Source organism: Lethenteron reissneri, chromosome 33 (assembly GCF_015708825.2).
Source record: "Lethenteron reissneri isolate LAM-NWPU_2019-01 chromosome 33, ASM1570882v1, whole genome shotgun sequence".
NCBI lineage: Eukaryota > Metazoa > Chordata > Hyperoartia > Petromyzontiformes > Petromyzontidae > Lethenteron > Lethenteron reissneri.
This window is the reverse complement of record NC_083811.1, coordinates 11,555,669-11,699,847: the sequence shown is the minus strand read 5'-3', so window position 1 is coordinate 11,699,847 and position 144,179 is coordinate 11,555,669. Positions and strand designations below refer to the sequence as shown.

The window sequence follows — 144,179 nt, the reverse complement described above, 5'->3', positions numbered from 1 at the left end:
GTGTTGTGCCCGAAACGTCGTGATTCATTTTATTTCATTTTCTACCTACGTGACTTTACCGAAAGAACCAAAGAGTATGGATTCCTGCAGTCACGAAAGCTTCAAATCAAGATTACCCCCTGCAGGGTTTCTCTAGAACTCCCTCGAGTGGGAAGCCCTTAGGCTAGTAGTGGCGCGAGCGAGTAATACAACGGCAGCTGCTGAACAAGGGGATGGCCTGAATCAACAATATCTCAGCAGAATAATTCGTGTCATTTTGGAAAGTATATATTTTAAATCAGATTTGTGTTTTATATGATTGTACCAAACCAACACCCCATCGTGTAAAGAAAGGGTCCTTGCCTGTGTAATGCGAGCGTAAGCGAGGTTTCGCCGCTCAGCTCTGGGCCAATCAGACGGCCCGGAGTATTGGGGGCGGGGTCCAGTAATGTGGGCGTATGGGAAGGTCCGCCGCCCACCTCTGGTCCAATCGGATGCCCGGAAGATCAGGGGCGGAGCCTAAGGGCGGAGCCGGAGGGGCGCGAAGCGAAGGGCGTGATCTGGAAGGTTCGGAAAGGGCGTGGTAGAAGGTGAAGACAGGATGACGTGTGAGGGGGATATAAGGGGGATCCGGAAGAGACTCGTGATCAGTTGGCGTAGTGTCGGAGTGGGACCACGTTGGGTCGTGGGACACCTCCTGCGCCATCAGCCACGTGGCTGGAGACGACTCCAAGCACACCGTCAGCCAGCGGTGTGCGCGAGCAGAGGGGAGTGCGACTGACGGGAAGAGCGCACGGGGCGCGCAAGCGGAAAGCCGGTCCACTGTCGGGATTGGCGGGGTGTGAGCGGCATAACAGAAATAAAGACAGATGGAGACCAAGCTGTGTGTCGTCAACATCCATTATTACACCTGTACAATTGGCAATTCTCCAGTATTCATCCGAGCAAGCCTGGCTCTGTTAAGGAGACACTGCGTGCAGAGTTTTCTTGTCTTGAAACAATGACTGCTGAAATTATGCTCTGCCTGGTGGCTTTGCGGCTGATGGGTTGTGGTAAAAAATGTATTTATGTTGTGTGGTGACAGATATATTAAGTAGATTGTTGTCTGCGTTTTGTTTTCATTAAGCAACACTGGGGGATAGAGTGTACCAGGTTTGATAGCGACCTTTGAATAGCAATGGAATCAAGCAAAATAAAGGAAGTAATGGCAAGATGTGGTGGCACCAATGGCACTGGTGCTGACGACCTCTTCACTTTGAGAATACCTTTGTAGTGGGTTCGATTTAGGCGCACACTAGAACTGGAGGCAACACGTTTATTAACTAACACAACAGGTAACTCTTAACGTTAACAGGATAACGACATAGGGTGGTAACCACCGCTCCTAACTTAGCTAACACACGGGGGATACTATATTACCGGACCAGGGCAGCTCAACTCGCTGCCTGGTCCACTAGCGGAGACCAGAGACCGAGAATCGTAGATGGCGGTTTCATTCCCAAAGTTGACCCACCAGTTCTAGATTTGAGGCTTTCGTGACTGCAAGGATTCATATTCTTAGGTTTTTTCGGTAAAGTCACGTAGGTAAAAAATTTAAATTAATAAAAGTAAAATAAAAAATAAAATAAAAATCACGACGTTTCGGAGGCAACACAAGCTTCCGTCTTCAGGTGGAACCGTCACAGCACGATAGCTGTATCAAGTGTTATTATATTTCAAACCAGGTCTCCATTGAAATACAAAACCTTAACTTTTTTTGACGTGAGAACGTCACCGATATGGTCTCAAACGCCTGTGATTAAATTACCTTCATTGTGCCCAATATTGTCAGACTTAGACTAATGTCCAAAACATTGCCTGTTATATCACTTGATACAGCTATCGTGCTGTGACAGTTCCACCTGAAGACGGAAGCTTGTGTTGCCTCCGAAACGTCGTGATTTTTATTTTATTTTTATTTTACTTTTATTAATTAAATTGTTTTACCTACGTGACTTTACCGAAAAAACCTAAGAATATTGACCCACCAGAACAGCCACGCTCCCTCCAGGGGTGGCCGGCTCCGCCCTTTGCCACGTCCCCTTCCAGATCCTTCGGGAGGGACCCTGAGTCCACATCACGTGACCCTCACACCTCCATCTGGGGCTCCCGTTGCCCCCTCGTCCAATCACGTGCCCTCTCAGGTTCACCCAGGGTATCATGTCCTGATCCGACCTCAGTGACACCCGGACCCTGCCCTCTCGTGAGCCATTCCGTGCCATGCTCACTCTGGTGCCATAGAGCGGCACCGCGCATACAGTACAACTCTTCACTCGGTACTGTCGCTACACAGGAGTGACACCATTATGTCACTACAGGGTTATTAAATTATTGCGGCAGAGTAGCAAAGATCGGTGTTTTGGTCTTTTGTTTTAAACCTTAAAATTGACAGTATCGTCAATACTGGATACTGCACCTAAGCACATTCTATTCACCAATGCTTCTACATATAATTACTTTTAATAATCCACGTAAAATAATGACACAATTCTGCGTCAAACCTTTCCCCATCATCTTATGAGCATTAGGGCACCATTCATATGACATCCTTTAACCATTAGCGGAAATTACACATTCCTGTGGAGGGGACCAATCCCACTGCTGACTTTTCAACAAAGTGGCTTGAAGTTGCTCAACCTCCAGTGGATGATGGGCTGAACTTTCCTCCGACTGGGATTTGATCTGACATCTAGTTCAGCGGTCGGAAAACCTTTCAAAGAAGAAGAGACTTTTTTTGTGTCTTTGACCCAAATAGTTCGAGACCGCATCACACGCAGAGCTACTTGTAGACAAACACGGCAGCAGATATACAGCAGGTGACAAACACCTTCTGACTTAAATAAACAAAATAGGCGATGGAATAAACTGCGTCTATTTAGTTGTTTCCCCCCTTAGTTATTATTTAATACTACAGTTTGTACATGTTTCTGTCACCAATACATGCTATCGTGACCCATTCCCTGCCATATTTAATTAAATATTTTTTGCGTTACATTACGTTTAAGAGTTACTTTTTTTTACAGCAGCATGCAGCTCGGAATCCATAGGTTGCTGACCTCTGTTCTAGTCGAATGCTCTGCCACAGCGCCACCCAGCCACAATGTCATTATTATTCCCATAACACAATTTATTTCATTAAGTCTTTCAAGGTCTCCATTTCATCCTCATACTCGCAAACAACTCCTTCTAATAAGCCAGTGCGTAAAGTCAATGTTCCTTCACCGATCATTTTGCCGTGAAAAATGTTGGCATGAACAACAGCACTCCAGATGTGATATAGCTCAACATGTCAGATCAAAGTGTCTCTCTACTCAAACGAGCACGGGGTGTTGCCAATCACCATTGGTGGGCCTGAGTCAGTTGATGGAAAATCTACAATCTCACGGTGGTATCCGGTCTCTGTAGGACAACCACTGTTTACCTCTCACCAGGGGCGGTTTCTTCATTAGGGCGATTGGGACGACGCACCACCAATATCATTCAACCACAGAGTCACGCTAGCCGTCACTGTGCCTCTGGATATAGTCCAATCAGCGTCATGTCACGTTCTGTGGAGTACCGCCTCTTTTTGGGCGATTTCACTCCGGCTGAGAATCGCCCCGAGTGGCCCCATAGACTTACATTCAAAGATGTTTTTTTTAGACCGGGGGGCGCTGCAATGCTTTCTCTATGGCTTCCGGGAGGGCTCGCCCTAACGTGCTTACGTCATCATACGTAAGCACGTTTCATCCAACAATATAATTTGTCGCCACCTAGTGGAATCTTTAATAAAAGAAACTTGAGTGGATTGTATTAATAGTGAGTATAGAAACAAACAAGATGTATTGTAAGAGTCACTTTATTTTTCATTAATATTAAAGAAGTGAAGTTGCCTTTACATGCTTAAGCTGTTAATTTATCCATTGCATGGGTGGACCTTATCCTTATCGATCATCCAGACATTTGCCCCCCCTGAGAGATTTTGCAGGAGCCGCCACTGCCTCTCACTAAGTGAGATTCATTTTTGCTTAGCCCTGGGTGTACCATGGACAGAGTTAGCCCCCGGCTGAGATTTGAGCTCGGAACCTGCTAACCGTGGACTCAGCACTCCAAGCACCACACCACCAGGCCACATTCAATAAGCTGCCGATAGCTCTCCGTGTTGCCTGGCATGATGTTCGACATTTCGATCCACATCTTGGGAGCTTCTTCGGGAACTATAGTTCCAGGCATGTAGAGTGAAACGTCGGACATCATGCCAAACAACATGCAGCACGTAAAAAAACCAATCGCATCGAAGAGTTATGCTGCACGACCGTGAAAACCTACGTATGATTAGGGCATCATTCCAATGGACGTGTGATAGTACGGTGTAAATGGTTCAGCTGTCCTTAGCTCAGCTACAATTAACCGTGGCTGGGAATAGAGAGATGAAACGTTTATTCAAAATGTCATCGGTACTAACGTAAGGGCCCTAGTTACAGGAACCCACTGGCTTCTCATTAAAATGTTGGCAGGAATAAAAGATGAATTGCCTGCTAGAAAAAAACCTGAGCTGCCGTACATTCCGCTCCTATGTTCAGTCCAAGTTGAATATTTTTGGAATAACACTGTAATATGGTTCTCTTTATCATTTCTAACCTCGAATTTATAGACAGGCGTGGTTATTTTACTTGTGCAGTTGTACACACAATGCCTCGTGTAGTGGTCCGTGTATTTAATAGAGACTTGGAAGTGGCGATGGAGCCATTATTTTAGTGATATGTCCACCTGCAGAGTAACGATGTCTATATGTCTATAAGTACATTTTGAACTTATCTCTGTGGAATTTTGATTGGTTTCTCAATGTGTTCATGGATTTGCTCTGGGTACTCTGATTCATTCCAAAATGCAAAACTACTCATAAAGGAAACGGAGAAATATCCCAGATTAAAAAAGTTCTGAACGTGCTACTGAGGCCTTCGTGGGCTAACGTAGCCTCAGCACCCGAGTCAACCACAGTATGTTGTTTGATCACCACGTGCAAAATATAGACAGGTCATGCAATCTTCATATCAGGGCTCTATGATACATTCAACCACCGTTGAGTCGTGGCATAACCAACACGGTGGCTTGTGGCATAGTGTCAACAAGCCTTGATTATTACCGTGCCATGATTATAATCAAGTGTGTTGTAAGAAGTATCACAACACGCCACTCTATGGGACGTCTGGTAAAAAAAAAAACATGACCATGCGGCAGAGTGCACACAATAATTTGGCACGTGTCGTGACGGGTTCTGCAACGTCCGGGCCATGTCCATCGAGTGCTCGCTGAGCTGCATCAGCTTCCGGTTGCTGAACAAATACATTATACGGTCACTTTCATTAGGGGCCGTCCATAAATAACGTCACGCACCTAGGATGGGTGGGTCAAACATTTGTGACGATGTGTGACGAGGGGGGGGGGGGTGAGAAATGTGACGTCACATCAAAATGCGCAACTTTAAATACATATAGACAACACGTTCTATTTAATTAAATAGACGTTTTAAATAAATGTTTCTCCAACAACATCGGAGTGCAGCGCCACATTAAATACGCACTACAATGACAATAGTTTAAAGCGATTTGAAGCAATTTTTTTAGGGGGGGGGGGGGGACAGAGCTTTGTGACGTCATATATGAGGGGGGTCTGACTTTTTGTGACGCCGTGTGACGAAGGGGGGGGATGATCAAAAATCGTCCAAAATCGCGTGTGACGTCATTTATGGATGGACGGCCTCCTACACACAAAGTGCTTGCCACAAATGCACAACAAGCAAACTCCGGTCATCCTCGCAGCGGCTTTCGTCTAACTATCGAACGAAGTTGCTCACTGCATCACCCGCTTTAAGATGCACTTCTACCACCGTCTGAAATGTTCTTCCTTCCGCTATTAGGAAGCCACTAGAGCTATCCACTTTTGAATCTAGATTGGCAACTCATTTCTTTAGAACTGCTTTTCTGTTTTGTTTGTTGTCCATCCCGTGCACCTCCGATTAGCACGGTCATCTACGTACGGTGCACAAGAAGTTCAACATACATAAAACAATATAGAGATGTAAATCAATTATCATTTTGTAGGAAATGTTTTTGTTTCTAAATCATTGTTCAATCGCGTTCAAGCTGTCAGTGAAACCATAATTATTAGGACTGAAAATCAAATCAACATTTCAGAAATGGTCAGATAACCAAATATCAAGCTAAAGATGCCTTCTTGATGAAGCAAGCGTTGGTCAGAGCTCATTCCAGCTGGTGCTTCTTAGCCAGTGATGAAAATACGACCTTCCTATCGGCAGGGTAAGTATATCAACAGCTCAATCACTAAACCAACTGTATTAAGACTCGAAATGAGCTCATGCAACAATGCAGCAGCTCGCTTTGCATCACGAACAATAGAAAGGGTTGTGCAGAGGAGGGCACATTCATATAAGTTAACGCAAATGTTTGGTGTGATGCCCAGGATGTTGGGACGTTTCGTAATGAGCATGTGTAATGGTAGTATTTTTATAGGGGCTTGGACACGTGGCATTGATCAATGTTGTCGTTTGCCAAAATGTGCAGCCACCACCCGAGACTAATCTACACAAAAGACGCGCACGCACAGACACAGCCAATATCTCCACACGAGAGTCTCATAATTCATAAGCCATTAATGTATTGTTTAAAAAATCTACATTTGAATATGTTATTGCAATTTTCCGCTTTTATTATGGCAAAGGATATTTTGTCGTCCATTTTAAAAAGGAAAAAGAAATATCGACTAAATGATATTGTCAATTTGTCAATACGCCAGGTACTGTGCATTAAAAAATGCGTCTTACGTTTATTAGAAAAAAGATTCGATTTATTTTGCTGTGTCGTGAGATTCTGTGTACAGAACTACAGTAGTTTAATCGTGAGATGTGGTGTAAGTTATGAAAACTTTCCTTGATGCAAGGTCTCGAGACGTGACTGGTAAAAAATTAACCCGTAAAAACAAAGTTTTTCACTATAAATCCTTTATATGCGTGGCATCGGTTTTATTTTATTATTCATTTCTGTTTTTCTTGAGTAAGAGTTTCATTTTTATCACATTGGTATTTCAAATTAAATATAAGGAAAGTCGTATATAAGGATTATAAGGTTTTCAGTTTTTGTATGATTGTTCATATTGTACATTTTTGTTGTTTTCTGTGTTTAGGAAAGATATATGATTGTGTTAGTGAAATTTTTTTTTTCCTTAAAAGTGGAAAATTTATAAAAAAAATTCACGAAAATAAATTGTCACGCACAACGAGTCTGTGTGCAAAATGTCAGCTCGATTGGATCACGGGAAGTGGGTTAAAAAACGACCGAAAGATGTGCACGGTCGTAAGCGCGCAAGCAAGCAAGCAAGTGAACTTAATATAAAGGATTTAAAAATGAGTAGATGTAATGGGAAGAACATATGTGGTCAGAGACCAATGTGTTGGATGTTGCATAGTAAGTGAGAGCCCATTGAGACTACAATTCACTTGAGCAATGGCAATCTGTGAGAACATACTCGTAATTCGTTTATTTTGGATGAGATCGTGTAGGCACAATGCTAAGGTATAACTCTAACCCACCACCACCCAAAAGAACCAATCAACTCAAGTTGTCATATCATGGGAAAACAAGGAGGGATGTTGAAAAGCAAGAAAACAGTTTGATGATAATACATACCTATCAACCCCTTATCGGTGGCTCCCTTATTACAGACCAATTCAGGCCTTAGTGGTCACCGTGTGCCTTTATGAATCCAAACGTTCATCCTACAGTCCCATCACAAGGGGGAAACACAAATAAATAGTAAAAAAAATGTTTTTGCCCGTATTGAAAAGGCTGTACGCATTGAATCAGAACATTCAATTTCCCTGTATAAAACGACCGGGTAAACCGTAAGGGTTGACAAGTATAATACAATTGGTTGTGAAAGTCTACTCATACAATTATGATTGTAACTACCGCTACTCTGTGCCACGGAGATAAGACCAGACCTACCTCAACCCTCCCTCCCTTGACCACTCCCACATGTTCTACTTACCAGAGGTGGGACAAAGTCATTGTTATGCAAGTCCAAGTCGAGTCTGAAGTCATCAAATTCATGACTCGAGTCTGACTCGAGTCCAAGTCACATGACTCGAATCCACACCTCAGAGGTGGGACAAAGTCATTGTTATGCAAGTCCAAGTCGAGTCTGAAGTCATCAAATTCATGACTCGAGTCTGACTCGAGTCCAAGTCACATGACTCGAGTCCACACCTCAGAGGTGGGACAAAGTCATTGTTATGCAAGTCCAAGTCGAGTCTGAAGTCATCAAATTCATGACTCGAGTCTGACTCGAGTCCAAGTCACATGACTCGAGTCCACACCTCAGAGGTGGGACAAAGTCATTGTTATGCAAGTCCAAGTCGAGTCTGAAGTCATCAAATTCATGACTCGAGTCTGACTCGAGTCCAAGTCACATGACTCGAGTCCACACCTCAGAGGTGGGACAAAGTCATTGTTATGCAAGTCCAAGTCGAGTCTGAAGTCATCAAATTCATGACTCGAGTCTGACTCGAGTCCAAGTCACATGACTCGAGTCCACACCTCTGCTACTTACTGCCACCATAACTACACCACCCCTTTTAACAACCCCACTTTTTATCTCAACCACTGTGATCGCATTTACAATGTTATAATTGATGTAAAGCACATTTGGATAACTAATATACATCATTATGAATCTATACAAAATAAAAAAAAAGACTGCTCCGATTTTAACTTGATAATTTAGACAAAACTCTCTTACAATCACACTTAGCATTAACAGATAAAATGTCCACATCGGATTGGAACCTTGTAGATAACATGACTGCTTCTTCATCCGCTACAATGTCAACTAAATGTAAAGTGAACCTGATTGCTAAATTCAACATCTTGTTAAAAATAATCCAGATCCACACGTTAAAAAGTTAGATGTTAACAAGATTGTTATCAATTAGAGTAATAGCCCAATTTCCGACAGCTTAAAATCGGTACTAGCTAAAGGGTTGAATTTCGCTGTCACCCATAAACACATCCCAGTGGATGATATCATTGGCCATGTCGACGTAGCCCTCAAAGGTTTGGGACACATCCCGGCAGACGTGGCAAGATCTGAAATCGCTGCTATCCTCAAAAACACAACAACAAAAACATCAGTAATATCAGCAAGGACGAGCGTTTTGAACTCGTCCAATTAAAAAAAGAGAGATGATGTTGTCATCCTCTCAGCCGACAAGGGAAATGCCACTGTCATCATGGATAAAACCACATACAACAACAAAATTCAGGACCTTCTTAATGATGGCAGTTAAACCAAAATCAACAGAGAAACTTTACCAACCGCCTGGCCACAAGAACCAACAATATCATCACTAATTCGACTTCCCTAATCGAACCGACCAAGCAGCTCTCTCTAAAACCTTCGGCTGCTACATTACCCAGATTGTATGGCCTTCCAAAAATCAATAAAGAAGGTACTCCACTCCGCCCCATCGTATCCACCATTAACTCACCCACCTACAAACTGGCCCGATTTCTGTCTGAAACTTTGAAACCATTCACTGGTAAGACCACCTCAGCTGTACTTTACTCAGCTCACTTGGTATCGTTAATTAATGCCATCTCACTATCTTCAGGTGATTTGCTCGTTAGTTTTGATGTATGATAATTGTTTTTTTACCCTTCTATCTGGCAACAAAACTGACACCTTTTTTACAAGGAGTCATGTTTGCATAGACCACAATACCTGCAGTCATAATGCAAACAAAAAACACAACTCTGATAATGTGCACTGTCCTTGAAGTTGATTGGTCCACACCCGAGACAGCTTTCCTTAGAGCCTAGTCTCACATGGGTTGGACCAGATGACGCCAAAAGGCGCACAACTCAAAGACAATGCACCATCAGAGTATGAGAGCTCGGGGTAAGCATTACACTATTGGAACCTCATTTGCCAGTAAAAATATGATAATTGTGTTTTTATCCTTCTCTCTGGCAACAAAACTGACACATTTTTTACAAGGCGTCATGTTTACATAGACCACAATACCTGCAGCGATAATGCAAACAAAAAACATCCGATTTCACATTAACATAACCACCTCCGCTTCTACCTCACCATGATACTTATGCCCCGCCCACTTCGTTGGGTGGTCCACATACAAGTGTTTATTAATCCCTCACATGAACATAACCATCTCCGCTTATGCTGCCCCAGGGCTCTTGTGCCCCGCCCACATCGTTCTGACACATGGACTACGCCCATTTAAACCTTTCAAAACAGCTTGCTTTCAGTGGCTTCCCCCCTTCTACCCGATGATGGTCGCTTGTGTTGCGATTGAAACGTCGTAGTTTTGGTTAATTTATTATTTTTCTAACCTATCTACGTGACTTTACCGAAAGACCCTAATAAGTGTAATTCCCGCAGTCACGAAAGCTTTAAGTCATGATCATAGATCGTGCTGATGAATCTATTTTAATGCAGAATTGCCCAGTTAAATCCCGCAACTGTTACCCTAATCTATTAGAAAACTCCAAAGTCAAGAAGACAGCGTGTCTCCCTGCTCAAATGGACGTAGGGCTGTACTCATTTATGATCGTGGAAACTGAACATTTCCATGTTAGGAGCCAGCCTCTCTGTATATAAACTTTTTTAAACGTCAATGGACTTAAAAATGACAGTGACATGGTTGGTTAATAACTGGCTCCTATCTTCCTCTGTCAACTGTCTCTCCTCTCGAATACCTCTCTAGTCCATTGCTCACTCTGCTCCCTTTCAATGGTCTCTGCTCCAGCACACAGGGCCTGATGTTAAAGCCCCCACAGCCAAGGCCCATTCAGTGCGAGGTGGGTCGTTCTCACTCTGCTCGAGCTCCTGTCCCCCCCAGCGGTCCGTGCTGTGGACTCCCTGCCCCTGTTATCGTCCGTGCTCAAGACCTTTTCCTTCGTCTCCGTCTCAAGACTGACTTTTTTAACTGTCTAAAAAATAAATATTACCATTGCTTCCGTACACTAAATCAAAATTATATTGTATTATTACTCGCTTGGATAATGAAGGTGGTAAAATAACGCAGGAGGAAACATTACAGACTGTAGTAATAATACTGTAGTAATAATACTGTGGTAATAATAAAAACAATAAGGGAGCTCTGCCTTAGGTAGGCATGTCATGAAGCTACATTTAGAGCCTGAAAGTTAATTTCAAGAGAATGCATTTTAAACTCCTGGCTCAATCGCAGATAATAATAATAATGAGCTGAGTATTTCATGGCTGTGAAAAGGGATAGCAAGAGCTCCTGGTAAAAGCAGTGTCCATCTACAAAATCCAATAAAATAATTTGCCATGCCAAACAAAATAATTTGCCAATGAAAATGTTTTTCTTGAGATCCACTGCAGCTTTTTTACAATCATAAATAATAGACTACAATATATTATATGAGCATTGAGAAGTATTCATATTCAATATTGGCCCTCAGAGGCAGTGGCGGATATTCGTAATTCCTACAATGGGGGTGAGTGGAATTTTCAGGACAATCGCCATTGATTTATTACATAGTTGTGCTTATTTTATTGGCCCTGTTGTACGGTTCATCGTGGGATTGGAACCCAACTGAAATTGAACCTGACAACGTTCTGAACGTCAGACAGGCACTGTGGTCGCTTTGTGGGGAATGCTTAATTGAACTATGCAATGGCTCATATGCTGCTGGTTAGAATGAACCATATGGATACTCCACTTCTATTTAAATGAGACAACTATGGTGTTTCTCAGCGGATAATGAGTAGACGTACCAAGGATTTTTACTGCTGCGTAGGTGTTGCACTTTATAGCTCTCCCATGTGTTTTCGGACTGTACCACGTGTTGTTCGGAAAGGTGCCAAATGTGTTGCTATGGTGGCCACCTTCGGACCACCGATTAACACGGTTGGCCACATACGGTGTGAAAGAAATTCAACATGCACACATACACCTGTACGGATTTGACCCAGTTAGGGGAGTTGGCGTCTGCGTCCAGGTGGCAGGCATTGATTTGTACGTAGGTAACTGCACACTGTTGATAATAGACTGAGACTGACTGAAAAATATGCCCTGGTTTGGTCGACAAATTAAAAGATGGCAACCCTTCGTTCCTCCCCACACGTACTGGGAGCTTCAGTACCTGGCGTGAAACTTCGGACACCATGCCGAGTGACACGCGGCACGACCCAGAGACACGTCAGCTAAACAGAAGAACATTACATTGCAGCCAAAAGAGGTTTATGTAATCGTGAGTCAACATATGGTGTTAATCTCCTCTCGACAAACTGTTCTCTTGGTTGTTTTTTTTTAAGGAATACAATACAGTCTACATGTGCCGCAGGCAATTCTATGGGCATGCAAAAATCGCACAAAAAGCCTATCGACGGCTTTTAATGTTCCTTTATTTCGAGGACGGGGAGCAGCTGCTGCGATGACAGATTGACCACAGCACAACGGGGAAACTGTGTTGCGCTGTTGGTGACCCTTTAACACCAACCAAAGAGATTGTTAAATATATCAATTGCGTATTTTGGTGAAAAAAATATTTAATTTCTTTCACTCTATTTTAAATAAATGCCAATACCCCGGGTATGCTCGTGTTGCTAATTGATAAGGGGACTATTTATTTCTGAATTTATCAAATTATTTGCTTGTTTATTTATCGCGCTATTTATTTATTTGCTTACTTCTTTATTTAAAACGTGTTGTCAACTTTTAACGTCCCGCAGCTAGCCAAAGGCCTCCCCCATTCATCCTCTTTCCATTCCTTCCCTGAGCCGTGCCTGTCCGGTCGTGACCTCCGAACTCTGTGATGCCGCTGCTGCTGCTGCTGCTCCGTCTCTTTCCGCTCTCTTCCTCGGCTTCTCTTGCCCTCTCACGGGTCTCCGCTCTGTGGTGAATTTTGATCTCGCAAACTCTCGGCAGTTGTTCACGTGATGTGTCCTGGTCATTCAAGATTCAATTACATGTTTGTTGAACTTCTTTCGCACCCGTGTTGAGGCGACGGTTGAATGTCCACGTGTTTTTTTATGGCTGACACGACTTTGCAAAGCACAGCTACTATTTATTTCCCACTAGGTGGCTCCTCGTTTTACCACCCTTGGACAGGCGATAGGCTGAATTAACCCCCTGTCCAGGATTTTACCACACACACTTCCAATAGCTGATTGGGAATTATACGTCCAACATTGTCTGGCGATAAGAATGTGGAATATCCACAACTTGCGACAGCCACTATAACCTTGAATGCAATTGAGCCGGCTGATACACTGATGTATCACAACACTCTATGGATGATATTACTCATACCACAATCACGTAAGGCATACTGTTTTGTAAATAGTAGTATGGTTTTTTTAGTAAATAGTTTAAGCATTTAAAAACAGATATAAATCTTAACCATTTGATAAAAAAACACACCCTTCCTGCAATGCTTAGGGGGAAACACATGAGGAGAAGATAAAATCACGTGTAGTGCACTGAGCTCAATATTATTATATCCAAACTAGATTTGAAGCTTTCGTGACTGCATTAATTACTCTTTGGTACTTTCGGTAAAGTCGCGTAGAAAAAAATAAATTAAATTATAATATAACATAATCCGACGTTTCGATTGCAACACAAGAAATCGTTATCAGGTACGAATAAATGAGAAAACAAATCTAGTAATCTTAGAAATATGATGCAATACAACACAGAGAGTCGGCTAACGCAACAGTCAACACCCTAACTGGTTGATTACGTTCTTCCAAAAATTGCTAAATTTGAGAGAGAGATTAAACACAGACACGGAACACATAGACATACACACAAGCAGAGAGACACACACAGAGACACACAGAGAGAGACACACACAGAGACACACAGAGAAACAACGCCTCTCTCGACACAGAGGCGTTGTTTGTCTGTGTGTATCTGTGTGTATCTCTCTGCTTGTGTGCCTGTCTGTGTGTCTCCGTGTCTGTGTTTTGTCTTTCTCTCTCAAATTTATCAATCTTTGGAAGAACGTTAATTAACCAGGAAGGGTGTTGACTGTTGCGTTAGCCGACTTTCTGTGTTGTTTTGCATTATATTTCTAAGATTACTAGCTTTGTTTTCTCATTCCTTTTTACCTGATGACGATTGCTCGTGTTGCAATCGAAACGTCGTATTCTCGTATTATTAGTATATCTCTTTGTCAATACCCTGCTAGAATGAAGGCCTCCACGTGTTTCGCACGGTTCAGTTAAGACTCGCCGCTAATGTGACCGGGAATTGAACCTATGTTGCCGTCTTCTAGGTTCTTTCGGTAAAGTCACGTAGAATGGAAATAATAAAAATTAAACTAATATTATTTTATTTTATTATGTTAATTTTTTTATTTTATTATTTCCATTCTACGTGACTTTACCGAAAGAACCAAGAAGATGAATCCCTGCAGTCACTGAAAGCTTTAAATCGAAACTATGTTGCCGTGTTCTAATTGCAGTGCGCTAACCACTACGCCACTGCTCCCCGCTCTCAACCATTGTTCCACCACTCCTCACTCTTAACCCGTGTACCGACTGTATAAGTAGAAACAAATTGATGCTGGCAGCGCACATTGCTACGGACGCGCGAGTTTTGGTAACGGAAAGGAGGCCAAGAGATGCAACGCGGTCTGTGGGAATCTCTGGAGGTGACGGCGGAGAAATGGAACAGGGCACACGTGTGTGAGCATGATGGATGGTGGCTATGCAGGCACAGATGTTAGAAAGCTGCGTCTGCGTGATGAGAACATGAGCGATGAGGCGAGACGCGCTCGCATTGCCTGTCCCGAGCCAACGGTGGGATTAGCCAACTGAAAATGTATGCTGCTGCTGCTGTTGATGATGTTGATGATTATGATATTTATAAATATACTGTATCAACAAATACGTATTAATTAATGAATAAAATAATTAAAATATTAGACATGACAGTAGTAGATAGGATTGAACAATATGGGCAGATGACATATATTGTTTTAATGTATTATCCAATTTTAGCCCGACATTTATGTTATGTTTCACTATTATGGGTTCTCAGTTCCACTGTGCATAGTCTCAATCCACTCCTGGATGAAGGCCTCCTCAGTTCGTCGCAATATCTCTCGGTTCTGTGATGTAATAATCCACCTAGCCTATGTTTACGTGAGTTATTGTTCTTTTAATTCTTAAATTTAATTTAAATATTGCATTTTTGTAATATAACTGATTGGTCCACACCAGAGACAGCTTTCTTTTTGAGCCTCGTCTCAAAAGGCGTCCTCTGGTCTAACACCAAAAAGACAATGCATATATTATCAGAGTATGTTTTTTTTATTTGCATTCTGACCACAAACATTGTGGTTAATGCAGACATGATTCCTTGTAAAAGGTTTCAGTTTGGTGTTTTAAAATCGTAACATCTCTTCTGTTACTCTTGGGTCTTTCGGTAAAGTCACGTAGATAGAACATTAATAGATCACGACGTTTCGATCGCAACACAAGCAACCGTCAATGACTTGTGTATGTGAATGAAGCAGTTAAAACGTTTAACTTGGCTGGGATAATGATGATGGTGATGATGTCTCTAAAGGAAGTTGTTTCCCTTGCTCAAATGAGCATGGGACGGTGCTCGTCGTCATTGGCCATCCTGGGCCTGTGGTGGAAGTTCTACGTCTCTACGACAGGAGCCAGTCTGTCTGTTGGACGACAACTGATACATTTCAGCGATCTTGTAAGGCCTCTTCAGCTGTCCACCCCGCAACATCGGTCAGCACCCTCGGAAGGTCGGAGGCTCCTTGGATAAATGAGGCTTCATTTAATCGACCCCGGATGTATCTATGTATGTTGAACTTCTTTTGCACCGTACGTAGCCAACCGCACTAATAGGAGGTGCAGGGAAAGGGTATCAAACTAAACACAAAAAAGCAGTTCTGAAGAAATTTGTTTTAAATCTAACTGGATTACCGTGGTAAACTGAATTACCATGGTGAACTGGACTACCATGGTGAACTGGACTCCCATCGTGAACTGGACTCCCATCGTGAACTGGACTCTAATGGTGAACTGAACTACCATGGTGAACTGGACTACCATGGTAAACTACATTTATAAGTGTATAGCTCCAATGGCGTCCTAATATCGAAAGAGCATTCCAGACGGCCCCAGAAGGGCACAGAACCAGGAATTGAACTTGCAATGCTTCTTCGCCACAGTGCCACCCAGCTGGATTCGGTGAATGACAATGACTTGTGTATATTCTACTGGGCTTAAAGTCAGCACTTGGCCGGATTCATTGTTGATGATTGATATGGATTCTGTGCTAAAAGTCCTGGATCGCACTCATGAACGCGTGTTGCGCTCCATTTCACTGGCTTCTGCTTTTTCTCCTCCACAGTTCGGAGCTTTCATGCACTCACTGTGGCTTGGCCGCTGAGTTGACGCTTCAACGCGTCCGCCTTTTTTTAAAATTCCAAAGTGGGTAAGCGATCCCGTTGAAATGGATGAAGAGTGCTTGTGTGAAAACGTGTTTCAAGAAAGACGTTTTTCTATAAGGCAGACTTTCTAAATGAAATGGAAAAACCGCGTGGCATATTTTATGAAGTGTTAAGTAATGTGTATTGCTTTTTCTCGTGATGGAATATTTTGGCTTAATTTTTTCAACATGTACAGTATAATACTAATATATAATAGATATTTATAGTGTGGATTATATAGGTGAATCCTCATATGTGTGGTGCATGTACATTATTACCGTGTATGTTATACACACACACCGATGTGAAATCATGTGTTTTAAATGGAAAAGTACAGTACTGTAGAATCATTCACTTTTATGTACACTTTAGCACATTTCTAAAGTGTACAATGGAATTTCAATGTATATTTCCCACTGCAAAACAGTGAGCATATACGTATTGTATCGCCTAAAAGACAGTGTCTTCCTGTTCAAATGAGTGGTGGACAGTGCTCATCTCTAATAGCAATATAAAGTCAGTGGTGGAAATTCCACGATGCTTTGGCAGGTGTCAGTCTATCCACAGGACGACTGTTGACTTCGTGCAGAGCTTTAATTACTGACCGTAGATAAATGATGGGCTGTTATTTAGTAATATATATATACTACATTATACAATCACAAACGTAGTGTTTCAACCGCATGTGTGAAATAGCAAATTGTTGGCAGAGGTGCACAAGCTCAACTAAATTTTGTCAATAACACTGTGGCCTTAAAATATATATTAGGTGACGTTTCAGGCAATGGCACTTGTGCATAGTAAATAAATGTTGACGTTGTAGTTCAGGTGAGTTTAAATCTTGGACATTGTTGGCTCCATCCAACACCATGGTCGTCACCGTAACTCTACCAGTTAAAGAGAAGTCAACGGTGATGTTGTTATATAAATACCAGCCCCTTCCATATAGAATGTCCAGCACTGACAGACGTGACGACCCCTCCTGCCCCATCAATATTTGAGCATCAAGGCAAAGAACAATATGAGGACACATGCACGTGTGTTCGTGCAGCCTACATGTGGGGAGCGGTAGTGTACCGGTTAGCGCGCTGCGCTACGAACCCGGTCACCCGAGTTCGTTTCCAGTTCACGGCCAACACTAGTTACGATCATCTGAACCGGTCCTGGGCCTCCCCTAGGTCGACTCAGCCTCAAGTCAGTACCTTGTGCGGTGTGTAAAAACATCGCCACTGGGGAGACAAAGGCGGCCGGGCGTGGTGCTGTCAAACCACCCCCTCGCGTGACGTGCCGGCCTTCATAGGTGCTCTCTTACAGCACTTGCCCCAACAGTCGGTTAAGGCTATATGGGTATCTTTGTCTTTGCTTTTTTCTTTGCAGCCCACATGCACGCACACTTTAATAACGTGAGCACGTGTGTCCGTGCCTCGTGAATTACAACAGAAGCAAGGCTCGAGTTCTCTCCCCTTCACACGGAGGGTCCAGCCCATCGCGCGCAGACAGGAAACAGTCGAAACGAGCTGATCTCTGCCTCGATGGGCGAACACACAAATACAGCCTTTTTACTCCGGCGAGCTTGCGCCGCGATGTTCGCATTGATGCGAAAGACAGCATTCATTCCGGACTGCGGGCTCTTCCAAAGCAAATAAAAACAGGGTGTCAAATGTGGAAGAAAAAAAATACGTTTTTGTAAAGAAGTTATAAATCTCCACTGCGGAGCCTCTGACTGGGCTAACATAGCAGCAGGTGGTCATGGTGGAGGTGATGGTGCTTGGAGATGATGATGATGGTGGTGGTGGTGGTCCTCACTTGGGAGAGTTTCTATGGCCCTGCGCCAGTGAGCAGCTGCAAAAGCAAAACGGAGGGTAACTCCTCGAGAGGATGGGAGCGAGCGGGTTGCTGGGGCGAGGCAAACACAGAACGCTGTCAGGACGGGAAGCCGAGCAGCCCCTGAGACGAGGGAGACGAGGTTCCCTGCTTTTTCACGGCCACCGTGCGCACTCCAAACAGAGAAGCAGCTGAATTTCGATTTAAAGCTTTCGTGACTGCAGGGATTCGTCTTCTTGGTTCTTTCGGTAAAGTCACGTAGAAGGGAAGTAATAAAATAAAACATAATAAAATAATTCTCACGACGTTTCGGCCACAACGCAAGCAGCCGTCCTCAGGTGAAGAAACAGGTCTGTCGAGAAGACAGCGTCTGAATGACACGCCCCAGGCTTGGAGTGTCTATTTAAGCTATTTTATTATGTTTTATTTTTATTATTTTATTACTTCCCTTCTACGTGACTTTACCGAAATAACCAAGAAGAAGAGAACAGCTGCTTGAACAATGCAGCGCGGCCGTGATCTCAAACCGCGTCCGCCCTTGCCCGTCCGACAACACAACCCGAAGCTAGAACATCGTTCCATCGAAATAGTCGTGAATTACGGACAATGCCTCGCGTGTCGCCACGTGTGGCCATTGATGCCACGCCGCTTGCTGATCGGCGATTGGCAACTCGAAATAACAAGAAGAGACATTTTTGTTTTCAAGTTTGGTAAAACTCTCGATATTTCACGAGGCGCAATGCACGTGCATGTTGAGACGGTCCTCAACAAATGATGTCGTCACGAAGCGGTCCTGAACGAGCCGAATGCTGCTCCACATCCGCAGGTAGACGACTCCTCCCGATCGTAAACTGGATTCCGATGGTGAACTGGATTCCCATGGTGAACTGGATTCCCATGGTAAACTGGACTCCCATGGTGAACTGAACTCCCATGGTGAACTGGACTTCTATGGTGAACTGGACTCCCATGGTGAACTGAATTCCCATGGTGAACTGGACTCCCATGGTGAACTGGACTCCCATTGTGAACTGGACTCCCATGGTGAACCGGACTACCATGGTGAATTGGATTCCCATTGTGAACTGGACTCCCATGGTGAACTGGACTCCCATTGTGAACTCGACTCCCATGGTAAACTGGACTCCCATGGTGAACTGAACTCCCATGGTGAACTGGACTTCTATGGTGAACTGGACTCCCATGGTGAACTGAACTCCCATGGTGAACTGGACTCCCATGGTGAACTGAACTCCCATGGTGAACTGAACTCCCATGGTGAACTGGACTTCTATGGTGAACTGGACTCCCATGGTGAACTGAACTCCCATGGTGAACTGAACTCCCATGGTGAACTGAACTCCCATGGTAAACTGGACTCCCATGGTGAACTGGCCTCCCATGGTGAACTGGACTCCCATGGTGAACTAGACTCCCATGATGAACTAGACTCCCATGGTGAACTGGACTCCCATGGTGAACCGGACTACCATGGTGAACTGGACTCCCATTGTGAACTGGACTACCATGTTGTAGTAATAGGTTTTTACCCTTTATCTGGCACCAAAACTGACACCTTTATACAAGGGATCATGTTTGCAATAACCACAACACAAGCAGTCAAAATGCAAGCAAAAAGCGACAACTCTGATAATGATATACGCTGTCCTTGAAATTGATTGGTCCACACCCGAGACGGCTTTTCTTAGAGCCTAGTCTGCACTGATGTTGAACCAGATGACGCCAAAAGGCGTACCTACCATGGTGAACTGGACTCCCATGGTCAGGAGTCCACAACCAATATAACAAGAGGAGCCAATTTGATTTTAAAAAGAAACGTAATATTTGAAGAGCCGCAATGTCGTCTTTTAAGGAGCCGCAGGTTTGCCGATCCCTGTTCTCGCTACTGCAGCTGTTTTGTAGCATTCAAAGATGAAAATACGTTTTGCCATTATCCACTGCTGGATGAAGAAGTTCCTCCCAACGCCGTCGCCATCTCTCGCTGTGCAGCGGAGACGTCGATGCGTTGTTCGGTGTTTTTGCGAATCGCCGCGGCTCATCGCCTCAGCTGTTGCTCAGTGTCTTTTTTTCGCGCACGGACGCCTCGTGACCGAGTCCTCGACTACGAACACGTGCACGCGCTCTATATTAAGACGTCACGGAGGGAACAGCGCGTAGCGTTGTTGTCACGTCGTTTTGCTGCGCTGTCATAAACCACGAGGTGACACGAACAGGCGTGCATTGAGACTCCACCAGCCAGAGCATTTATGAGATTCCCAGAAATTTGACACGCTCCACTCAGGTGGAAATACTCAAATGTGAAATGAAACAGAATGCTGGCCAAATGTGTTCACTGCATTAATACACACACACACACGTGTTAAGATAATAAAGCTCCACGCGAACTAAAGTCAACGCATCTCCATGCTGCGAATGAGCAAAGGTCCATTGGTCATCTCCATTGCTGGCCATAAGCTTGGGGTGGACATTCCAAAATGTTCTGACAGGGACCATTCGACTGATTTGGCGCCACGATGGCGAGATGTTAATACCTCACTTGGTATACAGGAGGTGGTGGGTTCGATCCCGACCATGACGCCTGTATATTTGGAGTTTCAATGTATCTCTCCCCGTGGTCACGTGGATTTTACTCCGGGTCCTCTGGTTTTTTTCCCTCCCTCCACATGTAGAACCAACTTGCGTTCAGAGTATTTTAGCTGCTGCTATAAATTCCACGTGGTTAGCCACTTTGATGCTTCCACAAAATAGCTAAATAGTTCCGTTTGTTTTTACCTGGTAAATAAAAATAGTTTTAAAAAAATACAATAGTCTTCTCGATAGACCTGTTTCTTCACCTGAGGACGGCTGCTTGCGTTGTGGCCGAAACGTCGTGAGAATTATTTTATTATGTTTTATTTTTATTATTTTATTGCTTCCCTTCTACGTGACTTTACCGAAAGAACCAAGAAGATGAATCCCTGCAGTCACGAAAGCTTTCAATCGAAATTGTATGTCAACTTTTGACTTCCCACAATGCTGTCCTTAACGATTGATCCTGGAGGACGACGGGCTGAGGTGACACCCAACCAGGATTTGAACGTATTTACAATTGCGAATTTATAGTCCACTATAGCCGGCCAGTCTGGACATTAGCCAGATAAAATAGGTTAAATGCATGACTCTTTTTCAGAAGGGTGCTGATGCATTGGCGGAGGTGTTATTTTGAGGTTCTTTCAGCCAATGTATGATGAGTGTTTACACAAGTGAGAGGAAACCGGAGCACCTGGAGAAACCCCACGCCTGCAAGGGGACAACGCGCTATCGCTGTACAGATGGAAACAGATGGGCAATGTGCCTTCTGCTGCCCAGAATAGCACGTACAAAAAGGACGTGAAAAAGTCCCATCTTAGAGTCAATAGTTAGGATACATATGTGAGTAAAGACCAGAACTGGGCATATGATGTTTAATTTAGTATAAAGCAGACATTTCAATGGGCCCAATGGGAAAAACATTTCTTTGCTATATTTTTTTACTCTGTGCTATATTTTCCATTTTGTCCTGAATGACTGGTAAAATTTAACTTTCAGCAGGGTCCACAAATATATGTTGTGTAATAACGGTTATTTGTAAAGCTTATGTTTGGACCTGATGTTAGAGAGCCCATCCAAACAACTCTTGTGATTTGTGGTGTCAGACATTTCGAACATTAACGGACACGTGTGCGGCTGGATAAATATTGTTTCAGATACATCACGTCCATAGAAACAAAAATATTATGCCTAAGAGATTGGAGTCTTGACATGAATTGTGGCTATGCTTGCACCTCCGATTAGCATGGTTGGCTACGTACGGTGCGAAAGAAGTTCTACATACATCAAGTCGACTTGTGTCCACTGGCATTTTATCCACATCGTTGGTCATGACACGGTTTTGTTGCAACGTGCTACAACGCGCGCGAAAGCAGTGGCTACATGACTCAAGGCCCGAATGTTGAGACCGGGCCAAGGCACCGAGACCCTGCATTTGAGCCCCAAAAGGCACCCATGGCTAACCCGATGCATTGCGCGTCGTTAGTTCATTGTCTCATCGACAGTAGGTCATCGCTGCAACATCGGCAAAGGAGAGCACTGCGTACATTTGTATTTGACGTGAAGCGGTGGTTTGGCACGGCGGTGGTTCGCGGACTACGCTGGGTCCCGAGTGTGAGTTACAGCTCATGCCGAGCGACATTTGAACAAGTCCTGGCAGCATCTGCACCAATACGTTCACCAACCCACACTGACCAGCTTGGTGAAGTATGGGCAGACAACCACCACGATTGACCCGGTATGGTACGGTATTCATCTCAAGCCAATTTTTTTATTTTTCCATCTTACGTTCTGAATTTAATTTTCAAACTGCCAGCTGGCACAGCGGATAAAACACTGGACCTCATAGTCAAAATGTTGTAAGTTCAAATCCCATTTGGCGTTTGGCTCAGTCCATTAGTCCAATTATCCTCTAAGGTTAGATACAGATATACAATTACAGACCTTTTCCAATCTACTGCTGAACGAAGCCCTCACTTGTGATGATCAAGTCTGTAAGACACCCACATGACATGCAGAGATAACGTTGTTGTCTGTAGCAGGTAGTAGAACAAGTGTTTGATCAATCTGTGCAGATGTGTTTGTCACCACTTAGTATACATAGGTTTTCTTGGGACACTGGGTTCCTCTGTTGAAAAATATCCCCAAAAAAGCTACTGGCCAAACATCACAAGCAAAGAACTCCTGAAAAGAAGTATCATGCTTCAGCATGGTTTTCCTGGGGTATATAAATGATGTATATGCAACCAGGGAAATGTTTCTCATTTAAAGGACATCCTTGAACCATATAAATCGCTACACAACTGCGGACATTAAAAATTGAACTCCGCACAATCGTTTTCAGTTACAAATGCCCCAACCGTCAAAATGTATAGCTGCCCTGTGCAATAATTGGCTCGATATTTTCCAAAATGATCATTCCATGATTTGGATATAGTGAGAGCATATATTATCCGTAAGTTTTACCCCAGGTGTCTTGGCAAACGGTCCTCTATAATTTAAAAAATGAAAAGAAAGCTCTTCACTGGCCAACTTTTTCACTTCCTGGCTAAATATCAAAAGCAAAAAAAATCAAACGTTCTTTCGTAGAAAGAAGCAAGCTTCGAAGAGAGAAATGTGTGTCTCAGTGGACCTCTCCAGTATAAATATGAATAAAAATTAATTCATTGTCGCGACGATAAAACGTTACAAAACAGCCGGGCTTCAGCTACCTGAGCTGGCCTCAGCGATTAACGTTCATGATGGAAAGCTCTGCTAATGGCTCGGGTCCCAGGGCAAGTGAAATGAGGACAAAGTTCAACTGAAGTGGAGACAAAAATCCGAGGATCAAACGCCACGTGAGATCTGCGAGCTATCAGTCCCCTGCCAGCCAGGGGATTGGTCATCAGCAATTCAGATGGGGGCGAGCGAGGTGACACAGAACCACGGAAATAACGGCAATGCCCCACACCGCGCACTTGTTAAATTAACGGTGTCGAGTGAAATCGACTCCCATAGTTCTCGCTTTGTCCAGCCTCCATGCATATGCCCGAGTGCGTCTCTCATCATTTGCACAGAGTGTCAAGATTTTGATTAATGTTGTTAAATGGGGGGGGGGGGGGGTCCTATAATGTAGAAGAGGCAAGCCCTCTCCATAAACGGGTTAATGAGGAACGTGGCAGCAGTGAAGATTGACGACTGCAATGAGGAGTCCAAATGAGAATGCAACTGTCCTACAATGGTTTCACTGCTGCCTGTTAGGATGGCCAATTTAATTCACAATCTTTGAATGGTGATTTAAACGGTTATGTAGCCACGTTCCGCTTTGGAGCTGGTGGCATCTGCAAGGCAAAGAGCAGTACCCGTGTGATGAGGCGGTGAGACTCAAGAGTTAATTTGAGCGGCCACAGCAGGTTCGGTATCCACCGGGTGTTCTTTATTTCAAATAATGCAAACGTCCTCTTAAACACATCTTAAAATATAGCAGCGAGCTTCCCAAAGTACCAGCTCGCCCATCCCCCAAGAAATGTCTTCATCCCCCCTCCCCCCGCCTTATATAGGCGGATATCTCTCCCGAAATTAGTTGTTCCTTTGTAGTGACACCGCGGATGTCACTGTGTAATGCCGGCCCGAGAGAGACACGGTGTGCGATGTATTGACATCACGGACACCACTCACATGTGGATGCAGTAACGGCCCTAGAGGGGCTCGGTGAGCACTGGACTGGCAGTGCTGGATGGCACCACGCTCTGTGTGCAGTGCCGACCCCTACAGGATAGGGTGTGAGAGTGCCGGCCAAGGGAATGGGGTTACGAGAGGCCGTGGCACTCTGGTTGACCCCAGAGGACACGTGACCAGTTAAGTCTACACAGGGCCCCCAAGTGAGGGCTAGGGGTGGTCACGTGTCAGGGTCGAGATCCTGCTCGAGGATTCTAGAAGGTGGGCGTGGCTAAGGGCGGGCGGAGCCAGCCACGCCACAGAGGATAGAAGCCGGGGCCCCTAGAAGGACCGGCGGCTGTTGTTCATCCTGAAGAATCTACGTTCTACGTCCTAGAGTCACCAACACGTGGACCTGGACCCAAGCTCTTGCCCGGTCCGTTGTAGCTACTCCCAGTGTGATTAGTGTAGTTAGCCTGGTGGTCCACCACCATAGGTTGTTGTCTTGTTAAGGGGCAGTTACCCCGTGTGTTGGTGTTAATAAATGTGTGGCCTCCAAGAAGTGCATCTGCGACTCGGTTGAACTCACTACACATTTATTAAACCTCACCGTTCCACAATTGCCCCACTCCCTGGGCAGTCGCCACATCGCCCCCAAGTGATCATCACGAACGTGCGTGCAACGTTGCTAAGTAAACTGACTCTCCCCTCTGAAGCACCCAACCCCCAGTCGTTGAGGTCACAGGCGTGGCCACAGCTCGCAACGCGTGCAATGGGGCCACGTGACGCGCACGCAAGGCATGATGGAAGGGCACGGCCTTCCTGCCGTTTTGTGAGCGCACCTTTGACGATTTCTTCAATCGGTGTGATTCCAGGCTGTGCGCATTTTATTCTGTTCTTGTAACTTACAGAAAGTGTTGGCTTTCAAATGGTGAGGGATTGCAATTGAAAGGTTGAGAGTTAATGAGTAAATCATATTAAGAATGCTTTGACCACTGCCAATGAAATTGCTGCATATTTTGCATAGCGAGGCAAATGCATTGCTGCCAGGGTATGGTATTGGACAGCAAAGTGTGTATATATGCCAACCCTTAGATTTAAATGAACACTCAAAGCATAGCCTAGGAAAATATGAGATTCAAACATTTAATATATTTCGAAATACCATCTCAATGTTAAATATGAAATAAGTCATGCAAAATGATGTACTCAAAGTACTTTCCAGAAATATGTTCAGAAATCATTAAATTTTAGTCTATGATAATAGTTTTTCCCCTGTTTTCTGACAACAAACAGGTGTTCAGATGTTAAAACACCAAACTGAAATCTTGTACAAGAAATCATGGCTGCATTAACCACAATGCTTGAATGCAAACAAAAACATGCTCTGATAATATATGCATATGTCATGCATAATATGTGCATATATAAAAAAAAGTATGTGTTCTGGTAATATATATTATGCATATCTTGTCAGATAATGTGTTTGTTTGCATTTTGACCATAAGCATTGTGGTTAATGTAGACACGATTCCTTGTAAAAGGTGTCAGTTTTGTGTGTTAACATCTGAACACCTGTTTTGTTGCCAGAAACAACGGTGAAAAAACCTATTATCATATTTTGGTACTGGCAAAGGAGATCCCATGATGTCTAATTTTAATCTACTTTGCAATCATTACCCCCAACTGCAAAACCTTGGCAGGACCCTCCTGAAAAGTCGACAAGTGACTCAGTGAGGCTGTCCTGGACAAACGAGCGTCGTAAAAATAAGAACACTGCCCGAAAATAAATGTACATTATCGGCCGGCTTAGGCACAGGGGGTGCAACGCCTCTACAAAACTGGACACCTTTATTAATTTATTTTCAATAGATTACAATTAAGATGAAAAATGTATTATATGTACCCGCGATTCCTAATGTGAGGGACAAAGCGAACCCCAAATATAGAAGTCATATATTTGGGGTTCGCAGAAGAATGGTAAAGTGCTGAATGTGTTGAGTTGTTAGTGCACTATTGACAATGCGGGATCACGCGAAATGTTGTGCCAGCAATGTGACTTATCATCACAATTATAATTAATGTCTGTCAAGCTCTAAGCTCTGTAGCAGATGTGAGTGTAAGGCTACGACGATTTAAGCAATACGAGTTTCCAACATTGCTCATTACGTAACACAAAATAATCACTGCTGTTGGTGTGGAGAATATTTTTTTGTTCAAGCAGACAGCGCCTCCACCTAATATCCGTCTCTCCACACAAAACAAATAAAAGCAATTCTTACGCAACTCCATGCGACCCAACCACCCTTCTGGGAGTGCATCATTTCATCAGCATTGACTGAACGCAAGCAGAGTGTGGACCGTTTTCGACACACGCGCGCACAGTGTCTCCATTGGCAGGGTCAACGAGATGCGTGTTAGATCACGCGGCAATTGGCGGCATTCTTGCGATCGTTGAGGTGTGTTTTGGGGGGGGGGGGTCACGGCAAAGTGGGGGCTCGGCAGGATATGCAGGTTTGGATGGAGAAGAGCGAATTCACGACTGAGTTGGCAGCCAGGGGCTGCTGGATGGTCACGTGGTGCAGTCCCCCCAGTGGACGAAGCTGCAAAGCCTCGCGCTGCTCGCGATTTCTTGACAAGGACAACAACAACAACTAAATCTGAACACGGTGGCGTTGGTACATTTGTCATGCCAACGTGACTTTTCAGTCCCTTCGGCTGCAAGGTGATTTTAAATGCTGACGTACAATCCCCAGATTGGGTCCTGCTCCACGTTCACGTGAAGCATTGGCAACTTTTAAAGACTTTCAATGTGAACTTACCGCACCCCACACAAAGTGTCATTTTTTAGGATCCAGCTTCGGTGTGCCGTGTGTTTTTTCTCTTCATATGTTATGTTCATTTTTTTTACTTTAAGCAAGTCCAATTAAGCACAATGTCCTCACGAATTGGACAACTTTCCCGCCATGTGTCAGCTGCACGCATAATATAATTCTTGTAGCATGTGGCCATGCAATGAAGTCTTCATCTCAGTGCTAAGATAATCATCGACTTTACGGCACAGCCAGAACCACCAGTAGCGGTCGGCAATGCTGTATAAGAGGAATAAAGGAATGTTGCTCAATTCAGTTCCTGAATAAGCTCCCAGCACGTGAAGCGAACCGTCGGACATCGTGCCAAACAATACGCGGTACGGCCTGAAAGCGCATCAAAGAGCTACACAACCAACGCGGTCGTATTCCAATTTGATTCGATTAAATGTACTTTGGCCAATTTATTTGCAGAGCCAGATTTCATATTTTTTTCGTGCAGCCATTAGTGACAGCGCAGAGGGCCATCAACTCCCTTTCGACTCGAGAACCCAATGTCATCACCGGCGGCTGGCTGACTTTGAATTCAGGACGTCAGCGGTGCTGGCTCAGCACTTTGACCTCTAAGCTACGTGGTCACCTCATTGAATGCTCTCAGTAATGCTCTGTTCTGTTTCATGCCTGGGTATTGACTACATCGCCTGGTATTCAGGTGGTCGTTGGTTCGATTCCAACACTGACGCCTATTGTATATTTGGAGTTTGCACGTTCTCCCCTGTGGTCACGTGGAGTTTTCTCCGGGTCTCTCTGGTTTTACCCTCCACATTGAGAATCAACGTCACGCGTTTAGAGTTTTCAGATGCTATGCACGTCCACGTGATACGCCACTTCCTCGAGCTATCATTTGTGGCCAGGTCCTACTTCTGAAAAAAACAGCTACTGTATATAGCTCAATGGGCCATGATTGGTAAAAAAATTTAATTAGGTTAGTAATTTGGGACATTTGAATGAGAGTTAATTATCCTACTAAGTAATGGCACCATAACATGACTGCAGGCTTTGCAGCATGATCTAAATACATTGGCTTCTCCCCTCCTCGCATTAATCAAAGCTGGTAATTGTTCCCGTTTAGTTGCTTTTGGAATGCTTTTCTTTTTTTTCTAATTAAAATTAATGAAAGCAACTGTCAAAATTATTCAACTGCCACATGCCAAGGAATGCAAATGTAGAAATATAAAACGGAGTGATACTGATAATACAGATGACTGGTAATACGATTGCAGCTATGGATCAATTCGTGTTGCTCACTGCAAGAATCTGCTTATCTGTATAGAATGGTAGCAGAAATGTTACCAGGTTCTTTTCAGTATTACACTACTCAAGTACAGACCTCAAAGGTATCAGGGCTTCACTACAAAATGGCGGTTCTAAGCCTGCTGTCAAAAAGCTATTCCTCAGTGATTCTGAAACGTTTATTTTTTCACATCTGTTTTGTCTATATACTTTGATCGCAATGTTGGACTTGTTGCTAAGATACGGTGACATTTTTGTTCAAAATTCATTTTCCATACTCGTTTTTATTCTTCTTTTTAACACTTTAATTCACAATATTTATGTGTCCATGTCTTTTACATGAACTTCAAAGTGAACTACATATCGTTTGTTATTTACAGATGCATCTGCTGAATAAGTTGTTTTTATTGGAGTGTATTTGTTTTTCTTTGATATATTTCCAAGGCAAAGAAGCCCATGAATGTGCGTGGTAGTTCATGCAATGATTTAGAGAACATTATTACTTTGTGTGTGCATAAAATAACGACTTATACGTGGGTTTTGAATATGAACTGCATTCAGTAGATTAAAAAAGAGATCTACCTTCTGCTTCCCCCCAACATTACAGATGTACAATGCAGCGATTCCATCCCTGCTGAGGGCCAGTGGCTTGGTTGGATGAAAAGATTTTGAAGGCAGCTTGTTGAAGTGAGGAAACTGTGAACTAAAATAAACCCCACGATTTGATATGTCATTCGGATGGCGACAGACGTATTGGTGCTTGGAAGTGAATAATCAAATAATAAATTATTTAAATGCATGCCTATACAGGTCACCATACTTCAATAGGGATTACCGTTGGTACTGCTATTATAGTACACACAATCGACAGGATGTACAAATACAATGTGATTGCAAAATGTACGTGCATAATGTACATTGATTAGCATATAAATAACCCAACCGCCAATGGATGCCCATTGTCATTTACATTCATTCATTAATTCCCCCCCCCCCCCATCACACCTACCCCTCTATTTAATTAACAAAACAAGAGTATTTCTCCACAAATCTGGCTGTCGCCTGATGAAGCTGGTTGTAATTACTGGCGAAACGTCGTACTCAGTTTCTAAATGTTGTGGCTTGGCTCTCCAACACACCAGTGTGCTGTACTCGTGTAGTGACTAACTCGCAGACAGTAAGACTTGAAGGTACTTTTTTACTTAGCAAGCACCATTATTAAGACCGCCTATTGTCGGCGACACTACTTAGAACAGTTGGTAGGATGTTTTTTAGTTGGATGTCTGACTAGCGGTGCCCCGGGATGATGAAGACGGCGACGACGACGAGAAGCATGGTGATGATGGGCTTGAGCAGCACGACAGGGACCCCACTTCCAGCAACAGCCCCGAGGTCCCCCACAGGGGGGGCCCCTCTGATACTCTCAGCGTGGCCTCGCTCCACCCCGGCCCTTTTTCTGGAACCTACTAGCGGGTTCCCGAGGCTTCACGATGGGCCCCTTCTGTGACCTTTCACCTCGATCCCACTCTCGTGTCTATCATGGCCTGCTGACGTTAGTACCGCCGTACACTGCAGATCCCCTTTTTCGCCAGCAGCCAGCGCTATGCCACTACACTAGTAACGAATTGGCATGTTCTGTTTACACGACAAACCTTACTAATTGGCTGTCGGGTGGTGGCGGGTTTAACGACACATTTATATATGTACGCGATCTATTCCGTAAAAACCTGTATTATGGATATATATGTAAATACATACAGCATCATATGGCTGTGAATCTCAGGACACGAACAAGTCCCACCAATAAGAGAATCCAGGCTTTTTGAGATTTCAAAAGACTGCTTTGAATTTTCACACACTGCCCCTCCTAGAAATAGGTCACGTGTTGCCATAGTGATGGAACAAGCGCAGGAAGCTGCGATGGTTTGGCCTTGTTAATCAGACCCAAGGGCAGTGCCGGATTATCCTAGTAGCGAAAGTAGCTACATATGCACTTCCAAGGGCCCTGCGCTAAATGTTTTGAAGCTATCAATTCCGGTTCAGTGCTTCTCCACTTGCTCTATTACTATAGTACTATACTGCCTTCAACTTTTATGAACGACTGGGTGTTTAAGGTTAGCGATTTGTCGTATTATCTGGCTGTATAGCAAATGAAAAAATACAATTACTTTTCTATGCAAGTTAAAAATGTGTGTTTTAATATTTATGTTTTTTTATTTAGGGCCCCTTTATAACATATGTTACAGGCCCCGTACTATCTTAATCCGGCACTGCCCGAGGGTATATACCAACACCATCTTGCCGGGCCCCGTGGAAGTGAAGAGGAAGAGAGGTAGGCCAAGAAACAGCTGGACGATGATTACCATAGCGTCTGCGACGGGGAGATCATCGACCGACGTTTTCCAGATCGCAAAACGAGCGCGAATGGCGGAGAGAGTCGATTGCCAAACCATGGCCACAGGCTGATGATCATGATGACTGAATTATGGAGTAATTGATGCTGGTCCTTTACCAGATGCGGTGACAAGTGTCTTCAAAGCCAGTGCTTTGGAGGTGGGGTTGATGGATAAAACAAGGATATTGTTTTCGTGAGACTCTGTAAGACCATGAACTGGCCATAAGATGGCAGTGCATAAAGTTAACTGTTCAAAATATACGCATTAACAAAATATGTTATTTATTAGTAAAACACAAAATTCCCAAACCCGGGTTGTTGCAGGGTGGCCGAGGAAAGGCAGTACAGCAAGTTGGTTAATCATTCCATCGGTGTCGAGCATTGAGCGTTATCCACTCACACGTGGGGTTTTCTCTGGCTTCTCAATTGGGCAAACTTCCCAATGAAGGACTCTCCGAAAAAAAAGTGTTGTGATACGCAGCAAGGATTTACTGAATATAAAAATGAAAGGCACTATTCTATACAGTGCCGCGCTGTGTTGACGTTCACCGCACGGATTTGAAATAACACTCCGCTTATAATGTTAGTACAGTACAGATGTATTTACATTGAAGTCAAAGCAGCATTTAATTCTGGTCCAAACACACTCATTTAAACTTTCCAGCCATATGTAACGCATTAGAAATTATGGGCAGTCCTTGAACAAATTGCCTGTTAAAGTCATTTTGCAAACTCCCCTTTGGCTGCTATGGAAATAATCGTGGGCCCTTAACATTGACGCTGTACCCTGCTATTCTAAATTATCAACGTTTCTTCAAAGCCTGTCACAATGTGCAAGCTCATTGCTCTGTCCTATTCCTTTCCTCGTTTTCTTTTTAAGTGTCAAAGCGGGTAACAACACAAGCCTGCGTGAGCATTATTTTACTTACAAATGCCTGGGAATCTCATTAAAAAATCTGACATGAAACCCATACAGCACTTCAAAACGGCTCCATAAGATCGGGTAGGAAATTGAAATTCCCCCAGGTGCACATACTTATATATATAAATCTTATTTTTAGAGGCAACACAAACTGGCCCTGCAGTTTGAATTACTTTGCATCCAAAAGCCATTTTAAACTAAACCATAAACAATTTGTATTTTATTTTACCAGGTATGGCCCACTGAACTATGTAGCTCTTTTTTCAGAAGCGACCTGGCCACAAATGGTAGCTCAACGAAGTGGCTTATCACGTGGAAATGTATAGCACCCAGATACTATAAACACATGTTTCTAAATGTGGAGGTAAAAACCGGAGGAGCCGGATAAAAAATCCACACCACCACGGGGAAAGAGGAATACAAACTCCAAATATACAGGCGTCAAGGTCGGAACCTAACCCACGACCTCTTGTATACCAGGAGAGGTAGTTAACATCTCACCAGCGAGGCGCCTTTTCAACTCTCTGACGTTTTTATCGGGTTGTAGACTACCACACGTTGTTTAGAAATATGTCCGTTGCTGATAGTTGTTTGAAGTAAGCCATTTATTGCCTGGATTCGCTGCCCAATTATGCTCAATTCAGTTCCTGAAGAAGCTCCCAGCACATGGAGTGGAACGTCGGACATCGTGCCGAACAACACACGGTTGCAAGCCGAATACACATTAGAGTTATAGAGCACAACCGCGAAGAGCTATGCGGTAGTATAATCCATTTAAAATGAAATATCATCACTGCGCATTACTAATTGATTCTATTCTACAGAGTATCGTGTGTGTCTACTTTATAGGGGTGGGGCGACTTATCTTTTCGTAGATTCATATCGATTCTTAAGTTCACAATATATGCATCGAATCGTGTAAGAACTAATGTTGTTTGATTTGTATGTCTTATGTAATAGGTTCACGTTCACCCTGTCAGCCACTCGAGGCACGACCGTTCACCGCAACAATGATTTGCAGATTAACACGGAGAGGTGGGCCATCTCAGTATTTCGTAAACGCCGCGCTCCAAATGCATGCGTACAAAGTCGCACGCACGAACCAGCTGGGGCAAGTGTGCTCAAACAACTGGCTTGTGAAGGCCCTCTTCAACATACATACAAAAAGACAACGATCCCCCGTGTAGCCGTATCGGATTGTTGGGGCAAGTGCTGTTAGCGAGCAACTATGAAGGCCGGCACGGTTTTACGAGAGGGTGGGTGGCCAGCACCACGCCCGTCCGCTTTTGTCTCCCCAGTTGCGATGAATACACGTCGTCCCAGATGCTCATTTGAGGCTGAGTCGAATTAGGGGAGACCCAGGACCGATTCAGACAATCGTCACTGGTGTTAATCATGAGCGGAAATCAAACTCGTGTCGCCGGGTTCGTAGCGCAGCGTGCTAACCGCTGCACAACTGCTCCCCACACACGCATACATGCAGCAGTGGACGGCCGGAGTCAATTCTAAGTGGCTCCAATGTTGTGCTTATCTCCATCGGTGGCCTTAAGCCAGAGGTGTCAATTCCACATGAATTTGGCAGGAAGCTGTCTCTCAACAGGACGGCCACCCATTTATCAGGGCTGGAGTGAGTCAAGGCGCAACTCAAATTCCCAGTCTTGTGGTTTCTGCTAAGCGTGGCACAGTGTATCAGGTGCACTAGGGTTGCTGGGAAATATTGTTTTTCAGCATACGGAACGATACGATATCAAATTCCAGAATATAACACTTATCGCGAAATCAGTTTCTCTTACGGTTGTAATTGCAAATAAAAATGCACTTTAAAGTTATTTAACTGCAATTTGCTCAACATGGGCCTGCCACAAGTAAAAACAAATCGTTGGAGAGTCGGGTGGATGTGGCAGCAGATGACAACCCACAGGTCATCGGTGGCGTCGAGTGCGACGGCGATTAGCGAGCCGTGAGCCGGCACAACGATCGTCTTCGATGTAGTTCACGCAACAAACAAAGCGGTAACGAGTTAGAAGCGTGGCGTTATCAAGCGTGCATGCTAACATTGCGAACTGTTTTTGCGCATGATATCCTGGATATCACGTGTAAATCGTACGAGGTCATACCTGAGCTGAGAAATATTCAAACAGCCCTCGTACTATATTCTTAGGTTTTTCGGTAAAGTCACGTAGGTAAAAAAATCTACGTTAATAAAAGTAAAATAATATAAAAAAAATCACGACGTTTCGAAGGCAACACAAGCTTCCGTCTTCAGGTGGAACCGTCACAGCCCGACAGCTGTATCAAGTAAATGAGAGATTACAGGAGATACCACTCCGTATATATAATGGTTGAGGGGGGGGGGGAAGGGGCAGGAATGGCCCACTTTTTATTATTATGGTAAGGTGCGGTTTGAGACTATGAATAGACTGCATAACAAAAGACTGAGCTTTTATTATGGAGAGGTTCGGTTTGTGACTATGCCTAGCCTACATAATAAAAGTGTGAAAAAAGAAAGCTAAACCTGGTAGAAAGCTAAACCTCGTAGAAAGCTAAACCTGGTGAAACAACTGGCTGTCCATCAGTAACCTGCAATAGTTTTCTGTCAAATAAGATGGTCCAAATAAGTGTAGTTAAATCTTTTTTGCATGGTTAATCACATCTTTCCAATGATTAAAGGTGCGGCTTGAGACTATGAATAGACTGCATAACAAAAGACTGAGCCTTTATTATGGAGAGGTTCGGTTTGTGACTACGCCTGGCCTGCATAACAAAAGCCCTCGTACTCGTAGTAACAATGGCATAGACATTGCCTTGTGCATTTGCTTCCAGTCGCCGAACAAATACGTTGTCAGCTCGCACTCATTACACACAAAGCGCTTGCCACAAATGCACCACAATACCTTGAAGATCTCGTCAAGGAGCATAAACCATCACGCGAACTCCGGATTTTGGCTAAACACCGAACAAAGGCGCTCACTGCATCGCGCGCTTCCGGATGCGCTTCTGCGGCCGTCTGGAACGCTCTACTTTCCGACATTAGAAAACCACTGGAGCTATGCACTTTTAAATCTAGATTGAAAACTCATTTTCGTAGAACTGCTTATTGTGTTTCGTATGTTGTCCTTCCTCCGATTAGCAGGGTTGGCTACGTATTGTTCTAATGAAGTTCAACATACATACATACATAAGGTATTTGATTTTAACTTTACCGATCACAGGCCACTTCTTGTATTCCCAAAGTAAGTAAGGGGTAGCTGCAGAAACAAAATGTATCGTTTATGGGCACGACTACAGACCTATCTGGGCTGTCTGACTAAAGGTATATTCGAAGAAAAAACACAAGAGTTGAACTTTGAACTTTTGTTCCTTTTCTCTCCACATACATCTCCGCCTTGGCAATGTGGGCAGGCTTGATGGAGGAGAGTGGATCTTGTTTTGGCAGAGTGCAAGCATTTATCAAAATGATCTTCCGTAATTTCTCATTTCCACGACATCCCTAGAACTATCCATTCATCAACGCTCCGTGAAATAACGATTATGACTCAATTCTTGGCTTTATTTTGTTTGTCATGCTTGGGCGATCGGAGTTGTTTCACGTGGCTCGTAAAGGGGGTGTTCTATTCTGAGCCACACCAGCACACAGTGCACGGCCCAGTTCCCGAAGCTTCTTGGCAGCGCTGGGCAGAGTTGGAATCAAGGTGAAATTGATTGATCTGAAGTCGATGTTCAAGGCCCTGTTTGACGTCATTTCACAAGAAAAGGCCATTGTGCAACAGTGGCAAAGCACCAAATAAGTTGAAAAATCTTCTTGCTGTGGCGTAACGGTTACCCCACGTGACTTCCCCCAACACACTGGACCTGCAATGCGCCAGTATGTATGCGTATACGTTGAACTTCTATTGCACCGTATGTCGCCAACGATGCTAATCTCCCGGCAGGGTAGTCGAAGCAACGGTGCAAGTTTATTAAATGTGTCCGTCTCTTGTCCACCCAGAAAGTTTACATGGAACGACAGCACAGGTCGTCTATATGGAGGCCTTGTGTGTCGTGGGGTAAAGTGTGGATAGTCCCAGCTCATCCAAGACGTCTGGCTAGCGTGGAAAAGGAGGTCAAAACTACCTTCAAGAGTAGCTTTCTAGAGCTCCCTTTAGTTGACATGCTTCCAGCAGGAGTAGTTTGAGCGATAAATTACCTCATTCTGAGTTTCTTTAACAATTGTCTGCCATGTGTTGTATGTATGTTGAACTTCTTTCGCACTGTACGTAGCCAACCGCGCTAATCGGAGATGCGGGGGAAGGACAACACACTAAAGACAAAAATCAGTTTGAAAGAAATTAGTTTTTAATCTAGGCTTCATAGTGCACAGCTCCTGTGGCTTGCTAATATCGGAAGCAAGAGCGTTCCAGACGGCCGCAGAATCGCACAGAGGCATTGGGTCTCTGTGTGTCTATGTTGTGTGTCTCTCTCTGTGTGTCTCTTTGTTGTCTCTATCTCTGCTTGTGTGTCTGTCTGTGTGTCTCTGTGTGTCTATGTTGTGTGTCTCTCTCTGTGTGTCTCTTTGTTGTCTCTATCTCTGCTTGTGTGTCTGTCTGTGTGTCTCCGTGTCTGTGTTTTGTCTTTCAAATTTAGTTCTACCTGATGACGACTGCTTGTGTTGCAATCGAAACGTCGTATTATATTACTTAATTCAATATCTTTCTACGTGACTTTACCGAAAGAACCAAAGAGTTAATGTATTTTATAATTCGAAGTCATGAAATATTTTGTTACTTAATCAAAGGCATGTTTGAGATTCACACAATATCTTACTACAAGATCCGACCAAATCCGTCTGGTGCTCGCTGAGATGCATTCGCTTCCGGTTGCCGAAATAAATCCACCTTGAGGTCGCACTCATGACAAACAAAGTGCTCGCCACACATGCACCTCAATACCTCGCTGATCTCGCCAAGGAGCATGAACCATCACGGACACTCCGGTCATCCTCGCAGCAACGGCGTTTGACTAGTCATCGAACAAAGACGACGGTCAGTGCACCACGTGGCGCTTTCAGATGCGCTTCTGCGGCCGTCTGGAACGCTCTTCTTTCCGATATTAAGAAGCCACTGGAGCTATGCTCTTTTAAATCTAAGTTGAAAACTCGTTTCTTTAGAACTGCTGTTTGTGTTTAGTTTGTTGTCCTTCCACCGCACCTCCGATGAAGACGGTTGGCTACGTACGGTGCAAGCACCGATGAAGGCTGCGAGGCACGCGAGGGGATCGATGGCCAACACCACAACTCGCCACGCTTGTTTCCCCAGTGTTGATGCTTTTGCACATTACAGCAGATTCTTTGGTTATTTCGGTAAAGTCAAGTAGATAGTGAATAAAAATATCACGACGTTTCGATCGCAACGCATATATTTTTGTTGACTTTATTTTCATTATAATGTGTTCTATCTACGTGACTTTACCGATAGAACCAAATAATATGAATTCCTACAGTCACGAAAGTTTTAAGTCAAAATGTATCACACCAGGTACTAATTTGAGGCTTAGACTCAGGACCCGATCAGATTTACGTCACTGGTGTTGGCCGTGAGCAGGGATTGACCTCGGGTTGCCGGGCTTGTAGCGCAGTGCGCTAACCAAGGCAACTTTCACTCCCCATCACGCCCCATACGCACACAAACACTTTACATGCAAATATATACATGTACACGTCCATGCGTATGAGGAATTACAACCTTCTGTATGTACACATGATGCAAAATGCGTATATAAAAGCAGAATTGAATGCAGACACTTATACTGCGTACAAAATTTTAATACATAACAATTCTATCCATTCTCAATCAACCATTGGACAGATGCCTCCCCGCACAATATCTATAAAATGGGATTTTTGACCAAACTTCACCGCACTCGTGAGTGTGGGTTGATGAAGCAGGGGGAGGGGAGATCTGGGACTGATATAACCACTCATGTTAAGCCGACACCGGCGGATGAACACGCGTTGAGAGCACAGGATGATCAACTACGATACCATTGCCCCACCTGATTCTGCATCAATTAAAACATTTAAACCGCATCAATCTATACACAACTCTGAATATGAGCTTCCTTTTGTGTTGTGGCAACAATGTGGGCCTGTTGTTGACATTCATCTGAAAAAGCTCTCTGTGTGTTGTTCCCATAACAACAACATACACGTGTGTGCTTATCTACGAGGTACAATCTACGGATATTGTGTTTCAATAACAGAAATAGGCACGGCAATTGCAGTGTGACCCTGAAACAGCGCTTACCTGGCCAGCGGCTCCAAGATCACTGTCATCGGCCTTTTTACGATCACATCTCAGTGTTGCGACTGCCACGGTGACCAAATGTTACATTCCTGGTGTTGAGGGAGGACGTGGGATCGATCCCGGCCCTGACGCCTGCATGGTTGGACTTTGCATGTTCTCCACGTGGTCGAGTGGATCTTTTTTTTCTCCGGGTCCTCCGGTTTTTCCCTCCACATTTAGAAACATGCATTAAGATTATTTTGATGATTTGGCTGCTATAAATTTGCACACGATAAGCCACTTCGTTGAGCTATCATTTGTGTGGCCAGGTCGCTTCAATAAAAAAAAGCTAATAGCTCAGTGGACTTCAAGTGGTCAAATAAAAAGAGTTTCGTTTTATATGAATACTAGCTGTACTACCCGGCTTCGCCCGGGACTTGTATCTACCACGGCCGGCCGCCTTTCTCTCCCCAGTGGCGATGTTAATACGCTACAGCAGTTACTCGTTTGAGGCAGAGTCGACCTAGGGGAGGTTCAAATAATCGTCACCGGTGGTGGCCGTGAGCGGGAATCGAACTGGGTTCGCCGGGTTGGTAGCGCAGCGTAGCGTTAAGCACTACACCCACTGCTCCTCACACACCACACACGCACAGACACACACACAGACACACACACAGACACACGCAGACACACACAGACAGAGACACACACACACACAGACAGCACGCTAACCACTACACTACCGCTCCCCACACACCACACACGCACACACACAGACACACACACAGACACACACACAGACACACACACAGACACACACACACAGACACACACACACAGACACAGGCAGCACGCTAAGCACTACACTACCGTTCCCCCTACACAACACATGCGCGCGCGTCCATAGGTACACATACACGCGCTTGCTGCAGACACACACGACTTTCAGGGTGCGTACGGCAGTAAACGACTGAAATAATAAAGCGGCAATGCTGTGTAAGGAACGCCTTAGACCCGCATTACACATTTGTGTAATGCGAGCGTAAACACACAAACACACACAAACACATACACAATACACACACACATACATGCAGACACACAGACAGACACATAACACACATACATACACACACATACAAACACAGAAACACATACACACACATACATAGACACACACATACATACACACAAACACATCCACAGACGTACATACACACATACATACAGGCACTCAGACATACACATAAACACATAGAAAAAAACCCACATACATACACACACATACATACACACAAACACATGCACACACATACATACACACATGCATACAGACACACAGACATACACATAAACACATACACACATACACATGACCCGGCTTCGCCCGGGACTTGGATCCACCACGCCCGGCCGCCTTTGTCTCCCCAGTGCCGATGTTAATACGCAACACCAGTTACTCGTTTGAGGCTGAGTCGACCTAGGGGAGGTTCAAATAATCGTCACCGGTGGTGGCCATGAGCGGGAATCGAACTCGGTTCGCCGGGTTGGTAGCGCAGCGTAGCGTTAAGCACTACACCCACCGCTCCTCACACACCACACACGCACAGACACACACACAGACACACACACAGACACACGCAGACACACACAGACAGACACAGACAGACACACACACACACAGACACACAGACAGCACGCTAAGCACTACACTATCGCTCCCCACACACCACACACGCACACACACACACAGACACACACACAGACACACACACACAGACACACACATACACACACATACATACACACAGACATACACACAAACACACACATACATGCACACAAACACATACACAATACACACACACATACATGCAGACACAGACAGACACATAACACACATACATACATACACATACATACACAAAAACACATACACACACATACATAGACACACACATACATACACACAAACACATGCACACACGTACATAGACACACACATACATACACACAAACACATGCACACACGTACATACACACATACATAGAGACACGCAGACATACACATAAAGACATAAAAAAAACCCACATACATACACACACACATACACACAAACACATACATACACATACATACACACATACATAGAGACACACAGACATACACATAAACACAAACACACATACACATGACCCGGCTTCGCCCGGGACTTGGATCCACGATGCCCCGCCGCCTTTGTCTCCCCAGTGACGATGTTCACACACGACAGCAGTTACGCGTTTGAGGCTGAGTGGACCTAGGGGAGGGCCAGGTCCGTTTCAAATAATCGTCAGCGGTGGTGGGCGTGAGTTGGAATCGAACTGGGGTCGCTCAAGCAGCTTAATGACTGTTTGTACAAAGAACATATAAAGAATCGATTATAATAACCAGGCAAGAGTCCACATTATAGACTGCCAGTACACGCACTCAGCTTCATAAGCAGGCTATAGTGTACATGATAGAGTGGCAGTACGCTCACCGAGCTTAATAAGCAGGCTACAGTGTACATGATAGACTGGCAGTACGCTCACCCAGCTTAATGAGTATTTGTACAGTGAACATTAAAGTAATCGATTGTTGGCGCGTTGGGTTTAAAAGTAATATTAATAGCACACATTGTGGTGGGGGTGTAGTGAAGAGTAGGAAAAACTTTGATGAATTTACCTCAGAGTGGCGTGGTGGGTGTCGAGGCCTAGTAGCGTGCAAAGCCTGCGGCCTCGCCTAAAATTGTCGGCTTGGAAGAGGCAGGGTACGGGTGGCGTTCCTTCCCCCCCCCCTCAGCGCTCCAACAATACTGTGTAATGGCTATTATTTAATTAAATACGGAGCTTATGAAAGTGGCGAAGGCGTGGCTAGCCGTTGGCAGGGGCAACCGCCGTCCAATGAAACTGCAGCCCTTGGCGAAGGCGTCGCTAGCCGTTGCCAGGTCCAATGAAAGCGGCGAAGGCGTGGCTAGCCGTTGCCAGGGGCAACCGCCGTCCAATGAAAGTGCGTATGGGCCGAAATACACACACACACACACAGACAGACAGACATGAACGATTTTATATATATAGATATTTTTTAAGTGATGCCTTTACCTTTCCTATAAATCGCACTCGGATCGTGTTTATGCATTGTTTGTTGTTATAACATTATGATCCGCCCCTACTGGACATTTATGTTGTGTCAATGCATGCTGCACGTTAAGACTTGGTCTCAAGACCCGTAGCCAATGACTGCACACACACACACAAAAAAAAACTAAACTATTTTGTTTTAGCGGGAAAGGCCCACTGAGCTATTAGCTCTTTTTCAGAGGCAACCTGGCCACACGTGATAAATCATCCAAGTGGCTTACATCATTTGTAGGAATTTATAGTCGCAGCCAAATTATCTAATCGCATGATTCTAAATGTGGAGGGTAGAACGGGAGGAACCCGGAATTAAAGTAAACGCGACCACTGGGAGAGAGACATGCGAACTCCAAATGTACATCAGGGTCCGGATCGAACCGATGACCTTCCTGCTTATGATGTAATGGAGATAAAATCTCCTTGCCACCGTGGAATTAAATGTGCTCCTGCATTCCAACTCCGAGAATGTAAATATTGGTTTGAATGTCATACCACAAACATTACTTTAAGCGGCAGAGTGGGTGGGGACATGCTGCACCCTATTGTGTAGAACGGCAGTCACTTCGAGGGATCCCAAAGGTAGTTCTATAGTATCCGCTTCGCTGGTAATTCTCTGACAGGAATAGGTTGGCACTGCTCTACGAGGGATCCAAATGCATTCGTCGTTTCGTGAGGGATGCCAAAAGCACAATTGGGATAACATTGGAAAGCATTGACCCAAACGAATTTATTGAGAAAAAAAGGTTGTTTAATTTTTTGATTTAAAGCTTTCGTGACTGCAGGGATTCATATTCTTGGTTCTTTCGGTAAAGTCACGTAGAAGGGAAATAATAAAATAATAAAATTATATAAAATAATAAAAATTATCATGTAATGGAGATAAAATCTCAATGCCACCGTGTAATTAAATGTGCTCCTGCATTCCAACTCCGAGAATTAAAATATTAGTTTGAATGTCATATCACTAGCATTACCCTTGTGTTGCAGTCGAAACGTCGTGAGAATTTTTATTGTTTAATATTTATATTATTTTATTATTTCCCTTCTACGTGACTTTACCGAAAGAACCAAGACAAAGGTTGTTTCAATTGACGATGTCAACTGAGTTGCACACCAGCTGCTTGCACACCGTGTAGGTAGCTTGGGATTTCCATTCCCAGGCACGCTATCTCAGCAGGTACACCCTTGTGGTTGATACCAGTCGAGCTGATGCCAAATGTAAGGCTCTGGAATGTTCAAGGTTGGCTGTGGAGGAGGGGGTCCAGTTTTAGGTTAAATAGCTTGGACCAGGGGTCAAGTGAGCCCATCATCACTCCAGATTCCTTAAATTGGCACCACTTTGAGGTAAGCGACCCATGGTCATCCTACGAATAAACTGACCCCTGCCATAGTAATGTGGCATTTCCACTACTGGCGCTGGGTTGTTCGTAGAGTTGATAACTGCCCTAGTTCGTGTCTGTTTAAGCAGGGGAGAGCTTTGAATTTGTTTTGAATTATCACGTATAATCTTGCAGCATTTAACCCGAAGCTATTCATGAACTCTGGGATTTGAAGCCTTGAACGAAACGAATTTTAGTTCTAAGAAACGTACGGAAAATCCCAGGACATGTTGAGAAATGTGTAAATTACCATTATAAACTTGGTAATTAACTGATTTTTTTAATATTAAATATGATTCAATGTTCATGGCCACGTGTCCGACAAATCCCAGCGCAGTTTAAAAATGTAAATAACCAGGATATTATAAGAATTAGTTTTTACCCTTTCTGGCAATAAAACAGGTGTTAAGATGTTAAAACACCAAACATAAACCTTTTGTAAGTGTAACCTGCGCGGTTATCTACTTGTTAAATGCTGCATATTTTCGCGCTTCAGTATTATAAGGAGAACCTCTTTAATTTTATTATGTAAATATATTTGTGTGCTGAGGTGATGAGCAGTGTGATGGAGTGAACACGATCACTGATCGATTCGGTGTGATCGATTAGGTGTGATCGATTCGGCTCGACGTGGCACAGGTGAGACGCGGAATGAGCGAGCTCCACAAACATCTCACTTGTAAAAGTAAAATCGCCACTCGAATCAAAATTTATTAATGAGGATAAAGTCATAATTAGTACTAAAGTGCGTACTACCCAGAAACCTTTACAATGAAGGTTTTGAAGATAAAATTTGGTTGTGAGAGTTTAACAAGGTGAATGTTTTTGGTGCCCGTACAAATAATTCAAAAGCTGCAATTAATCCCATATGCGCAGGGATTTGATCAGTGAGGCGTGGGGCATAAAGTTGACAGCACATTTGGTCGTTTCAGGTATGGGATTAATTTATTTTGAATATTGCGTAAACGGGCAGGGTTTGCGCTGTAAACTTAATGTGATGACGTTATTCGTGTGGGGCATATTGTATTATTATTTCTACTCGTAGTTGTAGCGTGTTTGAGTGCACAGGGAAGTCATCCGTTATAACAATCAATGGATGACTGGAATACTGGTGATCAAAGTAAAATAGCTATTTTGTGATGAGTTGATTTACGTACGTATCGTTTCATTATATTGGTAAGTGGTAAAGGGGCCGTCCATAAATGACGTCACGCGATTTTGGACGATTTTTGACCCCCCCCCTCCTCGTCACACGGCGTCACAAAAAGTCAGACCCCCCCCCCATCAAATATGACGTCACAAAACTCTGCCCCCCCCCCCAAAATAAAACATGCTTCAAATCGCTTTAAACTATTGTCATTGTAGTGCGTAATTAATGTGGCGCTGCACTCTGATGTTGTAGGAGAAAACATTTATTTAAAAAGTCTGTTTAATTAAGTAGAACGTGTTGTCTATACTCTTTGTTTTTTTCGGTGAAGTGACGTAGGTTAAAAAATAAAACAGTAATTTTGCTGTGACTGTTCCACCTGAAGACGGAAGCTTGTGTTGCCTCCGAAACGTCGTGATTTTTTTCTTATTTTTTTACCTACGTGACTTTACCGAAAAAAACAAAAGAGTATAGATCCTTGCAGTCACGAAAACTTCAAATATAGAACGTGTTGTCTATATTTATTTAAAGTTGCGCATTTTGATGATACGTCACATTTCTCAATCTCGTCACACATCGTCACAAATATTTGACCCCCCCCCCCCCAGGTGCGTGACGTCATTTATGGACGGCCCCAAAGCGGAGGACTCAAAATGGCCACTCGGCGGATTCTGAGTCAAAACGCAGAGATTCGCATGTAGTTGTGGATTTGAGAATGGGCTCCGCGTGGCGCCGGGATTTGGTGGGTGAGGCGTAGGCCGCGAAGTTGACAGCACATTGTGGTCGTTTCAGATGGTCCCACTTAGTCGTGTTGCTGGAGAGGCTGGTTCAATAAGCCCACCGCGTGTGAACGCAGTTTGTGTCCGAGCGTGGAGAGCGAGAAGATCGCGTCTGGTGTGGACCAATCAGTTTCAAGGACAATGCATATATTGATTATCAGAGCATGTTTCTAGATTTGAAGCTTTCGTGACTGCAATGATTCATATTCTTAGGTTTTTCGGTAAAGTCACGTAGGTAAAAAACATTTAAAAGTAAAATAAAATAAAAATCTTATTTGACAGACAACCATCACAGTTTTATTATGTCTAGTGGTGGTCTCCCTGTTACAGGTTGAGTCGCAAACCGCACCTCTCCATAACAAAGGCTCAGCCTTTAACAAAGGCTCAGCCTTTGTTATGCAGTCTATTCTTAGTCTCAAGCCTCACCTTACCATATTATTAAAAGTATGCGGTCCTTGCCCCACCACCTTCTCCAACCATTATATAAACGGAGTGGTAGCTTCTGCAATCTCTCATTTACTTGATACAGCTGTCGGGCTGTGACGGTACCACCTGAAGACGGAAGCTTGTGTTGCCTCCGAAACGTCGTGATTTTTATTTTATTTTATTTACTTTTTAATGTTTTTTACCTACGTGACTTTACCGAAAAACCTAAGAATATGAGAGCATGTGTTTACTTTGCATGTTCACCACAAGTGCGTGTGGTTAATGCAGACATGATTCCTTGCAAAAGGTTTTTGTTTGGTGTTTTAACATCTTAACACAACTGTGTTTTCTTCTTCTTGGTTCTTTCGGTAAAGTCACATAGAAGGGAAATAATAAAATAATAAAAAATAAAACATAATAAAATAATTCTCACGACGTTTCGGCCACAAGGCAAGCATCCGTCCTCAGATGAAGAAACAAAAGGGTTAACATCTATTATATCGTGATACTGGCAAGAAAGTTCCAGCATATTACTTGGTGTAACTTTGGAATGGATGTAAAACGGAATGAGGAATATTTATTTCCTCCAGTCATCGCTGTAATAATAACCTGCAGCGGTTTTTGTTTACAATGGACTAATTACAATGTGCCGTCTGAACTTAAAAGTATGCAGAGCGTGACGTTATTCCTGTAGCTTGAAGAATTGCGATATCTAGTCCGTACCAGACACCAGCATTAATAATCCATATTGCTTGAATGACCGTGGTGTGTTTGAACAATGGGTTCCCTTGTGTTGTTTGCCACAAATTCTCTCAGAGTCCGTGATCTCCAACTGGCAATGAGTCCACTGTCGACCCGCTGCCTCGGCTCACACCTACCGTAGCGAGGCAACGGTGGAAGATGAGAGCCAAAAGTGACAAGTGTGATTCAGTAATAACCCAGATGGTGCTATGGTTGCAAGTGCTGTACTTCCCCAGTGGAGAGTCGGCATGACCCACCATGCCTCGGGAGGTTTGATAAAATGAACACTAAATTTTGATTTAAAGCTTTCGTGACTGCAGGGATTCATATTCTTGGTTCTTTCTGTAAAGTCACGTAGAAGGGAAATAATACAATAATATAAATATTAAACAATAAAAATTCTCACGACGTTTCGACTGCAACACTTTTTTTCAAATTTTCTTGCTGTGGATTTCGCACCTGATGACGATTGCTTGTGTTGCGGTCGAAACGTCGTGAGAATTTTTATTGTTTCATATTTATTTATTTTTATTATTTCCCTTCTACGTGACTTTACCGAAAGAACCAAGAATAAAAATGAACACTGCTTTGTGAGAAGTCAAGTCTGTTTGCCCTCAAGAGAGATTGGCCCTGGATGTTGTTATCGACTTTTAGTTTTAAAGCATTTTTCCATTATTTAATTTGCCAGATTCTGCACATTCCTCATTCAATGTTTCCATCGTTTTTTCAGTGATCTCCTTTATTCCATCATCCATCCACCTAGTTTCAAGGCGACCTTCAGCTTGTTTCACTCCAGTTAATCCTTGCATGACGATTTTCTCCAAGTCATCTCCAGAACTTTCTACGATTGTATTTCATGATAGGCTACCCCGGATTCACACTTGTGACAGCACACAAAGGTTTGCTCTTTCAAACCAGGACATCTGCAGAATTTCGCATTCCTATGGCCCCTGGCATGGGGATGTGTAATTTCCACCAATGGCTCGAAGCTCGGCTTTTGATTCGATGTACGAAATACGTTGAACAGAAATACCAAGTTATGTTAGTGAGCGTCTATTAAGGTTCACACGGCAGACAATGGGGCTGTGTCCACCACCATGTCCAGCCACGTTTGTCTCCCTTGTGCTGATTTTAACCACACTCCCTGAGGTCATTAAGTGCTCATTTTAGGCTGAGCTGACCTTGGGAAGGCCCACACCCCCACTCCAAGTTCAGACACAAATTGCCACGGTGTTCTGCACAAGTCAGAATAAGTACCCAGATCGTTGGGCTTTTAGCAGAGTGCACGAAGAAGTGCAAAATAATGCCATATGTTTCGAAAATAAAATTTGAAAATATGTTTACCGTATTCTGCAAGGAATTCATGAAAGCATTATAAAGTGCCTGCCTTTAAACCGGCAAAAGCACACATTTCTTGAATTAAATCTGCTGTGATATATTAACAACAGTGAATGTTTTATGAAAGTAACTCAGTGTTTCACTCAATACTCACTGAAATGGTTTAAATGAGATGTGCATTTCTCACATTTCGGCCAAATGTGCATTGTTTGTTCATGGTTATGAAACACAACTGTCCCTGCGCATGCGTTAGACTGTACCCGATGCAGCAGAATCCGTGACGAGTTGGATTCGGTTACCGAGCGACACAAAAAGGAAATTCATAAATCAAAAAATACACGACACGACACACTGGGGGGGGGGGGGGGCAGAGGAAATGGAAACTGAAGAGGAAATGGACGGGGAAGGTCGAGTGGTTGAGAGTCGCAGAAAAAAAATAAAGTTTGAACCTCTGAAGATCGAAAAGAGCAAATGAAACCGTGCGGCGTCACGGAAATCAATAACTTTGTTCTTTTTTCGTGTGCCATTCAACAGGTTTCACCAATAATAATAAAAAACACAACAACAAAACCAAAAACATCGATCTTCGCGCATGAGTCAGTATCCCGTGACATGTCGCCACGCACAGAAGCTGCTGCTGCTGCTGCTGCTGCTGCTGCTGCTGCTGCTGCTGCTGCTGCTGCTGCTGCTGCTGCTGCTGCTGCTGCTGCTGCTGCTGCTGCTGCTGCTGCTGCTGCTGCTGCTGCTGCTGCTGCTGCTGCTGCTGCTGCTGCTGCTGCTGCTGCTGCTGCTGCAGGCGCGAGCCCCGAAGTGTCCACTCTGCCGCAGCTCAAAGTACCATCCCTCGCGTGGCTCGGTGGGGGGGCGAGGGTGGGGGGTGGTGGTTTGGGGGGCGGGGGGGTGGGGGGGGCGGGGGTGCAGGTGTGGGGGGTGGTGATGTGGGGGGTAGTGGGGGGCGGAGGGTGGTGGTGTGGGGGGCGGGGGTGGTGGTGTGGGGGGTGGCGGTGTGGGGGGCGGGGGTGGTGGTATGGGGGGCGGGGGTGGTGGTGTGGTGGTGGGGGGGGTGGTGGTGTGGTGGTGGGGGGGTGGTGGTGTGGGGGGCGGGGGTGGTGGTGTGGTGGTGGGGGGGTGGTGGTGCGAGGGGCGGGGGTGGTGGTGTGGGGGGCGGGGGGCGGTGTTGTGGGGGGCGGGGGGTGGTAGTGCGAGGGGCGGGGGTGGTGGTGTGGTGGTGGGGGGGTGATGGTGTGGGGGGCGGTGGGGGTGGGGTGGTGGGGTGGGGGGATGTGGGGGGCGGGGGAATTCGCCCTTTGGTTCATCGTGGCCAAGAAGCTGATTCCTTGTTAAAAGCACTGTGGGATTTTTTTTCTTTTGGAGGTAAAAAATATTTTCCATGTGCGTTTAGGGTTTCTTAGCAGATCCCTCTGTACCTTTGGGCTATTTATCCTCGCTCTGGTTGAGCCGACCCCGAGTCGCCACGGTTCATCTGTCAGTTACAAACGCAGTTTGTAGCGACGGTCTCTCTCCGCGCAACAAAATACACCCGTTTCCGTCTTTGATTAAAACAATTTTCCAAAATTACAGAGAGCTCTTCGGCGCAAAAGGGGGCCACACTCGACAAGAAGGGCTTGACTCACTTGGATCAATATTTTGCTACTGATTAAATATCGGCTCAACGAAAACACCTTCACATCGCTAATTGGCGAATGCCTCCGGGATGCGTTTGCAGACTTTCTCTAGCGTCCCATTATAGTTTTGAACTGAAAACAATAATGGAATAACTAAACGTTTTCTAGATGTCAATGCATACATTCCATAAGTATGTATCAACAAACTTGATTTGAAGCTTTCTGTGCGTATCTGTGTGTGTCTCTCTCTGTGTGTCTCTCTCTGTGTGTCTCTCTCTCTGTGTCTCTCTCTCTGTGTCTCTCTCTCTCTCTGTGTGTGTCTCTCTCTCTGTGTGTGTGTCTCTCTCTCTCTGTCTCTCTCTGTGTGTGTCTCTCTGTGTGTCTCTCTCTGTGTGTGTCTCTCTCTCTCTGTATGTCTCTCTCTGTGTGTGTCTCTCTCCGTGTCTGTGTGTATCTCTCTCTGTATATGTGTCTCTCTCCGAGCTTGCATTCACATCTGATGACGGTTGCTTGTGTTGCAATCGAAACGTCGTATTCTATTATTTATTTTCTCTCTACGTGACTTCACCCAATGAACCAAAGAGTATGTATAAACACTCGTTAACTGGCTGAAAACGTCTTAACATATATGTCCAGTATGTCTGAAAGATGCCACGTATTAACGACCGCTGTTTTGTCACTTGTGATGGATGGTTGCGCTATGCTTACACGCTCCGATGTTCATGGTGGATTTTCCTTCATCACATTTTTTGCGTGTCCAGGGGCTTTAAGCACAGAGCACATTATCCGTGATAATCGGAATGTGCATGGATCATGTAGGATGCACCAAACATCGGAAATTTTATTAACGTGGAATCTGGTAGAAAGGCGTCGCGCTGTATTCTGTCGTCGGTGACGTCTTACGGTTCTGTTTTGACTTTGATATCGTTTGCTGCAAGTTAAAAGGTCAGTGCCGATCTCAATTTCACTAATTGCTATTGCAGCTCCTGCTCCCCATAGCAATAGCAACGTCGTATGGATATTGCGCCGTTTGCAATGGGTAGATATCGAGTGTAGATATCCAGTGAAAAACATCGTTGGATGCGGAGTGTACTTTGTCATACAACGATGAATTGATGACAATGGGGCGACTGTTCATCGATGTGCTCCGTTGTTTTGAAGTTCGCCAGAGTTGCAGCGTGGACAACACTTCACTGCATAACACTTAACACAAAGACGGACCACCCTTCTTACACATGCGGCTCACTCGCTGACAAGGGCCTCTAACAAGTGAAATGAGACCCTAATCTGCCGATGAATACAAACGTTGAAACGATATTGTGCTGGCTCGGGTTCAGAGGATATGTTGGGCAAACGTTCCTTTTCATCGGAATCTTTAGTAAAAGTGTTGCCAGTTCCTGAGTCATCAACAAAGGGTAGATCAACAGGGTGACGTGCTTTTAGAATTTCTTGTCAAAATATTTATTTCTGTGCTCGCACTGCACTTAATACCATTGTCACATCATGACACCAATGTTCATGTGTTTGTACTCAAGTTAAATATTATTTGTGCGTATACTACAATCTTCTTGCAATCAGAATGTTGTGAGATATTGTACCAGTTGGAGTTGACTCATTCATTCATCCTTCTTGGGTCGATAAAGTAGATACCAATTTGTGGGCAAGTCAACAGATGGTGGTCCGAGGAACAAACTCACTCCACCCATAGGAATGTGGAATTCCCAGCACTGGCTCATGGCTAAAGAGAGCAGATGACCACTGAACCATAAATATATATTTTTCTGATTTTGTGCAAGCTAGCCAGATTATATTTCGATTTAAAGCTTTCGTGACTGCAGGGATTCATCTTCTTGGTTCTTTCGGTAAAGTCACGTAGAAGGGAAGTAATAAAATAATACAAATAAAACATATGTTTTTATTTTTATTTATAGATTATATTTTATTGAAGTGCATTATCTCTTTCATGTTAAATATGATGACTTTACTAAATGTTGGGGTCAACTCCGATTAGCACCGTTGGCTACGTACTGTGAAAAAGAAGTTCTTACGTAAACTCATCACATCATCTTCCTGCAGTGGATAAAATGAGTACCGCTCTGTACCACGTCACGAGACGTTGTCCTTTGCAGAAGTTGGTGCTCACCTTAAGAATGTGGAAATGCCCCTATTGGCTTAAGAGGGTCCCCACTATGAATTTCGATTTAAAGCTTTTCGTGACTGCAGGGATTCATCTTCTTGGTTCTTTCGGTAGAGTCACGTAGAAGGGAAGTAATAAAATAATAAAAATAAAACATAATAAAATTATTCTCACGACGTTTCGGCCACAACGCAAGCAGCCGTCCTCAGGTGAAAACCAGACTCTGTCGCCTCGACGGACCTGGTCTTCACCTGAGGACGGCTGCTTGCATTGTGACCGAAACGTCGTGAGAATAATTTTATTATGTTTTATTTTTATTATTTTATTATTTCCCTTCTACGTGACTTTACCGAAAGAACCAAGAAGAAGAGTCCCCATTATAAATAAGCAATGTGCCAAGCTCTGCGTGAGCTTGGAGACAAGTGACGCATCGCCTTTGTACAAGCTGTAAGAAGCAGTGTTCAAGTTAACCTCCAATGTGTCGCCCATGATTTGCCCATGTTGCACATATCAAAAACGCGCGAGCAATCAGTTCATCTTCTTGGTTCTTTCGGTAAAGTCACGTAGAATGGAAATAATAAAATAATACAAATAAAACATAATAAAATAATTCTCACGACGTTTCGGCCACAACGCAAGCAGCCGTCCTCATGTGAAGAATAGGTCTGTCAGAAAGACAGACCTGTTGCTTGCGTTGTGGCCGAAACGTCGTGAGAATTATTGTATTATGTTTTATTTTTATTATTTTATTATTTCCATTCTACGTGACTTTACCGAAAGAACCAAGAAGATGAATCCCTGCAGTCACGAAAGCTTTAAATCGAAATTCAATCAGTTCATGCACAGGAGTGAGATGGGCGAAATCAGTGTTGAACTCTGAAGAATTGAGACGGTGCGTGGAGGCCTTCATCCATCGGTGGATGGACAGTGGCTGCGAATGATGACCAAATAAGCCAGAATGTGCCAGATCTTGTCAGATCTCTGAAGCTAAGCAGGATTGTTTAAGCCTAATCAGTACTTGAGTAGGAGACTTTCAAAGCTTGTCATGGAATACCGGCAGCTGTGGGCTTGGCCATATGACAGGACAACACTGGATTGAATCCACCTGTGGGTAGCTATTAATGTTATTTCCCAGTATGGATGGTATTTCTGCAGGATCTTTGGTCCAATTGGCCGAACGTTTCAATGTAGGACACTACTGAAACAATCGTAAGTCTCCGTAAAACTTTGTTAGGATAAAGGTAATTATGAATACTCTCGTACCAATCAATTCACTGCTGGATGAAGGCATTCCCCACACGATGTCAATTATGGGGTTGTTTGACCATACTTCACCAAGCTGGTCAGTGCAGATTTGTGAAGTGGGGGTCCAGAACTAGTTCAGTTATCACTGCTGAAGGGATTTTAGCTGTTCCTGTTAATCCAACTTGTTTTCTGGGTTCAGAGGGCAAAGTGCAAATCACCGCTGCTTGGCATCCCCTGTAATTTTTATTTTTATTTATCCTGCTATATTTTTACGTGTCTGAATCTGTAGGTTTCCAACTTGTTGGGCATTTTTTTTTCTTTTTACACGTGCGCTACGTTGGTCCAATATAAACAGAGAACATTGTATATGTATAATGTAGTTTGTTTATTCTCATACCAAAGAACAGTTCAACTTTGGCAACGTCGTCTCCTTGAAAACAGAAACTCCTCATCCACGACACCGGCGTGTATTACACCGAACAGAAACATTCCACATGTTGGCTGTTTTTCTTTCTTTCTGGAATGACATTTTGTAGATCCATATCTGCGCCTGGGTACGCGGTCACGTGTTCGTAACGAAGGTGCCCGCGTCGTAACCATCACTCCACGGCAAAGGCACGGAGGTCAGGGGCATGCTAGGGCAGCACGCACAGGATAATGGGGGCACGGGATCTCAGACTCGACGTTTGACAAGTTCAAGATGTCACTGTGAACCGGTGCACGTAAGTTACCAACTTCAAATAGTTCTCCGTGTGCACGCACGCACACATGCACGTAGCACGTTGTGAAGAGGTTGTGAATTAATATTATCGTTCAGAAAGTTTCGCGTAATTACAAAGCGAAAATTTACTTGTATTTGAAGTCAAAATTACATTAAATTAGTATTGAGGTGGGTGGTGTTCATTAGTAGCTCTGAACTAGAGGTGTAAATTCCACATCCTGGTCGAGGGCCAGTTTGTTACTACCACTGGTGACTTTCCACAATGCAGTGCTTATTTCACCAACCATGACTGGGATTTGAACTTGTATAATGTACCTTCCATGTTTGGGTTTTTTGTAAATTACTATTGCCGAGCACGGGCCCAAAGCAGAGGCCCAACAACACCAAACGGCCAGTAACAAACAGCAACATTGGAGGTGTAATACATGAGAGTGAATATGAAGTGCTTAATCTTTAGTCAAAACGGGGATGTTTTATCTCAGTAAATGATCACATTAGACCTAGGCCAAAGAAGTCGATGCCGATGTCATACCTCACTTAAAAAGTAATTGGGCTCATGAAGGTTGGCCTCGTGACAAAGTACAAGCCATTGCTTGGTTTTTCAAGCAGCCAGCAAAAAAAACACAACACTGTTGAACGTTTAATAGGTAAGAGACGTCTTGATGTGAGCAAGGTTATATAAAAACTCAGGAAAAGAGACGACGGGAGGGAATTGAGATCCAAGCCCTGTAACTGCATTGCCGTCTGCTCGGACCTGACGACAGTCCTCTCAACTCACTTATTATTCCAACAAATGTTGCAGCGTCATTGAATTGGAACGCGAGGCGGCTTCGAGTGCAATTGTGCAGCTGTCGAAATTGCGTTGGCAGGGGGATTGCGTTTTTTTTTTAATTCTCCTATCGGATATTAAAAATGAACTCATTATCACCACTGGGAAAGGTTAGTTCAGCTTTGAGGTGTCGTATGGAAAGAGAAATAAAAAACATTAAGTCATTAACTTCTCAACATCAATCCATAGTACGACCTCTCCCAACTTATTTGCCTTGCATTAGGAGCCAATGTTGCAACATGCACTTGAAACCTGACGCTCAAGGGTAAAGCGAATGATTTTCCACATGGATGTAATGAGAATGGTTAATGACTTGGATAGCAGTGCAATCATTCCATTGTCTTTTATCTCACCGTGTAAAAAAATCCATGAAGATTCGTGCACAACTCTTTTTTAAGTGAGGCATTAATAACAGAACAGAGGGTGACTTCTTTTATTTTTTAAATATAATGATCGTATTATCATCCCTTTGGACATCCGCTGATGGGTTAAGGCTTGCCCACGCCATTCCAGTCAGGGGGATAGATTGACTAGTGTAGGTTTTGTAAATAAATGTGGCTATATGCTCTTCGTATATTAATCAACAATAATTTTACATGAAGTGTTTTATGGATATAAAAATGTGGCAGAAATTGCGCAGTTACCTCTTTGGGCAGTAGTAATTTCCATTGGTGGCCCTGATTCAATGATGGACATTGTACGTTTTCATGGTGGGGGCCAATCTGTCCATCTAATAAGGAGGTGGCGAAAAAGGTAAGCGCAGGACCCTCCTGAAAGTAAATCTTGAAACTCAATTGACCTTTTCCGGCTTAAATAAAGTATCATTAATATTCTTAAATCTACTTAAATATTTTCTGGATAACATGTGTGAAGTTATATGTAATGGGCAGAGTTGAACAATCACATATACTGCATTATCAATTCCAATTCCTTGCCCAAGGTTTTGCATTTGCCTACAGGAGACACGGTCATAATATCCTGCGTGTCTGTTCATGAGTGCGTTTTTTCAAGTTAATGTACTATATTTATGAAAAGCTCAACATAACCCTTCTCAACAGTGTGTATAACATATTGTAGAATTACTGTTTGCTGCCGTGCGTTCATTGACTTTATATGTATTAATGTCCCTTCATACATTTTTTTTTCATTCGCATTAATTACAGCATTTCCTCATCGTACCTTTTTCAGCTGATAGACGTAAGAAAAATACTTCGTTAGACCTTCGCAACATTAAAAGTGCTCGTGTTGAAAAGTTCATTTCAAGGGCTCAGAAACATATCTAATGGCTAGACCCAGGGGACAAAGGAGATCGCTTTTAGAATCTGGCAGCGAGCCTGACTTGCTCCTTACAAGTGCAGGAGGAGCCAACGGCAAGGATACGGTCATACGGAGCTAACACATTCACTCTGAACAAGCTGGGAAAAACTATATTATAATAAGGGAGATACAATATTACAGCTAGAGCCTACAGGCTCTGGTAGAATTCAGTTTAATGCCAGGCAATTCTAGAACTCACCAGTGCCAACGTGAGCTTACGCCACGGTGGCGAGATGTTAACTACCTCGCCTGGTATACAGGAGGTGGTGGGTTCGAGCCCGACCCTGATGCTTGTATTTTTTGAGTTTGCATGTCTCTCTCCGCTTGGTCGTGTGGATTTTTCTCCGAGTCCTCTGGTTTTTCCCTCCACATTTAGAATCAATATGCCTTCAGTGTATTTGGCTGCTATACATTTCCACTTGAAAATCCACTTCATTTGGGTCATCATTTGTGACCAGGTCGCTTCTGAAAAAGAGCTATGACTCTCAGTGGGCCTTACCTAGTAAAAAAATGGTTTAGTGTTGAACATCAAGCCGAATAGTGGCGTGGTGAGAGCGTGAAGGATGTGAGTTGGAACCTCGGTTGGGTTTCGATAAAGCATTGTTAAATTTATCTTCTTGGTTCTTTCGGTAAAGTCACGTAGAAGGGAAATAATAAAATAATAAAAATAAAACATAATAAAATAATTCTCACGACGTTTCGGCCACAACGCAAGCAGCCGTCCTCAGGTGAAAACCAGATCTGTCGGGGAGACATCGTCAGACGCTGTCTCCCCGACAGACCGAAACGTCGTGAGAATTATTTCATTATGTTTTATTTTTATTATTTTATTATTTCCCTTCTACGTGACTTTACCGAAAGAACCAAGAAGATGAATCCCTGCAGTCACGAAAGCTTTAAATCGAAATTCATTGTTAAAATTGCCAAACGCTTTCACGTTGTCAATAAAGTGTGCTGATTATGTGTCCGTGTACAGCCCTTTTTAAATCCTTTATGTTAAGTTCGCTTGCTTGCTTGCGTGCTTGCTTGCTTACGACCGTGCAAATCTTTCGGTCGTTTTTTTAATCCACTTCCCGTGATTCAATCGAGCTGACATTTTGCACACAGACTCGTTGTGCGTGACAATTAATGTTCGTGAAAAAAAATGTCCAAAATTTTACACTGTTTAGGGAAAACAAATTAAATATTTAATTACCAATTGCTTAATGGTGGCAGGCAATCATCTGACCCATAGGTGGCAGCCATCTCAAGCCAGAGGACGAGAGGACTCTAGCCGCCACGCATATAAAGGATTTAGAGTGAAAAACTTTGTTTTTACGGGTTATACTTATTGTCCATCCACTGTGGGATAAGGTTCAGCGTGGTAAAGTATGGTCAAATAACCCCCATGACTCAGCGTTCCACAGATTAACGTGATATTTGTTGACATTGTACCACGTCGGTTGGTATGGGTTGGTAGAGGCAGGGACCGTATGAGTTTATATGTAGTACAGTACAACACTGGATACTGCTGCACCATTCTCTGCTGACATTGTAGTCCTCCAACAGCCTATAACACCTGTTGCATGCGTGATGCTTGCCCATCCAAGCACTACCCAGGCTCAGCTCTCCTTAGCTACTGACATCTGGCAATATCCAAGGTTCATGTTGAATTATTTGGTCTCGGCCCAGTAGACATGGAACGTTGGGCTAGCGTTGGTCTAACGGTTCTAATCACATGCCAATGATGGCCCAACGTTGAATGTTTACTGGAAGATCACACAGGTTGTTAAATGATGAATTAGTGATTCATTTAATAGTCTTGTAATGTCATACAGGAACAACCAGAGTGTTAAATATTGCTAACATACAATATAGAAAACAATAACTGGAAGGAATGGTAAAAATAACATTAATTAAACCCATTTTACTCTTGACTGTGAAATTGTGAAATTGTGATCCTTTAAAGTTAATTAAAATCTTGGAATGATGATAAACTACAGTCCCTATCATAGCTTTGTTTTACCGTCGGCCAGCATGTGTTTCCACCATAATTGCTTGACCAATATAGTGTAAGTAAACCACTCCAAATGATTGTCATGCCAGTTATGCAACAAAACATGGTAATGCAAATTGACTTCGGGCCAAAGTGTTAATAGTGGCAGCTCATAAAACATTTACACGATAGCCTTCCATTGTGAAAATCAATAAACCTGTCATACTGTTAGAATACATGGCATGAATTAGATACCAGAAACGTTACCAGCCAGGAGAATATTATTTAGCAACACACAAAGGTGTGCATTCCATGTACAAAAGTGATCAACCTTATCTAAACCACCAGCTCAAAATAACTGAATGTGCCCTATTCTTGGTTCTTTCGGTAAAGTCACGTAGAAAGGAAATAATAAAAAATAAAACATTAAAAAAAATAAAAATCCCTTTTACGTGACTTTACCGAAAGAACCAAGAATATGAATCCCTGCAGTCACGAAAGCTTTAAATCGAAATTTGAATGTGCCCTATTCGCAAAATGTGTCCGCAATGAGTCCACTTTCGACGTACTGTAAGTATTGGCCTTGATGGGGCAATGCGTTGAGTCAATTCCCGAAATTGGACGTGAACTCACAACCTTCCCAGTGGGAGCCCCCCACTGTTCCGTTGAACCACCCAATGGTCACGGGAAATGTGCACCCCAGGAGGGATTGTGGCCAGTAAAAAATTAAGGTTCGGTCAATTTTATTTTCAAAAACCCCAATTACAATGCCCTGTTTAAAATTGAACAACAACAACAAAACATTCACCAATTGCATCACCTTAAAATGATACAATATAGAATAGGCAATGGTTTGGGACATCGTCCTTATTCATGTGATAGGAAGAAGGTCCATTGCCCGTAACGTTGTCTTTTAATTTTGATAGGTATTTTTGTTCATTGTGATTCTGCATCTCTGCCATTGCAGCAAATGCCACGTAATTGGTTGTTTTATATATTTTTAATTAAAATACATTTATTTAACTAGTTAACTAACACTGGCAACTGAATCTTTTTTTTAAATATTCGTTCAAAAGTAAATTTTTAATCAAGGGTCAATTTATTTTCATTAAAATAATATTTCACTCCGGTCCCTGGTTCCTGTTTTCAATTCAGTTCGACGCTCTGCCACCAACGCGAGAAACTACATAATTATTCAAAAGTAGACCAATGCTGACATCATAAAGCATTGCACCCATCATTCTAATTCCACCTCACGAGTGATTAAAAAACCCCTCTATAGGTCATTAGACATGCCGTCATCATCCATTACTAAAGTAAGCCTACCCAAATAAACATTCAACATTGGGCCAACTTCGGCAAAGTTGTTGGAGCCGTTCGCCCAACCTTGGACCGACGTTCCACGTGTACAAGGTCATTGTTTTGTGCATGTCGCCCTCTGCAGGTGAAACAGTTAAAAGCGATACAATTCACATTTACAACCACAAACAAGCGGGCCACCCCCTTGTGCCACATCCCACAGCAGCCAATTCTCTCTCTCTCTTTGAATATCCCCGCTGACACCGAGTGGCACGAATGACTTGCATCCCATTGGGATTTTTGCACACAGCGTTGGTGTACGGTGTTTTTTCTGCAATATTTTGCTGTCTTTTCTTGGATTTCCTGTTTGCACTTAAGTCACATATTCACTTTAAGATGTTTTTTGTTCATGTTTTTTGTTTGTTGCGGTTGCACCCGATTCAAGAGCCGAATGGCTCACAGGGCTATACCTAATACATGAACAAGATACTTGTGTAGTGCTCCAGGTTGAACGCGAGATGGGGCAATCGGTCGCGCGAGACCGCACGCGCAGTCGTGGTACAGCAGCCCGCACTCGCACGGTGCGACGTCTCTGTGTGGCCTCTTAGTAACGCGTAGTGGGGACGAGGTGCATGTCAACGTTGAGTCCAAATTTAAGTGGTTCGACGCTGACACACGCATCGGGGCAGAACTCATGTCAACTCATGTTATCTCAATATGAGCCAGCTCTTGGAATTCCACATTCCCCGTGGCAGGGCCAGACTTTCCCCAAAAAATTGATCACGAATAAGTCACTTTGTTTTCCGGTCGCGATTGATCTCTATAAGAGGCACGCATATAGTGGAGAGTGATTACAGTGTGCATGGACTGTGCCTTGTGGGAACTTGTCCTGTGGAGAGACTGGTCTCTGCCATGGTGATGTGGAATTTACACCATTGACACAGAACCGCCAATGTAATATGAGCACTGTCCCCACACTCGATTGAACATGAAGTCACTTTGACTTTTTGACCATTTAAATTAAAGTATTGTGTGTGTGTGTATTGCAGAATACGCACATATTTTATTTATCGTACATGAGTAGACTGGGATTATGTACCGGATTAAGCTAGTGCGGGCCTGTAGCATATGTTATAAAGGGGCCCTAAATATGAATAAAAACATAAATATTAAAACACAAATTTATAACTTGCATAGTAAAGTAATTGTATTTTTCATTTTCTATACAGCCAAAAAATACGACAAATCGCTAACCTTAAACATTCAGTCGTTCGTAAAAGTTGAAGGCAGTATAGCACTATAGTAATAGAGCAAGTACAAAATCACTGAACCGGAATTGATAGCTTGAAAGCATTTAGCACGGGGCCCTTAAAAGTGCGGGGCCCGTAGCATATGGTACTTTTGTTACTCGGATAACCCGGCACTGTTTGGCACCACAATATGAGCCTGTGAACCTGAGTTTGAGTACCGCTCATGACTAACATCAGTGGCGAGTAGCATCTGAACCCATCCTGGGCTCCCCCTTCACCAACATACACAGACAAATCACGGTGAAATAAAACAATCACCATGACTGACATCGCATAGGGAAGCCTTCATACAGCAGCAAGAGCTGCGAATCACGTTTTGTATATTACAAATGTGTAATATTATAGCACATACATGAGTGGGAACTGAGGTTTCCATCAGTGGGTGGCGCCTAATATAGTTACATTTGTACAATGACAGATTTTTTGTATATTACCATTTCTGAGCACAGGCCCAAAGGCCCCAAACAGCCAACAACAGATCGCAATATTGGAGGTGTAATAGATGATACTTAATAATACGCGCTTCATATGTCAGTAATATAATGTGCAAAACGTCAAAGGTCCTGTAACATTATTCCCAAAAGTATAATACGTTGTGCCAATGTCAATGCCATAGTCTTGAAATATTAATATGATCTGCGAATAGCCCGTGCCGTAACATACAAATGATACATTACCTTGGTGGACTGTGAGTAAAGAGTCAGAGAGGACCTTCACTGCATATTTATTTCCTGTTATTTTAACTAACAACAAAACAGGAATTATATATTTAATTAAACATTTCTGCTAGCTGAATGAGCAATTCGTCAACCATTACAATTGTGTGCAGGCCAGGGGCGGTTTCTTCATTAGGGCGATTGGGCGACGCACCACCAATGTCATTCAACCACAGAGTCACGCGAGCCGTTACAGTGCCTCTGGATATAGTCCAATCAGCGTCATGTCACGTTCTGTGGAGTACCGCCTCTTTTTGGGCGATTTCACTCCGGCTGAGAATCGCCTAGAGTGTTCCCATAGACTTACATTCAAATATGTTTTTTTTTCGAACGGCGGGCGCTCCAATGCATTCTCTATGGCTTCCGGGAGGGCTCGCACTAACGTGCTTACGTCATCATACGTAAGCACGTTTCAGTCAACAATATTATTTGTCGCCACCTAGTGGAATCTTTAATAAAAGAAAATGAGTGGATTGTAATAATTGTGAGTATAGAAACAAACAAGATGTATTGTAAGAGTCACTTTATTTTTCATTAATATTAAAGAAGTGAAGTTGCCTTTACATGCTTAAGCTGTTAATTTATCCATTGCATGGGTGGACCTTATCCTTATCAATCATCCAGACATTTGCCCCCTCTGAGAGATTTTGCAGGAGCCGCCACTGGTGCAGGCCATGGAAGAGTGATCACACATAACAGGGAGTATGCATTCATGGTTATGATACAGAGCTCTCAGACTTGCTTTGGAATTGAATTCTGAGATTGAATATTCCAGGAACTGAATTGAAAATTCTACTCGCGCACGAAAATCGCGCGGAAAAAAACACGCCGTACGAACCTGAAAATACATCGGAGAGCAATGGTAATATACACCCAAAGAGATGTCTTAAACAGAAAAAAAAACATTGCAGAAATATCGGCATGCTTTACATCAAAGATGACATCAACTGGCCGATTCTCGCACACATTCTTCAAAGTACTGCTGTGCACTAGCACCAAATGAAACCTCAATAATAAGCAGGTGACTTCATTGATTAGTGTACCTGCCGCACCTAGATTACCACAGTTGGCTACGTACGGTGCGACAAAAAAAGCAACAGACGTACATGTGGCCACCAGTTAAACAAAGTTACGAACATGGCTGAAAACGCATATTTGCATAAACTAGGCAACTTTTTTGATTTGAAGTTTTCGTGACTGCAGGAATCCATACTCTTTGGTTCTTTCGGTAAAGTCACGTAGGTATAAAATAAAATAAATAACAAAAGCATGGTGCAAAGCGTGCTTTCCCACCTGATGATGGACGCTTGTGCTTGCACCCAAAATGTCGAGATTTATTTATATTATACCTACGTGACTTTACCGAAAGAACCAAAGAGTATAGCAACGTTTTACCTGTGGCATGCCATGAGAAGGGGAGTCGAGCCAAGGATGTACAGCATGGATAGAAAGGGAAACATGAATGGGTTAGGGAAGGGAGGAGAGGAAAAACATGAAAAAGAGGAAAAGGATGGAGAGGAAACAGATAAACAGCAGCAAATGGTCAGGAACGGTGATAATAGGAAGATGCCGCACTAAGAGTGTGTTTTTTTTTTTATAGAAGGCAGGGATGGATTCACAGTGGGGGTGACCATACACAGAAGTCACGTGATTTCCTAGAGGTATGAGCTTATTGTAACATATAGATGTTATAAAAATCAATAGTTTTCATGTAAAGTCACTGCAGCTAACACGTTTACTCTTTCACGGCAGAACATGAATCGAACTGCGCTCTCAGCTTCTTAGATGAATGACACAACACGTATAAATTACTGTACATGGACTCTGTGGTTTGTCATGCGCTTTCGAGGGAATTGGTTGGGGTCGCAAGTGTTATTTCCCAATGCGCATTCTCTTAACTACAAAATCAGGCGTTTTGTCCTTCAATTCCCCCGCGCCTAAAACCCAAGATATAGATGGAGCGTTCCACTTTAATGAAGACATTACGTTGGACTGGGGTCTGATGTTTCAGTGTTCAATTTTGTGGACAATTATTTATTCGTTGTTATTTAACCGGAATAGACCCGAGGCTTTCACATCTCATTCCCTCGAGAGGCCTAACGAGATAACAACAATGGTTTCACTTAAAATTACAGGAAAAATATCAGCAAACGTACTATGGGAATAATACATCAACAGTAATACATTCATATGATTTATATTATTAAATAAACAAGTATATGTTTTTTTTAACATGTAAATAGTTAAACTACGGCAAACAATATGAATTAAGAAAAGTAAGTGGACTTGTGCAGGACACGTCATGAGTTTGTGGGATGATTGTGCCGCGGTGGCTAGGAGATGTTAACGACCTCGCCTGGTATACAGGAGGTCGTTGGTTCAAACTCGACTTTGACGCCTGCTGTATATTTGGAGTTTGCATTTTCTATCTCGCTCTCTCTCCCCGTGGTCACGTGGTCTTTTCTCCGGGTCCTCCGGTTTTTCCCTCCACATTTAGAAACATGCGTTTAGATGGCTGCTATCAATGTCCACACGACAAGCCCCTTCCGCTATCATTTGTGGCCACAGGTCGCGTCTGAAACAAGAACTACGGCTCTCACTGGGCCTTACCTAAAAACAAATTGTCGTAAAACAAGTACAATGACGGAGTGGCAGCCACGGAATGAGATGGACACACGTACACCGAAGAGACGGAGTGATGAAACCCGCTCGTGCGCAGGTGCTGTGTGGATCATGACCTTGCAGGATCGATTTCACAAGTATCACATTACACGATCGTGAGATAGATGGCGACGGCTTGGGGAACCCTTCATCCAGCAGTGGATTGATCATGGCTGATGATGATGATGGTGAATGTGATTGGGGGGGGTACAAAGCGCTCTCCGCACCGCGATGTTGCCGTGAATGCTCATGACTCACACGTGTTGCTCACCCGCAGACGAATCACCAAAACCCCTTCAGCCGATACCCCGTGCAGTGATGACGTTCATCCCCGTAGCCACGGCATTCGCGCTCAATGTAATACAACGACAACAACCACCATCATCATCATCACCACCACGCACACAGCCCCCCCTGCCAATCCCCTGCTAGACGAGGCTCTGCCCACGCCGGTGTAGGTCACCGGGGGGTTGTTCGATGCGTGTATGCTGAACTTCTTTCGCGCCGTACGTAGCCAACCGTGCCGGAGGGAAGCGGGGGGTTGTTTCAAACACAACATGAGCCTGATGCTAGCCGTGGCCTGGACTCGAACTCGGATCGGTGAGAAGGAGCTGATTCGCGAAACCGCTGCGCTGGATCCTGTTTGCAATGCAACTCGGCGTGGGGTCATCCTTCTCATGGATTTTATTGTAAAACTCGTTAAGTGCTTTTGGATGTTGCAATTGTCGCGATTGGGCGATACGTTTCGAATGAAGTCGAATCGAGTTGGCTGTATACATCGTCCAAATGCATCCGCAATCTCAAATGTGCTCCACGGACACAGTTGGACTATTTACGAAGGGAAAACGAGTCCGAGGAACCTCGACTTGCGGAAGGGCGAGGAGTTAGCATGGCATGGATGTTCGGAGGAATGGAGTTCTATTGTTAAGTAAAATCTCACATGTACCGCCAAGCTTACATACTGTATCATCATTTAAGAAGGCGAAGAGTCAAATTGGGTGGGGGGATTGAGTCTCGTGGCAGGCGGCGTGAAAAGCGCAACCCCGAGTCGGCGTCAACGCTCGCACTGGGAGGAGTAGTGGCGCAGCGGTTAGCGCACTGCGAGATCAATTCGGTGGGGACATTGGGGAGCCTTTATCCAGAAATGGATATATCACGGTTGATTATGATGATGGCAAGACTGTACATCATACATCAGTATGTGCAATACAGCATATTATTGATATTAAAAAGTTAATTAAAAGGCATTGCGTTTGTTTACCGTTACTGAGAGGCTAATCACATTTTCCAAGGAATATTTAATATTTTTGGAGAAGGCCAATCGACCGAATTGTCGATATATTTCCTTCAGTAATAACAAAAACGTATTATGAATTTAATTAACCTGTTACTGAATTAGATTTTGTTGAGTTTGAGTGCACAAAGCAATAACTTTGTACCATACATGCATTTTCCATACAAGACGATATACACCCTGATACATGAATACCAATGTGAAACATAACAGATGGTGATCGATCTAAAAGTCGTGCTGTAAATTTAAACATGCTAAGCTAAGAATTCTTAACGTTCATAAGCTTCACCGGGTAGGCTTATGTCACGACAGGTTTCGCCTTTTGATGCTGTAGTTGATATGAACATGTTGACTGTTGCTTTTCGTCAACCCAAACGTGGCACTGCATAATCGCACAGTGGAGTTATGCAAGGTGCTTCGAAAAAATGTGAACACTTCCGATACTGGGCTCTGGAGACCACCTGGAAAAGATTCCAGGCACGCGTTGACAACGATGGCGAACAAATGGAGACTCTTTGACTTTGTGAAGCTCTTAACATACATTTGTTATCATGTTACAGTGTATTGTCCGTTCTTTTTTCCGTTAAAAACAATAGTCCCGTGTAAGTGTTAACATGTTTTTGAAGCACGTTGCTTACGCGCGGGATGGTGCCCATTTCCAATGGCGATCGCGAACCAGTGGAGGGAAATTATTCCACATTCTTGTGTCTTGGGACAGTCTCTCTCATGAAGAAGAAAAACACAGAGTTCCCACACTTTGGTACCACGTTTATCGACCCCGGAGGAATCTATAGGTTTATATATCTCCCCACCCCCCCACCCCCGATCTGAAGAATCGTTCAACATTCTCAAGGGGGCCACGTGGCGCCACAGACGGAGTGCCACGCGGTCACCTTGCACGGGCTCTTGAGCGCGTTCACCTTGAGTGCCCATCGCGTTGTGTGTGTCTGTGTGAGTGTCTGTGTGTGTGTTTGTGTGTGTCTGTGTGTGTGTCTGTGTGTCTGTCTGTGTGTGTGTTTGTGTGTGTGTGTTTGTGTGTGTGTGTGTTTGTGTGTGTCTGTGTTGTGTGTGTCTGTGTGTCTGTGTGTCTGTGTGTCTGTGTGTGTGTCTGTGTGTGTGTCTGTGTGTGTCTGTGTGTGTCTGTGTGTCTGTGTGTGTGTGTCTGTGTCTGTGTGTGTCTGTGTGTGTCTGTGTGTGTATCTGTGTGTGTGTGTCTGTGTGTGTGTGGCTGTGCCTGTGTGTGTGTATCTGTGTCAGTGGCGGCTCCTGCAAAATCTCTCAGGGGGGGCAAATGTCTGGATGATTGATAAGGATAAGGTCCACCCATGCAATGGATAAATTAACAGCTTAAGCATGTAAAGGCAACTTTACTTCTTTAATATTAATGAAAAATAAAGTGACTCTTACAATACATCTTGTTTGTTTCTATCTCACTATTATTACAATCCACTTAGTTTCTTTTATTAAAGATTCCACTAGGTGGCGACAAATAATATTGTTGACTGAAACGTGCTTACGTATGATGACGTAAGCACGTTAGTGCGAGCCCTCCCGGAAGCCATAGAGAATGCATTGCAGCGCCCGCCGTTCGAAAAAAAACATCTTTAAATGTAAGTCTATGGGACTACACGGGGCGATTCTCAGCCAGAGTGAAATCGCCCAAAAAGAGGCGATACTCCACAGAACGTGACATGACGCTGATTGGACTATATCCAGAGGCACAGTAACGGCTGAGATTGGTGGTGCGTCGCCCAATCGCCCTAATGAAGAAACCGCCCCTGATCTGTGTATCTGTGTCTGTGTGTGTTTGTGTGTGTGTCTGTGTCTGTGTGTGTGGGGAGCGGTAGTATAACGGTTAGCGCGCTGGACTATAAACCCGGTGACCCGAGTTCGATTCCCGCTCACGGCCAACACCAGTGACGATTATCTGAACCAGTCCCGGGCCTCCCCTACGTCGACTTAGCCTCAACTGAGTACCTGGTGCGGTGTGTAAACATCGCCACTGGGAGACAAAGGCGGTCGGGCGTGGTGCTGGCCACCAACCCCCTCGTGGTGCCGCTTCGGCCTTCATAGGTGCTCGCTAACAGCACTTGCCCCTACAGTCTGTTAGGGCTATACGGGGGATCTTTGTCTTTGTGCAGATGTATGGGGGGAGAGGTTGTGTAGCGTTTGGCGCTCTGCGTTACCAATCCAGCGACCCGAGTTCGATTCACGCTCACAGCCAGCACCAATGACGATTATCTGAATCGGTCCTGGGCCTCCTCTAGGTCGACTCGGCCTCAAATGAGTACGTGGTGCTGTGTGTAAACAGCCCCACTGGGGAGACAAAGGCGGTCGGGTGTGGTGCTGGCCACCCACCCGTCGTGTATGTACTGTGCCGGCCGTGATAGTAACAGCGCTTGTCCCAACAGTCTGTTCAGACTATACAGGGGATATTTGTCTTTGTGTGTGCAGATTGTAGGCATACAGTCAGGTCTCGTGCCCAATCAAAAATGTGTCTTAAGCGGTGCTCATTCCCACCCTCCTGCCTGTTCGCGTCCGAAACAGTGATAGAAATTCCACATTTCCCTGGCGGTGACCAGCCCATCCATGTGATATGACTGGTGACATCCCACCAAGAGAGGTGGGACTGATGAAGATGATGATTCTGATGAGGTTGAGTAGACGTTCACAAAAATAGTATTCTTATCGGAGCCACAGTGATATTGGTGAATGTGTTGAGTGTGTTTTCTGTTATTCGTGCCGGTGCCGCATTGCCAACGCAGCAGCATCACCAATTCATGTGTTAAATGGCTGAACGTTAAGACATTCGTAAATGTCAGGACAAGTAAGTAGCGAAAACCACAGCCTAAAAAAAGACAAGAAAAGACAAGAAGAGACAATTTCTGTTCGAATTAAATTGAGAAACTCAACATTTCAAGAGTCGCGATGCATATGAAGACGAGACGGTGGTCCTTCATGAGTAACGTGAGTAGGCAGTCCATGAAGAGCCGCAAGTGGCGTCGGAGGTGCCGGCTGCCGACCCCTGGTGTACCGTGTTGCCATTATCAGGGGTCCCCAGCCCCCGGGCCGCGGACCGCTATACCGGTCCGTGGCCTGTTAGGAACCGGGCCGCACAGCAGCACGAGGTGAGAGCGGTGAGTCCGCGCGTGGCCCGCCCCATTATTTTATTATTGACCACTTCCGTCCGCGCCTCTTTCCCGCACTGCGCACTTGTCACAGTTTTGGTGAGCCCACAAGCTCTAACCCCTAGTAGCCAACATGAGTAAAAAACAAACTTCGCTGGAGAGCTTCTTTGAAAAAGGGGGAAAGGCCCAATGATGAACCCCCCCGCACCCCCCGGTCTGTGAAAAAAAATGTCTTCCACGAAACCGGACCCTGGTGCCAAAAAGGTTGGGGACCGTTGACCCCATGTGACCTCAGGCTGGGCTTACAACCAGCCGGCCACTGCCGCCCTCTCGTGGTGGCGTTAATTAAAATATTTAGTTTGGGTCAAGTCACGATTTTTTTTTTACTAAGGTCAGAGGTCGCATCTAGATAATGGTAAATAATATGGCTGCGTGGTTCGTGCCGGGTGAAAATGAGATCATACTCAATTGTATACGAGGAAACTTTTTTCAAGTGACTGACGAAATGTATGAAGGATACAAATCTTGCACGGCCATTCACCGTTGTCTTCCTGTGAACTTCCACGTGCAGCAGGTGACACGCTGTCAACAAAAGCCGACCCACCTCTCACATTGTCTATCCCATCGCCCTCTTCCACCTCCCCCTCTCTCCGATATACATCTCACATTTCTCCCAACTTTACTGTCCTCTTTCGCTCTCTTTTTTTACGATCAGTGGAAACAAGAAGATGCTCTGTGTAGTCGGCACTTTGCTTCGTTCATCATTTCGTCATTTTTTTTTACTTTGCTTTATGTAAACCCCCACCTCTCGCTCACTCTCTCGCTCACTCTCTCGCTCTCTCTAATTCCATCTCTCCTATTTCTCCCACCCCTCTCTCTCCCTAACCACCACCTCCACTCTATCTCATATCTCCCATCTTTCTCTTTATCATCTCCCTCTTTCTCATCTCTATTCTTTCTCTCACCTCCACTATCTCCTATTTTACTCTCTCCCGTCTCCAACTTTAACTCTCACCCTCCCATCTCCGCTATCCCCACTCTCATCCCCGCTCGCAACCTCCACGCTCTTATCGCTATACCGATATCGCTCATCTCCACTGTCTCTCTCTCTCTTCCACCTTCAATCCATCTACCTTCTCCACTCTCCCATCTCCCTCTCACCTACCCTCCCCTCTCCTCGGCTGCGCCCAATCGTCCGTTAGACGATGCGCGTGCGACACGTGCAGACTGGAACATTTCCGCGGCAGCCGCTATTATAAATACTGCCATTAGCAGGCGCTCCTCTGTCTCGCTCGCTCGCTCGCTGCGTTCACTCGCTCCCATGCGCCCAACCCCCTCCTCCTTGCCTGCTTCCATCTGCACCCCCCCCACCCTCCATCTAGGCTCCCCACCCTCCCTCGGCACATTGCCCCAGTGATTCACGGAGGCGGTGGCTCATTGCGCTTTGCAGTCGCTGCTGTCGGGACCGCGTCTACCCGGAGCATCTGCTGCTGCTGCTGATTCACCGAGTCGCTCCGTCTCTGACCCGGGCTGACCGCCTGTACTCCGTCTGCCACCCCTCCCAAACACACCCTCCTCGTGTTTAGGATATTTGAATGTGCTCCATCTCCATCCCCCCCACCCCTCCCTCAACCTAATTCCTTCTCCTCGATTCCTGAGATCCTCCCCCGCCGTCGCGTGCTCTTCCTCCCCCGCGCGTGAGGGTGCACCAATGCGCGACGCGCGTGTCGAGGAGCCGACAGGAGCGAGACGACGCGGCGGACACTGGATGGCCGGCGCTGGTGGTGGGCAAGGAGACACGTGTTGCGATTATGTTTCATAATGTACGTTAACTCTGCTATATTCTAATATATATAATTACTTTGCTCGTTCCTGGTTATAAATAGCTTGTTGATAGTAGGCGTATTGCGTTTAAGCAATCTCGGATTATTCAGTGAAGTATAAGAAGTGAAATTCATAACGTTTTGAATTATATTTTACAAAGGACGCTTCGGTAAAAAAAATTACGATGAAATAACTGCAGCGGAAATAATACAAAAGAGGAACGTTTAAATGAAGTTGAATGAACAATAGCTTGATAACCAGGTCGTAATAATAATAATCATAATCTCACTTGGGAAGAATTAATCTGACCTCGCCTTGAGTCACATCCACATTTCTCCATCTCTAGACATGTGACAGCTTCCTCTGGTGGGGAGAGCAAAGCGATCCGGAGAGGGAGGGGGCGGGCGGGCGGAAACGTTGAGATATATAGAGAATATTGATAGAGGAGAGCTCGGCCGATTCATTGCGGGGGGGGGGGGGGTGTAAGGGTACAAGAGCGCCACACACCCACCCACCCAGCGAAACCAGCACACACACACACACAAGACAGACACAGACATCACGGCCGAAGTCGCACGGACCACCCTCGCGTGCATGCTGTGCATGCCACCTGGCCCCCGGTGGGGTTCCTTGGGCCACGGTCGTATCGGCCAGCACGAATGTTCACCTCGGTTTGCATCTCTCCATACTGCGGCCACAAGTCGGGGAACAAGTCTCCCTGCAAATCGTGCCTGGATGGCGACCTGGGCAGGAGCGACGAGAACGAGCGCGTGGTCATTAACGTGGGAGGCACTCGCCACGAGACGTACCGCAGCACGCTGCGCACGCTGCCCGGAACGCGCCTCTCGTGGCTCACGGAGCCGGACGCGTTCGCCAACTTCGACTACGACGCGAAGGCCAACGAGTTCTTCTTCGACCGCCACCCCACGGTGTTCGCGCACATCCTCAACTACTACCGCACGGGCAAGCTGCACTGCCCGTCCGAGGTGTGCGGCCCCCTGTTCGAGGAGGAGCTCATCTTCTGGGGCATCGACGAGACGGACGTGGAGCCGTGCTGCTGGATGAACTACCGGCAGCACCGCGACGCCGAGGAGGCTCTGGTGAGCTTCGAGAACCCGGACATCAACGGCAACGACGAGGGCAACGAAGACGGCGACGTCTCAAAGAGGTTCGGGCTCGACGAGCGCAGTCCCGACGGAGGGAAGCTCAGCTTCATGCGACGGTGGCAGCCCAGGATGTGGGCGCTCTTTGAGGATCCGTATTCTTCCAGAGCGGCCAGGGTAAGACGCGCGGGGGTGTGGAGGGGGGTGGAGAGCTCACGGTGATGTGTGTGCTTGCATTTGTGTTCGGTGTCTGAGCGTGAGTTGCGGGGATGGGATGGGGGGGTGTGAGCGGTCAGCGCGCTGCGCTACGAACCCGGGGAATATGAGTTCGATTCCCTGATCACGGCCACCAACGCCGGTGATGATTAACTGAACCGGTCCTGGGCCTCCCCCTAAGTCAACTCAGCCTCAAATGAGTACCTGGTGTTGTGTGTAAACATCTCCACTAGGGAGACAAAGGCGGTCGGGCGCGGTGTTGGCAAACCACTCTCTCGTGTGCCGTGCCGGCCTTCATAGGTGCTCGCAAACAGCACTTGTCCTAACAGCCTGTTGAAGGCTATATGGGGGATATCTGTCTTTATCTTTAGTGGTAACCCAAGGACGATTCCTTTTCACGGGCTGCCATCAATAGCAAGTGGTGTCTGACATGATTCCGGGTCTCCCCTAGGTCGACTCAGCCTTTAAAAAGTTCCCATTGTGGCGTGTGAACATCAGCACTAGAGAGACAAAGGCGACCGGGAGTGGGACTGCCTACACTTCGTAACCCTCTAGTTCGTTGTATCACTCTTAATACGTTCTCGCAACTAGCACTTGCCACAACCGTCTATGGGATTTCCTTTTGCATTTCTGCGTTGGAATCTTGTTTTTTTATTTTTTTTTATTAGTGCTGTAAATGCCACATTCTCGTGGCGGAAATCACCGTGGCGATGATAATAATAATGTGTGGGGGATGTCTGCATCCGCCGTTAGGCGCTGCAATATCTGTACAACCCGCCTTGCGCTACGCTCGTCGTAGAATATCAACTCGTACAGGTGCATTGCATGTAGCGCGTACACGTGACTCGTCTGGGGAAAAAATCGTCAACAGGTCACACGCACACGCTGTGCGCCGTATCTCATCCTGGCATCGTGTAATTTTAAAACGGGTCAAGGAGATCAAATGAGCCCGTCTCCACGTTGAACATCGTGCCCTTGCACCTGATTATTTTTTTAATTCCACATTACTATGACGGGGACACGAATGCCCGTGCATTGTGCGTGGCGTTTGCAGATTGTGTCGGCCAGCGGCTGCCTGCATTGTTCAGTGTTGCGGCAGACGCACGGAGACGCATATGAATGAATGCACGTGCATCTAATTTCAAAGGGCATGTGATTATCTACAGAGATAATCCCTGCTTCTGATGGAATGCCTTTAGATTTCATGTCAGGTTTGCGATTCCTCTTCTATACAAGGGTCAGGGCGCGTAAGTAAATCCAATGAAAGTGCATCTGTGCTGTACATATGTTGCGCATAGAGCCGTGTAGAGAAGTAACGACACGTGCACGTGCTGTATGATGATGCATCGTTGTGTCTCAACCTGCCTACATAGCATTCCATATATTGACATCGAATGTCTGGGCGCACATATTTGAGTGAATGCCGTGTATCCGTTCATCTCGTCAATGTGTTACATGTTTCCACGCTTAGACACTGCTATTGACGGACGTCATGATTTGTTTGTTGATTTGCCGTCTAGTAGCTCATTATAAATGTGTGTACATGATGTCATTTATGGTTTTTACTTCATACACCACGCATGTGCATTGCCATTTGGGCTGCACGGAGAGCATTGCGTTGCTATGCCTCGACATGGCCGCACCATTTACGAATGTCCGTAACATGTACACACTAAACACATCGTTCACTGGCCACGCTGCATCGGCCGTGGTGCACACGCACGATTGATACCAACGACAGAAAACCCTCAAACACATTCTTCAATAGCACCGCGGCCTTAAGAGGAAAACAAACATGTGCAATAGGCAACGTTTCGGGGCCAATGGTCCTTGTTGCACTACGAACACGGACAACTGCCTCGCTGTTGCACGACGCACGTGCGGTACATGCATCGTGTGTGCAATTTTAACGAAGTGGCAGAGCGCTCGCAGCGCACGCGACCACAATACAAAGCCCGGCCCCCTCCTCCAGAGAGTCCCAATCCCACTGAGGCACTCGCCCGCCTCCACCACTGGCGCAATTGCCTTCTCTCAGGCCCGTGGGTAGACCCACGGCGGCGAAGGGACATGACCGTGGCGTTTGCTACGTGCCGGCCTTTGGGCCACCTTAATGGGTGCTCGCAAACACTGCCGACTACCAGCGGCAGCTCGCTTAAACAGTGATGCCAGAGTACAACATCGTGCCCTGCTGCCAGCCAACGTGTGCGCAACACGTGTGTAACTATACGCTTCAGTAGGATGGCTCTCGCTTACTTGAGCATAGATTATATTCGTGTTACCCTTCGTGATTTCAACAATGAGGACAAACGCATCACGTTGTTGTGTCACTTATGAATACCCTTAGTATTTTAGGTTATATTATTTTTTCACTACAGTATACATTGTTTAAAAGCAGCCATCTCAGCTCGTGTGCAGGTGCTAGGCAAATTATTGCATTGTTCGATCGTGAGAGATACCGATGGCTTTGTGGTTCTCTTCCATCCAGCAGTGGATTGATCTTGGCTGCTGATGATGACCAACATTAATGCGTGGCTTTACCAATTAGCCAAATGGAATCTTAATATAGACGTCGGTATGTTGAAAATAGATGGTAAATTGCACAGGAGACATAAATACATCACGGCGTATCCTTCCAAGTCAATGCCATCAGCTGATCACTAATCGATGATGTGATACAAGTGTAATGCATTGTGTATAGATACGGTATATATTAATATTTCTCCATGCACTGCAAAGCTCATATTGTAGTTTTCAGTACGGCGCGAACACTGAAGGCAAGCAAGCAATGCACAGACAATTCTGCATTTGCGGATGCATTTAAATTCAGAAGCATTTCCAATTCACACACTCGTAACAAGAAGACACACGGTGTCACTGATATGCAGTAATTGCAATGCTGCCCTGTAGAGGTACGCGTGGGCTGCAATGTGCATGTACAAATGGCATGCACCAATCTTAAGGGTCTCTTTAATAGGTCATTAAAATGATAGTGGATAGGAAACCCTTCCGGAGAGGTGGATGTTATAAAAAAAAAAACATGTTTTGCTTTGGATTGATGTATTCGGATTGACGCGTTCGAGTAACCATTGAACCACTTGTAAATGTCTACAGGGCGTCATTAATTACATTAACAGAAGCCGATTTATGCTGAGGGCAAATCACCAAATGTCAACGGTTGAAGCTTATCTACGTAGACTACCAACTGCCCCTATGTAACTAAATTGGTTGTCCTGTGGAAGAACTGGCCACTGGCATAGAAATGGGGAGTTTCCACCACCGTCGCAGAACAGTCCATGGAAACGAATACCACGAAATGACTATTTGAGCAGAGAGACGCCGATTGTTTTACGCGATTCCATTGCTGCCGAGATGCGCAGTTATCAATGAGGGCATACAGATGAATTGAAGACGCCGTGCCATGTTGCATTTTCAATGAACGGAAAGTGGTGTGTTTAAGAACCCATGCAATATTGCCTGGGCTCTTCAACACACCACTCCGAGCTCTTTCAATCAGCAAAATATCTCCCGTGTTAAATAATTCAAAATGTATCGATACTCAAACGAGTTAGGGCTGGTATTCTTCTGGCATAGAACTGCCAGTGTAGCTTACCCAACTCCTTTAATCGGTTGTTACGGTGTGGGGAGTAAAGCAGTACCAGGGCAAGTCAGATGCAGTTAAAAGTCAAATAGGATATGGGGCAGTACTCGTACCCACTCGCAACTCATGAGCCGGTGGTGAAAATTCGACATCCGTATGCCAGTCTGCAAGTGTAACGTACCCATATCTTCAAATCGATTGATTCAGGATGTCGGGAAAGTGTCCCAGCGTGGGCAGCATAGTAATACCAAGACAGGTTATGTGAAGGTCAAAGTCAAGTCAGCATCAAAGACGAGTTTGGGTGGTGCTCATCGCCATTGGCAGCCCTGGACTAGTGGTGGAAATTCCACATTAACATGGTGGGGGGTGGAGGGGGGAAGGCAGTTTCTGCAAAGGGCAATTGTTCACTTCCCACAAAACCGTATCAATGCTATTGATCCTGGAAGAATGATGGTCTGATCAACCCCTCACATAGATGTCAGAATTGAGAAGCTCTAATCTCGCTACCGCCCAGCTGGGGCGGTGTGAAAAGAACCTCCGTGAATAGAAATAAGTGGCGACTGTGATGGGCGCATGGTTCTTTTAATGGACAGATTTATTAAGGGCTTTACGCGAACAGGGCAGGCTGAAAAGAGAGGGTGGGTGGGGCATTGATCACGCGCGCTGTGACTGCATGCAGCGGGGAGCTTACTCATCCCCGGCTCCGCTGCCTTTCAAGTGGCGGGCGTGCGGGTCACCTTTTTTTTATTGCGTCGCTGAGCTCGCTTGCACGTGGGTGCAATCACGATGGAGAGCAACTCAGAGTGGGCACGGGTGGCCACATGCGACCGGACGAATGGTGCCAACACATGGCATCGGGGTCTCCAGGTTTTCTGGCTCTGAAAATAGAATGGCTGTTGCACAGTGTGGCAATTAAATATTAATGGTCCTCCACTTAACCTGCGAGAGCCCACTGAGATTCATGTTTTGTTTTTAATTGTGCTTGTAATGTTACACGGGGGAGACTATCTCCTGTCATAGGAACGTGGAATTTCCACCACTGCCTCAAGGAGATGAGAGCCTTTCACCACTGTCGACTTCCTCACAAAACAGCACTCGTAGAATGTATTCCAGAGGGATGATAGACTGGATTCACCTCTAACCGGCATTTGAATTGGCAACCTTTCCGATTGTGAGTCAGGCGCTTTGACCGTGACGACACCTGGCTGAAAACAGCAAACCGTTCTGTGCGTTACAAGTTGCCGTGTGTCGAAATTGATCGGGCGCCAGCCGCTGGCAGCGAGCGTGCCTATGAACGTGTCACAGCAGCCGTTTCCAGTAGGTGAAATTAACGAGAGTCCCCTATCCACATGTCCCCGCGAATATACGTCAGGCCCCCGTTAAGTGAGCATAAAAAAATGCGTCACGTGGTAATGACCCACATGCTGTTTAGCTGCTGACTGCATGATACAAATAAAAATAGGACGTCTCCGATGGGCGATCGCTATCGTCACATCAGTCGTTTTCTAAACGCGGCCCTGTGGGCGGCAAATAAAAAAAAAATCTGTGCGGATCAAAAGCATGATCGTTTTGCAGTTGTATCAAAATGCTTAGAAGCTGCCGCGACGTGGCGATTACCACACTGGACTTGCAATCCAGCGGATGCTGGTTCTGTCTCCTATCTTGTCACTTGAAACGTCGGTGGAAGTTGCCGCAAACCCCCTGCCTCTGTCCACCCAGCAGCCTCCACATGGGTACACCACGATTAGTGATCGGCAGGTGGCGTGTAGTGGGGTAAAGTGTGGGTACTCTCAACCTCCTGCAAGGCGTTTGGCAAGTGCAGAAGAGGGACTCTCTGAAGCTCCCTCTAGTGGAGGCTCTTCTGCCAACAGTGGCCTGAGCAGGCCACTGCAGGACTGGACCTTTACTTTACACCATCGCCCTATTGGCGTTCGTCGTTCTATTTTTGTACATTGCCTAAACGAAGACCGATACGCACAACAATGACCTTGATGCAATGCAGCGGTGCATGGGTCACAGGTCACAGCTGGCACTTAAACAGGAAGTTGTTATTTGTCTTTGCCTCCAGTTTTTTTTTTACGTGGGTTTACAGGCTCGTAAAATATTTAAATACACTCGTGATATTATGCAGTGCCCCTCTTTTCTCCCGAGAGGACTTCCACTACGGAAATGGGATGACGGTATCCGCTCGTGTGCAGGAGTCAGATAGATTGCTGATGATGTTATGCTGTCACACTGGACAGCTATAGTGCTGGAAATATGTTGGACATCACTGGCTATAGAATGTCTATACTGTGAGTATGTGTACATTGACATTCAAGTGTGGAAGTCTCTCCCAGAGTGTCACGGTGCTCAAATGGACGTTCAACAATGCTCGTCCCTGTTTGTGGCCGGCGGTAGAAATTCCACGTTTCCATGTTGGCAATCAGTCTCTTCAAAGGATGGCAATGTCTTGCCTTCCCAATGCGTACCCAGATGCATTTCCATTTCTCCCTTCAGAGTTTACCCCTGACTAGGATTTTAACTCGCAAGCTTTCCTTCGCGAGTAAAGCAATCAAACTGCAGAGCTGCCCGACCATTATATATACATCAGCTCAGGCCTCCCGCAAGTCACGTGACGAGTGTGTATCACGTGACAAGTGTGCGGCCAATCCCACTCTAAACCCTTCCCCTCTCCCCACCCCCTGTGAAAACAGACGCTGCTCCCTGCAGCTCAGTTCTGCTTGTTCCTTCCTTCTCTGTGTCTCTCTTTTTTTTTACGATCAGTGGAAACAAAAAGATGCTCGGTGTAGTCGGCACTTTGCTTCGTTCATCATTTCGTATTTTTTATTTTTATAACTGTATGTAAACCCCCACCTCTCGCTCACTCTCTCGCTCACTCTCTCGCTCACTCTCTCGCACTCTCTCGTTCTGCACGCAGCCCTTCTCGCAGTCCAACGGCCTCCGACAGGTAGCTCATAACTGCTCTTCCTTCCCCTCTAATCACACTCTCATCCCCGACTTCTTGACCCAGTCATTCCTTCTCTCCCGTCATCCCCTTCCTGCCTGGTGCTCCTTCTACCTTCCAGCTGCTCGTGCCTGTCATCCTGGAATCCTCGACCCCTTCGTGATAAAAAAAAATTCCATTCGAATTAGAATCTCAACTCGTAGTGCGCACAGTGTTCACTCACTCTCGTAGGGAGAGAACAACTCAGAGGCGCGGGGAACCACAGACAAGTGGGAAGGCCGGTGCCAACAATTACCAAAGCTACGCTGTCTTCTACGTACAAAGTTGTTATTGGCCAATTAATGAGTGATTGCATGTGGGAGGAAAACGGAGCACCCAGAAAAAAAAACACGCATGCGAGGGGGAAACACTCTATCCCATACCGGAGGAACAGGCGGAGCCTCTACGTTGGTGAGGCAGGGTATGTGGTGCCTCCTCAACGCCCATGGGGAGTTTCGCGACATTTTCGCGGTGATTCACCAGCCCGAGCTGCCTCCGCGGTGATGGAGTATAGGCCACGTGCGTAGGCACCCCACCTGCATCCCACGGTGTGCCACGGGGGAAAAAAATAACTTTTATTATAATAACAACGTATGAAGTGTCATTGTTGATGCGCGTTGCACACACCACAGGAAATAAACTGGACTTGACAGCTGTGTCAGCGTAAACGTGCGCTGTGACGCCTGCTGCGTTTTCTGAAGAGTTATCCACCCCCCCCTCTAAAGTACGGAACATCTCTCTTCAATGGGGTATCCAAATTCGTGAATAAAAATAGATCAGCAATACATTGCGGATCTCTGTCAATCGACTGCGGGATGGGTCACGTTGTTTTCCCCCATGACTCACCACGCCGCTCAGCGCTGCGTGGTGACATGCTATTCCGCGTAATCCTTGATGTTGGATATCATAATATTGTATAGTATCCGCTGATTAGCTTCTTGAAGTCTTCTCATTATATGTCACCTGTAACATCGCTGCGACATTGAGGAACACCTCCTGTTGTGTCTCATTGTTTCTAATCAGACTATGCCACTGTGTATGGACACCGTTGGTGTAGCTAAATATGTAAACTATCACGATGCTGTCTGACACTTTATATATTTAAAAAAATTCACCCACTGACTCATCTTATAAACCTTAAAATACTATTCACCAGAATAGTATTTAACATGTTGTTCGGGCAAGTCCTATTAAATCCTAAACAGCCCAGCAGAGGTTGGGTGGACAGCACCACGCCTGAGCCACATTTGTCTCCCTAATACTGACGTTTACACACCACACAAGGTACTCATTTAAGGTTGAGTCGACATAGGGGAGGCCCAGGACCAGTTCAGATAATTAACCACCGATGTTGGCCATGAGTGGGAATCGAACTCGGCTGGCTGGCTTCGTGGAGCAGTGCGCTAATCACTGCACCAACGCTCCCACATCGACCTCGTGAGCAATGTCTCAGATGCACACAACAATGCGCGTACATTTTGACTTAAACCTTTCGTGACTGCAGGAATTAATATTCTTGGTTCTTTCGGTAAAGTCACGTAGGTAGAAAACAAAAAATAATAAAATAATAAAATTTAATTACAATTTTCAAATACAAAAAATAAAAGTAATTAATTTAAAATAATAATTTAAAATGTATCATAATAAAAAATGCAATGTATTATTTCTATATTTGTTACGATATTTTTTTATTTTCAACATATTTTTTTTATCTACATGACTTTACCGAAAGAACCAAGAATAACAATGGTGTGTGCGTGCGTGCGTGAGTGCGCTCTACACGCACTGTATTTCCTTCCACGCTCAGTCGCCTTGCGCGTCTCGGCGTGAGCTGCTCACTGCAAACCGGACTGGAACTCAATCAAGTGCCCGAGCACTTAGCGCTCAACCACAGCACTTCCCCCCTCCCCCCCCCGTCAGCTTCCAACAATTGGCTGAGAAAAAGCCCTACCGAAGCAGCTTTCGGACCTGTGGCTGCTTGACAACTGCTGCTGCTGCTATTGTGGGAATCACACGTGCAATGAAGACTACGATGGTCATTTTGTGTTTAGTTTGTGTCCTTCGCCCGCACCTCCGATGAATTCGGTTAGCTACATACGGTGCGAAAGAAGATCCACATACATATATATATCATTATCATTATATCATTATACCATTATCAACGTTCAGCCATTTAACACTCCACTGCTGGATGAAGGCCTCCCTGACTGCGTGCAGTACGGATCTTTGAAATAATATGCAGGGCACTGCGTGTCTTCGTCGCTCTAAAGAATCCTTGCTATGCCTCTCAAGTACGAATACACACATAATGACCGTAGACTTACAATTCATACATACATCATTAATTTGTCTAGCTTATGCATGTAAAAAATATATTTTAGGAACTGCATTGGTAACGTATAACAACAAGCTAACAAAACCTGCCTTCTTTAAAACTGACATTTATTTAACTAATAATTTATATATAAAACGAATGTTTCAGGCAATCAGCTTTTTTCCACTGCCACTCCCAGACTCTCCCCATATCCACCTCAAGCGCTTTGTTGGACCTAATAGGTGCTCGCTAATGGCCCTATCCCCAGCAATCCATATGGCGTGGCTCTGTAGCTAAATCTCTACGTGACTAAGCACGCACGCACATTTGGCAACATTTGTCATGTTCCATTATGGAAAAGAATCTGACGTTGTGTGCATGACGAGCCCTTTTAAAGCCATCCCAAAAGCCAAAGCCACAGTTTTTCCGCAGCATCGCGATACGCAGGAAAGTGCGTCATGAATGTGAAATGAGGATGACATCGCATCATACCTGTACGATGGAGTTGACATCACATCGGAGCTGTTTGATGATATCACAATGTAGCCGTTCAATGACGATGACATCACATCGTAGCTGTTTTTATGATATCACAATGTAGCTGTTCAATGACGATGACATCACATAGGAGCTGTTTTATGATATCACATTGTAGCTGTTCAATGACGATGACATCACATAGGAGCTGTTTTATGATATCACAATGTAGCTGTTCAATGACGATGACATCACATAGGAGCTGTTTTATGATATCACATTGTAGCTGTTCAATGACGATGACATCACATAGGAGCTGTTTTATGATATCACATTGTAGCTGTTCAATGACGATGACATCACATAGGAGCTGTTTTATGATATCACAATGTAGCTGTTCAATGACGATGACATCACATCGTAGCTGTTTTATGATATCACAATGTAGCTGTTCAATGACGATGACATCACATCGTAGTTGTCCGATCTGAGAAGTGGATCTATAACAGCGTGTGCAATTGTAATAAAACATCGTAAATGTGTCTCATTAACAAGATATAAATTATAACTTTTGAAGGGCCGTCATTCTTTTTTTTCTCGATTATTTTACGAAATTAAATTAGATCATCTTTGTGTATCACGAAAAAAAGATCAAATGTTCAATGTCATTTGTCTCGCTGACAGCCAATTCTTACAATGGAGTAGTGAAAAATCGTGTTTCCCCCAAGTCATTTCCATCCACTAATGGTTCACATGGCTTGGTGTAGCATCACACCCAAGAGAATGGTAATTGAAGGGGTAATAGGGTGCTCAATTCATAATCCCAAGGTTCTCGTTTCTAATCCCTGCCTGTGCTTTTCATTCGGACCGTCAACAGTGAGAAGTCAACAATGATTGTCCCATGGAAAAACTTGGCCCCAACCATATCAATGTGGAATTCTCACTATTCGTTCTGAACCACCAAAGGGGATGGGTTTTGCTGCATCGTTTGAGCATGGCTACATTCTGACTCGGCTTCTTGCTTTTGTTATTGATCTCCTATCGCAACTACCGATCTCATTAACTCGCGAGTGGACCGACGCATCGATCCGTCAGCCGATGTCCATTCTTTGGTTTACTGATGTTTTTTTTATTTGTATATATTCTATCTACTCTATATAAACCAGTGTTCTTCATTGCAAGGCCCGCATGCCACTGGCAGCCCCTGGTGACCTTTAGTGCGGCCCCTGTCAATACACAACGTGGGAAAACACCACGTCATGCTGGAAAACGAAATGGTTTCAAATGTCTGGCGGCCCTGGTGTCTTTTCGGTGGAAGTGGCCCTCTCTTAAACTGAGTGAAGAACACTGATGTAGAGGGTTTAACACGTTGACTCTCGCGACCAATATCATCCATAATAGAGTTTTTTGTGGGCTAAATCGCGTAAATATATAAATGTGACGTTAAAAGCCGCCACCACCTGACACAGCCAACTACTGAGGGTTGTCACGTGAACAGAACGTGGCCAATTCGTCACTAGTACAGCACATCGGTGTGTCGGAGAGCCAGGCCACAACATTGTGACTGATGGAGAGGGTTCACGTGACCCAAACAGCCACTAGAGGCCACTACATTTACCACAATGTTAGAAAGGGAACCTTTTCGTGAATTAAATTGTTATCCTCAGTCAAGCCAATAAACTGAATTGCAAGGGGAACCAATTGTTGAACCCCTCATATTTAATGTCTGCATCTTGTATTTGGTCTCAAAATCCAGTTGTAGATGATGCTTTATTTCAGCTAGAATAGTAAAGAATGCTGTTCTGGGAAATAATTTGGCACATCACATCCAACTCATCTTATTGTATCCCTCTGATGTTTATAAGAAAAAAATTGGATCATGGGAATATAGGGAACAATTACGCATGGATATTATGATTATGGATAGGTGTACCTTGTACTCTCGCGGTAAAGGCTTACGTTGATAATCTTCTACTCCACGCCAGCTTAGCGTTCTGGAAAATATCGCTCGTTTATTTATTTCTTTTCGTAGCGGTGCCCCGGACAGTTTGTATTATGTGCGCGTTTCCTGCTTCACGCTTTGTTCATTAATGCTGATGACTCAGTTCTTTTAAACACAAAAGGTTCGTGTTCGTTTCAGAAAGGCTAGCTTCGGGGCTGCGTTTAGGCGCTAATAACATGCGGGCGCATGCATTCGTTCACTGAATAGAGCGTTCACAAACGGCGTCGCTCCGAGGCTATAACTGAGAATTTCCTGAACACAACAGCCGCATTTTATATGAACACGTACACAAATGTAAACGTATGCATATGTTTGCGTACGCCATTCCTCACATTAACCTCAGAGATGCTTAGCCCTCTCATAACATTATCGTATTTAGACAAAACCGAGTAATTACCTGTAAAATAATGGAATAAAAATATATAGATTCGCAATACATTAGGGGCAGCCAGTATTTTCAATCGTAAATTAATCAAGGAGCGCAGTGCGTTTGCAATGGAGAGGTCGGTGGTTCAGGTCCTCCAGCACGCCGGTTAAACCAATTGGCCAATGTCTCAAATCCATCCACCTCTCTCTCACTCCAGAGTCGATGGGCAACTCACGTGTGGTGGGTTAAAGCGTTGCTACTGCCACCTCTTCAATGATGTGCGGTCAGCGTGGAAGAGTTGGCCAAAATGTCTTCCCGAGGGAGCTCGGCCATGCTCACTCCAGTGGAGGCCCTTCAGTCGGGAGTCAGCTACTTGCAAGGCCGCGCCTTGATCTGTTTACCAGCTGTTAATCAAGGACAGTCTTTTTTCATCGAAGCCTTACCGAGTCTCAAGAATGTGTGGGGTTTTTTTGCTGTTGTTTTCTTCCTGGAGGGTCCTGCATTGTGACGTTTAACCGATTTCCATTTTTTGGGGGCATTCTTCCGTTTGAGAGGGAAACGAACATTCCTGGCGAACCCCCACGGATAGGAGGGCTGAGCACTCAAACATCCGCACAGATCGGCTGCCTGCGAAATCACAAGAGCATTAACGACGCTCAACGCTTCACGTTCGTAGCCATGTTTCGAGTTATTGTCTTTGCTTTCATATAGTTGTTTCGTTCAACAATAATCAGCGCTGGGAAGCAAACAGAATGCGATCCACACACTACTTGTATATGAAGCCAAGCCATTGTAATCTGCCTATTGATCCCAGGCAGATTCATTTTGATTGATTTTTTGTGTAAGCGTGCCATTGTAGCTGCAGCAATGCTGCTTATGTCCCAGAGCTCTCTGCCATTTCAGATGTCCTTGGAGTTAGTGGGCATAGGTGTGTCTGTGTGTACTTTCACGCGCACGCGTGCGCACGCAAGGGAGCGATGGGCTTAGAGGTTGGCGTGCTGCACCATGAAACTAACGACCTGAGTTCGATTGTCACTCATGGGCAACGTCAGTGGCAATTATCTGAACCGTACATACCTGGGCCTCACCGAGGTAAACTCAGGTGAGTTAAATTATACCTGGCGTGGTGTTTGAACATCAGCACCGGGGAGACAAACGTGGCTGCGTGTGTGATGCTTGCCACAACACCCCCTTGTGCGCTGTGCCAGTCTTCACTAACAGCACTTGCCCAAAAACCGATGTTAGCTACACGTGGGTCTTTGTTTTTGTACTTTTACAGCAACGCCATTTTTATGTTGTCGGGCGTAATCAGTTTAAGGGTTGTACATGTTGTGGATTCACTCTTCAACACACCGATGGGCTAAAGTAGTGAACCATTTGTCTTTTGTCAACGTGACACATTTTTTACTGATTTGCCTTGTCGGGTGGTGGAGGGTTGCGACACATTTATAAATAACGTGATCGAACCCAAACACCTTTATTATGAATAATATTGGTCGCGAAAGCCTACGTGTTAAACTGTATATTTAATTCCACTATGGATTAACGATTCCTTTTTGTTCTGCAGTCGAATAAACTGGTGTAGCTCACAGCAAGCAGCAATCCAAGGAAAGTGTGCTCCAGAATAAATACGTCAAACTGCGCTTATTAAATAAATGTCATGTTTCACTGCCCCGTGTAATTAAGATGTTTACATTTTACCGAGCTGGACATCGGGTAACGTCAATGGTACAGTACAGCTACTTATTGATTCGAAGCTTTCGTGACTGCAGGAATTCATGCTCTTTGGTTCTTTCGGTAAAGTCACGTAGATAGAAAAAAATAACCAATAGATCACGACGTTTCGATAGCAACACAAGCCATCGTCTTCGGCTTAGCCGAGGTCACCCACCCCTACCCTCTCTGCGATTACATTTACTTACAAATTCCATCTCTAGTCCCGCCCACTTACCCTTGGGTTGAACCCACCACAAATGTATATAAGGGGCCGTCCATAAATGACGTCACACACCTAGGGGGGAGGGGGGGTCAGACATTTGTGACGATATGTGACGAAGAGGAAGGGGGGAGGTTGAGATATGTGACGTCGCATCAAAATGCGCAACTTTAAATAAATATAGACAACACGTTCTGCTTAATTAAATAGACATTTTAATAAATGTTTCTCCTACAACATCAGAGTGCAGCGCCATATTAAATACGCACTACAATGACAATAGTTTAAAGCGATTTGAAGTATGTTTATTTTTTTTTTGGGGGGGGGGGGCAGAGCTTTGTGACGTCATATTTGAGGGGGGGGGGGTCTGACTTTTTGTGACGTCGTGTGACGAAGGGGGGGGGGGGGGGTCAAAAATCGTCCAAAATCGCGTGACGTCATTTATGGACGGCCCCTAACCCTTGGTTGCAGCAGCTCTCTCGCTACATTTCCTCCTGCCTCAGCGGTCCGCCTGCTGTGTCGTTTCACCTGAAGACGATGGCCTGTGTTGCTATCGAAACGTCGTGATCTATTGGTTATTTTTTTCTATCTACGTGACTTTACTACTTACATCGGTTTACTTTTCGTCAGCTATTTTAAGATGAGTAAATGTTGGCTTTATTTGGTTATTTTATTAATATGCATTTATTCTCTTTATACCATGTAGATTTTTTTCACGCGTTAATTATCTTGTTCAGCACTTCCATGCCTATGTCTTATTTTGTATGACATTAATGCAATTCAATTGTAATTATCTTATATTTATATTATTTCCTTTGTTCCATACCCTTCAGTCCCCTTAAATAATACTTGTAAGACCTAATCACTGTGCCGTATAATTTAGCATTCTTAAAAAGTGAACGTAAGGTGACATTTCTCAACAACTCTGGGGAAAAAAATATGTAAAGGAGATCAAAGCTCCTTCTCCACGCATCCTTAGAGGGTCGATCCTACACACCAAATATACTGCAACTTTCATTGGTTGATGAGTGATTCAACTCTGTACGTACATTAAAACAATGATTAATTAATGACCTGGGCCCTGATTAATTTATATGACGATTTACTAAAATGTGTTCCTCGGTTGAACGTTTTGAAAGCATTGGCCCGTTATACACGAGAATCTGGTTGAATCACAGGGGTGAGAACTCGGGATTTAGACCCAGAATCTCAGTGCTGCTGGCTTACTGCTCTGATAGTCCATAGGGGTTCTACATTTGAAGTTTTCGTGACTGCAATGATTCATACTCTTTGTTTTTTTCGGTAAAGTCACGTAGTTAAATTTTTTAAATAAAATTAAATTACGACGTTTCGGGCGCAAAACAAGCGTCCTTCTTCAGGTGGGGACAACTTAGTGAAAGCACAACCGCTTAAGTGTGTCGTGATTTAATAAATTTATTTATTTTTACCTACGTGACTTTACCGAAAAAACTAAAGAGTATTAAGTCCATAGGGGCACAGTCAAACTATTTCACTTGTTGCTATCACGTGACTTGGGAAAATTAGCAGTATATTAATTATGCAATAATCTTATTTGATGAGTATCCTAGCATGTAATCCTCTGTTTTATAAGCCACATATAGAAACGTGCATTCCTAAATGCTTGCCATCACATTTGGTATCACATTCTGGCTCATGGACTATGCCGAGTACAGTAAACCCTCGATATGCGAGAGTTCTGTGGATTCTTCTCTTCCCATCTTAAGAATGACTTAGCAACTCACGATGTGCCTCATGATTTTCTATTACATGTATTTCTACAATCTTGATTATCATCATCATCATGCTTACACCACCAGTAGCAAACCTCCTAACTGTAGTGAGTGTTTGCTATTTTTGCAACAAGACCGAGAGAGAGCTAAAGCAATGAATCTGGTTTCATATTGGCAAACACGGATTACAGTCTCTGCTTTCATTCTGTCACTGGTTGTAGATGTCTTCAAGGTATCCCTTTCAGATGCAGATGATGCCCAAGTGGAAACTGTGTTTTTGTTTGTTGCGAGCAAAGAGGCTGGCTTTTGTTTCCAAAGATCGCACTTCATGATGTTACAACACCAAGACAATGGGAAACACGAGGACGGATTCTTGTCATCTGAGTAGTTTTAAAGCGACAAACATTGTTCAACATTTGATACAACAGTAATATAGGTAACTGCAATATATATTAACATCCTCTATTGTGTGAAAGCAAAATTTTAAAGGTCCACTGATAATATTACACTGTTCACATATCAACACCTTTTCGACAATTTCGCAGTGCTTTCGAGGCACCACACTGATAAACTTAACTATTGGAACATTTTCATTTTTTTTTTACCAGGTAAGGCCCACTGAGCTATGTAGCTCTTTTTTAGAAGCGACCTGGCTTACCACGTGGAAATATATAACAGCCGAATATTCTAAACGCATGTTTCTAAATCAACATGCAGATGCAGTACAATGAAACATGATGCATGCACATTTGTGTGTGGTGTTGTACGTATTACAAGTGTCCGTATTAAAACTCATTTACACATGTGTGCCAAAATGTGGCTGAGGTCATGTAGTATAATAAACAATATATTTTGTATAGGAGCCAAATACTCTAAACTCATGTTTCTAAATAATGGATGGAAAACCGGCGGACCCAGAAAAAAATCCACACGACCATGGAGAGAGCATGCAATATACTCTTCGTTTTTTCGGTAAAGTCACGTAGGTAAAAAAATGAAATTAAAATTAATAAAAATAAAATAATTAAAATCACGACGTTTTTACCTACGTGACTTTACCGAAAAAACTAAGAGTATGAATCCTTGCAGTCACGAAAGCTTCAAATCTAGAGCATGCAATCTCCAAAATATACAGGTGTCAGGGTCGCGATCGAATTGACGACCTCTTGTATAACAGGGGAGGTAGTTAACATCTCGCCACTATTAATCGATCTGGCTGCCATTTCTATTTCTGCTGGTTAAAACAATCTCTATTGCTCTACTGGCCAGAACACGAGTCTATGTCTGCGTGTTCCTTTTGTAAGGCGGTGTCCACGATGAAGACCTCAAGCATGCTCGCACTCGAATAGTACCTTGGCCCTGCCCTTTCTTTGCAATGGCTTGAGCCTTGTCACCACCGCTATCTCACGCTTGCCCCCCACACAGAACACCGCGGGGGGCTTGCAATGTTATTGGCTGATCTGTTGAGTTTAAATGACGTCACGCGATTTTGGACGATTTTTGATCCCCCCCCCCCTTCGTCACACGACGTCACAAAAAGTCAGACCCCCCCCCTCAAATATGACGTCACAAAGCTCTGCCTGCCCCCCCCCCCCCAAAAAAAAAAAAAACATGCTTTAAATCGCTTTAAACTATTGTCATCGTAGTGCGTATTTAATGTGGCGCTGCACTCTGATGTAGGAGAAGACATTTATTAAAAAAGTCTATTTAATTAAGCAGAACGTGTTGTCTATATTTATTTAAAGTTGCGAATTTTGATGCGACGTCACATTTCTCAAACCCCCCTCTCTTCGTCACACATCGTCACAAGTTGAGTTTTATTTATTTAACGTCTCACCTGATTGTTCCAAAACATCGATGTACTTTTTTGGCAATCTAAGAGGTATTGTTATTATAGCCATCCTTGTACTCTTCATTATCATCATGATCAATAGCTATGATTAATCCACTGCTGGATGACGACCTTGCCAATCAGAAAATGTGAACATCTGGTGTCCAGATTAATATTGTTGTTATTATAGAATCAATAATATAAACACAGTACTTCAAAATTGTATTTCAAAAGTTAGCATTATTATCACCACCGTTATCTCTTACATTTCAGTGGGCTCAAGGCAATTACGATGCATAGCGGCAGGATGTGTTGCTACTCTCTGACATGTATTATTGACCTTCACTGTAACGGTGATCTTAATGGCACATTAGCATCGCCTCCATATTACTTTAAGCATACAAATTTGCCGCATTTTATTTTGATAAATGCTTAACAGTCCTGTCATTCGTAGACCTGCGGGTAATGCATTCCAACTCATGGCACAGCCTCCAGCTAAAACAGGCCAACGCGGCAGTCGATTTCAATGTTGCTGCACTATCGATACATTTTGAGTGTGTTGTATGCAACCGGGAATTTTTTTTTACAGAAGTCTGTGTTTCCATTAAGCATGCAAGTTCAAGTTTTAAGTTGATTTTTGGTAGCTAGAGGCAAACTCAAGAGACCAGAATAAGTCTAATTTAACAGGTTCACCGGAATAAGAAAAGCAAAACAACAAAAAAATCTGAACCAAAATACCTGTATAAGTATATGGAATATAACGATGCATTGATCCATCAATCATCGATTTATAGAGATCCATGAAATGAATATTCCAATGTTACATTCTTCTTCTTTCGAATGGATGCTGATGTAGATGCAGAGCAAGGACTACAATTTCACATTCTGGTGGTCAAGCCAGATATCCACGTCAGAAGCTGCGGAGTGTATCATCGCTGCGATGTCCCCTTCATATTTGTGGACCGGGCATTGCGTCGTTATATGTTGTATGGTCTGTTCTGGATGACCACAGTCGCACACTGGAGAGTTTACATTTTTCATTTGTGCATCAGGTATCTGCCATGGTTCATGCGGAAGCAATTTAGGGTAGACTTTGAGCTTCGTGGAAGATCAAACCCAGGAATTTTTTGCGTTGGGCCTTTTACGAGGTGTTTGTGTGTGAGTTATTTAGAACTCCATTCGGCTCTCCAAGCTTCATTGGGGTTGAATTCGCATTGTTTAAGGTGAAGCACATCGGTCCGAAAGGGAGTTTGAAGGTCGCAGCCTTCATGCGGCCCACTCTCTTAAGTGAGAACTCATATGACGAACACCATCAACGTGGCAACCCAACATCGATCACCGATCTCCAGGTCTCCAGAGCAACAAGGCAATGTTACATTGAAGCCAATGGATGAAACGAGACTTGCAAAAATAGGACAGAACACACAATAAACAACGCACGAAGATTGTAAGAACAAGACACAGGTATCGATTGGTGACTTGGATCGTGGCCCCAAATCATGAAAATCCATTGGATTTCTGTAGAGTTGATTATTCGACTCCATCGATCATAAATGTATACAAAGAATTAACATTCTTCGCCATCCGATGTAGAGTAGATCCTGAAGACCCTGCGACATCACTTGCAAATATAAGAGAAGTCAGATGTCACGTGCCTACCTTCCATGATCAACGAGCAATTGCCAACCCTGAGCCAGTGTCGGAAATTCCGTATTACAGTGGCGATTGTCACCTTTTCACTAGGACAACCACGAACACTGATTGAGCTGTTTCCAATACCAATAATACTGGTAGGAATCTCCTGGTTACACCAGCCCACAGGGGATTATTGTGTCCATCTGTATGTCGTGAATCCAAAAATGGGAGGGGTGGGGCTGGGTGGAGAGGGGAGGGTGAGGAGGGGCTGGATGGGGAGGGTTGGGAGGGGCTGGGTGGGGAGGGTGGGGCTGGGTGGGGGGTGGGAGGGGTGGGGCTGGGTGGGGAGGGGCTGGTCACCCTGTGGTGCCCTTATAAAACTCAACGTTTAACCTACTCACGCCGGCTTGTGCCCGCCCTCACAGTCGGCCATATTTGCGGAATACACCACGCCGCCGTTGACCCTGGCCATTAACCGAGCAACCCAACGTTCCTACCAGCTCCCTCGCAGGAATGTGTTTATTACAGTGCCATGCTTTTGTATGGCAATTGCTGATCTCAGCAGGTCCATCAGTGGCTGCATAAAGTCTATCTTTGAAGATTTTGAAGATAAGGATGTATTCAATTGATTTGCTATTTTGTGTAGAGTATAAAATTGTAATGAGCAGTGTATTGGAGCGTTTTGCACAACAAAATGATACACCGATGCATATATATATTTTCAGTGGTGTAGAGAGAAAGAGAGCACTTACCATAGCATCCTGTGAGCCAGCAGTGGTTTTTTTCGTATCAAGTCTGACTCTGCTGATGAGCCCTAAAAGAGTAAAAACAGTCCAACGTTTGTGAGTTTAAATAAATACTGCTGGCTAACATGATTCTGGAAGGCCAACAGGCTGATCGACTATTATATATATTATTTTACGTGGACAAACAGAATGGAAGTTGAGTTTTGTATGATTCTGGTCATCTGTGTAGCTTCAAAGTGGCCTGTGTTGTGTAAAATAGACCCTTGAAATACATCCGGTGAGAGGCACTGTGATATTAGGTTGTACCACAGCTTAAATCGTGGTTTCTGATTTGGTAAGCAGTTCTAAGACTAAACAATGCATCACTTGTGTGATATGTTAAAAATAAACATGTGGGGAAATATATCACGGGGAAATTCATAACTTTAAACAAAAATCCAGCGACTGCACATAGGATTTGAACCCTTGAACCATTATTCCGACATTGCATTCCTTTTTTAAAGAAGAAAATATTTTTTTATAATTTCATCACTGCAGACAATATGTATTAATGAATGTTTCCTAATAAAAAAAAAGATGGTATACCACGGACTGGGGAGTCAGACAAAGCGAAGGGATTCCGGGATGGAAGTCCCCAAGATGGGCAAAGAAGAGACGGCTCAAGATAAGCAGCAGGCTAACAGGAGGAGGAGGGGTACCAGTCCAGGAAGGGGACGAGGGAGAGAAGGAATGACTGGGCCAAAACGTCGGGGATGAGAGGGTAATGAGAGGGGAGGGCAGTGAGGGGGAGAGAATGAAGGTGCAAGCAGAAGTGAGATCTACAGAGGAGCGTGTGTTTTCTTAGGGGGAGGGGAGGTGTTCATGGTGGGTGTGGCCACACATCACTCACGTGATTTATGGGAGGCTTGAGGTGATCTACATACAGTAAAACCTTGGATTGCGAGCATAATTCATTCCGGAAACGTGTTTGTAATCCAAAGCACTCGTATATCAAAGCACTCTTATATCAGTTGTGATCACGTGACGCTCGGCAGACAAAGCGTGTACACGTACTGCTCGTATTGCAAGACCTCGCTCGTTTATCAAATTAATATTTATTTAAAATGTTTGCTCGTCTTGCAAAACACTCGCAGACCAAGTTACTCGCAATCCAAGGTTTTTCTGTATATAGATTTAAAAACATTGCACCAATCACTGGGCCTTGGATGAGAGGCTGTTTGGAAATACCATATGCTGTGGTCTCTGAAGTGGATAGGACATGGCAATAGAGCAATGGATGCTTGAATGTAGTTGTGTAGAGCTTTGAGTGTTGCCCCTTGATTTGAAGTGGGGTTTCGCTGGGTGCTGGCTCTCCTTCCCTCACACGTATTTATGGAATTGGCCCAACCATCAAACAAAGGACCTGCCTGAACGAGAGTCTTGAGACTCAGTGAGCCTCTTTTGGGGGTATATTAAGAACATTGTTACGACTGACTCACAGATTGTCCTGCAGGGAATCATGTGCTGCCCATTGAATTGATGGAAGTGTTCGAAGTGAAGATCGAAGTGAAGAACGATAGAAGTGACACCCAGCCGATTGCCATCGCTTTGCACCGGAGCCGCAGATGGGTTTGTTTCACCGAGCGTCCCATATTCACCACGGCTAATGCACCTGTTCAAAGGCTGCACCTGCACAATTAATAAATCATTCAGGCAGCGTGCAATCTGCTTGATGGTGGGCCAAGGCTTTGTGAACTTCCGCCCTAATCTGATATTAAATATTCAAAACATTTAATACAAAACAAACATTTGACATGATCACATTAAACATTAACAAAGGGTGGGGCATCTCTCGGGGCAACATGCCAAATCCTTCTGATGACAAGCGCCGTTCAGCGGCAGTGGGTGGAGAGACTCCCCCCCCCCCCCGCCGTGTGTTATAGGAGTCAAAGGTCATGGGTTTTGTGTAATAATACACTGCTCGAGACAACGCATTGTAATTCATTAAAATCTTTCACTCCAGATCATCCCTTGAGATGGAACAGCCTCGTTGCAAAAGTGTCCGGCGTTGTCTGGTGGCGCGAACCTGGCGTAACCACCGCGTCTACAAACAATTTTTTCTTTACATTTGCAACAAACGCAGTCGACACGAACACGACGCCAGCTACAGTTGTACGGTGTCAGGAGCAGCGCCGAGAGAGAGAGGGCTGCGTGAACATCGCAATGGCACGCACCGCTGGTTCATAGAGAACGCTCTCCGGCTGCCAGAGTTATTGTCTTCTTCATGGAAAAAGCATTCTTCTTCCCACGATAGGTCCTGGAGTTTTTTTTTTGTATCTCAGACGTGTCCGATGTTGATCTCGTTTATTCACATTCAAGGTTGTTGGGTTAGATCGCGTAAGTATGAATGTGTCGTGACTGTCCACCACCCGACACAGCCAGTAAGGTTTGTCACGTAAATAAAACGCTCTTAAATTTGGAGCTGTCGTGACTGCAGGAATTACTCTTTGGTTCTTTCGGTAAAGTCACGTATAAAGATCAAATAATAAATTAAATAATAGCATACGACGTTTTGATTGCAACACAAGCAATCATCAACAGGTATAAATGAAATAACAACAAAAATCATCATCAGGTATAAATGAAATAGCAACAAAAATCTATTTTTGTTGCTATTTCATTTATACCTGATGATGATTGCTTGTGTTGCAATCGAAACGTCGTATGCTATTATTTAATTTATTATTTGATCTTTATACGTGACTTTACCGAAAGAACCAAAGAGTAAATAAAACGCGCCAATGAGTTTACTACTTTTGCCCACCGGTAGGTTGGAGAGTAAATCCACGGCATTTACAAATTTAGGACGACGCTTCACCGGCAATTACATCCATCATCATCGGGCGAACCCGGAACGAGTGCTGTGCACAGTTGATTTCACAAGGTGCAGCAAGTGAGCCTTTGTTTCCGTCACTCGATTCATTGTGCTTTCCAGAATCTGAAACGGATCCCATTCACGAATGCACAAAATGAATTCACATATTAACATAAACAGAAAAGTAATGGGATTACTGCAATGTAAATTTAAATCCTAGATTTGAAGCTTTCGTGACTGCAAGGATTCATACTCTTAGTTCTTTCGGTAAAGTCACGTAGGTAAAAAATGAAATTAAAATTAATAAAAAATAAAACAATAAAATCACGACGTTTCGGAGGCAACACAAGTCTCCGTCATCAGGTGGGACCGCCAATGTATTCCTTACCTACGTGACTTTACCGAAAGACCTAAGAGTATAAATTTGAATCCTTACATACTCATATATTGGATACACTTCTAATCCTTTAATTTTCCAGGTGATAGAGCGCTGCTGTTAGTGTTCATCGCACAATCGTACTGTTGCAAGAGTAAGTAATGACTAAGCCCAATTATCATTAAGAATCAACAATATTGCTATCACTTTGTGGGAATTCAAAGGGCAAATGTCCTACGCAAGGACACTCTTTGGTAATGTCGTTGCGTTGGTGGTGGTGCACATGCACAGTTAACAAAAAAAACTCAACACATTCATCAATAACAGCCTTATATACCTGCCCAAGGAATATGGAATTTACATCACTGGCTCAGAGCACCAAACAGAGATAAACACCTTTATAATGCTAATACTTTGATTTTAAATTTGACATCTGGATTGAGTATTGATGGTATTGGCTCCATTGTTGTGAATATCGTTTTCTAAATTGCCGTCCAAGTAGTTATCAAGTAATTCTTTATTACGTCTTAAGCCTCTTGTATTAGCAGAGTGACACATTTCAGTGTGCTGGCAAATGTAACACTAAAGCCCCTTTGCCTGGTATCCTTTAATATTGTCTATAGAACATGTTCAGTTCACGTTGTGCCTCACTACTGATTTAGCCTTCAGAGCACAACATGTTGTTTTTATTAATGTGTTTTTTTTTGTGGGTGCAGGCTTTGGTAACCAAGTTGACACCATCAATTAACTGCACATGTGAAAGAGTGTGGAGTTAATCTTGGGTGGCTGCCCAGCATTCAAACCCACAATCTCGGACATGCTGGCTCACTGCTCTGAAGCAGGCGTGGCATGAGCTATGTGAGCCACTCATTGGCAATGCTGACGAATTTCCAAATGCTGTAAATGAAGACGAGTCAGTAAAAGGCAGACGCGTGGCAGCGCAATTTTCTCAAAGGGGGCCTCACATTAGCCACGGCCGGTAACGGAAACGCGAGCGCAATAATGTTCGCTCACCGTTCATTAATTCCACTGCCCACACCTCCATGGGGAGTTTTGTAAACGGAAAGGCTGCACCTTGGCAGAATTCAACTCCCAGACAAAATCTGAGAACTTGGAGTTGCCTGTGTCAGAGAGCCTGCATTTTGAAAGGGCTGTCTGAGTAATGCAATTCCATAGGAAACGCTTTCTCATCCTGCATCAGCGGAAATGAGTACTGCCCCTAAGATCATTCGGGCATTAGGATGCGTCAGCATGGCTTTTGACGTTTGAAATGCGGGTTTGCAGTTGGCTCTCACCTGTAGTGTGGAGGCAATTGGTAAGATGTTAACTACCTCGCCTGGTGTACGGGAGGGCATGGGTTCGATCCCAACCCTCACGCTGTATATTTGGAGTTTGCGTGTTCTCCCCGTGGTTGCGCGGGTTTTTCTCCGGGTCCTCCGGTTTTTCCCTGCCCATTTTTGAACATGCGTTTACAGTATTTGGCTGCTATGAATTGCCACGCGATAAGCCCTCCACTGAGCTGTCATGTGTGGCCAGGTCGCCACTGAAAAAGAGCTACATAGCTCAGTCGGCCTTTCCTGGTTCAAAAAAAAAACTGTGAAAATAGCTTGTCAAGGTCCACCTCGCTGATAAAACTCAGAGAAGTCAAATTTGGAGCCAGGCTGCCTTGCTTCAACAATTGCTTCTGGAAAATATTGATTCGCAAAAGCCCGTAAGCAGACGGATTACACTCGATGTATGCTCAGTGAATTACTTTTTTTTACAAAGGGAGCATCGCTCGCATTTGTCAGGGTCTTCATTCAAATGCTCGGGTTGCTTGAGGAGGGGGACCAACTCAACTGGAACTGTCGTTGGCCATCGTTATTTTCGTGACGCGTTTATTGCTTATAGTTTATTTTATGCGCTCCGCATCAAATTTGGAGCATTCGCAATTTTAATGACAAAATGAATCGGCTCCATTCACCCTTTCCAGCCAAGAGAACAAGTGGTGTCAAGATGTCCGAACTCCAAATAGACACCTATTATTATCACAAGGCATCGAATCTGCATATCTAACCACAGTATAATGCTTGCGGTAAAACATGCGAACAAACATGCTTTGTATACTCTTTGGTTCTTTCGGTGAAGTCACGTGGGTAGAAAACATAATAGACCACGACGTTTCGATCGCAACAACAAGCGACCGTCTTCACCTGAAGAAGGCCGCTTGTTGAAACGTCGTAATCTATTATGTTTTCTACCCACGTGACTTCACCGAAAGAACCAAAGAGTATGGATTCCTGCAGTCACGAAAGCTTCACATCAAACATGCTTTGATGAAAATGTACTTATTGTCCTTGAAACGGATTGGGCTACAGCAGAGACAGCCGCCTTAATGGCCGGGTCTCACCAGCACTTAACCAGAGAACGCCAACAGGGAATACCACAAGGACAATGCAAATTGATGCGTTTATCATTTTACTTGTTAGGCCTGAAAAGACCCTCCCAACCCCCTGCCTCTCAACAGGGTAAACATTTATGTAATTCGATTTAACCTCTGGGTTTTTCTGTTTCCGCATAATTAATTCATGTAAACTGTATTGTATGTTCATATAAACACATCACACACATTACCTTTTCATATTAACACAGAAAATAGTATCTCGCTGTGTACTGCACATGAGAAGAGTGAAATCGCTTGCACATCGAACGGTGATTGAGATGGACCTGGTCACTAATGAGAATTCTAACGATGCTCTAGAAGGATTAGAAAGCTTACATTTGGCAAAACATATTATTGAGCCTATGCTCCCACCAATATGTATTGTCTGGAGGTTCATTGTTTTACCCGCAGAGCAGGATCATCCAACAATTGTAAATTTATTATAAATTTCAAGCTAAACACCGAAACATATATTATCTGTGCCGTCACCAGCTGCCCGTATAGTGTGACGCGAAAGCCAAGACAAAGCAAACAATGCCCAATACCAGGTATTGGATTGCTATACAGTTCATGCACTGTTACCATATATGCACACGTACACTATGTTACATACGCATAGATCCTTCGTTTAAGAGCATAGATTGTGATGTTTGTGACAAGTAATGTTTTTTTTTTAAGCATCTATTAAGGTCACACACCAGCATGTAGCCAGCGCTGATCTTAAACTGATCTTAAACTACACTGTACCATGAAATCGTCAATGTAGCCTGAGTTTACCGAGTGTAGACCCAGATTCAGGCTGCACAAGGCTCAGAATTGCACTTGAGCCACCAGAGCAGGAGAGCTGGGCGATCCCATCAGTTTAGTGATCGATTACACTTACTGATTATCGGTTCTATTACTACAACTACTCAGATAACACAATAGCCTAGGGTGGGTGGGTGGGGGTATATGCTCACGTATACTGCATTGTGAGCTTCTGGATGGGGGATGATGGGGGTGCTGAGTGATATAATCGGGCCCATCAGCTGGGCCACGCTGGGAATTGCTCATCGGGGTCGCATCTCACTTTTCAAGGGGCCCGAGTATTAATTAGTCGATTCAACGACTCTATCTACTTACAGCCACGGTGTCATACACTAGTAAATCAGTGGCTTGACTGCCACGACACAGCTGCTGTCCACATAATGTGTGTCAACTATGAACTGTTTTTATTTTGCCAGGTAAGGCCCAGTGCGCTATATAGCTCGTTTTCAGAAGCGACCTGGTTCCCAAATGATAGCTCACTGAAGTGGCTTATCATGTGGAAATCTATAGCAGCCAAATACTCTAAACGCATGTTTCTAAATCAACATGCAAATGCAGTAGAATGAAACATGATGCATGCACAACGGTGTGCGGTGTTGTTCATATTGCACGTGTAAGTATTACACCTAATGAACATACGTGTGCCAAAATTATCCTTAGATCATGTAGTATGATAAATAACGTATATTCATTATAATGGGAAACAATTGATAACTCGAGACAACACGTGACCACAAAACACACTCTTTCACATTCATCACAAATAATTTGGGGTGGAGCAGTAACACTGCGGTTAAATGAATCGTGCTGTGAATCCGGCAACATGGATTTGATTCCCTGCCACGGCTGGCATCAGTGGCAAGTGATATCTGAACTAGTCCTGGACTCCCCCTCCCCCCCCATTCACCCACTCGCACTGAGCCATATGTTGGCGTATGTTCAAAATACCCCCATCACTGACATGGAGGGGTATTGATGAAGGGCTGTAAAAAGTAAACGTGACATATTCAGTGACTTACGTGTATCGTCCCTGAAGCAGAAGTGGACATTCACATTTTTATGGTCGTGGCCCTTCTATCAAATTGAGAAGAATTGTTGACTTTCTATAAAATTGTAACTCATTTAATTTACCTTTACAGGGATGATGGATGGTCTTAGTTATCCCACGAATTTGACTTGCATTTGAGACCTTCTGCTCGTAGACGTCTAGCACTCTAACCGCAGCACCAACCGGCCAAGTATTTCATGAAGGCACAGCAGCTGGAACAATGTCGCAAGTGTCTTCAAGTTTCCACTCACACCAATGTGCCCCCGGTGGTAAAGGTGGGTAAGCTACCACAGCTCGTCCCATCGGCAGCTCGTGTGTGGGCTAAAGTGTATTGTGCCACCTCTTCAAAGCCACATGGCCAAGGTTTAAAAGTAGGCCAAATATTTTCTCTCGAGGTGCTTTCAGGAGCTCCCTCCAGTGAAGACGCGTCCACCAACGAGCAATTGCAAGGCTGCGCCTTCGCTATATTTTATGCAACGTAGACATTTCATTCCCTGGGTGGTGGGGGGGGGGAATCACGACAAGTGAAAGGGCTTTGGTAATATGACATTCTTATTATCACACTATGGTCCATGAATGCCTATACACATAATGCAGAAGCTTCTGGAAACTATGGTGAGGCATATGAATCATCATCAAGCCAAGCCGAGTGAAAGGAGCAATGGGGCAGCACTAAATTCCATTGGTGGCACTGAGCCAGTGGTGGAAATTACCCGCCGGCCTGGCATGGGCCATCCTCTCCTGAAGATGACCACTGTTGTTGACTTCCCACAAAGTGGTGTATTTTTTTTGCTATTTTAAGGATCTGAGGTAAATGGAAAAAAGTGCATAGAGAATCAGGGAAAGAAGCATTATTTTGAATTACATTGAGAAATATAATTGCTGTGGTTTTCACACCTGATGATGTTTGCTTGTGTTGCAATCGAAACGTCGTGAGAATTTTATTGTTTTATTTTTATTATTTTACTATTTCCCTTCTACGTGACTTTACCGAAAGAACCAATAATAGGAACACATGGTTAACAGAATATATGCGGGTTATATACATTCCAACGAATCAAAATTCCAGCGAATCAAAATCATATATACGTGAGTGGGCGTGGGAAGGGCACACCTATAGAAGGGATGATGGAATGGCAGCCAAGGAAGGTAACACATATGAGAGGATGCTGACTGGGGATATGGAGCGACGAAGTCAGTTGGTGCGCAGGTGCGAGGTGAGTTACCACATCACAGGAAAGGTGGCGGTGGCTTGGTGAGGCCTTCAACCACCATACTACTATAAACTATATATTTTTATTTTACCAGGTAAAAGCCCATTGGAGCTATGCAGCTCTGTTTCAGAAGTGACCTGGCCACAAATAACAGCTCAACAAAATGGCTTATCACGTGGAAATTATAGCAGCCAATTACTCTAAACGTGTGTTTTTTTAAATGTGGAGGGAAAAACCGGAGGATCCGGAGAAAAATCCTCGCGACCACGGGGAGAGATACACGCAAACTCCAAATAGTACAGGCGTCAGGGTCGGGATCAGAGTTGGGATCAGAGTTGGGATCAGAGTTGGGATCGAACTCACGACCTCCTGTATACCAGGCGAGGTAGTTAACATCTCAACATCGTGGCGCTCCAGCAATTGCTTCTTGCTGTGGTTATCCCAACTGATGACGGACGCTTGTGTTGCGCCCGAAACGTCGTGATTTAATTTATTTCATTTTATACCTACGTGACTTTACCGAAAGAAAAAAACCCATGCAACTTAAAAGGAACTGTAAAAATGTGTCCAATTATAATAATCATCATCCATGATCGATCCCACTCCGTAAGTTACCCTCACATGATCCTGTGATGCAACAATCCATCCAGCACTTTCAAATGAACCGATCTCATCAATCCATCTCCTTGGTGGATGTCCTCTCGGATGCTCTCCAATTCCTTGGCTGCCACTCCGTGATTATTGCTGACCATCGTCCATCATGTGTTCTCGTGACGTGTCCTGCCCAAGCCCACTAACTTGTATTCATCGTTTGGAGGATGTCGTTAGCCTGTGTGTGATCTCTAATCCACGTGTTCCTCTGTTTGTCTCTCGACGCAGTTCCCCAAAAAATGTCTCTCCGTGTTTATTTTCGCACATTTCTGTTTTTATTCTCCGTCTTGAGTTAATGACCAGGTTTCTGAGCCGTATTGTCATAGCAGGTGGTACGCACTGATTAAAAATTAACCCGTAAAAACAAAGTTTTTCACTATAAATCCTTTATATGCGTGGCATCGGTTTTATTTTATTATTCATTTCTGTTTTTCTTGAGTAAGAGTTTCATTTTTATCACATTGGTATTTTAAATTAAATATAAGGAAAGTCGTATATAAGGACATTGGTCTTTGAAACGGGCAGCTCGAGTCATCTCGTCCTCTGGCTTGAGATGGCTGCCACCTATGGGTCAGATGATTGCCTGCCACCATTAAGCAATTGGTAATTAAATATAAAAAAAAATTCCTAAAAAGTGTAAAATTTTGGAAACATTTTTTCACGAAAATAAATTGTCACGCACAACGAGTCTGTGTGCAAAATGTCAGCTCGATTGGATCACGGGAAGTGGGTTAAAAAACGACCGAAAAATTTGCACGGTCGTAAGCGCGCAAGCAAGCACGCAAGTGAACTTAATATAAAGGATTTAATTTAAAAAACGTTGTTCTATAGGCACGTATATGATCAAATGGAGCATTCTAAAAGCACTCTAACCTGCTTCTGTCCACCTCGATATTTCATTATTTTAGATCCTGCTCCCACCTTTAATCGCTGCCCTAGGTACACGTCCCATGATGTATTTCCAAGTTGCTTGCCTCCAACAGATATCTCAAATTGTTTCCTGAAAATTTTGCGCATGGCAATTGTTCGTCTCATATTTATCCTTGGATGTTCCTTTTTTGTAAACTTATTTTAATTTGTATGAGTACATCTATTTCAGCTGAGTCAAATGCTTGTTCGTCGTCTACAAATGCCAGGCTCAACGATAATCGACATGTATTGATCTATTCCAGGATCTTATTAATAGCGAGTCTGAATGCGGTCGATGGTAGAGAAACCTTTCCGAAACTCTGCTTGCTCGCGTGATTTGTTGGCCTCTAATTTTGTATAATGGTCTCGGACAACTTTCGCGTCGCTTGCTAAGTTTCCCCCCAACTTCATATTAATTCTCCATTACTATGTTAGTTAATTCATCATTTAGAGTGGTGATATATATTCCATCAATTTGATTGCATAGGAATTTGAATTCGTTGATTAGCATAAACCAAAATCAGCCGCCTACTGCCTTGAATTTTGATGTCCCCTTGGTTTTGGCAGCATTTAGTTTTGCCCTCTCCATCGGCTGCGTTGAAAGCGCACAGCTTGCTTGGCGCCCGTCTGCGTCCGTTGCGTGCATTGAATTTCTTGAGGACAGAGACGTCTCTGTCGATCGGGGGTTTGTCAGCTAGAATCAAGTCAATCTCGTTCTTAATTCCATGGGTTTGGGCTTTCTCCACGTCAATTTTCGAGATTAATTAAAAAGAAATATGCATTAATGTCACGTGTGTGCTGACTGTGAACTGTAGGTGACGTTCACACATCTCATTTCCCATTCCAATGCCGAATTTACCACTTGTCTTCTTATCTCTGAAACTTTTACCTTCTTTCGCATTATGGTCACGCATTATGATGTTATATGTTGTGCCTTAATCTCATGTAGTAGTTTCCACAAACGTTTTGTTTGCTACATCCTTGCTGATTGGCTGTTGGAGCGTATACATGAATATTTTTTTTACTTGTAGAATTCGTAGAGCCTTAGTGTGAGCTGAGCAACTCTATACAATGAATACTTGAACCCTAAAACTGATTTCCAGAGATTAAGACTCCCACTCATCCATAACTACTATCCTCTCGCCCTCTTGAATAGAAACGATTGCCACTCTTTAAAAGTATGGATTTTCTTTCTTTTGCACGTCGCTGATACTATCAACAGAATTGTTGAGCAAAAACCATCGCCTGAACTCCAGTCATCTTCACAGCGGCTTTTGGCTAGCCAGTGAACAGAGACCGTGACCGTGTCGCGCACTTCAGATGTGCTCATGCGGCCATCTGGAACGTTTTTCCTACTGATATTAGGAATCCGCTGGAGCTATGCACTTTTAAATCTCGATTGAAAACTCGTTTCTTTAAGAACTGCTTCTTGTATTTAGTTTGTTTTCATCCCTCGCACCTCCGTATGGTTGGCTACGTAAAGTGTGAAAGTAGTTCAACGTACACACACCCGTGCGTTGTGCGTAGCGAGGGCGTCCTGCTCATGCCCAGCGATTCTTAGCGCCCCCCCCCCCCCTCCTGCTCCTTCACCCGGCCAGGGGACCCAGCGCCACCGGGGAACTCGAGGGGCCGTGGATTAGGCGCGTCGATCATGGCGCGGAGTTGACCATACTTTACCACGCTGGTCGGTGCAGGCTTGGTGAAGGGAACACCTCTTGGTGCCTGACGGGTCCGCAGAGGCACCTGAGACTCACCGCCCAGACGACGAGGCAGCGCTCCGTCCAAGACGTCGTCATCCAAATTATGAGAGAGAGAGAGAAAAAGTTCAAATGTGAACAGGAGACAACAACAATGTTACATTAATTGCACTTCATGTGAACACATTGCAAAGAGTGGAGAGAAAATAAATAACCTAATATGCATGGACGTGGCTAAAAGGTCTTAGATTTTATAGCTGCTTGCATGTTGTCCATCGTGTATTTTATCCACTCATAAGATCTGGCTGAATGGCTGTTTCTAATTTTTTGAAGGAGCTGATGTTATGGATTTTTTCCTTAAAATTGTTTCCAGTTTACAACGTTTCATTTTCTGTATCCTCCTTTTACCACCCTTGAAAAAGAGGTTCAACGCATGACAAATATTAATTGGAGTGCAGTGAAGACATGGCTGCGTATGTCCAGTGTGAATGAGTTGCGTTTGAATCGAGGGGAAATATCACTGTCAGCGGACTGCCACATGTGCCACTGCCACATGTGGACTGCCACATGTGCCACTGCCACATGTGGACTGCCACATGTGCCACTGCCACATGTGGACTGCCACATGTGCCACTGCCACATGTGGACTGCCACATGTGCCACTGCCACATGTGGACTGCCACATGTGCCACTGCCACATGTGGACTGCCACATGTGCCACTGCCACATGTGGACTGCCACATGTGCCACTGCCACATGTGGACTGCCACATGTGCCACTGCCACATGTGCCACTGCCACATGTGCCACTGCCACATGTGGACTGCCACATGTGCCACTGCCACATGTGGACTGCCACATGTGCCACTGCCACATGTGGACTGCCACATGCCAATACAGGAGTAGCAGGTACAACACACTCAAGGCATGCTGCGTTGCATTCGATGCTCAGAATCTTTAAGCTGCTGACTGCTGATTTACATGGCACCCCTGCCCTTTGGCACTCACAGACCATGTCTTCCGTTCAATTATTCATTCAGATCCTAACTTTCATTCCACACAGTTGGAGCTCAGTTGTATAGCGTCAATAAAAAGTGGGCATTCTGCGGTGCGGAGCCCTAACGATCCAGAAACGAACGCACAGGATTTTTTAATTATTCACTCATCAGGTATATCGACATGTAAAATTGCTTAGGCTTGCAGTAAATTATTTTATTCGCAGACCAATTATGTCAATAAAATGATATCCAAGGGCATTGTCAGCAGCAGCAGCAGCCATGGTTAATCCACTGCTGGATGAAGGTCTCCCCATGCCATCGTCATCTCCCATGATCCCAGTAAACATGCAAAGATGGAACCATTGGACCAACGTTGGCTCAACGTCCCTTGTTTACTGGGATGCTGTGATGTACCGTGTAGCATCAATGAAGAATAATTCGGGCAACTATGAAAAATCGTATATACAGCCCAAAGATCCCTAACCCAGAAACAAACGTCCGTTGCTGCATCCAATCACGTACGAGTGTGCTGGAAAAAAATAACAGTGCCCAGTTGAAGCTATTGGGAAAATAAATGAAACAGGATTAGCGTCGTTTTAAGAATGGAACGGTACGTCAATCGTGTAAAAACCGCCGAGGTGGGGCAGGGTGAATGCGTGCATTATATATATTATAAAAAAAAACTACGCAACTTATGCCATACAGTGTGTCATAAAATTAATGATAGGGTATAGGCTTTGCATTATTAAGCACGGGCTAACATAATTGTGCGTTCCTTAAAATAGGAGTGTTGCGTCACACATTGCATGCGTCCCGCCTGCCACGTGGTCTCACCTCGCACCGGCCAGCGGTCGGCTGCCGATGTTGACACTCATCAACGGGTTACTTCACCGTAACCTCACCGTGCCGGTCAGTGTGGAATGGTGAAGCGGGGCCCAAGACCATTTCATATCGCGCTTTCCACTGATGTTCGCTGTGGACAGGATTCACACTCGGATCACCGGTTCATAGGGCAGTGCGCTAAGCGCCGCATCGCCACTTTCTGCGGCCGTCTGAAACGCTCTTCTTTTTGATATTAGGAAGCCAGTGAAGTTGATGCACTTTTAAATCGTCTAGTTTGAAAACAAATTTCTTTAACGCTGCTTTTTATGTTTAGTCTGTTGTCCTTCCCCCGTACCTCTGATTAGCATGGTTGGCTATGTGCAGTGCGAAATAATTTCATGAAACAAATGCTAATTGTGCAAAACTGCCGGTGTCTGCTCTCTTCTGCTCTGTCCATTGCAGATCGTCGCACTGGCCTCACTTCCTGTTCATTTTAATTTCCATCACGACGTTCTGCCTTGAAACGCACGAAGCATTCAACACGGTACTGAACAAGACGGAAAATTACACCTGTCAACAACGTGACGACCCAAAAGGTATACATCGACGTGGAGACCGACCCGGTGCTCATGTACGTGGAGGGCGTGTGCGTGGCGTGGTTCTCTTTCGAGTTCCTCGTACGAATAATTTGCTGCCCCGACAAGAAGGTGTTCATCAAGAACTACTTGAACGTCATCGACTTTGTGGCCATCCTGCCATTCTACCTGGAGGTGGGGCTCAGCAGCCTGACCTCGAAGCCGGCGCGCGACGTCCTCGGCTTCCTGCGCGTCGTCCGCTTCGTGCGCATCCTGCGCATCTTCAAGCTGACGCGCCACTTCGTGGGCCTGCGCGTGCTGGGCCACACGCTGCGCGCGAGCATCAACGAGTTCCTGCTGCTCATCATCTTCCTGGCGCTGGGCGTGCTCATCTTCGCCACCATGATCTTCTACGCCGAGCGCTTCGGCGCCAACCCCAACGACCCGACGGCGAGCGACCACACGAGCTTCAAGAACATCCCCATCGGCTTCTGGTGGGCCGTGGTGACGATGACGACGCTGGGCTACGGGGACATGTACCCCCAGACGTGGTCGGGCATGCTGGTGGGGGCCCTGTGCGCGCTGGCGGGGGTGCTCACCATCGCCATGCCCGTGCCCGTCATCGTCAACAACTTCAGCATGTACTACTCGCTGGCCATGGCCAAGCAGAAGCTGCCAAAGAAAAAGAAGAAGCACATTCCCCGGCCCCCCCAGGTCGGGTCGCCGCACTTTTGCAAGTCGGACATGAACTCCTCGAGCCACAGCACGCAGAGCGACACCTGCCCCCTCGCTAAAGAGGAGATTTCAGAGCTTAATAGAAAAGGTAGGGGATGGATTGAGTGTGCCAATCGGCTCGTTTGAGCATGCTTCCTCGGCTGCGTGTGCCCATCTCCCGCCTGCTCCCTATGCTCCTTACTTTTTGCGGTGTGCATGCCAAATAATTGCCGAGCTCTTTGAACGCCCTCCCCCCTCCCGAACTGAATGCACTAACAAATCCGTTATCAGAAATATCGGTATTGTCCTTTACTGTATGTCCACCTATACGACGTAACTCTACGTGCCTACGGCTTTATGTTGCTGTGTCGAGCCAAACCGTGTCTGCATATGTGCGTCCCCCAAAGCGAAATATTTTGGTAGAATCGTTTTTTAAATTTGTGTTAATGGAATGACGGACAAAAATTATTACCTAATCGGTCCACGCTATTGAGATGCAGTGGATACCACGCTAACAAAGTAAAAGGGGTGTTAGTTGAGAATACAACGTGCAACTCAATTACAATACTGTACAGTATTGGATTATACCGGTATGAATGTGCATGACTTGTACAAACCGCGCACGCACGCGCGCACGTTGAATTGAAAACGAGCAGCGTTTTTGTCGTTTGTTTTTCAGAGCAGCAGTTAAACACTTAACTTGACAGGTGTGAAGTGACGTTGAGTCACAATTAGACTCCGCTTAATTCGGGCTGAATTTAAACAATCTCAGTTTTTTCCGATGCCTGGTCGAAGAATTTTCAAACCCGAGTCGGTTCCAAAACTCTCATCTGGCATCGGGCGAGTTGTACTCGTTCAGGGGGTCTCTCGACTGCCGGTGACTCGATGTGAGTGCTCAAGCAAATGCTGCGCAAACTCCACCTTCGGTAGGAGCGCCTCGTCAAGGGCAATTGGTGAAAAGTTGCTGAGAACGACGCCGCCGCCTGCTTCAGTGGCCCGATGCAGTCACGCCCCAGGTCTCCCGGTTCTTCTGGGAGCTATCGTTGACACGCGTGCCACGGCCGATGAAATCAACACAGGGCACAGCTGTAACGCAGAGCTGCCAAGTTGACCTTTTCCCAAATAAAAACTAATTATTCGATGACACTGCATGGGCAAGTGGTGCATAAGCACACACGCACACATATATTAAACAACTCAACACGTTTTGTTAATAACACTGTGGTCTTTAAAGGAAACGTATATAATCGACAATGTTTGTGGCAATAGCCGTTCTTCAAAGCACATGTAACGAGCGATGAATTGTACGTGCCATGAAGAAGGTCCATTGCCTGAAACGTCACCTATTGTATATATTTCTTTTTAAGACCACGGTGTTATTTACGATTGTATTGAGTTCCCCCCCCCCCCCCGAATGGGACATTTCCCTACTAAATTGGAGGAAATGTGTCAGGACAAGCTAATGGTAGCAAATGCCTTGATACTTAGCCAACTGATCCATCAGAGACACATTCTACCCTTCCACAAGGCCAGTCGCCAGTCCATTACCAAATGCAAGAGCCTAAAAGGAAAATCGTGTCCAACGTGTGATCGTTTATTAATAAGTCGTTACTCTAAGTCACCTGGGATGGACTCTAGTTTCTGAAACCACGTGGCATAGTGTTTCCCAAGCACATGTGACGAGAGGATACATTCAAGAGAGGTTTCATTGCCCTGCCTAACAAACATGCAATACAATATATGAAACCAGTGCATGTGCAATTACACACACACACACTTGCACCATACACGATATATGAACAGACATATGAACGTACATTGAGAGTCAAAGTGTCCCAAAGTTTAAATGAACATTGAGACAGCATTCTTCTCTGTTCGTGGCTCTGATTCAGTGGTAAAATGCCACATTCACATGGCAAGGGGCTATTTAGTACCTATTTAGGCGACCACTGCTGGCTTCCTACAACGTGGTATCAATTTTATCAACCCCAGAGGAATGATAGGTTGAGTCCACCTACAACCAGGATTTAAACTCACAACGATCCAATCGTTAGTCCCTACAGCACGACTTGGCTGAATGACATATACACAAATACTACAAATACATGCATTGTATTCACTAACAGCAGTTATGCTATACATACTGTAAATGCAATTACATAGACTCAATATCAAGGTGTCACCATATGTATCGCTAGAATTTGGCAGTGCTCTTTCCCATTGCGAGCCCAAAGTCAATCTTGTAATTCCACCATTCTACGGCTAGGACCAGCCAGTTAATGATGTGAGAATATCTGACTTATCACCAAGTGATGCGGTATCTATTTTACCCTCCCCAGAAGGATAATGATGTTGATGATGGGTGAAGTCAACCTTGATTCAGATGTTATCTGGCAATCTTTGCGTCATGCGATCACCGCTCTGCTGACTGAAAGTAGCCACCATTGCGTAATCATTAACCAAGGGGGAAGATGTAACTCCGCTAAAGCCTCGAGACGCCTGTCGGAGTGAGTGCTGTTAGTAGCCAGGACCTATCAAGGCCAGATGGGCACACAAAGTGGTGGTGTGTCAACAGCACACCTGATCAGTCACATTTGTTACCCCAGTGATAATGTTTGTTCACGCAGAAAATACAGATATAGCATTCATACATAACAACCACACTAATACTGTACCTGCACTTCTCATCAAGACAGCATTATCTAAAATGCAAACAAGCATGGGGAACAATGCAGTTGACTACGGCAGTGACTTCGTATTGATCAGCAAAAAAAGCGCACGACAAATGCGATGAACATTATTACAAAAGTCCCAGCGTCTATCTGGCTCTAGTGGGCACTGAATGGATGCCGTCTCTACTGGTGCCCCTGAGCCAACGATGGGAATTCCATGTTTATGCCACGGTGGCCGACCAGCCTGATCACGGGGAGACCAGTGAACCAACGTCATGACGGGGCCGTATGAGCCCTCACCGTCACCACACAAAGGTAGCAAAATGGCCTCGCCGAGCGCGTTAAACTTGTAGGCGTGGTAACGTCCCACGTGGGGCAAAGTCACTTCCCAAGTCTTGGAATGGCCGTGCGCGAGGGGCGATCGGAAAGTCTGTGACCTGACGTAGAAGTAGTGGCACTGCGGCAAAAAAGGATGAAGGTTCACGTGACAGCAAGTTTATTTTAAATGTAAAAGCTATCTTATAAAGTTATGCACCCCGTAAATTGTATGGGTGTTTGCGATCGTTTACACGAGGATTCCCTACAACATATCAGTTATGGGGATAGATTGACCAAATTCATGATAAAGGTTTTTGGGTTAGATCGTGTAAGTATAAATGTGTCGAAACCCTCCATGATGCTGGCATGTAATTACCAGCGAAAGTCATACTTAGATTGTAAATGTTGTAGATTCACTCTTCAACACACCGGTGGGCTGAAGTAGTAACTATTTGGCGTTTTGTTTACGTGAGAAACCTCTAACTGATTGGCCGTGTCGGGTGGTGTAGGGTTTCAACACATTTATTCTTATGCGATCTAACCCAAAAATGACAATATGGACATCTATAAAGTTCAGATAATCGGAAGAGAGTCCATAAGGACCTGGCAGGTGATTCTTTAACTCCACAGGTAAATAATCACTTTGCAAGGAAAGCATTATTCTTGTGACGATGAAGCGATGTGCACTCCAATCCAGTGGTTCGAGCTCTTCTTGGCAGGGATTAAAGTGTTTTGATATCAGTGATGAGGATGCAGATGATGCACCAGGTGCAGTGCTTCATCAAGGTCACACTACCAATTGCTCTGTATGCCTAGGCCACGGGCTCTTGTATTGCTCCTCCTGTACACAATTAGTTCCAACAGGCCTGCCGGCCACAAACACGAGGTCGGATTCGGCACGTAGCGTACTCGACCAGTGAACGTCACACAGAGTGCAGCGTTCCGTGCCCTGGTCCTTCTGTAGTCTGCATGAACTCGTGGGTTTGCTGCCCAAGTGCCACATATGGCACAGTAAGCCATTAACACGCAGCCATTCAGATCCCACCAGGCGCAGTCATCAAGCTCACGACAATGCTTTGGAACTTCGCAATAATAACATAAATGTATGGTAACACTGTTGATGCATACTAGATCATGTATTTAACGTAGGACGCTATATTGCTCGTAATTATATGCAAATGCTGTGAAAACAACAACGATTATAGTAATAATATCGTTCATGCAAAAAAAGTTGTAAGATATCTATTCTGTAGTCGTCATGGTATTCGCTTAATTAAGATTTCTAAGAGGCGCAATTATTCATTTTTTAAATGAAGTGCACATTGTAACTTTACTATTAAAACTATGAGAATATTTTTTTTCCATATAAAACTAGAAACTATTCGTATTTTACCAGGTAAGGCCCACTCAGCTATATCGCTCTTTTTCAGAAGCAAACCTGGCCACAAGTGATAGCTCAAAGAAGTTGCGTATCATATGGGAATTAATAGCGGACGAATATTCTAAAGGCATGTTTTATTAAATGTGGAGGGAAAACCGGAGGGCCTGGATACAAATCCACCCGGCCGAGAGGTATGACGTGTAAATGCTAATGCGGTTGTGAGACATGCGTTTGAAAAATAATCATTTAAAAGCTCATCATAATATTTTAACAAAAATTTGAATATATATACCTGCCAATATAATTTCCAACTTAAGAAATGTTATAAAGGTGGCCGTGTTGCTTCAGGGGGGATGGGTCAACACCGCTGAGATCCAAAGTTTGATTCTCAGACACCAACTCGTTTCACACTTGGACATCATTCTCAAGTTCGCGTCATTTCAATAGCCACTGTCAATGGTGCAAAACCCAATGCTAAAAGTGCCCCCTTGACGCAGCTTATTTGACAGGTAGGCAGCAGGCACAGAAGTAGTGACTTTGCAGTATCGTAGCTACGTGAAGGATATCAGCAGAAGATGTGTGATGTCACCTGGGCCATTCCCATCGTGTGAAATGTAGCTTATACGGTCACAGGCAGAGTCGTATTTCTATGCCTGAATGCTGATGGCTCTTTTCTGATAATACTTCTCAATATTATTGAGGCAAAACATTTTCAGATTTCAAAATGCTATTAAGAGGGTATCATTAAATAGAAGAATAAACATTCCACAATGAGGGTTTATGTTCCTGGTCTAATAAAAATAATGATTTTGCATCAAGCGACCATATGAGCATGATTATGACTTCACATTAAAATGAATCACAACATAATTCTAATAACTTTCATATTTTGTAGATAATTGCTTCACAGCTGCTATCATTTCTAATATACTGTATAATAAGTACAGGTTTGATAAATACTATAGTTGTTTTCCAATTTTATATTAATCTAGGTTGTATTCCTTTGAATATATATTTAACTGGTTACATTTTCCATCCGTATAAAACGCTGGCAGTGGTAAAGTGGGCTAAACTTAAACCATTTCATAGACCATGTCATCAACCCCACAATATTTAATCAGGGAACCTTTCATGAATACAGTGACACGTGACCTATTTTCAAGATCAAATTTGACATTTAGAGCATAGTGCTGTAAGCAATCACTTCTGAATACTGTAGTAGTGCAGTAATTTTAAAATGCTAAACTAATTATAAAGATTAAGTTCATCTTACTTAGGTCTCAAAGACCTCGCGCATTTATATTCTCTGTTGCCAATTTCTTACGAGTCCCAACAGTGCCAAATTTAGCGAGCTGCAAAACTGTATTTGCGTGACCTTTTTGTCGTACGCGAAATGATCTTTGGCATCTATAAATGACCGAGATATGGCCAGAGTATCACACTTCCTTGGAACACAATGAACGGAAAATAATTGCAATGTGCAATTTCAGTGCGTGCTTATTCAATCAGATTCCACGATGTCATGCACTTTATTTGCATCCGCAAATTAGAAAAACAAATATCTAAAGAGCAACACTTACAACTGCTTTTGCTAGTCATTTTCAGCTACGTCTGAGATACAGAAAGTACATTTTGTCTGAAATTACGCAAGATAAACTATAACGTTTTTTTTTCATTTCTAATCTCTGACTTGAATATCTATAAAAGCAGTACGATGTTAATGAATAATAATTAACCGGTGTGCATTTTGAAACACACCTGTTCAGTTGGCTTTATTGGAACAGTAGGTTTTAATCCTGCCTGGCATTGGCACTCCGCTAAAACATTGATATTAAACTTTCCTGTTACGTTAACGTTCACGTACATGAATGCTGCACGTTTTGCGCATGTGTGCCAATGTTTGACAATAAATCCCATCTGGTCGCATTTGGTTAACAACTGGTATCACCTTTAAAGGGTGCATTTGATGTCGTACGTATACAGCACGCCGCATGGAGTGCATACATCTGCTCAGGAAGTAAAGCATACAGTCATGACAGGAAGGATTAAACAGACAATCTCCAGGTTATATATAAGGCAGTCAGGCTGTAAATGTCAACTCCAAGCCATGTGGCTGCTTTGGAATAAAAACCACCCCCACTTTGATTTCCACAATGGGCCACATCCGAATTTTTGTTTCAGTACCTTTGTTAATGCGTGGCCAATTCAGATGTACAAATTATTTAAAGTTTTCCATGAAGTTCATATTGAACGTAAAAAAAGATATGTACATCGGTACGGTTGTTCACACTGTGACATTGGCTCTGCAACGCTTCAAGCAAGCTGACGCAAGCTAGCCCGTGTTGCTCATCAAACGGATGCGCTTAATCCCGGGATTGTGACCGATTGCCTGACGCATGGCTGTGATCGAAATGCATGTATATATATTATCGCGTGCGCGTTGTGATATTCGCTTTGTTGATCCGGAGAAGCTGATGCTCGCTTGTTGTCGTCGTTTTTGGGCCCTATTATAATTAGTAGTGCAGCAGACCTGGCAATTGATTCTGGCGCTACTTCAGTCACCCTCTATTTCGTGGAAATGGAAAGGTCCCAGCCACCCGGTGCATCAATAAGTGTAGTGCATTGGCTGCACACACAATATATTTACGACGTTTGTTGAGGGTCAATATGTAGAGCATCGATTGCAGAATACATATATATAACAGTCAGATTTTAGAATAAAGGCTCCAAAATGAGTCACATAAATAAATCGGCACCATTTATATCAAGACCGCGTGATAAAATGTTTTTTAAATTAAATTCAGTGCAATGTCCCAAGAACTGTGTATGCTAATGTACTAAAAGGTTGCCTGTTTATTTTCAAGCCTTTGATGGCTTTGTTGCTGTACAATACATTCCAATTCGTCGCATAAAAAAATCATGTTTATGCATTTCGCATGCACGATTGATGTGATTATTTAGATTTTTTTTCCCGTGCGTCAATTAACAAGAAGGAAGCGTTTTCTGTCGTGAGTCCAGGAGCATTGGCGGAGAGTAATTAACGTTGCAATGAATAGTACACACCCAGGGGGTAAAATAAAACCTGCTCTAAAGTTTGCCTTGCGCTTGCGATCAAAGTGAACACTGCATCGTGCTTGAATTGCCTTGTGCATGAATTGATATAAATTGTCGAATGAATGTAGACAAAACAAATATCTGCCTGCTTGCAATTGCGTGAATCTAAGGTCCAAGGCCTCATTTCCCATCCTGTTGATAATCATATCAAAATGTGTTCTCCTGGCATGGATATCGCCGTTTGTCTCTTTGCTTTGTTTTCCAAGTCTGGAAGGCGATGATTTTAATATATTTTTAAAAATTGCTGACCTTTTGATTAACCTCGATGGCTTGTGCCGTCCTTTTCCTTCCTGCATCACTGCATTGTAACTGCACGCACGCGAGCGCGATGTGCGCCTGTTGATTTGTACCGCTTAACGTTTTTTTGACTGATTTTTGCATCGACCTTGACCCTTGACTCAAAAGGCAATTGCCGTGAATCTTCTCTATGCATTCTCTCGAAACAAAGGTTACGAAAAGTCACGAAGCTTGAACAACATTACTGGCCTGGCTGGGAACCCCCTGGGCATCTCTCCCCTCAGCTCGCCCTACACCTCTCCGTGTCCACTGCGACGGTCACGCTCCCCCATCCCGACCATAATCTGAAGGTATCGTCACGGCCAGCCCCGGGCCCACCCAGCCCCGGGCCCACCCAGCCCCGGGCCCACCCAGCCCCGGGCCCACCCAGCCCCGGGCCCACCCGGCCCCGGGCCCACCCAGCCCCGGGCCCACCCAGCCCCGGGCCCACCCGGCGTCGAGCGGGCGCACGTCCCCGGACGATCGCGCTCCACGTTCGCCAACTTACGATCGCGGACAGGCATGGTGAAGGGGGGGGGGAGGAATTGCCACCACCACCGCCATCATCGCCAACGTAAGAGCTGCGACGTAACGTCTCAACATGTACAGTAAGATGAATTAACGGAAATAGCTGTGTATAACGAATTTAACTTATTTTTTCAGAAAATCCGCTATTTTAAACGTGTAGAGGGAGACTGACTCCAGGTGTCCGAGATAAGCCAGGGTATGTCTAATTGTGTTTCATTTTATTAAGCGTTTTTATTTCGAGGGTACGGAATGGATGAAATGTTTGTACTCTTGCGTGCCGATGCTGCGGAGTAGGCAGACGTTTGTAGCACAAGGCTTTTAAAGGTCAACCTTGACATGTGTTCCCATGAATGTATTAAGCAAGTCTTGCTGTGATCACCAAAGAATGGAGACCACACATTTGAAGAGACTGTCCGCGGGATTGGAGCTACTAAATAACTGCTTGGATATGTGTGTTTTTGCAAGAGAAGCAATTGAATAGAACTGCCCTGCCATGTTAAATCAGGTGGTTGAAGGAATGCGTACAGACACAAGGAAGGGTCGAAAATGTATGTTGACATTAAGAGCCCCATGGAGGCGAGATGTTTACTACCTCGCCTGGTATACAGGAGGCCATAGGTTCGATCCCGACCCTAACGCCTCTTGTATATTTGGAGTTTGCGTGTTCTCCCCATGGTCGCGTGGATTTTTCTCCGGGTCCTCCGGTTTTTCCCTCCGCATTTATAAACATGTGTTTAGAGTATTTGGATGCGATACATTTCCACGTGATTAGCCAGTTTGTTGAGCTATCATTTGTAGCCACGTCGCTTCTGGAAAAAAGAACGATTTAGCTCAATAAGCCTTACCTGGTGAAATAAAAAAATGTTTAGTTTTTAAGGGTACAAAGAAAAGCTTTTCCAGATCATCGAGTGTTAATGTTGCCTATCAATGTGCTATTCACGTGCATCGCTAAAAGCACATTTGCCAAAACCTCGGACTGCTTCCCATGAACAAAGGAACACATCACCGTGTGGCCAGGGCTGTGATTGACTATTGCATCTGTTAATATTGAAAACTTCCACTGCCGTCCTTGCAGAAGCAACATCAATAGCCCACGTGTCTATGGCCTTGGCCAGTATGAGCGTGTGAATTCCTTTAGGGTGAGCACATTAATGTGGTAGGGGTTCGTCAAATTATTTTTGCAACAACGCTGTTGACAAGACGGTTACGTTTTTGGGAAATTTTCGAAATAGCTATCCCAATCGTTCGACAGGATTTGGAAGATGATATCACAAGATGATGTACTGTATCATTTACACTAATATACATTATCATGTACACTATTATTTTATCATCTTTGTAAATTATATCGACGTAAATATGCTCCTTTAAATTTTTCCTTTAAGTTATTTCCCTGCATAAACGTATCGTTACATCTCATATTTTGTATTGCTGCAAAAATATCAATAGCAGTTGTTTGACTTACACTTATTTCAATTACATGATGTGCATTTCTTAATACAGTGTACACAAACTGCAGCTTAGTTTTCCCATAGAGGTGACGAAAAACGATGTTGATAATCACGACGACAATCACAGCAATGATAATTGATGAATCGATGACCATTAAACAGCCAAACAAATTATTTGGTGGATCATACGTTGGCAGCAGTGTACGAGCACAAACAACAACAACAACAATAAACTCAGTCATCAATAATACTGCCTTAAAAAATAAAAATGATACGCAACGTTTTGAGCAATAGCTCTTGTATGTGTGTTGAACGTATTTCGCACCGCAGGTAGCCAGCCGTGCTAATCGGAGGGCCCTTCTTTACAGCACACACAGAGAGAGAGGCATTCTTACCTCGCTCGCCTCTCTGTGCAGAGCAGAAGGACAATCGCCCAAAACGTTGCCGAAAATATCATTTTTTTCTCTTTTGAAGGCAGTCTTATTAACGATTATATTAACTCGTATTTCATAATAAAGGTTTTTTGGGTTAGATCGTGTTATTTATTAACGTGTCGTAATTCTCCACTACCCGACACGGCTAATCAGCAAAAAAGTGTCACGTTGACAAAGACAAATAGTTAAATAATATTGGTCGCGAAAGCCTACGTGTTAAACTAACTTGCATTTCTTCACATAATTAAGAACAGTTTCGCTGTATTTACACAGATGCCTCATTTTATAAATGTGGCCAACAAAGTGATGAAAATATGAGTGATATGTATTACTTGTTATGATGTCCCAGTGGCAGTAGGTGCCACAGGATTTGCTTTGCCGTTGCATTAACGCATTGCTCAAGTTAAATTAATGTATGATCATAATGATGATGATGAGAGAGGTAATTAGTGTAGAAGTTACTGCTGGGAAGAAGAAAAAAACGGCTGGAAATCAGTTAATAGTTGCAGAGTTTACGTTGTTGGAAAGGATACATGGTGACGATTGTCGTTCATTTAATTTGCTTTGGTACCAGTCACTTTATCTTCCAAATCCTCAAATGCATACGATTTAGACTCATTGTCAGTCGACTTGTAAAAGAAACCCAACCGTAATAGACAACCGAAAGAGGTTTAAACTTTGAAATTGAGGGAGAGGAGTGCAATGACATCCTTGTTGTAATAATATTGCCGTGTATAAGTATTGTATTTACTTTTATTGCATGGTGTGCATGACAAGACCTGTCCAAATATCACGTTGGAATTTCCCTGCTGCTTCCTCCTCTGAATTTAGTTCCGTGTGCGTTTTATTTTTAGCCTTCAAATTAGAATGAAAGTTTTTTTTTAATCTGAGAGAGAAAAAAATTTGCGTTTTAATTTCCCTTTTAAATGTTAGAATGTTGCATTAATTTAAAGGCGCAAGGACCCTTTGGTGGGGTGTTTGTTTTCTTTGCCTATGGTTTCATTCTTTAAGCGTAAACTGCCGAGTAAAATGTCGTTCAAATTATTTCCATGATGTGGTCTTCGTTAGGATGCTTGTCTTGTCCATCATGTCAAAATGTCGAGCATGCACAAAACAATTTTCTCCGTGTATTGTATCATATTTACTGACATTATATGCACACATAGGAAAAGGTACGAAAAAAATACGTATAAAAAAACACTGAAAATTACAGTGGTTTAGAGTAAAACAGTGCATACCAATTGTATATGCGTGCGTATTGTATATGTGTGCACAGACTTAACCGCTGTACGAACTTGTAGAAGCAATGCGCACATATATAGAACGCATGTATAGCACGTGTAAACATAACACTTAGTGGCTATGATGGCATTTTTACAAAAAAAAATGTAAAAAATAACAACGCTAAAAAAAATGTTTCATCGCTTTATGAGCGCAAACGTGGAATTGTCCGTCGCACTGTGGCTACGGCACAAATAACCCAGCGTTTGAGACACTCAATACGACATGTATCTATCTCGAGTTGACATATACACTACCTGTGCAATGTACAGTACGTTATCAATTCAAGCATGTTAGAATATGCAAACGCTTCGGCATTGGATGTTTTTTGGTCTATGTACATCTCTCCGATCATTGCCAGTGTCGATACCGAGCCTCCGTGTGTTAAACGTCAAGATTGTGCGCTATACAACTGTCATACAGCATACTTGTTTAACGGCGGGAAATAAATATTTATACATGTTACCATGTCCGGGCTCTCTCGTGCTTTGGCTGTGGTCGTTTTGAAGGCGAAACGCAGAAGCACCTCAATGTCACGGAGACATCCGGCTCAGACGAGAAACAATGAGCAGCTCCTAATGACTAAGTCAAAAGTCTAAGCGTCTCTGTGCTGAACCAAGCCTCGGGGTAATGTCCATCCCCCTCGGCGGGTCCGAGACAGAGACGGGAAGTCCACGTTCCCAACGTAGGGCAAGTTAGTCTACGTGATAGTCGGTGTTGATTTGTCACACAGGGGTGCTAATTTTATATACCATGATAGGATGATTGGCTGAGTCGACCCACTTATATGAACGATATTTGTGACGAAAAAATGTTCATGGAAATATTGGGATTTGCCCTGGAAGATAATCTATTTAAAGGGCTGTCTGCACATAGAATTGATTTTAATTTTGAAATATTTAAACAATTCTACAAAGGGTTTTATTTCTTAAGGCATTCGGTGATTTGTACTTCAAGTAATCAGCAGAGAAAACATGGAATGCCATCGCTTTCACAAGCAAGATATGGATTACAATAACTACAATATAATATTTTGATTTAAAGCTTTCGTGACTGCAGGGATTCATAATCTTGGTTCTTTCGGTAAAATTACGTAGAAGGGAAATAATAAAATAATACAAATATTAAACATTGATTTTTATTGTTTTATATTTGTATTATTTTATTATTTCCCTTCTACGTGACTTTACCGAAAGAACCAAGAATACAAAATAATAGTCTATCTGTTCAATTAGGCACGTTTCATTATGTGGAGACAGGAAATGAAGATGCACCCAGAGGTCAATGACCACGTGGAAGACCTAAAGCCAGAGAGCTCTCCTCCACCCCCCACGTGTCCCGCCACAGCACCGTCGCCTTCCTCATTATGTCTGCATAACGATATTTCCGCCTTATAAATCAAACTGCCCCCTTGCTTACTGCCATCCTCCTGATGAACCCCTATTACCCCCTGCACGCACCGATATTGGAAGCAGCCAGGGAGCTTATTTTTTATTTGCTTTATTAAAGTCCATCTTCTCTGACCTATTGCAATAGCACCGACATTACTACTGCCTCAACCAACCCACGTGTCAACAATAGGCTGTCATTTTATGCCCGTGTTGTTTTAGCCGGAACCCCCAAATTAAAATCATCCTGGCGGCTAGACAACAAAAGAAAGCCACACGGCAATTGACCACTACGTGGCCATGGAAACATGTGGCTCCATCCTAAAAACATAATCAATCTCAATGAAACCTGAATGTAAACAAGGAGCATCAAACATCACGCAAACTTCGACCATCCTCACAGCGGCCTGTGGCTGGCCATCGAACAAAGACGGACACTTGCATCGTTCGCTATGAGATATGCTTCTGTGGCTGTCCCCGAATGTTCTTTCTTCCGATATTAGAAAGCCACTGGAGCTATGCACTTTCAAATCTGCATTGAAAACCCATTTCTTTACAACTGCCTTTAGTGTTTAGTTTGTTGTCCTTCCCCCGCACCTCCCATTAGCACCGTTGGCTACGTACGGTGCAAAAGAAGTTCTACATACATACAGGTTGTCCACAAAGGTGTTGTCCATTATTCAAGGATTATAATTAGACATCAGCTTGAGCTTTGCCAATACAACTAAGCACACACATATACTTCGGGATATGTTATCGTGGAAGTCTAATTGATATAAACCTCAATCTTAATTTTGGAGCTTTCGTGACTGCAGGAATTATTCTTTGGTTTTTTCGGTAAAATAAAATAATAAATTAAATAATAGCATTGCTTGTGTTGCAATCGAAACGTCGTATGCTATTATTTAATTTATTACTTTATTTTTATACGTGACTTTACCGAAAAAACCAAAGAATGATATAAACCTCCATGAGTAATCTCCATGGCCCTGGTGACATGCGCTTTATCAAGATTTTAGACAGACCCCAGGTGTTCACCGACATAGAGGATTGTCATTGTTTCAAAAGTTTCTGTCGTGTTCTGTTGAAAATCACTCAAGTATTTTGGCTAAGCCTAAAATCTGTGCAAAGAATATGTTGCCAACATATCAACGATGCAGTTCAGCCTTCTGTATGAGTATACGTCTTTAATAATTATTCGAATTATTATAATAATTATTAATAATAATTATTAATAATTATAATAATTAGAGACGTATAATAATACGTCTTTAACAATTATAATGGACGATGGGTCCTGGTGGCTTGAGGGGGCCTTTATCCAGCAGCTGATTGACCACAGATGGTGATGATGATGATGAATAATGGATGAGACCTTTTAGATCATCGTGCATGGCATACAAAATCAAAGGCTCCCGCGCGTGCTGTTGGCCACCCACCCCCTCGCGTGCCGTGCCGGCCTTCATAGGTGCTCGCTAACAGCACTTGCCCCGACAGTCCTGTTAATAAGCTTGCACGGCAAAGGTTGAGGTGCCACAGGCTGCCTCGGGTCCCTCGCCCGCCACGAACCAGCCAAAGGTACAGCACTTTCGGGTACAGTCTACCCGCGAACGGCCAAAACTGACAGCCGCGATGGCTAAATCGGTACACAAAGATACTCTTTGGTTCTTTCGGTAAAGTCACGTAGGTAGAAAATAATAGATCGGACGTTTCGATCGCAACACAAACGACCGTCATCAGGTGGGACAATCACAGCAGGGAAACTGCTGAGCAACATACTCTTAGGTTTATTCGGTAAAATCACGTAGGTAAAAAAGAAATAAGAAATAATAAAAAAATATTAGAAAAAATAATAGAAATCAAACAATTATTTAATTTAATTATTTTTATTTTATTTCAAAAATTTTTTTCTTAATTATTTTTTGCCTACATGACTTTACCGAAAAAACCTAAGAGTATGAATTCTTGCAGTCACGAAAGCTTCAAATATAGAATGCTGAGCAACAGGCGGACACATAGAGGCTGCCCGCGATCGGTCGAAAACCGCGAACGATAAACCCGCGATATTCAACGGGGACCCATGTACTGTGACCACAGATGTTTAGACTCAGACGTCACTCGACTAAATCTGCGCGTCCCCTTGAAGATCGGATGACGTACTGTGTGCAAAGGCGGCGGCAGAGGGTCTCAGCAGCATCAGGCACGGCGGGGGGGCGTTGGGGAAGGGGAGAGTCAAGTCAATGCACACGAGACCCGCCGGAGTCACTGCGGGAGAGAAGCCCCGGCAACGCCTCGCCATCGGTTAACCTTCAATTAATCCACGACGACCATCGCCGCCTCCGCTTCCAGGAAAGGAGCGTGGCCGCACCGCCCACTCGCTCGCGCGCGCGCACGAAAGAACGATCAAACGGACGCGAGCGCACGGCTGTGCGCGCGCACGCAAATCGGCTCTGCGGCGAGGAGGCGAGCCTTTGACGCAGAGGTCGCAACCGAGTACCCGATACCCGTACCCTACCCGATACCCGGATACCCGTACCCGGCCAGGTACGGTTACGGGTAGCCATTTGCGACCCTGGTGCGGCCGGGTACGGGTAGGCCGTGAGTCACTGATGAGTAACCGTTTGTCACTCATTTCTGGTATGATACGGGTAGGGAACGGGTACCCGTACCTGACCGGGTACGGGTAGGCCGTGAGTCCCCGGTGAGTAACCGTTTGTCACTCACTTCGGGTAGGGTACGGGTAGGGAACGGGTACCCGTACATGGCCGGGTACGGGTACCCATTTGCGACCCTGGTGCGGCCGGGTACGGGTACGGGTAAGGAATCAAAACCCGTTTGCGACCTCTGCTTTGACGAGGGCGAGGCGGCGCGTTGCCATGAAATGAATACACCCTGCAAAGCACATGCCCCCCACCACCATCACATATGCCCCCCCCCCCCCCCCCCCAGTGTACCATTAGCCCCTCGGTTTGCATTTCGCCCGTTGTGCCACGTGCTACACAGCGGCCACACAGCGGCTATCGGCCGCGCCTCCGCCACAGCGGTGTTCATCCGAGCGCTATTTTGGGAGCGAGCGGCATCCTCGGCGTCTTCAGAGAGCGACACGGGGGTGGGGGGGGTGTTGCTCAAACGACAAGGAAGGGAGGAGGGGACCTGGTGGTTTTTCAACATTTTATTAGGCAGTCGATGTGTGTGGTTTTGGCGAATGTGTCGTAGCGTCTGGTAATTCTGCACGTGTGGTCGTGGAAATTACACAATCCCTTGGTGAGGTCACGTCTCCCCATACAAAGGACACTGCTTCCTAAGTATGAGGATTTGGATGGAACAGGCGGCAGCATCGTCTGCAATATTCAGCTCCGAGGGTAATCCTCCTCCACATTGTGCATCACAGTCTGTCGCTGTCCACATTTACACTTTGGGCTGTCATCATTGACTGCACAGTGACCTTATCCAGTGCGGACATAGTTCAGTGGAGCCCAGGCACAGCTACGTGTCCCCAAGTCTCCGTGTCTCCGCGTCTCTATGTCCCCGTGTCCCCGTGTGTTGCCACGTCAAGTGCAATATCTGTTTAATAAAGCCGAGGCTGCGTGTGAAAACCGAATTGACCAGCGCTGGGGTTACTGATAAGAAAATGGCACATTCTGCCCCACACTGAGATATTTCAATCAACACACATACACACGTGCAGAAATATACTAATATACTTGGCCTTTTCGTATTTTCAACAACAAAAACAGTCAAAATTAATAAAATAAAATAAAGATCACGACGTTTCGGAGGCAACACAAGTTTCCGTCATCAGGTGGGACCGTCACAGCCAGATTAGCTGCCCCCCTCCCTCCCGATACGTTCCATTCATTGGCTAGCACATTCTGATGAGCTCCCCCCCCTCTCCTCCCCCCTCAACTCGCTTTTAAGGGATTACATCTTGAATCATTGCCTCACTTGATGCAGCTAATCTGGCTGTGACGGTCCCACCTGATGACGGAGACTTGTGTTGCCTCCGAAACGTCGTGATCTTTATTTTATTTTATTAATTTTGATGTTTTACCTACGTGACTTTACCGAAAAAACCTAAGAATATGAATCCTTGCAGTCACGAAAGCTTCAAGTCTAGAACAAAAACAGTGTTTTTTGCATCGTAGTCTTCCAAATAAATCGGAGCAAAATGTTAGCAAAGCTGACCGACTGAAAGGGATCATGACCAGGACTTTAACAATTGAGTGGCAGCCAAAGAAGGAACCGCAGCCAATAGGAAGTCCAGCAGAGAGATGGAGCGATGAGATCAGCGGGTGCACTCACGCCCAATGGATGTGATGCATCACGTCACCACGAGAGATGGCAACAATTTGGAGAGGCCTTCATCCAGCAGTGGATAGATCATGCTTGATGGTGATTGTGATGCGTAATACATACATCACAAAAAAACAGGCAATCTGCACACCGTATACATGTTCATTTAAAACTTTCGTGACTGCAGGAATTCATATGACCAGGACTTTAACAATTGAGTGGCAGCCAAAGAAGGAACCGCAGCCAATAGGAAGTCCAGCAGAGAGATGGAGCGATGAGATCAGCGGGTGCACTCACGCCCAATGGATGTGATGCATCACGTCACCACGAGAGATGGCAACAATTTGGAGAGGCCTTCATCCAGCAGTGGATAGATCATGCTTGATGGTGATTGTGATGCGTAATACATACATCACAAAAAAACAGGCAATCTGCACACCGTATACATGTTCATTTAAAACTTTCGTGACTGCAGGAATTCATATTCTTTGGTTCTTTCGGTAAAGTCAGAAAAATAACAAAATAAAAAAAACTCACGATGTTTCGATCGCAACACAAGCGGTCGTCATCCGGCGGAGAGAAAAAGGGGGTAAGCCTCCAACTGCAACTGTTTATAAAGACTTGAAATGACCGTAGTCCAAGTGTCAGGAGCTAATCATTATTTTAATGCGGCTGGCTTACACTAAATGTATGTCTCTAAAACGACGGTACTTTGCAAACCTACTGGCTATCAACAAAGATTTGTTCATGAAGCCATCCACATATATAGACACAGACAATTTCAACCGAGAAGACGGTTATAAACTCAGCAATCATTGGAAAGATGTCATCAACCACTTGATTTGTATTTTCTTGTCAACCTCCACCGTCAACAGTGTGGATGTGTGAAACGAGGTGCAATGCCCCCCATCTCTACCCCCTCTCTCTCCCCCTATCTCTCCCCCCTCTCTCTCCCCCTATCTCTCCCCCCTCTCTCTCCCCCTGTCTCTACCCCCCTCTCTCCCCCTATCTCTCCCCCCCTCTCTCCCCCTATCTCTACCCCCCTCTCTCCCCCTATCTCTCCCCCCCCCTCTCTCCCCCTATCTATACCCCCTCTCTCCCCCTATCTCTCTCCCCATCTCTCCCCCTTATCTCTCCCCCTCTCTCCCCCTAGCTCTGCCCCCCTCTCTCCCCCTAGCTCTGCCCCCCTCTCTCCCCCTATCTCTACCCCCCCTCTCCCCCTATCTCTCCCCCATCTCTCTCCCCCTTTCTCTCCCCCTCTCTCTCCCCCTAGCTCTGCCCCCCTCTCTCCCCCTATCTCTACCCCCCTCTCTCCCCCTATCTCTCCCCCCTCTCTCTCCCCCTATCTCTCCCCCATCTCTCTCCCCCTTTTTCTCCCCCTCTCTCTCCCTAGCTCTGCCCCCCTCTCTCCCCCTAGCTCTGCCCCCCTCTCTCCCCCTATCTCTACCCCCCTCTCTCCCCCTATCTCTCCCCCATCTCTCTCCCCCTTTCTCTCCCCCCCTCTCTCTCCCCCTATCTCTACCCCCCTCTCTCCCCCTATCTCTCCCCCCTCTCTCTCCCCCTATCTCTCCCCCATCTCTCTCCCCCTTTTTCTCCCCCTCTCTCTCCCTAGCTCTGCCCCCCTCTCTCCCCCTAGCTCTGCCCCCCTCTCTCTCCCCCTTTGTCTTCTCCTGCATTAGCATTGGCTGCCCCGTCCATGCTGCCGACACACTTGGACTGAGCCGCTCGCCGCTCAGGGCTGGCTCCACGGCTCTTGTGCTCCGCCCACTCGCAGCTTTGGCTCGTTAATTCACGCTGCCCCACGGCACCTGTCCCCACGCCTTCAGACACTTGGGCGACGCCCATTTCAAGCCTTTGTAAACAGTTGCAGTTGGGGGCTTGCCCCCTTTTCTCTCCGCCTGATGACGAGCGCTTGTGTTGCGATCGAAACGTCATGAGTTTTTTTTATTTTCTATTTAAGTGACTTTACCGAAAGAACCAAAGAATATGTACACCGTATGTTTCGTAGTCCACCTTGAAATGCGACCCCACTGAGATGGAAATGTTCTTGGACTCACCCTCGCCACAATCAGTCTGAGTTGCAGGTCCCTTTGCAACTCAATTCAGACAGAGGTCCACATTTCAGCTGCCAGCCGTTTGGCCTATTGCAGCCAAATCAGCCAAAGTCATAATTGGGGGTAGAACGATGCTACATTTAATTGATTAATATCAATCTTTAAATTCACAAAATGCGTGCACTGGATCGCGTAAGGATCGTTGATGTTTATTTATTTATACTATATTTGTAATGTGTTAACATGGCCCCTACTTTTAAGAAAGGAACTACCATGCGCCACATTGTTATATATATTTGTGAAAAAGCCATTCTGGCGAATTGCCCGATGATGCTGGATGCAATTACCAGCGAAACGTCGTACTCAAATTGTAAATGTTGTGGTTTCGCGCTTCAACACACCGGTGGGCTAAAGCAGTGAACTATTTGTCTTTTGTCAATGTGACACTTTTTTACTGATTGGCCGTGTCGGGTGGTGGAGGGTTACGACACATTTATAAATAACGTGATCTAAACCCAAAAACGTTGATTATGAAAAAGCCCATTCTTGAATTGTGACCTTGAATAGCAACAATTCACTGAATTACCAATTCGATGTATATATCGTGAGCTTAAAAATCAATATTGATCAATGAATAGATGCCTTATTTTTTGACTATTTTCTCTGCATTGCAGCATTATGCATATGCATCAGCTTGCTGCTATCCTCACATTGGCACTAGCAGCTGGGCATTTCTCCATTCTCATTGTTTTTGGAAACTCTTTTTAAAAAATTAAAGTAATAGCAACCATTACAAGTAATCAACCGATACATGCTAAAGAACTGTAACTTGATTACACGTGAAAAAACGGAAAGTATTACAATGGCATTGCCAGTTATATCTCTTGGATGGTAAACTGATGAAAGTAACATTTTACCAGTAACACATTACTCGCAGGGTTGTAACATAATAGGGAAAAAATAGGACTTATAATGGGGAAAAATAAAAGTATATGTACCCAAATAAAAAAAAAGCCTGTGACTTTTCATGCTTAATGTTCCCTGAAGACTTAAAGACTCCCAATCACAGCGACCTGAAAAAAAGTGTACAATTCTGGGAGCAACACAGGACGGGTGGACAACCCAAATCGCTCACCCAACATTGTGCATTGCGCGCAATTACAGTTTAACAGACGTCCAAATAATACAATCTGCAGGGACCTTAAAATCTAAAATGAACCTCCCTGCATCTATTAGTTCCACAGACTCTGCCGGTCATGCAGAATGCACAATGCCATTTAGCCAAGGTGTAATTATTGCACGCCCTTTGCAAATGCTTAATTAAAAACACCCTAGCATTTACAAAATTATGACAACATGAATTCTTATTTTGGTAGTGCACTGTTATTGTAAAAACATGGGATACGTTCTAAATTAAACATTAGTCTGTACAATAGCGCAGCTTGGTGTATTTAACATGTAGGCTTCTGCGATTAAGATAAACAAGTATGTTTATATTATTATCAAATAAAAATTGGCATAAACGTCACGAGCCATAAAGGTCGTGGGATCGATCCCGACCCTGACGCCTGTATATTTGGAGCTTGAATGTTCTTCCCGTGGCCACGTGGACTTTTTTCCGGGTACCCCGATTTTTTCCTCCACATTTAGAAACGTACGTTTAGAGTATTCAGCTGCTATAAATGTCCACATGAGCCACTTCTTAGAGCTGTCCTTTTGTGGCCAGTTCACTTCTCAAAGCAGAGCTATATAGCTAAGTGGGCCTACCTGGTAATATAAAAAAAATAGTAAAAATGGTCAGACCGTTAAATGTCCTGAAGTTTGGCATTACCCTTTATCATGCCACATCTCAATGCCAACTTCAACTTTAACTAAATCGGCGGGACTATAAAGTCATAGAGGTGTTACATTTAAGCATGATTCAATTACTTTATTTCATAAATATATTGAAAGAGATTTCTTCCAGATATAATTTACAGTCACGGCTACATGGTGAAATGGTGATGTCAACAGCGGTCGTTTTAAAATTAGAAAATCTCTCTTAATTTATCAATTTCATGTCAGAGGCAAAATCAAATCTCTTCTGCTCAAAGGAGCCTTGGGTTTTTGTTCCTTTCTACTGGTGGCTCTGAGCCAACGATGCCCACCCCGTGTCCTTATGACTGGGGCCAGTCTCTCATGGCACACCTACGGTTGAGTGCTCCTAATAAGGTAAAGGTGCAGCTATATGATTACCTACTCACGACACTGCTGGTGGAAGAGCCTCTACTGCAGAGATATTTAGAGAGCCCCTTCAGAGAGTATTTGGCCTACTCTTCCACTCTATCCAGACATCTTGGCAGAGGAGGGAGGAGGGAAGAAAGATTCAGGAAAGTTGTCTCATTGAGCCGACTGCCATGTTAGCAGATTGAATTGAACTGGAGACCTCTGAATTGAAAGTCCAGTGTGCTAATCTTACGCCACGGCAACATCCCACAAAGGAGTACTAAGTTTATCGACTCGGGGGGGGGGGGTGATGTGTTGACTCAACCCCCGCAGGTGGATATTAACTCACGACGACAAGTAAAGTTTTGCATCGATTCATCAAATGTCGTTGCTTAAGCTCGTAATTGTATAGCACGTGTAAGAATATATTTTCTGCTGCTGTGTTAAGGAGTATACATGACCCCGTCATCCACTAAAGGCACTACCAATCTCCAACATCTAAAAACTATATACTCGATATAATTCCTAAAATCAAATAATGACAATTCATCAAACGGACACTTCCTTTGTCAATCCACTGCTGGATCAAGGCCTCCCCATGCCGTCGGTCGTCGGGCTTGTTTGACCATGCTTCACCATGCTGGCCGCGACGGGTTGATGAATGCCAAGGAGCTCTCGGACCGTTTCAGATATCGGTCGCCATCGATGTCGGCTGTGGAATTGAAATCGGTGGCCAGGTGCAGTACGTGCAGTGCACGAGCCACTGCACCAGCACTCCCTCCAGCGCTGTATTACCACGTGGAACATGCATAATATTCCAAAGCAAATTTGTAATTGTAGTAAATTTGCCCCTTGAACCTCTGAAAACGACTGACTCTTCTCTGGTCATACGATATGGAGCATTGAGAGGTCCTCAAGAACGCCGCCAAGTCGCCAGTGTAACTATCATGTATCATTTTCAATGGCAGCGAAATCGTAGGCTCAATCAATAAGTCTGGTCTGGGAAGCATCCTATGAATTTCAACTATCTCGATTCATAAGCCATTGGTTGTGCTCCGTTAAAAAGTATGAAACAAAGCAAAACAACTATTATGAAGTGTTTTCTTAAACCCTGCTGTGCAAATATTTAACGCACAAAGGAATATAGAATGTCTAATTAGTTGCATTGTTTGAGCGTGCCATGTTGCAAAGTCTGACCGTTTACGAAGAGCGCGCCACACTCGTTGTGTTACAGATGATTGGTTTTGCAAACCACTTAGCAATGCCCATTTTGATATTTCTCGAACTAGGCAATCGCATTTGTATCTTGAGTGCCAATGTGCTCTGCTGTGGTCTAATTATTGAAACATAAATAAAAGCCGTGTCACACCCTAGGGGCATAGTGGCAGGGGTACACAATAAAAATGATGTTCATTATAATGATGACATAATTTATGTTTTATATTTATATTATTTTATTATTTCCCTTCTACGTGACTTTACCGAAAGAAACAAGAATATGATAATGATGTTAAGCATTTCTCCAGTAAAAGACTCGTTGAGTATCGAGGCTCATTTTCATGAGAAGCTTGCATTGCAAAGTTTGGCCAATTCCTTTTTTTAAATAGTGGTTTTGCATGTGGAGGGACAATGCCGCAAACACTCGTTCACACGAGCCATTGACAGGTTCACGAATTCACGTTATGGACTGCAAACATACATTTCCCAAACCTGTATTATGGAAGTTCAGAAATGCATCCACAATTGACCATTTTGTCCTGGACCCTGCCAACGTTTCATGAAATGGTACTGGAACATGTCTGAGATGACACTGTCTGAGGAGATGGAGCAATGAAAGCATGTGCATGTGCGGCTGCTCGGTGGATTATTGCATCGCAGGATCAGGAGAGAGGTGGAGTGGTTAGGGAGATTTTCACCCAGCAGTGAATTGACCAGGGTTGATGATGATGCTGATGACAGCAGGTTGCTGGGCTGGTTCAACACCTTAACAGGATACTCTTAGGTTTTTTCGGTAAAGTCACGTAGGTAAAACATTTAAATTAATAAAAGTAAAATAAAACAAATTAAAAAATTCACGACGTTTCAGAAGCAACACAAGCCTCCGTCTTCAGGTGGAACCGTCACAGCCACGACAGCTGTATCAAGTAAATGAGAGATCACAAGAAACCACCCCGTATATATAATGGTTGAGGGAGGAAGGGCCAGGAACGGCACACTTTTTTATTAATATGGTAAGGTGAGGCTTAAGATCAAGAGTAGACTGCATAACAAAGGACTGAGCCTTTGTTATGGAGAGGTGCGGTTTGTAACTAACACATGGCAAACATGACAAAAGTGTGAAAAAAGAAAAGCAAGTAAAAAACTAAAACTGGTAAAACAACAAACTGGCTGTCTATCAATGACCTGTAATAGTTGTCTGTCAAATATGATGGTCCAAATAAGTGTAGTTACATCTTTTTTGCATGGTTAATCACATCTTTCCAATGATTACTCAGTTTGTAACCCTCATCACGGTTGAAATTATGTCTGTGTTTGTATATCTGGATGGCTTCGTGTACAAACCGTTGATGGTAGCCCGTAGGTTTGCAGAGCACCTTGGTCTCGGAAAATACAATTTCATAAGAGCCCACAGAGTTGTAGCAATGATCGGCAACAGCCGAAGAATCAGTTCTGCCGTGTTTCAGATCTGACTTGTGCTCGCGGACACGATCAGAAACATGACGTTTCGTTTCTCCAATGTAGCAATCACCACAACTGCAACTCAATTTGTAGACTCCAGGATACTGTAAGTCAGGAACGACATCCTTCACCTTAACAGGACTTGAACTCACGGCTCTTCCGGTGATCAGCGGTGAGTGTCCCAACCACAGCACTGCCCGACCAGAAGACCGTGAGAAAAATGTACGGGCAGATATTTAGGCCCACAAGATCCCACAACAACCTTTGCTAATCGGGTCACAGTAATGCCTTTCCTGATATGCAGACTAACTCTTGTGATCATGAAGATGCCAGGCACAGCATTCTGACAGGAAAGGGCTCTTGAAACCGAGCCTACAATTCCCGCAATCCATGGAAACACGACCTTCCAGCGAATGGAACAGCTTTTGTTGGTAAGGCGAGTTGGAAAGTGAGTGTATCCCCTTACAAAAGCACTGCTATGTTTGGCCGATGCCAGCCGAGCGATGCCACTCAAAGCATATGGTCCATCTGCCAGGCATGCATGGGATAGCGTCTGGATATCCTTACAGATATTTCTGGATGGCAAGACTATACGGTGACATTCGCATGGCTCAGAAGTAAGAGAAAAGACCCTGCAATCAATTACAAAGGATCCCTTGCCCTCCGAGTTATAAATTGTCTGAGTATCCACAGAGGGTGTATTTATTACCCGCACTTGTACCGACATGGAGAAAGCAATTGCCACGATTAGCACATTACACAACATTAAAAAGGCATCATACGGATCTGTTAAAGAAATTACATTGCACTTGGAATAAAGGTTTAAAGTGTAGTTTTGTTTTATAACAAGTTTGTTTTTGTTATAATAAGTCATAAGAATATACGTTAGATCTTTTTGGATTGTTTGTTTCATAGGCATGGTGATTGAGAAATCAGTTATGAGATGTCACAATATGTACATGTAAATGCAACAATAGTGTTTTATGCTGTTGAGATAAAAATAAAAACACTTCCACTATTATATGTAGATGTTGCAGCTTTCTCACATTTAATGGGAATAAACTGCCATGGTATCAAACGTACACTCAAACATATTTTGACTGCAATAAAGACGTTTCTGTTCGAACTCACCCGTGATATTGGCCTTTGTATGAATGTGGAATTTCCACTGGTATCTCAGGACACCAGTGGAGATGAGCACTGCTCCGCACTCATTTGAGCACGGAGACACTCCAGGTTTGGGTCGAATTCTCGTGACTATTTTCGCTGACGTTCTGTCACTTTCTGGAAGAATGTCGGCCAAATGAAACATCTCCGGCTCGTCTTGGAATTTTCGCAAAAGAGTGAAAACAAACTCTGCACGAAATCGAGGCCCTTTGACGTCACTTATTTCGTAACAAGATTGTTAATGTTTGTTATGAGAAGGACTTGATATTAATGGAAAAAAAATTGCCCACTTGGTGTTTATAGTAGGGCTCTAGACCTGCAAGTTATGTTTGTGTTTAATCACCAGAGCGTTTTACAGATGTTCCTTTCTAAGGAATTATTATTATTTCAAAATTTCAACACAGTTTCTAGGACCGTTCAATACTGATAAGTAATGAACATGGAATGTAGGCTTAGGGAACGGCTCACGTGTGTAACAATTAACTATTTAAAGATACTCCATTTCTGAGTGCCTAATGAATGACAAAGGTTACTCTTCTGAATACAAATGTCAGAGTATATTTTTTCTACGCTTGACCTCAAGCTGATCTCAAACATGTTAAGGATTTATGATCGTAATGTTGTAAATGGAAATTATTCAGGAGGTTTTAGATTTAGGCTCTTTTTATTATAATGCATTTCTAAAATAAATTATTCATTCGGACATGCTCGCTGTCTAATAATTATAATGACAATGTAAAGCCTTTTTTTCGATCCACTAATTGATGAAGGCCAACTCCATGCCATTTTGGTGATTAGGATTGTTTGACTGTACTTCACCCATGCCGGTCAGTACAGGCTATTGAAGCATTGCAGATGGTTGTGCTGGACTCGTTCAGATGTCACTTGCCACTGGTGTTGGTTGTGGCCAATTACTCTGGTCAACAAAAAAAAACCTTTTTTTCTGGCCTGGACTTTTACAGCCGTTTTAGACTAATTTCAGGGTGCTGATTCTAAATCTGATCTCAGATTTGCTCTATCACATCTAATTTTATGCTATCGGCATACCCCATTTTCATTGATTTTACCCGAAATTGTGGTTGTGGCCAATAATCATAGCAACGCTGCCGGGTTCGTCGTGCAGTGTACGAACAAGTGTACGTACTATTGCTCCCTACTCAATATATCATGATACAAAAAAAATCACTTACCTTGGCAAAATTTAAGCTTCTGAGAATGTTAAATTTTAGTCTGTCACGCGACAATCTCAAGAGAGGTGAAGTGATAATGGTAACTTGCAACAGCTCCTGTGTAAAAGATAAGAAGACCGATTTGAAATAATTTCCAAAAGGCCGACACAATGCCTCTTCGGTAGAAAGTCCAGAGTCCTGTAGAAAGTGTCATTCTACTCGCAAATACGTCGATGGCTGATCACTGCTGCTTTCGGACAGAACCATTGAAACTCGGGAGATGAATACATAGAGTCCACCATTAACTTGGGACGTGAACTCATAAAAGTGCAAATGCTAAATTATTTAAAGCATTAAAAAAAAGCATTCAAAATTACTTTCACTTTGATGTTGTTGTCCACCCTTCTTTTGGCGGGGGGTGGGAGGGGATGGAGGGGAGTGTAATTTCACGCAGAAAGATAATGTCATCAGTAAGCCGACCTTCCCTTCTCAAGACCACGACGGGTTTTACATGCACAGCAGGTGGCCACTGATGTGAAAAGGCCTCAGAAATGGAGTCGTGCATGACGCTGAAACATATTATTAGGCTCGTAACGGCGGCGAAGCTGCCTGCATTGAAAATGTCAAAGCACGTCCCCCTGCTCAAAGCAAGCAACGATACGCTGCTCGTCTCTTTGTCAGTGGTGATAATGTCACGTTAATATGGCAGGGGCCAGTCTCTGCGTCCAACAGATTCCGCAGTGTGATGAAAACTTGAACAGTCCGCGAGGGAGGATGGGCTGAGTTGACAACCAGCCGAGATGTCACCTTGTGACCATCTCATTGCACGAGGTCATAAGTGCTGGATAAGCAGTTGCATTGCCACAATTACATTTAGTGTTGCGTTATCGGTACAATTAGCAGCAATAATTAATTTCAGAGCATTAATGATGGAAATTAAATAAAAATAAAAGTGTCACTGTATTCGGTTGTCTTAATTCCATCACTTATTGCATTAAGCATTCACAGCTTAAAGTATCTATTACAAACAAAGCTAATTTCCTTAATAAAGCAGGGGAGTTTCCAGGGGCATCATGTGAGTCATGTTGCTATATCTGTTCCCCATGTCCCGTGGAATGGGAACTGCTTGGAACAATTAAGCCCATAATGCAATATGTGCAGTGTATGGAAAGCAGTTTCATAAAATGCTGACCAGAACATTTCCACGGTCGTGACAGTCAAAAAACGGCTCCTAGATTTCCAGTATAGTTATGTTAAATGGATAATAGTGATATAAAGGTACCAACTAAACAGTGTCCGTGGGTGCGTGCGTGCGTGCATTGGAAACATTTAAGCTGGCCTGCCTACGATCCATCCTGGGTTTAACCAGGCTGGATTGTGTGAGGAGCTCACAAATCCTTGAAAGATCTGGGCAAAGTCCCATTGGTGAGCTCCTCTGGCAGGCAAGGCTGCGTTGGCTGGGTCATGTAGCACGCATGCCCAGTCACCGCATGCCTAAACAGCTTTTGTTCGGCCGGATCGAGGGGGCTAAACGGGCGCGGCACGGGCTAGAGAAGAGATGGAGTGATGTGGTACAGGAGGACGTGGAGCTGAGTGGACTTGTCGATGACTGGTACCAGCGGTGTCAAGATCGGCTTCAGTGGAGGAGGCTCGTGAAAGACGCTACTGGGCAGTTGGAGGCAGTCGCCCTCCAACAACAACGGAGGGCGGAGGAGCGACGCTCACAAGAACGAGCGGAGCGCCGGGTGGCTAAAGCACAGCAAGTTGGTACAGTAGGGGGCACAGGTGGTGCATCAGCCAGTCATCTCGGTCATCTCGGTCAGTCGACCCGTGGCACCTGCTGGGTCTGCCCCGTGACCTCCTGCCAGCGGGCGTTCGACACTTCACGTGGCCTCAAGGTGCACTTGGCCTGGCACAAGCGTCATGGTGACGTCACCGCCACTTAGTGGCGAATGGCGGTTGTTGTTGTTGTTGCATTGAACGTCTGTTTAACAGGATGCGATTCATGGCTTAGACTACATCTCAGGTTCAAGCATGAAGATCTGTCCCTTGCTTTTAGTGGCGGTGTGAGGCTATCCTGATTGGTTGAAGACTCATATAGAGACCCAGAAACTCGCTTGAAGTGATCCACAGGCTCACGTAAAGATGCATAGACTCGCGTAGAAATCCGTCGGCTTACAAAGCGATTCATAGACTCACAAAGACTCAAGAAGATCCCCATGGTGCGAGGCTTACCAGATTTGGCAGAAAACCTCTCCTGGAGGCATGACAGCTCACAGCATGAAGGAGATCATTGCCAATAGGTTTCCGCGCAACGTCGCTTCCTCTGGGTTTGGTATCTCTCCACCCCATCGCTTGGGGGAACGTCCTTCTCCACCGCGTGCGATCATGGGCTACGTCCTCCCATTTGTGTACAGCAATACCGGTGGCTTTCACGTGACATTTGAGCGCATCCTTAGAGTGCGGACACTGTCCTCCTCGATGCAGTTCCCCTCGAGAGGGAGATCCCCATGTACAGACTGCTTTTGGCAATTGTTCGTCATCCATTTGGAGCGCACATCCAGCCCCAACCCAGGCGCGTCTCCACAAGGGGGCTTCACTTCGACACTTAGCAGATTCGCACGCTCTGAATTCCCCCACGTTTGGCACTTGGTCGTTCCAGGAGATTTGGAGGATTTGCTGGAGATGACAAAGCAAGGTGTGCGTTGTAGGTTTCCTGACGTGGCGCTCGTAAGAGTGTGTACGTTTCGGTGGAAATCACGACGTAATGGCAAAAATAATGCGTCCGCTTGATCAAGGCAGCCTCCTTGAGTGTCAAGGCTCTTTTCTCGGGAGGAATCTGTCCTGCGATCTTTGGCGCGTGGGAGGAAACCGAAGTTGTTGGAGAAAAGCCACCACGCACACAACGGAGAGTCACGTTCAGCACCGCTCTCTCCTGGCCGTCTCACGGACCCACATTTACAATTCCCGATTGTCACCCATCCAAGCAAAAAAACATAATGATATTGGTCGCGAACGCTAACGTGTTAAACTGACCAAGCTGAACTCTTGGCACCTGCGGTTTGGCAACATAAGGTGCATTCAGGCAGATTCTGGTCGTTATATAACAAAGGGGATACCATGCAAATATATAAGACTCAATTTTTCAGAGATAAGTCACTATCTCACGTGCTATACTGGGGGCGACTGGCATCTCACAGACTGCAGCGGAGTCACTCAACAACACAACAATCTCGGATTGATCTTGCAACCCCCCCCCCCCACCTCCAAATTACAGTTTTATAGCCAGTCATCACTAAACCCAGCTCTAAGTAATTAGCCCAGGTGACGTTGCAAAACGCTCCACGAATTAAATTTGAGAATTCACTGCTCATGCTGGTACTGCCTGAATCACCAAATCTCTCCTGCACAAAGAGTCATTCGGTGCACATGTCAATAAACATCATCAGGGACGCAGGGTCTGGCATCAATGATCCACACCACCGAGGGACAATTAACAGCTGACTTCCTGATTCACCCTGTCACTCCTTCCCAAATGGTTGCTGGATACACACGCCAATAACGATCATAGGGTGATGCCAGGCTGGTGGCCGCCAACACAAAACAAGCCCAGGCATGTGCATAGCTCACAAACACGAATATCCCCCTATAGCCTTAACACACTGCTGTGGACAGTTCTGTTAGTGAGCACCTCGTTTGAGACTGAGTCTACCTAGGGGAGCCCCACGACCGATTCAGATCATCGTCACTGGTGTTGGCCGCGAGTGGCAATCGATCTCGTGTAGCCAGATTCGTAGCACTACTGGTCCCCACGCATAACTCACAGATAACATTGCCACCCGCGTTGCATGATGGGGCAGGGGGGCAAGGTCAATGGATCACCTACTGCTCATCTGAGTAGGGGGGAGGGGGAGAAGTGGTGGAAGGTGATTGGCGGGGAAGAGTTGAAAGGAAACGGTTGAAAAGGCTTATGGGAACAGCGCAACAGGGGACAGGACAGAAAACAACAAATAATAAATAAATAAACTCACGACGTTTCGATCGCAACACAAGCGGTCGTCATCAGGTGGAGAGACGTGCCTTTACCGAAAGAACCAAAAAATATGAATTCCTGCAGTCACGAAAGTTTTAAATATAATTTTAGGGAACAGGACGTTTGCCAGGCGACTCTCTACGCACGTGTGGATCTGTTAAATCAACACCCAAAGAGAACAACCACGCGTGTGGAACTTCGCTGCAATAGGTAAAGGTGCAGCCCTGGAGGTATATTCTCATGACACTGTTGGTGGAAGGACCTCGACTAAAAGGAGCTCAAGGGAGCCCCACGAGATAACAATTAGCCTAATCTATCACGCCGCACAGATATTGAAAGAAGTGGGAGCATCCACACTTGATTCCACCATACGCGACCTGCCAATAAACTAACTGTGGTGCAATCATTTATACTGCTGAGTGTACAGAGGCAAGAGAAAGAGTGAAGAAACTTGAATCATTGTTGCAACTGCTGTGATGAGAGATCGAACTGGTGACCTCTGGATTGTTCAGTTTAAACGAAGATAATTCAAATACACCATCATACTGGAACAGTTGTGACACTTTAGTCATAGTATTTTTACTCACAATTCTGGTCAGGTGTGGCCCATTATCCCTCCCAGGTTTGAATAATGAGTATTGTTGTGTGGAAAATCCACCGCTCTCATCCTGTGATGAGACTGGTTAGCATTGCCCCATGGCCAATCTAGATGGAAACTTGTTTAAATCACTTTAAAATATATAAACCATACTAGCTGTACTACCCGGCTTCGCCCGGGACTTGTATCTACCACGGCCGGCCGCCTTTGTCTCCCCAGTGGCGATGTTAATACGCTACAGTAGTTAAGTTACTCGTTTGAGGCAGAGTCGACCTAGGGGAGGTTCAAATAATCGTCACCGGTGGTGGCCGTGAGCGGGAATCGAACTGGGTTTGCCGGGTTGGTAGCGCAGCGTAGCGTTAAGCACTACACCCACCGCTCCTCACACACCACACACGCACAGACACACACACAGACACACACACAGACACACGCAGACACACACAGACAGAAACACACACACAGACAGCACGCTAACCACTACACTACCGCTCCCCACACACCACACACGCACACACACAGACACACACACAGACACACACACACACACAGACACAGGCAGCACGCTAAGCACTACACTACCGTTCCCCCTACACAACACACGCGCGCGTGTCCATAGGTACACATACACGCGCTTGCTGCAGACACACACGACTTTCAGGGTGCATACGGCAGTAAACGACTGAAATAATAAAGCGGCAATGCTGTGTAAGGAACGCCTTAGACCCGCATTATACATTTGTGTAATGCGAGCGTAAACACACAAACACACACAAACACATACACAATACACACACACATACATGCAGACACACAGACAGACACATAACACACATACATACACACACATACAAACACAGAAACACATACACACACATACATAGACACACACATACATACACACAAACACATCCACAGACGTACATACACACATACATACAGGCACGCAGACATACACATAAACACATACAAAAAAACCCACATACATACACACACACATACATACACACAAACACATGCACACACATACATACACACATGCATACAGACACACAGACATACACATAAACACATACACACATACACATGACCCGGCTTCGCCCGGGACTTGGATCCACCACGGCGGCAAAACCGACATACATACACACACAGACATACACACAAACACATACATACACATACATACACACATGCATACAGACACACAGACATACACATAAACACATACACATGACCCGGCTTCGCCCGGGACTTGGATCCACCACGGCGGCAAAACCGACATACATACACACACAGACATACACACAAACACATACACACACATACATACACACATGCATACAGACACACAGACATACACATAAACACATACACATGACCCGGCTTCGCCCGGGACTTGGATCTACCACGCCCAGCCGCCTTTGTCTCCCAAGTGCCGATGTTAATACGCCACACCAGTTACTCGTTTGAGGCTGAGTGGACCTAGGGGAGGTTCAAATAATCGTCACCGGTGGTGGCCGTGAGCGGGAATGGAACTGGGTTCGCCGGGTTGGTAGCGCAGCGTAGCGTTAAGCACTACACCCACCGCTCCTCACACACCACACACGCACAGACACACACACAGACACACGCAGACACACACAGACAGACACAGACAGACACACACACACACAGACACACAGACAGCACGCTAAGCACTACACTACCGCTCCCCACACACCACACACGCACACACACAGACACACACACAGACACACGCAGACACACACAGACAGACACAGACAGACACACACACACACAGACACAGACAGCACGCTAAGCACTACACTACCGTTCCCCCTACACAACACACGCGCGCGCGTCCATAGGTACACATACACGCGCTTGCTGCAGACACACACGACGTTCAGGGTGCGTAAGGCAGTAAACGACTGAAATAATAAAGCGGCAATGCTGTGCGAGGAACGCCTTAGACCAGCAACACATTTGTGTAATGCGAGCGTAAACACACAAACACATACAAACACATACACACACATACATACACACACATACACACATACACACAAACACACACATACATGCACACAAACACATACACAATACACACACACATACATGCAGACACAGACAGACACATAACACACATACATACACACACATACACACACATACATAGACACACACATACATAGACACACACATACATACACACAAACACATGCACACACGTACATACACACATACATAGAGACACACAGACATACACATAAACACAAACACACATACACATGACCCGGCTTCGCCCGGGACTTGGATCCACGATGCCCCGCCGCCTTTGTCTCCCCAGTGACGATGTTCACACACGACAGCAGTTACGCTTTTGAGGCTGAGTGGACCTAGGGGAGGGCCAGGTCCGTTTCAAATAATCGTCAGCGGTGGTGGGCGTGAGTTGGAATCGAACTGGGGTCGCTCAAGCAGCTTAATGACTGTTTGTACAAAGAACATATAAAGAATCGATTATAATAACCAGGCAAGAGTCCACATTATAGACTGCCAGTACACGCACTCAGCTTCATAAGCAGGCTAGAGTGTACATGATAGAGTGGCAGTACGCTCACCGAGCTTAATAAGCAGGCTACAGTGTACATGATAGACTGGCAGTACGCTCACCCAGCTTAATGAGTATTTGTACAGTGAACATTAAAGTAATCGATTGTTGGCGCGTTGGGTTTAAAAGTAATATTAATAGCACACATTGTGGTGGGGGTGTAGTGAAGAGTAGGAAAAACTTTGATGAATTTACCTCAGAGTGGCGTGGTGGGTGTCGAGGCCTAGTAGCGTGCAAAGCCTGCGGCCTCGCCTAAAATTGTCGGCTTGGAAGAGGCAGGGTACGGGTGGCGTTCCTTCCCCCCCCCCCTAGCGCTCCAACAATACTGTGTAATGGATATTATTTAATTAAATACGGAGCTTATGAAAGTGGCGAAGGCGTGGCTAGCCGTTGGCAGGGGCAACCGCCGTCCAATGAAACTGCAGCCCTTGGCAAAGGCGTGGCTAGCCGTTGCCAGGTCCAATGAAAGCGGCGAAGGCGTGGCTAGCCGTTGCCAGGGGCAACCGCCGTCCAATGAAAGTGCGTATGGGCCAAAGTCCACACACACACAGACAGACAGACATGAACGATTTTATATATATAGATAAATGATGGTAGTAACTCCCAGCGAAACGTCGTACCCACCTTTGTTCATGTGACAACTTTATTCATTGTGGGTGTTGGGTGGAGAAGGGCTTACGACACACATTTTACTCGCGTGATCTGACCAAAATATGAATTGGCAATCAACAAAAATCCATCAGCAAATCATTCAAAGCAACATTTATGACTGATATGTCCGGGATGTAGCTCTAGGTTAAAGCAATGATCAGCAATGTACACTAATATTGGCATGAATGCCGACTCATTGTTGCCCTTGGCATGACATCTGTGCTTTGCTGAAAAGAACCATCCTTCCATTTTGGAAACGATCTGGCTGGGACGGCGCAGAGGTCCCACTTGGCCCCAAGAGTGAATAATTCAAGCGTCGGCACCGTTAGATGAATGTGCCTATTCCCCGGCCCGGCACATGTCATCTCATTTTACCCTTTAATGAAGACATGCTCCAAGCCATGAATCTGCAATGCAAAGCCCTGAGAGCATTAAGTCATTTTCTCAGAATAAGCCACCAGCAGCTGGAGACTTGGCTTCGCAGGCACCCAGTGAACGAGACTGGGGACGATTGCAATTTGCAAACAAGTTAGATTTTTCAACGACGTTACACAAACACCTATTTACTTCCAACAATGGCCTTATGTAATGTCATGAAGGGTAGATTCGTGAATATTCACACGCGTTTCTTCCTGTGCATGTCACGCTCGCAAAGAGGATTTGATGTCAGCGGGACGTTACTCAACAATGAACGTTGAATGAAATTTGTGTGCAGCACTTTTATTCTTGGGCCGATGATAAAATAACCTGGAAAACACTCGGACGCTGAGCACGAAAAAAGAGCCTGGGTTGTGCTTCTATGGGTGACCACCATGCACAGCAAGCTGTTGCAGGCCGCTGCAGGGTTACATAGTGGGAAGCAGTGGACAGAGCAGCAACATCAATTGTTGTACTCTATGTCTATGGTCCCGCATCTATTCTCGCCTTCACCATCCAGCACTGACCGGCGTGGTTGAATATGGTGCAATAACCCATCGATCCGCACGTGTGGAAGTCCTCTTCCAGCAGTGGACTGACAAAGGTCTTCACGTGCACATCATTCATCCCCTTGAGTGGTGATGTGGCAGAGCAGTCAGTGCGTTGCAATGTTGTGCAGTCAAATCAAGTACAGGGGATGGCTGCCCATCATCATTCAAAGGTAAATAAAACGTGTCCCACTTCATGTGAAGTCAACAGTGGACATCTTATGAAAGTATTGGTCCCTGCCATGGGAATGTCTAATTTCTCTTCTTGGTTCTTTCGGTAAAGTCACGTAGGATGGAAATAATAAAATAATAAAAATAAAACATAATAAAATAATTCTCACGACGTTTCGGCCACAACGCAAGTAGCCGTCCTCAGGTGCAGAACAGGTCTGTCGAGGAGACAGACCTGTTCTCCACCTACGTGACTTTACCGAAAGAACCAAGAAGATGAATCCCTGCAGTCACGAAAGTTTTAAATCGAAATGTCTAATTTCCTTCACCGTTTCAGGAGTGCTAAAAGCGACGAACGCCACCCCACGTATGGTTGAGCAGGAAGACGCACATTTGAATTGATAACATTTGTTTCATAATGAGACAGCCGAGCGGCTCAGAGGTCAGAGTAGTCAGACTTGGCACCACTCGGATCCAGCATTCAAACCCAGGCAGCTGCTCGCGATTAAATCAGGTTGCCAGATGTAGCGAGTTGATTGGCCTCCCCGATGTCTACACACACAAAAAAACGTAAGATTACATTTTATTTTTCACTTAATTTACCAACATTACAGCGCTGAGAATTAAAAGAAATATTGCGTTGACTGCCATGCAACACACAGGGAATGTGGGAATGTGCAATTCCTAGAAGCGCAAGAAAGCGATTGGATGCATCTCAGAAGTCGTTCTCGCAGCCTCCTTCCGCTGGCAAATGTTTTAGCACGGCTCTATGATGACATGCCATCGATTGCAAACCAATTCAACTCGTAATTGGTTCACACTTGTTCCTAAATTTAATACACAATGTACGATACACTTTTAATACATTTTTCATATTTTGAATTGTAATTTTTTTGTTACAATATTAACCATTTCCCATATCAAATTTTCACAAAGTCTCCCTTGAAAAAGCGACACGTTTCCTACGCAAAAATAAATCCCATTTGGCCGTAGAGTCCCGAGGGGCAGGTACATCATGCCTGATCACCTTAATATATCCCTTCCCAGCACATAAATACCACGCCAGGTATTTATTCAGGTAAAGCCAGCCTAGTGGAGGTGCAGAATATACTTATTCTGTGCGCAACTGATTTCATCCATGTTCATGCATTACGTCTGGCTTTCTGGGATTGAGGCCCAAGTGTGCCAACCCCATTGAGCCACTGCTGCCCACATAATAATGAAAATAAACGGGCCCCATAGCCACTCGAACGGTTGGCTCAATCGCTGTTCACGAGCACCGATGAAGAGCGTGAGGAGGTGATGCAATCACCATCCTACCCAGCCACCGTACCCCCAGCTACCTTTGTCGCCCCAGTATATCAGATCGGCTACTTATCCAAGGCTTTACACTATGAGACCTCCTTTACCAGTGGCAAAATATAGTAGTAGGTTTTTACCCTTTAAACTGGTACAAAACTGACACCTTTATACAAGGCATCATGTTTGCAATAACCGCAACACAAGCAGTCAAATGCAAACAAAAAGAAAACAACTCTGATAAGGACAGTACATATCATTATCATCATCAGAGTTGTTTTCTTTTTGTTTGCATTTTGACTGCTTGCGTTGCGGTTATTTCAAACACGATGCCTTGTATAAAGGTGTCAGTTTTGTACCCGTTTAAAGGGTAAAAACCTACTATTATCCAAGGCTGTTAATTTAGGGGAGAGGTTCAGGGCTGGTTCTGATTTGACAAGCCACTGGTTTTAACCACGAGTGGGACTCGACCTTAGGTCATAGAGTTTGTAGCACAGTGTGTTGACCACCACCACGACAATAACAACAACAACAACAGCAGCCGCCGTTCACCACCAAGTGGTGGTAATGTCACCACCGCATTTGGACCAGGCAGTGAAGTGTCGAAGGCAAATGTGAAGGTGCCATGGGTTTGACTGACTGAGATGACTGGCAAATTCATCACGTGTGCTCCATACTGTGGCAGCTTCCTGCGTTTTAGACACCCGGTGCTCCGATATTTGTTGTGAGCATCACTCATCTGTCCTCTGTTGTCGTTGGGGGGCAAACTGCTTTTAACTGCCCAGTGACATCCTTCAAAAACCTCCTCCACTGCAATACTACAAACCACTACACGACTGCTCCACACATACTCACATTGAATACATTAACATTCAGTACTCTTGCAAGTACAACAACAACAATGTACTTAGCATCTACATGTTACTGCATCTCAGAATGCAAAACGGAAACAGCGAAAGAATATACATATATTTCAGTATTATAGACATATTATCCATGCCAACAGACCCAGGTAGAGTCTGTGGCACATGTAATGTAGCCAAATAAAGCTTCAGGAGGCACTAGCTGGAACAGGCCAACAACATTGACAATTAAACAAACACACTTAAACAAATAACATGTACACCATATAAGCAGTATATGATTAAAATATATATATTTAAAATGTCCATTGACCTGTTGACTTTCCAGATCAATATTATCTACCAGCATTAGTTTAAGCAAACAACCTTTGAATTTCGGCCCTGGGCAGAAACTCCAGCTGAAATTAAGCCGTGGATGTTGTACTTGGAAAGTTGGAGGGAAGCGGAGGATCTGGAGAAAGCCAAATGCCTCCAAGCAGGTCAAACTCAGCACTGTCATCTCCTGCCATCTACTGTGCAGTCATTTGTGAGCAAGTTTGGATCATCATCTCATTTCACCTGAGAACCAACTCGAATCATGGGGTCTCAGCAGCACCAGCTCAGTGCTTCTGATATGGTATTAATAACCCTTCAAACCATCTCTATCTTGTAATGTCACACGTCCCAAACTGCAGTAGGAGTATTGTGCAAGTCAAGTTGAATAGTGGCGCTTGAGGGGGCCAGGAGTAGCCCTTAAAAGCCACATTGGCAGCTACACAGGCATGTGGTGGCATGTGGACATGCATTGTGTCATCAGTTGAAATCAACAATGACAGTGTCAACGCTTATTTATTGAATACAACTCTATTTCCGTTCCCCAGAGAACTGGTGTCACAGCTCCCACAGTTACTTGATCGAACGCATCCTTTAATTACGCCTCAGGAACGACAAATGTAGAAACATCACTTGGAGTGTGCGTACGGTTTTCCATATATGTTCTACAATGGTCTATGAATGATAGCTGGATGTGTTTATGTTAAAAACAAGCAGCATATTTTAATGTTGTAAATTATCTAGAGTTCATCAATTCCATTCAAATAATGTTTTTTTTCGTATTCATTTCAAAGCCAATCAGAGCCCATGAATTTGTTAGATCTCCATTTGATTGAAACCGTAATTAACAGTGCATGCTTTATATCAACAAGTGATGACTACAAACACAATGAGAAGTCACATTCATGAA

General features: G+C 44.5%; 1 protein-coding gene across 1 annotated transcript; it reads left to right on the top strand.

The window, feature by feature from the left end:
- The first annotated feature begins 68,912 nt into the window (after positions 1-68,912).
- On the top strand, positions 68,913-117,280 carry LOC133350346 (potassium voltage-gated channel subfamily C member 1-like). Its single transcript, XM_061564625.1, is given in 5 exon segments — positions 68,913-70,588; positions 104,530-104,550; positions 104,552-104,635; positions 104,637-105,465; positions 113,290-117,280. Coding segments are annotated over 5 exon segments (1,692 nt in total). The 5' UTR covers positions 68,913-69,967; the 3' UTR covers positions 113,427-117,280.
- The last annotated feature ends 26,899 nt before the right edge of the window (positions 117,281-144,179 follow it).